The sequence below is a fragment of the Hyperoodon ampullatus genome (genome assembly GCF_949752795.1).
Source record: "Hyperoodon ampullatus genome assembly, chromosome: 7".
In the NCBI taxonomy this organism is placed as follows: Eukaryota; Metazoa; Chordata; class Mammalia; order Artiodactyla; family Ziphiidae; genus Hyperoodon; species Hyperoodon ampullatus.
Window position 1 is genome coordinate 114,742,028 of NC_136920.1, and position 144,179 is coordinate 114,886,206.

The window sequence follows — 144,179 nt, forward strand, 5'->3', positions numbered from 1 at the left end:
ATTGTCATTTAAAAATTGGGGGCTTCCCTGGTGGCACAGTGGTTGAGAGTCTGCCTGCTAATGCAGGGGACACAGATTCGAGCCCTGGTCTGGGAGGATCCCACATGCCGTGGAGCAACTGGGCCCGTGAGCCACAGCTGCTGAGCCTGCGCGTCTGGAGCCTATGCTCTGCAACAAGAGAGGCTGCGATAGTGAGAGGCCCACACACCGCAATGAAGAGTGGTCCCCGCTTGCTAAAACTGGAGAAAGCCCTCGCACGGAAACAAAGACCCAACACAGCAAAAATAAATAAAATAATTAATAAACTCCTACCCCCAACATCTTAAAAAAAAAGAAAAATTGGGACCCTGCTCCCAACATCCATAAACATCATGCTATGCACTTGCCAAAGATAACTAATCCACATGTCTCAATGTTTAGGTCATTTAGTCAGGGACACCTTCTCAAATCCATATTATATGTTTCCATAGCACCTAAAATTCTATATAGCGTTTATAGTAATTATGAACAGTTATTTGTGTAATTATTAATTTAGAGTCTCTTTCCTCTCTACTAAATGATATGTTTCATGAAAACAGAAGAAATGTAGGCTATCAATTAATTAAAAATGGAAGAGGAGAAGAAAAAACAGAGAAAAGAAGAAAGTGAGAGATAGAGAAAGAGGATGAGAGAAAGAAAGGAATTTATGAGGGTGTTGTGCTCATAATCCTTTACAATAAGATTTCCAAAAAGTTTATGTAATTTTCAATGTTTTGAAAACATTTCCATGCAGCTATTAAACTTCATGGAGGAATTTTATGTCCCTTGTAACAAAAGGTCTGACCCTATTTTTTGTTTTATGTTTAACAGGTGACAGATTTTAAACCTCATTTCTCTCTCTTCCCCTTGTATCTTGCATCTGAGAAAGCTGGTAAGAAATCCTGGGTGCTTCCTCCTTTGGCACTAGAGGGAAATTCAACCCACATAACCTCCTGCCTATGTCGCCTTTGTTCCAACCCCATCCACTATGAAAATCACAAACCCATCTCCTTTCTTAAGCCTTTCAGACCTGTTTTCAGGGGCTGCCTGGCTCTCTCCAGGAAATCCTCAATTATGCAAGCAGTAAGTCTTTTCATATCCTCTTGGTGTGACATCATCAGTTTTGACATCTGAACCAAATTTTGGATGGGATTTTTCTCCTATTTATGTAGAGTACAAAATATACAGTCTCCCTGTATAGTCTATGCATATTTAGATATAAAGTTGTTAATTTATACATCAAAATATGTAACAGAAATGATGCAAGTTAGATAACCTGATGTATTTTGTAGTGAAATAAATTTAAATCCAAAGACATTTCAATTTATGTCTCAAAGCCTGGTTTTTTGCACATTTTATGAATGACTTTTTTTCTTACCAAAAGTTTATTTTTTTCTTATTTGTAAGCAAATTTTACATCAAAAGTCTTACAGGGGTATAAAATTTAATTCACATTTGATTATACATATAATGTATAACTTTAATCTTAAAAGTATACAATTACATGAAGAGAAACTTAAAAATTCAGCCAAGACATATATTAGTTAATACCATATTTGCATTGTCATTTTCATCATCTGCAATTGACATGATGGCACATTTTTCCCCGTGTACTAGTTTAAAGAAGTTGGCTTATTTAGTACTCATTTATTCTTTCCATTTTTTTTCCAGCATTTCTTGGCAAGTCTCTGAGCATCTCATGAGGATTATCAGGAAAGATTTTACAATAACCAATGGCTGGCAATGGTTATTCCAACTTCCAAAAGTTGTTAATACAAAACACAAAACAACAACAAAGAGTAAGCAAGTAAATAATAACAACAACTCTTCTCCATCCAGAGTTTGGACAGAGACTGACTTTATACATTTTCTTTCTGTTTGGAAGAATAATGTTTCTTTGTTGAAAACCTTTAAATGCATTCAACCATCTTTGTTCTATAGATATTTCTTTTGTTGTATTTCACTAGCAAGTTCTCATTAAGATGTGACTTAAGGACACAGTGTTCATTAAAAAGATAATATGACTGAGTTCATTGCCTATTTTCCAAAATTTACCACAAAGTTAAAGATTTACCATTCTGGGCCTCCCCAACTGAACCCAGCAAACTTACAGTTTCTATGATGATTTCCTTTCTAAAGGACTAGTTAATATTAATCTCCAAATACGCAGCTGCCTACTTCCCAAGGTCCAAATCACACAAACAGCATTTTAGTAGTTTTCATGTTAAGGTCTTTTACTTTAGCAGTAAAATTAATTTTTTGCTTACAATTCTTTTATGATCACCAATATTTATATGAGATTTATGATGCTGAAAAAAATAATAGCTAACATATATAGAGGTTTCCTGTGTGCCAGGCGGTGTGTTGAGTGCAAGCATGAATTCTCTCACTTAATCTTTACAACCGTCCTGAGTCTGCTACTTATTCAACATGTGACTTTGGATATGTTATTTAACTTTTCTGTGTTTATATTTTCTTATCTATAAAAGGAAGATAAAATTACCAACCACATGGGATGGTTGAACCATTTTTTTTTCATATATATCCTGGCCAAAAAAACCCCTCTGATTTTGTTACTAATGAAATGATTACACTAGCTCTTGATTACCATAAGCCTCATCTAGCTATTCAATATCTTTCACCAAAGGTAAAATATAAATCATGTTTTTATCAAGGTAAAAATAGAATCTACTACAGTTTGGTTCTATAATGAAATAAACTTCAACCACATATAAAATTATTCATTTTTTATACAAATGGTTTTAATCTCAGATCTTCTGAACTCATTATAGAAATCTATATAGAACTACTCCACCATGATTATTAAACGTTTAGTTTCATTTTGTGATTAAGAAGAATACATTTTCTTGGTCATCAATTGAATCGATAAAATAATGATATCATAAATGGGTGTTGAATTGTCAAAAGAGTTTTCTGCATCTGTTGAGATGATCATATGGTTTTTATTCTTTGATTTGTTAATATGGTGTATCACATTGATTGATTTGCATATGTCTAAGAATCCTTGCATCCCTGTGATAAGTCCCACTTGATCATGATGTATGATCCTTTTAATGTGTTGTTGGATTCAGTTTTGAGTCTAGGTTTATCAGTGATATTGGTCTGTAATTTTCTTTTTTGTGATATCTTTGTCTGGTTTTGGTATCAGGTTGTTGGCGGCCTCCTAGAATGAGCTTGGGAGTATTCCTCACTCTGCAATTTTTGGGAAGAGTTTCAGAAGGATATATTTCTTCCTAGTTCAGTCTCGATGGTTGTACCTTTCTAAGAATTTGTCAGTTTCTTCCAGGTTGTTTATTTCATAGGCAGATAGTTGCTTGTAGTTGTCTCTTATGATCCTTTGTATTTCTGTGGTTTCCTTTGTAACTTATTTTTCATTTCTAATTTTATTGATTTGAGTCTTCTCCCTTTTTTTCTTGATGAGTCTGGCTAAAGTTTTATCAATTTTGTTTATCTTCTCAAAGAAACAGCTTTTAGTTTCATTAATCTTTTCTACTGTTTTTTCATCTTTATTTCATTTATTTCTGCTCTGATCTTTATGATTTCTTTCCTTCTACTGATTGTGGGCTTTGTTTGTCCTTCTTTCTATAGTTGTTTTAAGTGTGACATTAGGTTATTTGAGATTTTTCTTGTTTCTTGTGGTGACATTGTATTGCTATAAACTTCCCTCTTAGAACTGCTTTTGCTGCATCACATAGGTTTTGTGTCATCGTGTTTTCATTGTCATTTGTTTCTAGGAATTTTTGGTTTTCCTCTTTGATTTCTTCAGTGATCCATTGGTTATTTAGTAACATATTGTTTAACCTCCATGTGTTTGTTTTTTTAAAGTTTTTTTTCCCTGTAATTGTTTTTTAATCTCATAGCATTGTGGTTGAAAATGATGCTTGATATGATTTCAATTTTCTTAAATTTACTGAGGCTTGATTTGTGACCTAAGATGTGCTGTATCTTGGAGAACATTCCATGTGCACTTGATAAAAAAGTGTATTCTGCTGCTTTCTGATGGAATGTCCTATAAATATCAATTAAATCTATCTGGTCTAATGTGTTATTTAAAGCTTGTGTTTCCTTATTAATTTTCTGTCTGGATGATCTGTCCATTGGAGTAAGTGGGGTGTTAAAATTCCCCACTATTATTGGGTTACTGTTGATTTCCCCTTTTATAGCTGTTAGCATTTGCCTTTTGTACTGAGGTGCTCCTATGATGGGTGCATAAATATTTACAACTGTTATATCTTCTTCTTGGATTGACCCCTTGATCAGTATGTATTGTCCTTCCTTGTCTCTTGTAACATCTTTATTTTAAAGTCTGTTTTGTCTTATATGAGTATTGCTACTCCAGCTTTCTTTTGATTTCCATTTACATGGAATATCTTTTTCTGTCCTTTCACTTTCAGTCTGTCTGTGTCCCTGGATCTGAAGTGGGTCTCCTGTAGATAGCATATATATGGGTCTTGTTTTTGTATCCATTCAGCCAGTTTATGTCTTTTGGTTGGAGCATTTAATCCATTTACATTTAAGGTAATTATCAATATGTATGTTCCTATTGCCATTTTCTTAATTGTTTTAGGTTTGTTTTTGTAGGTCTTTTTTCTCCCCTTCCTCTTTTGTTCTTTTCTCTTGTGTTTCTTGCCTAGAGAATTTCCTTTAGCATTTGCTGCAAAGCTAATGTGCTGGTGCTGAACTCTCTTAGTTTTTGCTTATCTGTAAAGCTGTTGATTTCTCCTTTGAATCTGAATAAGAGCCTTGTTAGGTAGAGTGTTCTTGTTTGTAAGTTTTTCCCTTTCATAATTTTATATATATCCTGCCACTCCCTTCTGGCCTGCTGAAAATTTTTTCTGCTGAAAAATCAGCTGATAACCTTATGGGGATTCCCTTGTGTGTTATGTGTTGCTTTTCCCTTGTTGACATAAAAAAGTAACAAGATAGACTGTATTCCCTGAGTCTGTATTTTGAAAAGTATTTTACATTTTCTTCAGTCTATTTTAAAACATTTATTGTATCTACATAAGAGAGAACCATCGTGTCTGCTCACTAAAGGAATATGTTTTTATTAATCTTTTAGAGGCAAGCTAAATACCACAGATACATTTCTTCTCACCTATGTTATTTACTCCTCTAGTTTGTAGCTTTAGCTTTTCTTTCCCATTCTACATTTGAGAAAATAATTTTAAAATAAAAAAATAGCTACTTTGTAAATCATTTTTGTGTTTTACCCATAATTTTTGTATCATTTTTTAGTACACATTTCTCCAGATCCAGAATATTGCCCCTGTTTTATAGAAGAAAATTCCCTTTAAACCATGAATTTGTTTGAACTTATTAATTTGGCTTCATTTTTCAATGTAAGTACTTACAAGGTATCTATTTTTAATTTTGACTCCTAGATCCCAAAACTGGCAATTTTGAGGTTTTACTACATTTTTGGACCCATAATACTTTTTATCCTGAAGTAACCTTATCAATGCCTTGTTAATTTTTTTTAATTAAAAGTTATTTCATCTTGAAGTGTGGCTTGGGAATCATCCATGTACAATATATGCTGATAGATAATAGCAAAAAGAGAATTATCTTTCAAAGTCCAAGTTGAGCATTTTTATTACATAATAGAAAAAAAATTTGGCAATAAAAGTAAATTTAATTATAAAGAACCAGTTACAGTATCTGCTTTCCATCTTTAGGAAACCAAAAGTGTTCTCCCACACAAAATATACAATGAGTATTTCCTCCTCTATACCTCCAGGCTCCTCCCTCTGGAGATCCCTTGCTTAGAACCCACTGAATAGCTGATCTGTGAGAGAACCATCATCTCCTGTTACACTTAACATTAGCAAATATTTTAGGTGCAAGCAACAATGTTCCTGGAAAAAGTAACTTAAAGAATCATTCTTTAAATCATGAAAATTTTTGTTAGCTCTTTCTCTGTTTCTTTTTTTTTTTAAACAAATACTCATACTCATTAAGTACATAAGATGTATCTGGAATTTTGTAAGTGCCTGTCAGACCACAGAATAAGGACCCTCAGAGTCTTCCTGGGAAAAAGTAAGCAAGGAAAACGGGGCTTGACTTGATTTAAAACATAAAGATCATCAGGAGTTTTCCTCCCTACAACAATATTACACCCCTATCACTGGAGGAGTTGATTTCTGCATAGAGAAGTACTCCAGACACATCATAGATCAAGTAGTTGATAGTATTAAATGCTGTAGAGACATGAAGTAGAAGAAACACTAATACAACCTAGGGTTTCACTGGCATGGCTTAGGAAATTTCAAAAGGGTTTGTTTAGTCAAGATATAAAGATAATATATTCAAAAGAAACAAGAACAGCTTATATTAAAGCATATGCTATGTTTCATAGATACTTTTTGCAAATGCATTTCAGAAAAGGGTGATATAAACATGTAAAGCAGTGAGAAGAGAACATTCAAAGAATGACATCTGACCTAAGACTCACTTGCTTGCATCTTTTCTTTCTTATTCCCTCTCATTTTCATTTGCTAGCTGTTGAGTGTTAGGAATGGAATCTCAAATAACAGTGAAAGAGTGTTTATAAGAAACTAATTTCAGTTATTGGAAATATATGTATAATGCTACAGAAATATAATAATAATTCTAGCCAACACAGAATTTATTTATTATGTGACAGACCCTATTCTAATTGATTTTGTATAAGTATTAGTTTAATTTTTATTAAATATTACAAGATATGGGGTATTGGTAAGAACTAGTGTTATCTCCATATTAGAAATGATAAAAATAAGACAAAGAAAAGTTAAGTAAATTGCCAAATGTATCCAGACTATATTCTGTAGGGACAGGATTTGGACTCATCTAACTTATCTACAGAATCAAAACTCTTGATCTCTAAACTTTACTTTCTTGACATATAAAAAGCTATGGTAACATGAAGAAGGAAATCGTTTTTGATGATACACCTAGAATATTGTTTCACAAAAGTGGTGGCATTCAAAATCAAGCACAGAATATATAAACTTTAAATTTATTTTTTCATTCAGATGTTTACTTACCATGTTGTCTCATTTGCATGTCACACACTGTGTAGGAAAGATATTAGTGAGCTGGATTGTCACCTTGTGCTTACATTGAAGTAAGAGAAAGTAGTTAACATTAACAAATACATAAAATAAAATATTTATCTAAGTGTTTTTCTGATATAAAGAGAGTAGGTGTTAACCACTTATCCTTGCCATAGCTACTATTCTTAATCCTTAAGACAAGTTTGCCCAAATGGCTTTTCAGGGAAATAAATACTATAAAGAGTAAATAATTATTAAGTTTCTAGTCCTAAACTCTTATGTTATCTTTCCTATTAATCCACTGGGCTGGTCAGACCCTTAAACACAAGATTAATCTAGTTGAACTCAAAAATCATAGTGAGCTTAAGCAGCCTGTTATGTGCCTCTTTTCTCCTAGATCTTTACCCATATTCTTTCTCTTAGTCCAAGTGAAACAAAAGTGATTTCTCCTAATTTGGCTTCAGCATTTAGTATTAGGGTACTGACTTGTCCACACGTTCATAGCACATATTTCAACATTAATATTCTGGCTTCAACCTGCTAGATATACTTGCCTATCTTTCAATTCATTTTCAGTTCAAGCAAGAAAAATGAGTGCTGCTTTTTTAGCCCCTCAATTCCCAATATATCACATGAGAGATGAAATAAATTATAAAAATTCATGTTTCTGAGTCTATACCTATACTTATGTTTTTATATACATATACATATACAAAGAGACAGATAAATAGACACATTTTACGTGTACTATCAAGCAGGTGGATGCATAGAGATAAGATGACCTTTATCTTAATAAATACAGTGTTCACCAAGGTGAATTTCTGTCAAGATGCTCACAGAGTTTAACAAAAGTCCTCATTTTAGAACTGAAACCAAATTGCTTGTTCCCATTAAGAAAGACCTTTATGGCCTTTCTACATTTCCTTCCACAAAACTAAAAGCAGACTAAGCATGGGTGACAGCACTTGGGAAAAGTGATTGTAGTGACATTTTAGATCTGTCAAGTCTTTCTGTAACTACTGCACTGTAGGTAGCCTAATGAGACACAGTGCATAGTAACACAGTGTGTGAAAAACCCTTTAGAACTCTTGTTACAGTCATTTGAAGGGGGTTACAACTCTGAAGGCCATCATTTCCTGCTGAGAAGTGGAATCTTTTGGTAGCTGCTGAATTGCAGCAAAATGTCTTGAAAGCAATTCCCTTTCACTCATAACAATGCAAAGATTTAGATATACTGGGCTTCTGTTGATGATGGACACAAGCTTGGCCTCCTTATAAATGGAATTCACATCCAGGGTAGTGCTTTCTGAAAATTCAAAGATCTACTTAAATAACTCCTCACTCCTCTGCATATAAAGTGTAAGTTTGTGATGAATAGACTTAGACTATTTATTAAATTATTTAACATTTTAATACTATATAGAGCTTGTATTTTTCTGTCACAATAAAATTACAACTGTTGAGAATGGTGTTGATGTTCAGACATTTCCTCTGAAAGATAATCACACAAGGATTTCTAACCAGAATAAGTGAATATAAAACGTTTCAGATTTTGAGAAATTCTAGGTAAATAAAAGGTATGTATGTCGTTCAATAGATATTTATTGAAAATCAACTTTATATAATGCAGGAACCATGGTAAGAACAGTGATTAAGGCATGATAGCTGTGCCAAAATAGCTCAAACTACAGAGAAGAAGTAAGGCATAATATTGTTATAAAATAATGTAGGATAAAATAAGTGTGAAAATTTACATTGTATATTTGTATGTTCATGCATTATTTGTTATTCGGCCTTCCATCTATTTATAACCCCTTACTTTTCAAAAACTATTTGAGGAAACTTACTATATATGAGTGTGTATTATGTGTATGATTGAATGTTAACATTTGTTTGTAGGAGTCCTATAAGCCTAAAATAAATAGGAAATGTGAAAATATAAATAATTCATTTTATCTTATAGAAATAGTTTCTTTCTATCTATATCTAAAAGAAAATATCCATGTAATCATGTAAGAAGCTATAACAGATATTGGTTATCGGGGTGAACAATATTTTTGAAGCTAAGCTAGAAGAAATTTTATTATGGTTTTTTGTTTATTGTCTTCAGAAGAATCAATTCACGTCATTAAACTGTAACAAGTCTGTATGAACTAATTTCATGTAGACTATAAATGTATTTTTCTAATGAAACTTGTTCATGCTGGGAAATTTAAGCAGTGATAAAAGAATGATATATACACATCTTCCATAGCAGGAAGTAAATAGATCATGTCTGCAACTGAAAAATTAAGACACTGAGGTAGATTTGATTTCAATATTAGGAAATATTTTAAAACAGAATAAATTTTTCCTCCCTGGGAATGGCAATTAGTAAAAAGTAGTTAAAAAATGGACTGTATTTTTTATTATAAGCTTTATGCTACTACAGGGGTCCCCAACCCCTTGGCCGCAGACCAGTACTTGTTTGCAGACTGGTACTGGTCCGCGGCCTGTTAGGAACCAGGCCACACAGCAGGAGGTGAGTGGTGAGCGAATAAGCGAAGCTTCATCTGCCGCTCCCCATAGCTTGCATTACCACCTGAACCGTTGCTCCCATTACCACCTGAACACTCTCTTCCCCCTCCCACCTCACCCCTATCATCAATGGAAAAATTGTCTTCCATGAAACCGGTCCCTTGTGCCGAAAAGGTTGGGAACCACTGTGCTCTTATTTAGCTTTTTAAAACCTGGTACTTCTATCTAATATATTTATTTATAACTGCCCCAGATATCTGATTCTTCAAATCAAATCCTATCTGGATTTCTTTCAATTCTGAGATTGTGTTCCATAAACTCCTTTTTTTATTTAAGAACAAACTCATCAGAGATAGGGAAGAAGATTGTTATTTTTATTTCCAACATACAAAAAACAAAATTTGTTGTATTTTTTTTTTTTTTTTTTAGAATTTCAAAAGACTGACTAATCCTAATTTCCTTTCAAGTAGATTCACTTAAACAGAAATATAGCCCTTATACTATTCCAGGCTTAAGTACTATATAAACATCGATTAATTTAATGAGCAGAAGTTTATGATGAATACACTAAATATAAGGAAACTGAGGCACAGAGATGTTAAGAAATTTGCCCAACATTACACAGATAGTAAAAAAAAGGTGGCTCAAACATAGGATGTGTACCTCCAGCAGCCTTGCTGTACATTGTGCTTCCTGTCCATTGATAATTTATTTCTGTTGCTGACTACAGTCATTAGTTATAGTCAAATTTCTCAAAAGGATGATTACTGTTTATATAGAATTATCCTGGATATGCGTTCTCTTCAATGTAAAATTTATAATAAACTTTATGTTTATGGTACAATACCAATTAGATTTATTAAGACTAAAACTAAAGCAATATTCCATTTCAAAGTAGAAAGTGCAAACACAGAGAATAGCACCCACTTTCTCCTTAAGTTTATTACAGCTGTTATTATCCTATATTATAATTGATACCTACCCTTGAGAATAGGGATCTTGCCTCTAATCCTGGTTAATGCCAAAATACAATGGTTGCTCAAATAAAGAAGGAATTGAATGAACTATATATAGCCTCATAATAAAACTTGCCTAATCATGCTTTTGCCATTTATTAACTGCATACAATTTATCTATTATTGTGCTAAGTAGATTATATACATTATCTATTGCTCTCTCAACAACAATGCAAATCATACATCATTACTAACATGTTGCACAGAAAAAAACAAAAACTCTGAGATGTTATATAACTTTGCCACAATCACACAGTGATTAAGTGGCAGAGATGTATCCAAATCTAGTTTCATCCATCACTGCACTTTACAGTTTCTTTGCAGGGAATACTTAACTCTGAGTGCCCTTTACAAAGAAGCCCATGGGTTGAATGTGAACTTCATCTGGGTTATCTCAGGACAAGTTTAATTTCATTATTATTTCAATTTCAATTCAGTTGATAGAGGAGAAATTAACATACCATATTATCTCTTTTTGTATATTAATTATCAACCAACAGAACAGAAACTGGTTCAAAGTGAAAATGCTACATCTTCTTCTTCAGTTAAGCATAATCATAATGATGGTTTCATTTCAAAATAAGTTAAGATAATCAAAGCCTTCATTCACAGTGAGTTTCCCAAAGTAACCTCTTGAATTTGGTTATATCTTAACTGAATCTTAGTATTTCCACGTACATGCTATGAACAGTTGAGAGACACAACCCTGGAATACCCGGATATTTTATTCAGATTTTCTTTTAGATCATCTAGAGATAAACTACTAGTCATGTTTGAGATATAAGCTTTATTCTACTCCCATCAGGAGAGATGGCTTCATCCACTAAATTGTGAAAGGATTAAGAGATACCTTTTGTTGTTCCTTTTGACATGTTTCAGTAAGTAGATGGAAAGCAACTTGTAAGAGGAAACTCTCACCCACTGTGACATATTAAGGAGCCAGACACTACTTAAATTTTATCTATTTTTCTTTAACCAACACTGTTTCCTACGAAGGATTGTCTTTCTTTCCTCTTTCCTTGTGAAGGAAACCACTGTGGAGTTGAATCTTCATTTGAGAACTCTCAGAACTAGTTTATTTCTATTGTTCAGTAAAATGTTGTGGGAAGAATCAAAACTCCATATTTGAAATATAAAGTGAGCTAGAAGCTGGTGTTCTTCTACTTGAACATTCCCCAATCTCACTGTATTTGCAGCCATTTTTATCTGGAATGGATTGCTTTTGTTTTGGAATTTAAAACTTTCAAAAGTGTCCTTTAATTCTACATGTTGAATTGCAAATGCATTTTTCTTTGAGAATAGAAAGATGCTTACCCAAAGAAGTTAGATTAAATTGTGCCATCATATTACATCCATTTTATGTTTGAGTTCATTAAATTTCCATATTTTACCAGAAAATCAGAATATCTTTCTCTGCTATATTGATATTTAATTTAATTGTCTTCCAATAATGATCATTGTAGTATTTAAATTTTTTTCACTTTCTAAAGATGTTTTCTTGGCATTTGCTAAGATATGCTTCAGTAATTTTAAAGTTTTACAATATGATAATCTTTATGGTTCTATCTGCTTTAGAAATGAATGTGTTTTGAAATTCCTTCATGAGACACACTCTTTTATATACTGTTTTATAATAAAATTTCAGAATTATTTTTACCCTTTAATCTTTGCATTTATGATAAGGCAATACCATTTTTATTATTTATTTAATTTATTTCACCTCTGGGACAAATGTGTTCTTTTGCATTTTGACATACTTTAACTGAACAAATGTTTGTTTAAGTCATATTCACATTTAGTACTCCAAAGTGATTCAGAGTTAAACATGCCTTGGTATTAATTATCATGCAAGTTGTAATAAAATTAGCAATGACTTTGGAGTCAGAATCCTTGTGTTCAGCTACGGGCAAAGCCAAGACTGTCTGTATCTGATGGAGAATCCCAAAGCTAGGCAGACTTAGATTCAAATCCCAAACCCATAACCTACTCACAGTATGAGCTTGGATGAAAATGTAATTGTAGTTCCTTTATCTGTTAATGGAGATGATAGTACATAATATTCAGGGTAAAAGTTAAAATGATAATTTAAGTTTCTTGTGTTCTCTACAGTTCTTCCCTCCTCCCTCCCTCCCTCCCACCCTCCCATACATCCTTCCTTTCTTCCTTCCTTCCTTCCTTCTGAGGCAGGAGATAGATGGGCCCCAGGCTGAACAGCTGGAGTTGTCCCCTGTGGACAGATACTCCAAAATAGGAGGAGCGAGAAAGAGCTGAGACCTGCCCAGTTAAAAGATAGAGAACACATATTTCTCATTCTCAAGGTCAAGGAGACCTTCCTGACTGTACATGCACAGAAAGACTCCTTGGAGGTCAAAGAGTGGGGAGGTGTCACCTCCTAGTAAATGATGTGAACCTACCCATAGCCTCTTTGCTAGAATCCATCTTGGTTAAGAGGACCCTGAGATATGCCAAATAGGGACTCAGAGCCAGGCAAAGCAAGATGATCGGCTGAAGGAAACCCAGAAGAAATGCCCCATAAAAGTTATTCAAACTACCCTAGTGATGCACCTCTCTCTCTGAGCCCACCCATGTGTCTATACGTATGTACTCTTTTTCCTGCTAATAAACACTTTACTTGTTTCATTACTTTCCGTCTCTGTGGGAATTCATTTCTGCAAAGCTGACGGGCCAGGGTTTTGTCACTGGTCACTGGTCTAGTGACTAGGATTCAGTGCCCTTACAGCCATGGTCTGACTTCAATCTCTGCCTGGGAACCAAAATCCTGCTTCAAGCCACTGCAGGTTGAAGCCACCTGAGATCACTTCTTTCTCTTCTTCTTTCACCTATAGAGTTATTATTTTTTTTTCCTGCAACCCAATAGCATTTTACATCCACTGTAAGCCAGTCATTTTGCTCATTCTGGGAACACAAAGACCAGTAGGACAGAGACTCTGGACTCAAAATGATCAATCTAGTAATACATGACCTGAGCAGGAGTGCTGGGGTGAAGTTAGGGGCTGGTGGAGAGAAAGAAAGCTCACATTTATAAAAGACTTTCAGGAAGCCTGGATTTTTACATATGTTTTCAGATTTAGCACATCCAAGAACAATTTCATGTTTCATATATTAGGAAATAGGATTTAAAATTGGTAGTTTGTTGTGATACCTTAGTAGGTGACAAAGCTTGGGTGTAAAAACAAGTTTAGCCTGTTCCAAAACATATCACTTTACTACAAGTCAATATTAAATCCTAAAATGTCAATCATCAGTACTTGTCTCTGTATTTATGTAAAGTTGCATGTTAAAATCAGAACCCACAGAAAGTGCTTTTCTGGATTTTGTAATATTGTTCTTAAAGGCCTATAGCTACATATTATATATATTTATATTAATTATAATATGCCTGATTTATGTTATATACATTTAGATACTCTCTGCATGTATAATATTTCATTTCATCAAATACATGGACAACTACACTTCATATTTCTTCTTCTTCTAAGTTATCAAATATCTGTATTTAGCCCTCATATTAAGCCTTGTTATCACTGATATTTTTAACCTTTTGATATAGTACTTTAAACCCCTTTGAAACTTTTAACAATTGGCTTCAACTGTTCAGGAAAACAAAATGTTCAAAGACAAGTTGATTTTATTTAGTTTTGTTACATAGCTGTTAACTCTAAAACTTAGGTAAATGTCTGAAACCTAATCTGAATATTTTAAATGTTTGAGTTAGCCAATGTGCTACTTATTCAAAGAAGCAGGTTTGTATTGTGCCGTGGTGCTAATGGCTAGAAGTAATAACTTTTGTAGAAATTAATAATAAATTAACTTGAATGAAAAACATCATATTGCTCAAGCTAGCCCTAAAAACAAATCCCCTATATAGTGTTAATATGTATGAAGAATTATTTCAGATCTATTTAGAATCTGAACATTAAACATAAGACAAGATGGGGGAAATTAATAAAAAAATAAAAGGAAATTAAAGAAGCTAAAACTACTGAAATGTATTCCCTACATTTTCTGAACTTGATCAATTGTATTGAGGAATATATATATAAAACAATCTTGAAAGAGAAATATTAGTAATAAGGATAGAGGAAATATTATGAAAATACATTGAAGAAAGTACAACTTTAATTGCTCTGCAGGACAGGTTTGGTGAAAGAATTATTCCAAATTTTTTAAGATAATGTTTTAAACTAGTTACTGGACTGATATTTATGCAAGAAGATAATTTAGGTCTTCACTATAATTGCTATAAACTTTTTTCAATGTCTTTATTGGAGTATAATTGCTTTATAGTGTTGTGCTAGTTTCTGCGGTACAACAAAATGAATCTGCTATATGCATACATATATCCCCATATCCCCTCCTCTTGCATCTCCCTCCCACCCTCCTTATCCCACCCCTTTAGGTGGTTGCAAAGCACTGAGCTGTTCTCCCTATGCTATACAGCTGCTTCCCACTAGCTATCTACTTTATATTTGGTAGTGTATATATGTCAATGCTACTCTCTCACTTTGTCCCAGTTTACCCTGCCCCCTCCTCATGTCCTCAAGTCCATTCTCTACATCTTTGTCTTTATTCCTGTCCTGCCACTAGGATCATCAGAACAATTTTTTTCTTTTATTTTTTAGATTCCATAGATATGTGTTACCATACGGTATTTGTTTTTCTCTTTCTGACTTACTTCACTCTCTATGACAGACTCTAGGTCCATCCACCTCACTAAAAATAATTCAATTTCCTTTCGTTTTATGGCTGAGTAATATTCCACTGTATATATGTGCCACATCTTCTTTATCCATTCATCTGTCAATGGACACTTAGGTTGTTTCCATGTCCTAGCTATTGTAAATAGTGCTGCAATGAATATTGTGGTACATGGCTCTTTTGGATTATGGTTTTCTCAGGGTACATGCCCAGTACTGGGATTGCTGGGTCGTATGGTAGTTCTATTTTTAGTTTTTTAAGGAACCTCCATACTGTTCTCCATAGTGGCTGTATCAATTTTCATTCCCACCAAGAGTGCAAGAGGGTTCTCTTTTCTCCACACTCTCTCCAGCAAAGGAGAAAATATTTGCAAATGAAGCAACTGACAAAGGATTAATCTCCAAAATATACAAGTAGCTCATGAAGCTCAATATCCAAAAAAAAAAAAAAAAAAAAAAAAAAAGTGGGCAGAAGATCTTTCTCCAAAGAAGATATACAGATTGCCAACAAACACATGAAAAGATGCTCAACATCACTAAGCATTAGAGAAATGCAAATCAAAACTACAATGAGATATTACATCACACCAGTCAGAATGGCCATCATTAAAAAATCTACAAACAATTGCTATAAACTTATAAAAGAAGGGAATAATATAAACCTGAATATTAAACTGGCTTTACAATATTAAACAAGCAGACAAGACTGAGCTTAGACTAAATGAGCCCATCAAAATAAGAAAAATATTGAGAGATAACTGATAACAGTTGAGAGACCAATTCAAATCTAACATCAATATTCAAGAGGGAACCAAATCTAAGCAAGAAGGATAGTAGTGAAACATCTGAAATGCTGTGTGAAAATTATAAAAGATCAGATGTGGAACCACATTATATTACACAGCAAATATAAAAGATGCCCCAGTTATAGTAAATGGTACTAGAATAAGTTATTTTGAAAATACAGGAACTTGACAAGCTACCTACGATATCAGATAGACTTCTATAGATGTCAGTGATCAGTAACAAAAGGAAACATCCAAGTATTGAAAAACTGGATAAGAGGGAGCTATTGAAATTTTAGGACACCTATGGTACAAGTAGCTTGGGAAGTTGATATTCTCATGTTACATGATATACTATTCTTTTTTAATATTCTAGCCATCAGGACAAAATTAGAATGTTATTTGCCATAGTTACAACTTCCACTTCCTTCTCCTACACCCCCAATGCCTCTCTCCCACGAGTTATTAAAGAACAATATTTCTAATATTCAGCTAGGCAGAGATCTAATTAATTCTGTGACACATCAGGGTTATTACATGTAACTAGTATGATGTCAAGACTAGCAATATCATGGTCATCAAAGTCTTCGCACTGACACAGGCAGAAGTGAAGCTCTTGAAGGATACCATGACTACTCCTGGCCTCCTTCTCCTGTGAATAGTACACGTTCGACTGTCCGAAGATTTATTATTTTGCTATTTACAGAATAACAAAGTAATAGAGGTTTTGTTTGTTAACACCTATTCCTTTTCGGGGCTATATAACTCATCTATTGGAAGTTCATCCATGTATTTTGACCTCTTCTTGGTTATTGAAATTGCTCTCATCTATCATGAACCAACTGAACCACACTTACCCACATACTGTTTTCCTGCCTATGGAGTCTGCACAACTGGAAGAGTGATATTTACAGAGAATACATACTGTGATTTAAGGTTTTATGTCATATAGATAAAAGAAAAACAAAGGAATATGAACAAGTACTTTGTTATAGCTTGCAAGTCTCTATACAATTCTCCTTGGATTGTAAGCTTCTCACTTCTTGATTTGAATACTATGTTCAGGCCTCAAGTCTTAGCTCTTGGTGTTCTTCATTTCTGCTTACAAAATCAACTTATCTCTATCTTCTCTCCCCATCTATGTCCTACTCATAAGGGACAGCACAGGATCACGATCACTGTCTCAATGAAATATTCCTGAAAACACACACACACACACACACATTTTTGCAAAAATAGGTATTTGTTGAAAGAGTGAATCTTTTCTTGCTATATTTGAAAGTTCCCTGTCAACTTTTAGAACAAGAGGATCAGGAATTTTTATTATCCACATCTTCACATATTACTTAGTCTATAATGAACTTTGACTAATATTTGGTGATTTAGAAAAAACAAATACCCATTTTTAGAGTTATGAAAATGTTTATCTCTAGCAAAAGAACTTAAACTTCTTTAGATTGGAGGTAATCTTTTTATCCATTTTTATACCTTTAACATCTATAATAGCTCAAGCTCTCAGTGAAAGTTGATTTGATTAAATGGGATTTGCTGCCAGTCATTCCCTTAAATATCATTTACGGTACACCCGCAGGATACTTAGCCTTTCATGAGAAGCTTATCTTATTTAAATCCTTTTCACCATATAAACACATTTTGTAGAAAGTGCTGATGATGTGACCTCTTTTGAGAAAAATAAAGGCTGCAGAGTAGAGTCTTCATTGGGTGCATGACTTTAAAAAGACATCTGGAAAACCCACTAAACTAAAAAAATAGTTTTTAAAATTTTCTCAGCACAAGGAAAAAGATAAATAGATGATAAAAATTTATTAACACTGAGAATTTTTTTGAACATTCACGTATAAAATGAAACTATTTAGTGCTTAACAAAATAAATTGTTTGCCATGACAGAGTTTTAACAAACCAAACAATGACAAAATACTTAGTTGACTCCGAGTGTTTAAAAACATGATTCATGAGAAAACATAGGTCAGTAAAATATTACACAACTTCTCTGCAACTGATGTTCTATTGCATTTCTTCCTGTTTCTGTGTTTGCATGTATAAGTAGAGTTAAGTGTCAAAAACAATACAAATAATTCAAGTGGCATTTTTTCAAGTCCTATCATGTCTTCAAATATCTGATATCCTAACTCAATTTTCTTGGATATGAGACAACTTATCAACTTTATATTCATTACTTTTTAAGGAACACTGTCTTAGAAAGAATATGGACTGGAATTTTTACTTGAATTTGTATTTATTTACTAATTTTTATTTTTATTTTATAAAAGAATTTAGTTGATTTACATTGTTGTGTTTTTTTCAGATGTACAGCAAAGTGACTTAATTATACATATACATATATCTATTCTTTCTAGATTATTTTCCCATATATGTTATTACAGAGTAATGAGTAGAATTCCCTGTGCTATAAAGGAGGTCCTTCATGATTACTGAATTTGTATTTAATCAAAGACACAATCAACATAAATATTCTGTTTATAGGTAATATTTATTTCATTGAAAAATTAAATAAAATTTTAATTTTAAGGCATTTAAAATTCACATGAGGGCTTCCCTGGTGGTGCAGTGGTTGAGAGTCCACCTGCCGATGCAGGGGACATGGGTTTGTGCCCCGGTCTGGGAAGATCCCACATGCCACGGGGTGGCTGGGCCCGTGAGCCATGGCTGCTGAGCCTGTGCATCCGGAGCCTGTGCTCTGCGAGAGAGGCCACAACAGGGAGAGGCCCGCGTACCACAAAAAAAAAAAAAAAAATTCACATGAAAAAGTTCATGCTTTATGTTCAAATCCTGGATTTTGAGTTTCTTCAGCATGAATACAGTCATAATGTCCATCATTAAAAATCTACAAACAATAAATTCTGGAGAGAGTGTGGAGAAAAGGTAATCCTCTTGCACTCTTGGAAGGAATGTAAATTGATACAGCCACTATGGAGAACAGTATGGAGTTTCCTTAAAAAACTAAAAATAGAACTACCATATGACCCAGCAATCCCACTACTGGGCATATATCCTGAGTAAACCATAATTTAAAAAGAGTCATGTACCTCAATGTTGATTGCAGCTCTACTTACAAAAACCAGGACATGGAAGCAACCTAAGTGTCCCTCGACAGATGAATGGATAAAGAAGATGTAGCACATATATATATACAATGGAATATTACTTAGCCATGAAAAGAAACGAAATTGAGTTATTTGTAGTGAGGTGGATGGACCAGACTCTGTCATACAGACTGAAGTAAGTCAGAAATAGAAAAACAAATACCGTATGCTAACACATATATATGGAATCTAAAAAAAAAAAAAAAATGGTTCTGAAGAACCTTTATTCCTAGGACAAGAATAAAGATGCAGACATAGAGAATGTACTTGAGGATGCAGGGAGGGTGAAGGGTAAGCTGGGGAGAAGTGAAAGAAGAGCATGGACATATATACGCTACCAAATGTAAAATAGACAGCTAGTGGGAAGCAACCACATAGCACAGGGAGATCAGCTTGGTGCTTTGTGACCACCTAGAGAGGTGGAAAGGGAGGATGGGATGGAAACAGAAAGAGAGGAGATATGGTATAGCTGATTCACTTTGTTATAAAGCAGAAACTAACACACCATTGTAAAGCAAATATACTCCAATAAAGATGTTAAAAAGATACATCTAATGCATTGTGATAAATAATTTTAGAGCAGTCTGTTAACAATATCCCAAATCAAAATTAGAGGACTAAATAATATTATATTGAATCATGATTCAATCAGAAGCAGAATAATAATTACAAAAGATCTGTTATATAGGATACATTAAATGTGGTTTATACTTTATATACATATTATACATTGTAGACAGAGAGGTTATCCAAGTTAAATGACAGAAAAAAAAAAGGAATGAAGAAAAATGAACAAATCCTCAGAGACCAGTGGGACACCATCAAGCATACGTGTAATGGGGAGGCTTAAAGGGAGAAGGAAAAGGAAAAGGGAATAAAGAATATTTGAAAAATATTTGAAAAAACAATGTCTAAAGGAAATAATGTCAAAAATGTTCCCAAATTTGATTAAAAAATGATTTATTCATTCAAGAAACTCAATAAACTCCATGTACAATAAACCTCATTTTACAACTTGACACATAATAATCTACCTGTTCTAAGCTAAAGAGAATATTTTGAAATATAAAATACAGTACCAGTGTATTTTTGTTTGTAATTATTTTCTATGTGATTTAAAAGACAATTGTATAAAAATGAGCATAAATATATGTTAATGGGCACTCAGTGTATATAGAAGGAATTTAACAATAGCAGCACAAAGGCAGGAGTTAGACATATACAGGGGCAAAGTTTTTTGTATGCTATTGAAATTGAGCCAGTATTAAGTAAATATAAATACATTAAATTCTCCAATCAAAAAGCAGGCAGTGTTAGAAAAGATAAAAATATAATGATACAACTATGTCTTCAAGAGACTCATTTTAACAAGTTAAAAATAAAATGATTGAAAAACGCATTAGATGCAAACACTACTTAAACAAGAGCTGGGATGGCTATATTGATTTCAGACAAAATATATTTTAAGACACAAATTATTACTACAGACAAAAACAGAAATTATAAATTATAAAATTATAAAAGTTCAATCTGTCAAGAAAATACAAGTTCAATCCATTAAGGAGATATAACAATTGAAAGCATATATGCAACAAAAAGCAGAGTCCCAAAATACATGAAACAAAAGTTAACAGAAGTGAAGTGAGAAATAGACAATTAAATTATAATAGTTGATGACTTCAATATCCCACTTTCAATTATAAAGCAGAAAACCAGCAAGAATATAGAATACTTGAACAACACTATGTAACAACTAGACATAATATACAACCAACAGGAGCAGAATGCATATTCTTCTCAAGTGCACTCAGAATACTCTTAAGACTAGATAATAGGCCATAAAACAAGTCTCAATAAAGTTTACATGTTAAGGAACTAGGGGAAAAAATATTAAAACCAAAACTAGAAGAAAGAGATAATAATGATTAGAGAAGAGATAAATTAAATAGAGAATTTAAAAAATAATAGAATGAGTAAAACCAAAATTTGACTCTTTGATATATCAACAGATCTGGCAATGTTTTACCATGACTAACCATGATAAAAGATAAAATCTAACAAGTGTTTGTGACAATGTGGAGTTAAAAAGAAACTTTGGCAGCATTGTTAGTAATATAAATGGGCACTGCCACTATGGAAAACAGTATGAAGCTTTGCCAAGAAATTAAAAATAGAGCTACCATATGATCCAGCAATTCTACTTCTGGGAATATATCTGAAGGTAATGAATTACTCTTTTGAACAGGTATCTACACATCCTTATTCATAGCAGCATTACTTACAATAGCCAAGATTTGGAAATAATCTAAATGTCCTATGGAAGAATGGCTAAAGGAAATGTTGTATGTATATACAATGGGATATTATCAAGACAAAAAAAAAAAAAAAAGGAAAGAAAAGAAAAAGAAAACCCTGTCATTTAAGATACCATGGATGAATCTGGAGAGTATTGCTCTATGCAAAATAAGTCAAACAGGGAAAGACAAATACTGTACAGTAACATTTATATGTGGAATCTGATTTTTTTTAATAAAGAGCCAATTTAATAGAAACAGAGAAAAGAATCTTGGTTGCCAGAGCCTGGGGAAAAAAAGGAAATAAAGAGATGTAGGTCAAAAGGTACAGACTTTCAGCTATAAGAAAAATAAATTCTGAAGATCTAATGTACAGCATAGTAATTATATTTAATAATACAGTATTATATAGTTGAAAGTTGCTGAGAGTTTATCTTACATCTTATTAACACACACACATACAGAGTTAGCTATGTGAGGAGATAGATATGTTAATCATCTTGATCTTGGTAATCATTCCACAATGTATATGTATATTAAATCATGTTGTATCCTTTAAATATATATAATTATACTGGTCAATTATTCCTCAATAAAGTTGGGAAGGAAAAAAAGGAAAAACATCCTGTGGTCATGGATTGGAAGATTAATTATTGTTAAATGATATCTCCCCCAAATATATCTAAGATTCATTCAAGCTCTATCAAAATTCCTTTAGCTTTTCTTTTTAAAGAAATTAAAAAGCGGATCTTAAAATTGATATGGAATTGAGGGTACAGAGCATAGTCAAAAAAAATCTTGAAAAAGAACATAGTTGGAGCACTCTCATTTCCTGACTTGAAAATATACTGTAAAAGTACCATAATCAAAACACTATTGCTGACATAAGGATCAAGATGTATTCCACAGGAATATAATTGAGATCCCAGAAATAAACACATATATTTATGATCATTTGATTTTTGACAAGGATGTCAAAACTATCCAATGTGGAAAGAGTAGTATTTTCAACAAATGGTGCTGAGGCAACTGTATATCCATATGCAAAATAGTAAATTAGGATACCTACCTCACACAGCATACAAATATTAACTGAAAATAGAATTTAAAAATTCCTATGTAAGAGCTAACAATATCAAACTTTTAGGTGACAACAAAGAGGGATCTGAAAGACTTTAATTAGGCAACTAATATATGACACCGAAAGTACAATAAGCAGTCAAAAAGTAGATAAATTTGACTTAAGGTTAAAAATTTTGTGCATCAAATAATATTATCAATAAAGTGAAAAGAAAACCCACATAATGGGTGAAAATAATTGCAAATCATATATCTGATAAAGGTCTAGAATTCATAATTTATAACTCTTGCCACTCAGCAATAAGACAAATAATACAATGCTAAAATGGGAAAATGATTTGAGCAGGTATTTCTCCAAAGAAGATATACTAACGACAAGTAAGCACATGAAAAGATGTTAATATCACTAGTCATTAGGTGAATTCAAGTCAAAACCAAAATGAGATACCACTTTGCAACTTCTAAGATGGCTATAATGAAAAAAAATGAAAGTAACAAGTGCTGCCAAGGGTGTGGAAAAATTGGAATCCTCACACATTGGTAGTGATAATGTAAGAAAAATCTAGCAGTTCCTCACAAAGTTAGGTGCAGAATTGTCATATGACCCAACAATCCCAATCCTAGGTATATACCCCAAATTGAAAACATATGTTCACACTTGGACAAAAATGTTCATAGCAGCATTATTTATAATAACCCAAAAGTGGAAACATTAGCTGATGAATAAAAGAATATGGTAAATCCACATAATGGAATATTATTCACGCACAAAAAGGAATATAGTACTGTTAGATGTTATAACATTAATGAACATTGAAAAAATTAGCTGAAATAAATCAGGCACAAAAGGCTACATATTGTGTGATTTTATTATATGAAATATTCAGAATAGGAAAGTTAATGAAGAAAGATAGTTGATTAATGGTTTTCAGGGGATAAGGAAAAGGAGTATTGAAACTAACTGCTAATAGGTGCAAATATATATATATTTTTTTGGTGGGATAATGATTTGTTACAGAGATGTCCTGAAATTACGTAGGTATGATACTGGCAAAGCATAGTAAAAATGTTAAAAAACACTGAAGTGTGCAATTTAAAATGGTATATAAAAAGCCTATATGAAGCAGGTGTGTATAGTTTTACATTCATTCAAGGAATAATTAGTTCTAGATATACAAATATTTGCTAGTATAAATTGTTAGACAGAGTTGTGCTGTCCACTAATTTTATGACTAGTATGGCTTTGAAATTTGATACAGAGAAGTACTGCACAAACTAATCTTTATAGGTTAATATCATTTATGAAAATAGACAAAATAATATTAAGAATTATTACAAATGTAATCCATATACCCTCTTCTCTCTCTTCCATGCATTTAATTATGTAGATATATGTTTGTAAAATACTAGGATTGAGTTGGATTCACCCCAGGAATGCAAGAGTTGTTTAATTTAAGAAAACCCATAAATGTAACACAATGAATATATTAAGATTAAAAATATGTAAAGAAATACATAAAATATCACATGATTTTTATAAAATAAAAACATTGAAAGCATAACTACATATTGCTAAATAAAAATATACATACATTACATAATATTAAAAATTATGTATAAATCAGTCCCATTCTCTATCTATCTATCTACCTATCTATCTAGAGAGAATGGTGATTTCCTTTAGGGAGATGTCAGATTTTGCATGCAACCTGGAAGGTATGTTGGTGTGGGAGGCTTGTGTACTTTATTCTTTCTATCTTTTGCATATTTTCAGTATTTCACAATAATTTTAAATAACCAAATGCACAAATCTGACATTTTTATGAGCTCTGTTGTCCTAATTTTCCAAAGTAATACCCTTATATGTGAATATAAGATTCCGATCATAATACATAATTTTCCAAGCTACCTAACATTTCTACATACACAAAGAATATTCAAATCATATAATTTACCCTAAAATAATTGTGATTAAAAAGCATAAATATAAGCAACAGTTTCATATTCATGAAAAGGAGACTTACCCACATGCCACTATAAATTTTCCTGTTGTTGTACATGAAATGATTACTTGTGTATTGGATTGAAGGAAGTATTATTTTAGTAGCTAGAAGCAGAGTTTCTCTTAAGAAACATTTGCATTTAATTAAGAACAATTATCTTCATATGCTCCTTGAGCAAGACAAAGAGTCCAAAAAGTATGATGATATGAGTGGAAATAAAAGAGTGACAAAATTGGAGCACAAAAGAAAGTAAGTTGACCAAGGGGGTAGGGGAGATACTGAGAGAGAGAGAGAGAGAGAGAGAGAGAGAGAGAGAGAGAGAAAATAGTCTAGAAAAAAACTCTGGGTAAGGCATTAAGAGGCAGTGAGGGAAGTTAGAAAAGAGGACAGGTAAGGGAAGACAAAGAGATAAATAAGAAGGGGGGGGAGAGAAAAAGGGAAAGCAGCCCCACAACATGGCAGGAAGGCAACTACCACAGGGGATGATGGCCAGTGAGATCTTTGAAGTGTTAGATGAGCAGGGACTTCTAAATTAGAGGAATTTAACATTCACTTGCAAGTTATTTGCATTGCTTTGAAGTTACTCTGACAGTAATGTTTGATAACTTTGGGAAGTCTTGTGTGGACAAGGTGAAAAATAATTAAAATATACAATACAGAGGAGTAGTCTGTCTGATATTTACTCCTTTGCTGATAGCTGAGCAAAGAGCTCAGCATCCTATTTAGGACACACTTGTCCAGGAGTTCTAATCAATGACTTGCACATTATGAGAAAGTACAATTGACAGGTGGATTCCTCAGTCATGGGCACACACACACACACACACACACACACACACACACACACACACCTTTGCTAAATATATGAGAAAAAGTTGATTCAAGTAAGTTAGATAAATTAGGTTGTCCTTGTATATGAAAACTGAAACAGAATGGTTTTAATTTCATTCTTACGTACTGTCTTTTTCTGTAAAAATTTTACTTATTTAAAACTTAACATATGTTTTGGTACACACCTCCATTTTAGGGATTCTCTCAGAGTCTGCAAAAGTGAATGAAGACATAGAAGTTTTAATACCAGTTTTTCAACTACCTTCATCTATGGCATGTGTCTAGATTATGCAGAAATGTAGAAATTAAGTATTCTAAGTTTGGAAGTTTCTTCTGAGTGGAGGTTTCTTTGATTTTTTTTTTTTTTTTTTTTTTTTGCAGTACATGGGCCTCTCAATGTTGTGGCCTCTCCCGCTGCAGAGCACAGGCTCCAGAGGCGCAGGCTCAGTGGTCATGGCTCATGGGCCCAGCTGCTCCGTGGCATGTGGGATCTTCCTGGACTGGGGCACGAACCCGTGTCCCTTGCATCGGCAGGTGGACTCTCAACCACTGTGCCACCAGGGAAGCCCTGATATTATTTTTAATTTGTGGTTTCTCCATTTCCAAAGTGAAATCTTAACATAGCATCAGTGAACTCTGTTTTCAGGTGCTCCAAGGGGTCCAAAGTCAAACCGTACGTTTTAAAACGTAAACACTAAATTTCTCATTTCTGGAGATGAAGCTGTTTTTTTTTTGATATTTAGGCATTATTAGCAATTTAGTTTCTATTATTTACAGAAGCAAGAATATAGCATATCACTATTCATATTCAAAAAGGAAGATTTCCCCAGAAATCCATTGCAATGCTTCCATATTTATTATCAGTCTAGTACAATGATATTTATAGTTCATTTGATTCTTTCCATTACTCTACTTTGTCATATGTATACTTTATAGAACTTTTCCATGTATGAAGGAAAGGAAACATTTAACATAATATATTCAACTTCTAGAGTAAGAATGTTACCAACGAGTAAGAAAAAAGAATAAAAATAAATGATTGGGTGGTGGTAATGTGGGTGATTTTAACAAAAATTTCCACTGATTAATACTCTTGTTTAGGTACCAAGTGATGCTTATTAGCATTTTCCTATGTTTTGAGAAGTTGTACCTTTCTCTAGAGAAAAGCAGATAACTGTTTCTAATGAAATATAATTACAAGAGATATAGGCACTTTCGTATGAGTTAGGAATCACCTTTCCTTTAGAAAATGATCAAAATTAACCTTGTGTTTGAGTGAAAATTCATGAATGGGAACTTGGAAACATTGCATGCTAATTATATCTCAATAAAATGAAGGGGAATTTTACCAAACAAAATGAAACATATACAGTTGGAGCAAAATTGTTTCTCTGTAAACATAATGTATGCTACACAAGATTATCCAGAATAATGAACACCCCAAACTATACAGGTAGCCATTTTTATCGTGTATTATTTTAAAGCTGAGAATATCATTATTGAGATTCAGTGACTGTGGTAAATTTTTTACAGTGGATAAAAACAAGTAAGGAAGGGAAGTATGTGGAGACACTGTTGTTGCCGAACAGCACACAGGTCCTAATAGTGGAAGAAGGCAGTGCAAGCAGGTTAAACCTAATTGTAATCAAGAAAGATAGTGAGCAACAATAGGATTTTCAAGGTGATGTGTATGAGTGACCTATAGGTAGCTGGAATACAAGTACTAGTATCAGGAAGAAGAGTTGTGTAGCAGAGGCTAATGTACTGTGTCATGGAAATTACTACTGACAGTCTTTAGACATTTTGAAGAGAAGGATCCTGGCACCAGAATTATATGGGGCATTAAACTAGTTATCAAAGGAAATATTTAAGGATGACAGTCTTTAATTGAGTCAGTCTAGGGCACCTCAAGAGCCTAGAGCTTGGAAATGTTGAAGTAGTGCAATTAACTTTTAATCATAGCATAGCGTCATGACGAGGAAAGTAGCAAGGGCAGAAGGAAGTATATATTGTTTAATAATCTCTTATCAGGATAGTTCATATTTTTAATATGATGCTCCATTTAATTCTCAAAGAAAACCTATAGTTGAGTGGATGTCTCAAATCTAACTGACTGGAAAATCATCTATAGCTGTACCTAAGCCATAAACTCTGAGAGAATATTGTATCTTTTACTGTTTCTTATTTCTTCTGTGATATATACATAGCACTTGAATTTTAGTGGATACTCAAGCAATATTTGTAGATGAAATTGTTTATGAAATAACAAAGCTGAGATTAAACTCTGAACTGAAGAATATTGAATAGAATTTTTCTTTATTCAGAATATTTTTTCCTGTGGGAAATGGCTTATAGTTTGGAAATAATAAGGTGATAGAAGGTGGGAATAAGCTTGGCATCATGGCCTAAGTATTCTATTTTTATCTACTTGGTCATGCTGACTGGATGAGAATAATTAGCTCTTTTTGGTTGCACCGTGCAGCTTGAGAGAACTTAGCTCCCCTTCCAGGACTGAACTTGGCTGGACACTCAAGCAGTGAAAGCACTGACTCCTAACCACTGGACTGCCATGAAATTCCCCGGATGGGAGCAATTACTGGTTAGTAATGCTTTTTACAAAACCAGAACTGTCCATGGCCACATTTTGGGGGGAGGTGGAGTGAAGGAGGCACAAAAATAACCAATTCTTTCATTAAACATAACACAGACACACACACAGAAATACACTAGAACATTGATGAAGAGATACAGCTATTAGAGGTTTTCTACTCACCAACTGGAGTGGATGACAGAGAACTGAGATACACAGAAGAAAATTGCTCTTCATAATAAACATAATTTTTTCTTCTGCTCAAAAAGCCTTACTCGATGAAGCACAAGTTAAATTAACAAAGTATAGCATTGTGTGAAGATAAAGTAATTAGAAATTCAGCTTAAGATGTGAACATGCCCTACGGTTTAAAACCTTCATTTGAATCCTGACTGTGTAAATGTGAATTTGAATTATTTTTAGAATTTAACAAACAAGGTAAGATTAGCAGGAGTTCAAGAAATGTTGAAGATTCTGAGTTTAAGAATATAATGCACGACAGGAGGCTATGCTTGCCAGTTAGAACACAGCACTGTAGTACAATTTGGGAATATTTATTATGACAGTCTGAAAAGTTTCAAAGGTATAGCAAGTGTTTTACATTTTTAACTATAGATAGACCAGTTGAGATTTTTCTACAAAATGCTTGTACCAGACCAATACCGTAGCAGAAATTTTTCTAGGTGAGAGAGGATATTAGGACAGAAATCTCTATATGAGTGGATCATGCATGCTTACAAATGTAATGTGATATATTCTCTGAAAATAGTGAGAAATAAGTATATATCATATTTTACTTTGTGTAGATAAAATTAACTCTAATCAAGAATCAGTATGCAACTTGGCAATTATACTTTTTTTAAAATGAATCAAAATGAGAAGGTATGGACTCAAATCTTTTATTTTATTTTATTTTTTATTAGAGTATGGTTGATTTACAATGCTCAAATCTTTTGCAACAGTGTGGTGTTCTATGAGCAAATAATATAGGTTTGAGATCAAGGGATGATTTTCAGGGAAGTGCAGTTTAGGAGAAATTTCTCTCCATCACTGGTATATTTATTAAAGCATTATATTGCACTAGCCTTTGTTATTTTTAGCTTTAAAGCTCCTTTTCAATGTATTTTTATTCCAAGAGAAAGAAAGGGTGGACAAATGGAAGAAGCTGTTGTGATCCTTAGACATCTTGACAGTAAAAAGGATCATAGCCAGCATCCATAGTTATAGTAACAGTCACAACAACCGTGGCAGGAATGGGACTGATTTTTTAATCTGTTTTTTTTTGCTTTTAGATATTGTAACAGCTGGTAGGTTATCAGCACAAGATGCCTTCCTCTGCAGGTGAGTGCCTTTACTTCATTTGATTAGAAGTTGCCTAGGGAGGTGGAATAATGGAGTGTCTCTGGAATCTGACTGATAGAATTTCAAAATCCCACCTCTATCATCTAATTTTTTTTTTTTTAAGTTTGGTCCCTTTCAATCACATTTTCTAATTTTTCCCAGCCATATAATGAAGAGATAAATAATACATTCTGATTTATAGGATTGCCATGAGGACTAAATTTTAAAATATGTTTAAAATACTTACATCATGCCTGACACCTATTAAGTACAGAGAGCTAACTTTTATTACTCTCATTTCTTGTTGAGGAAAGGAAAACTTAAAAAGTTTAACAAACATTTTATATCATAAAACAAACAACTTTCTAAGCAAGGCAGACACCAAGTTCTCTATGATTCTAGAATGTAAGTTGTTGCTTATTTAATCTTCTATTTGTATGCATCAGAATTATACATTATTTTAAAACCAAGGACTTCAGTTATTATTTTTATAATCTGATTTAAGTAAATTTGCTTAATCTTCCTTAAAGAAATAAAGCAATAAAAAAAATACTGAATTCAGTATGGAATGAGAAGACTGAACAGTTAGAGCATACCCAAGTGCACATACACACATACAGTAAATTACAAGAATTATATAGTATGATTCTGGTGTAAGGTTAAATAATGTGGGGCTAGGACAATAACTGATTTCAAATCAATCAAAATAGACTATTTTGTCTATCTGGATCTGATGTTAATTTTCTATATTATCATTTATACTTTCTCCATGTAGACTACCTTTTTTCTTTTAATTAAGTGCCTTAAAGTTTTTTGAGTCTATGAAAATATGTATAGAAAATGAATAATATGCTTGGGATCAGAGAGTGAGAAATTGAAAAATACCGTACTTGAATCTGGCACTTTTGACATATAGCTCAGTACTTTTTAACTAAACTATCTTCCTCAGAAGCCAAATTACTGACTTTGGGAAATCAGAAATGTAAAGAAATTGATATTGCATACAATGCAGTATTTTGGCACATTTAAAGTCCTCAATACATATGTAAATAACTATCTTTCAATTAGAAAACTCTGAAAATGATTCCCAGATAACTTCCCCGTTGTTGCTTTACCATATCTTCTTTCTTATGCACCCCAAGTCATACTTGTACATTTGAGAATTAGCTACAATCGCTATGTGCTCAGGCAAGGGTGTGAGTGCTTGTGTGTTTGTATACTGACAGGTAATATAAGAGTAATCATCTGAATAAACTTAAAATTGTTCTCAATTCAAAAATATTAAATTAACTTCTTGGTCTAATCTAAAATGTTAGAAGACATACAAATTTGTCAATATCTATTATTGTCTCCACTAAGAGGCATTTATAGGCCAACGTCATTAAAGCTTAGATTCTTTTTGCTTTTCCACTTCATTATTGTTTTTTTTTAAACATCTTTATTGGAGTATAATTGACTTACAATGTTGTGTTATTTTCTGCTGTATAACAAAGTGAATCAACTATATGTATACTTATATTATTTATAATATCATTGATTGCCCTTGTAAAACAAGCATCCTCTACACAGATGTTTCAAGAGACAAGCATTTGTGGGAGATTTCGAACTCAATAGTAAAGAGGTAGAGAGATGCAAAGCGAAGAAATGATTTTTAAATTACCTCATAATTATCCATCTGTGAGTCCTGCTACCACTTTTTTCTTTCATTTTTTTCTTAAAATATTAACTCCTATCAGCATTTGTATTATTTTTCTCAAAATTACTATTTTAGAAATAACTTATTACACAGAAATTAAGTATTAGAAACAAAGAAGAGGAGGAAGGTACAGGATTGCAAAAATTACTATGGATAACTTTACTAGTAGGAAGATCATTAACAATCTTTTAAGTTATTTTTAGATAATGATATTTTTAAAAACCTACCACACACTTCACCACCCATTTAAAAAAAAAAGTCTGAGCTTTTAAAATATGCTTCTATTTCTCTTCATTTATTTATTCAATAGACATTTAAAATATTTACTCTTTTGGTATTTTGAATAAAATATAAGTACACACCAAGGAATAAAATAAAACTGCCTTCAAGGAACTCAGAATTTGTGGGGTACAACAATAGTCAGACAGGTACAACAGAGTATGTGGTAAGTACTGAGATTAGCGCTGAGAGCTTGGGGACCACATTACAGGAAACTTAAACTCTGGCATATTTAGTAGAGCCAGTGTCAAGAAAACATTACCTCACTAGTAGGACACTTATTTCCACTCTATTTAAGAGGTAAATTTGATACCAAATATTCATTTTCATGCACATAAGACAGTATTATAAAAATGTTCTTCTCTATTTAAGAGGCCAGTTCCAAACTCAGATGGTCTCATGTGAATAGAAATACTAGCTAATCTATTTCTTAAACTCACTGAATGTTTAGACACTTCATACATTCTTGGACCTGGGATCTTCTGTTTCTACATCATCTCTACTCGGTAATATACACATCTGCAGAACTATGTAACCATTTTCAGTATTAACTTATATTCCAGTCACTGTGCTAAAAACTTTACCTGTATTATCTAACTTTTATCTTCACAACACTCAGTGTTAGATATCTCTTATCCTCATTTCAGATGAAGGAAGTGAGACATTAATGAGTTAAATAACTTGGTGAATTTCATTTTTAGTAACTAGTCAAGCCAGAATTTAAACCCATTTAAGCTGTCTTCAGAGCCTGTGATCTTAAACTACTGCATAAAATGTCCTTAACCATGGGAGTACCCAGTTTCTCTTCATAATAACAAGATACTGACAAACTTTTATCCTTTGTTCAGAAAATGCATTTGGCATGTAGTAATAGATTATAAAAGATTAACACTGATCATTTTAATTTTTTTAGCTTAACTTAATGAAGTTTAGAAGACAAAGTACCTAGTAAGACTTCAATGAAAGAGAAATCAATAAAAGTAATTATATTCTTAATAAGGGAATACCTTTTTTATTTAAATCTAATATTTATGTCTCACTAATAGTTGAAAGCATTGTTTATATTTACTACTTAGATAACTTATAAAACTAATAATATTTATATAGTAATACAATGCTGTCTACCCCAAATAATTTCTTGCATAAGTTTATTCAGTTTAAAAAATACTATTTGCTTTTTAAATTTGTATTGAAATGTTTAAGGTTGACCATAAATATCTTAACAGTGAATTATTTTGTGAATGAAAATAATGTAACTGATGGACCAATGGCCAATGTAAAATTTACTATCATAATTCTGTTTCTATTTATGATTATTTGGTCCAAATGGTGGTTGGGCTTCACTGAATGATTTCTGCTTTATCAAAGATTCATGTCTAATGCTCAATGTCATATTAGTAAGGCATGGTCTTTTTGCTGTATTGTGAGTACAGAAATCAGACTCAAGGAGGCTGTGGTACTCAGAATCTATGGGATAGAGGGATGGAGAGGGGGGAAATAGATAAAGAGATCGAGGGATATAAAAAGAAGACCTTTGAGTTTGTTGCTAAATATTGAGGAATTCATAAGGTGAAATTCCAGGTGGCTGTGAAAGAATGATCAGGAGGAAATTGTATGTTGAACAATTTCTACCGAGAACTTGGAGACATTCAAGTTCTTATCAGTAAATGTGGAAAATCCTCACATACACCAAAGATATTCAGTAGAATCGCTGCAAGGATTGTGCCTTTATCCTGAGATAAAGGTTACTCTGCTCCTCCAAAAAGTTAAAAACAAGTCAGAAAAGGATTAAGATGATATGCAAATAAATTAACTCACTGCTAGAACAAAGTCTAACACTCATTAAAGCAAAACAAAATATACAGCATTCAAAAATGTATAATACATGATGTGAAGCTTCTGATAAAAAAATCACTAGGCCTGTAAAAAATTAAGAAAATGTGACCCACAACCAGGAAAAAAATCAGTAACCAGAGGAAATCCAGAAAAGATAAAATTTCAATAAAAACAAATATGATCACAGACTTAAAGAAAAGCATGACTAGAATAAGGAAATAAATGAGAGACATAAAACAAAACTAAGTGAAACTTCTAGAAATGAGCATATATTGTCTATAATAAAAAATCCATTGTCTGACATTAATCGCAGATTAGATATTGCAAAACAAAATATCAGTGACCTTGAAGACATAATATTAGAAACTATAAACTAAAATATATAGAGAAAAAGATGCCAAAAAAATGAACTGAGTTTCATTGCCTGTGAGACAATATCAATTGGTCTGACTTTCATGAATTTGAGTCTCAAAATGAGAAGTGAAAAAGTAGAGACAGAAAAAGAATTAAAGATGTAATGACTAAAGTTTTCTAAATTTGATAAACTACAAAGAGAAATATCCAAAGATATAATTACGCTGAGACATTTTAACACATCTCCCTCAATAACTGGTAGATCAAGACAAAATTCAAGGCTATGAAGCCTCTGCTTGATTTTCATGGGGCACTTGCTCTGGGGGAAGCCAATCAGCATGTAAGAAGTTCAACTATTCTGAGACTGCTGTCTGGAGATGCCACTTGCAGGCACTTGAAAACCTCAGATGAACTCCCAGCAGTTAGCCATCATCAACTCATAGCTATGTAAGTGAAATATATTAGATGTTAGTCCAGTTATGCCTTTAGCCAATATTTGGATATTATTCCATAAATGAAGCCAGTCAAGAACTATTCAGCTGTTCTTTCCCCAAATTCTTGACCCACAAAATAAAATTATCATTTAGAGTCACTAAATTTTGAGGTATTTTTAATCCAGAAATTGAATGTTGGAACAGTAGTTAAATCATAATTAAAAATTGTCACACATACTACAAACACAAATATATTTCCATAACCTCTACATTAAGATGACTTCCATAGTAAATTCTACTAATATTTTAGAAAGAAAACATGCAAACATTTCCAGTAACCACAATAAAATGATCAATTTCCACATTATTCCATGATGTTGGCTTAACTTTGTTGTAAAAACCTTATAAAGCCATGACATGAAATTTAAAAAAAAATAGATGTCAACTTCACTTTTGATCCAGGTTTCAAAAATCCTAATCAATATATTAACTAATTAGATACTAACAATAGACAGATGTTAGATAGATAGAGAGACAGATAATATGCCATGAGCCAATATTTTTTTTCTCCAGGAATACAGCATTATTTTGATATCTGAAAATGTATTGGAGTAATTTGACATATTATCAGAATAAAGGAGAAAAAATTAATACAATAGATTGAGGGAAAAAATGCAATAAAATTCAGCATCCAGCTGTGATAAACTGTCTTAGCAAACCAATTTTCCTACACATCAGCTGAGAGTGTAATCAAGTATAGCCACTGGGGAAAGTATCTTGACATTGTCTGGCAAATTTGTACATATCCCTACCCATTGTCCCCAAAATTTTACTCTTGGTTTATACTTGGTATACATGTACAAAAGCAATAAAATACATGTACGAAATTTTCTCTGCTGTACCATTTTAAAGGACCCCAAACTGGAAGCAATCCAAATACTCACCAACATTTGAATAAATAAATAAGTAGTGCTTTGTTCGTACAATGAGATGCTACATAGCAGTAAAGTAAACTATGTCAGTAAGACCATGGATTAATATCACATGCAAAATGTTGAATGAATAAAAGCCAGACACAAAAGAATATGCATCATACAGTACTATTTTTAAGCTTCCCAAAGTGATAAAATAATCTATACTTTTAAAATTCAAGGTACTGTTTTCATATGAGAAGGAGGTAGAAACGATTTACAACTGAAATATAGGAAACTTTGCATATGCTGGTAATGAACCATTTCTTGACCCGTGTTTATGTTTTCTCACATGTAGTCACTCTAACAAGCTGTAGTAGGCAGAATAAAGCCCTCCACACAAAGACGTTCCTGTCCAGATTCCTGAATCCTGTCAATATGTTACTTACATGACAAAGAGGAATTAAAGTTTACAGAGGCAATTAAGGTTGCTAATCAGCTGACCATGAGATAGAAAGATTATTCTGGATTATGGTAGGGTGGTTTAGGAGATGTAACCACACAGTGGAAGAGGGAAGCAGAAGAGTGAGAACCAGAGAGATGGTAGAATAAGAACAGTTGACCCCAAATGGCTGGCTTTGAAGGTGGAGGAATGGGGCCATGAACCAAGGAAGATGCGTGGTTTCTAGAAGCATCATCTTCTAGAGAATCCAGGAGGAACAGAACCATACTGACACTGATTTTAGCATAGTAAGATCCATTTCTGACTTCTGACCTCCAGAACTTGAAATTTTAAAATGGTATCTCCTACCCTTCAACTTTAAGTGCAATTTTAGAAAATTCTCTTATGATTCATTTCATATTTTAAATGAGTTTCATTTGGCTCTATGCTTTCACATTTTCTGGTAGAAAACTTATTAAAGAAGGAAAGGTGCTTCAAATATCCACTTTCCACAACACCTCAAATGCTTTAGTGGTTCAACAAATGCTTTTTAGGCAGAAAAAAAATGAATTCACTAACACTTATATGGCATTTAAAAATATTGCTTTGGTATTTTAATCCTCTCTGAAAAACTGCTGGTGGGTAGGATATAATTTATTTTATTTGGCATTTTGTTTGCTTGTTTGTTAATATGTATTTTATACTGAAAGTGCTATTTTAAAATATGCATATTTTGAACTAAAATCGCATTTTCCAAATAAATATTAATCTAAGTTACTTTTTGCATGCAACTTATTTTTAATTTCAGGAAGACAAATACATTTATTCATAAAGGTAGTGGTCGAGATGCTAAAATTAATGAAGATAGTGAGAGAACTAGTGTAAATTACTTCAAAATAGAAAACACACACATTTAAAAATAGAAGAAAATAATATTTAGAGAGTTTAACTTGAGTTGGTTATAATTAGAAGTAATTTTCAAAATATTTAATGCTTGGGAGACATAGGTACAGACCAACTAGAATATAATCAGTCTGTAGCACTGAATCAAGATCTTGGAGGATTTTACTGGTCTTGGCATTACTATTTTAATTTCTTTATTTGAGCAAATCCAGATTGACCCAAATCTGACCCAAGAGAGGGAGGAGAGATAAGACTAGTCATTATTTATCAACTGGTGGAAACGAATTTCTTTCTTTGAATAATGTGTATAGCTGTACCAGTGCATATAGGCTCAATAGCAAAACTAGTTATATATTTTAGTAGTAAAATCCTGACATAATGGAGTGCAAAATATTAACTTGTATATATTTTAGAATCACATCATTGCAGGGTTAATGAAATGTTGGGGGTGAGCGTATACTGTTAGCCAGCTAGTTTTTCTGGGTTTCATCTGCACACTTTCAAATCTGTTCAGTCCAAGCTGCAGTTTGGTACCATCTTATGGCTATTGACAGCTTTAGTATATATATTTATGGGGAAGATTCTGTATTCAATGTCTGACTGGGACTTCTGGGAAAGTGGAAACTCTTCTGAGAATCTTCCTGTTACAGGGCATCCATTACTTCAGCTCAAAGAATAAAGGGAAGAATCAGCTCAAAGTAGACTCTCATCATAAATACTCATCTTATATCTTTCAAATACTTGCTCCTCTATCCTGAACATATCTCCCACATCACTTCTCTCCTCTGAGAATATATAAACTTCAGCCACCACTTTGAATAATGGTTTCTGAGCAAGAAATGCCAGCCAATCAATAATCATCTCTTACCATCTCTGCTGGATGAAATGCAGACATACATTGGAGCTACCTTACATCACAGGAATGAGAGTGACACCCTAGGACAGTTGAGCAAAAAGAAAAAGAAGACTAGACTTATAATGAATTTACAGAATGTTTATATAATTCTCTGGCTTAATATATGAGAGAGAACATAACTTGGAACTTTAATGTCAATTGTGTTTTAAGTAGGTTTTATTTATCAGACACTGTGCTGAATTCATGGGTACATTATATATGGAAGAAGTTACACATTGTGTGTGACAAGTGTTATTATGGAAATAAACTGGCAGATAAGATTCACAGCAATGGTGGTGAAGGTGGTGTTTAGGGTTATGGGTGGCAGCATTCTCAGGAATGATTGTTCTATCTACAGTGCTTAGGCAATGTAAATTTCCATGGAGCAAATCTGAGAAGTAAGGACTCTGATACTTCTTTAAAAAAAAAAAAATCTTAGTTTTTAAATATCCTCTTTTAAAATTATTACTTATTTCTAAAGAAACATTTCACCAATTCCATTTGAAAATTTAGCACACATTATTTGTAGTTGAAATAGAATTCTTAACATATGATTGCTATGTACCACAATTACAGAAAAATAATCTAAAGAGAAGTGACTTTTCTAATGTATTTTAGTATTTAAGAGCTAGGTAAAATTACAGAACCAAATATGAATTGAATCAATAAAACATTGATTTATCACCCTAATCCTTTTTAAAACCTTTTTCTTTCTTCCTTTATATTTACTTTAGGCTTTTGTTTCTTAAGTCAAAAGGATCCAGACAGGATTTCATGCTTTTCCTAAAGTGGAGGCTGCACTCCCTCTCCAGTTTTGCACTTCTCCTGTCTCCCTCTCTGCCCTCATTCATTCTCATGAACATCCCAGGAGAGCCAATAGAAGAATCTCCCTTGTGTCAGTGGCTATCCGAGGTTCTACACTCTCCCTTTGTTAGGGAAACATTGACTGATACCATTCACCCTAGCCAGGCACAATAATAACTGCTTGCTTTAGTTACCTCACAACAGGAGGTCCTACCCAATAAGAACAATGATCTGACAAGCTGCTGCCAACAAGCTACCACAAACCAGAAGAAACTGGGAGGGGTCAAAAAGAGGGAGGAGACCCCAGTCCATATGACCAGCCAACATCCCAGAAACCCTCATTCTGGAATCCATCTCGGCTGAGAGGCACACACACCACCTGGAAGGACCCCGAGTCAGACCAAATATGACAGCAAGCAAGATGGTTGGCCAGAGACAACACAGAAACTAACCCCACTACTATAAAACCTGAGACTGTGAGCAGACCACGTGACAGAGTGGTTCTCCTGGGTTCCTTACCCTGCTGCTCTCCACTTGATCACACCTTTCAATAAAGTATTTTGCTTTGTCAGTATGTGTGTCTCCTCGGACAATTCATTTCCGAATGTTAGACAAGAGCCCACACTTGGGCCCTGGAAGACGTTCCCTTCCCATAGCACATTCAGCCCATTCATTAACAATCTTAATCCTCCTTCCCTGAGTGGCTGGCTGGGCCAGAGAAAGAGAGACCGAGAGAGAGAGACAGAGGTGGCTGCAAGGAGGCATAACAGTAAACTGGGAAGTAGACTACTGAGTTCACACCTGGCTGTGGTTTTGCATCTCATCAAGGAGCTCCTCCTCATACAGGTACTTGTTAAAAGGAAATATGATGATCCAAAGGTAAACTTTCATTACAACATATCCTTAAAAGTATTGCCCAATGTTTTATTACTGACAGGGTGTTCCTGGATTACTTTGAACCTGACACCGTCCCCCCCCACACACACACAAAAGTGGCATACGTGTGGATGAAAGGCTCTTGGTGCAGCAGCCAGGCATCAGGGCTGTGCCTCTGAGGTGGAAGAGACAAATTCAGGACAACGGTCCACAAGAGACCACCCAGCTCTGTGTAATATCAAATGGCAAAAATCCCCCAGAGATCTCAATCTCGATGCCATGACCCAGCTTCAATCAACGACCAGGAAGCTACAGTGATGAAAACCCTATGCAAAACAACTAGCAAGACAGGAAGACAAACTCATCCATTAGCAGAGAGGCTGCCTAAAATCATAATAAGGCCACAGACACCCCAAAACACACCATCAGACGTGGACCTGCCCACCAGAAAGACAAGATCCAGCCTCATCCACCAGAAATAGGAACTAGTCCCCTCCACCAGGAAGCCTACACAACCCACTGAACCAACCTTGGCCACTGGGGACAGACACCAAAAACAAAGGCAATTATGAATGTGCAGCCTGAGAAAAGGAGAACCCAAACACAGGAAGTTAAGAAAAATGAAAAGACAAAAAAAAAAACAAAAAAAAAAACTAACACAGCAGATGAAGGAACAAGGCAAAAACCCACCAGACCTAAAAAATGAAGACGAAATAGGCAGTCTACCTGAAAAATATTTCAGAATAATGATAGTAAAGTTGATCCAAAATCTTGGTAATAGAAAAGAGAAAATATAAGAAATGTTTAACAAGAACCTAGAAGAAATAAAGAGCAAACAAACAGTGATGAACAACACAATAGATGAAATTAAAAAGATGCTAGAATGGATCAATAGCAGAATAAATAAGGCAGAAGAACGGATAAGTGACCTGGAAGATAAAATAGTGGAAATAAATACAGCAGATCAGAAAAAAGAAAAAGAAAAAAAAAAGAATTAAGGACAGTTTGAGAGACCTCTGGGACAACATTAAATGCCCCAACATTTGAATTATAAGGGTCCCAGAAGAAGAAGACAAAAAGAAAGGGAGTGTGAAAATATTTGAAGAGATTATAACTGAAAACTTACCTAATATGGGAAAGGAAATAGTTAATCAATTCCAGGAAGCACAGAGAGTCCCAGACAGGATAAATCCAAGGAGAAACACACCAAGACACATATTAATCAAACTATCAAAAATTAAACACAAAGAAAAAATATTTAAGACGGCAAGGGAAAAACAACATATAACACACAAGGGAATCCCCATAAGGTTAAAAGCTGATCTTTCAGCAGAAACTCTGCAAGCCAGAAGCGAGTGGCAGGACATACTTACAGTGATGAAGGAGAAAAACCTACAACCAAGATTACTCTACCCAGCAAGGATCTCATTCAAATTGGATGGAGAAATTAGAACCTTTAGAGACAAGCAAAAGCTAAGAGAATTCAGCACCACCAAACCAGCTCTACAACAAATGCTAAAGGAACTTTTCTAGCAGCAGACACAAGAGAAGGTAAAGACCTACAATAACAAACCCAAAACAATTAATACAATGGTAATAGGAACATACATATTGATAATTACCTTAAATGCAAATGGATTAAATGCTCCAACCAAGAGACATAGAATGGCTGAATGGATATGAAAACAAGATTCGTATATATGCTGTCTACAAGAGACCCACTTCAGATCTAGGGACACATACAGACTGACATTGAGGAGGTGGAAAAGATATACCATGAAAATGGAAATCAAAAGAAAGTTAGAGTAGCAATTCTTATATCAGACAAAATAGACTTTAAAACAAAGACTATTACAAGACACAAAGAAGGACACAATATAATGATCAAGGAATTGATCCAAGAGGATGATAAAACAATTGTAAACATGTATGCACCCAATATAAGAGCACCTCAATACATAAGGCAAAAAAGGGGAAATCGACAGTAACACATTCATAGTAGGGGACTTTAACACCCCACTTTCACCAATGGACAAATCATCCAAAATGCAAATAAATAAGGAAACACAAGCTTTAAATGATACATTAAACAAGATGGACTTTGTTGATAGTTATAGTACATTCCACCCAAAAATAACAGACTACACATTCTTCTCAAGTGCTCATGGAACATTCTCAAGGATAGATCATACCTTGGGTCACAAACCAAGCCTTGGTAAATTTAAGAAAATTGAAATTGTATTAAGTATCTTTTCCTACAACAAAGCTATGAGACTAGATATCAATTACAGGAAAAAAACTGTAAAAAATACAAACACATGGAGGCTAAACAATACACTACTTAATAACCAAGAGATCACTGAAGAAATCAAAGAGGAAATCAAGAAATACCTAGAAACAAATGACAATGAAAACACAATGACCCAAAACCTATGGGATGCAGTAAAAGCAGTTCTAAGATGGAAGTTTATAGCAATACAAACCTACCTTAAGAAACAAGAAACATCTCAAATAAACAACCTAAACTTACACCTAAAGCAATTAGAGAAAGAAACCCCCCCCCAAAAAAAAATCACAAAGTTAACAGAAAGAAAGAAATCATAAAGATAAGATCAGAAATAAATGAAAAATAAATGAAGGAAATGATAGCAAAGATCAATAAAACTAAAAGCTGGTTCTAGGAGAAGATAAATAAAATTAATAAACCATTAACCAGACTCATCAAGAAAGAAAGGGACAAGACTCAATAGAATTAGAAATGAAAAAGGGGAAGTAACAACTGACACTGCAGAAAGACAAAGGATCATGAGAGATTACAAGAAATTCTATGCCAATAAAATGGACAACCTGGAAGAAATGGACAAATCTTAGAAATGCACAACCTTCCAAGACTGAACCAGGAAGAAATAGAAAATATGAACAGACCAATTCCAAGCACTGAAATTGAAACTATGATTAAAAATCTTCCAACAAACAAAGCCAAGGACCAGATGGCTTCACAGGCAAATTCTATCAAACATTTAGAAAAGAGCTAACACCTATCCTTCTCAAACTCTTCCATAATAGAGCAGAGGGAGGACCACTCTGAAACTCTTTCTACAAGGCCACAATCACCCTGATAACAAAAACCATCAAAGATGTCACAAAGAAAGAAAACTACAGGCCCATATCACTGATTAATATATATGCAAGAATCCTCAACAAAATAGTAGCAAACAGCACATTAAAAACATCATACACCATGATCAATTGGGGTTTATCCCAAGAATACAAGGATCCTTCAATATAAGCAAATCAATCAATGTGATACACCATATTAACAAATTGAAGGAGAACAACCATATGATCATCAAAATAGATGCAGAGAAAGCTTTCAACAAATTCAACACTGATTAAAGATAAAAACCTTCCAGAAAGTAGGCATAGAAAGAACTTTCCTCAACAAAATAAAGGCCATATATGACAAACTCACAGCCAAATTCATTCTCAGTGGTGAAAAACAAAAACCATTTCCACTAAGATCAGGAATAAGACAAGGTCGCACACTCTCACCACTATTATTCAACATAGTTTGGGAAGTTTTAGCCACAGCAATCATAGAAGAAAATGAAATAAAAGGAATCTATATTGGAAAAGAAGAAGTAAAGCTGTCACTCTTTGCAGATGGCATGATACTATACATAGAGAATCCTAAAGATGCTACCAGAAAACTACTAGAGCTAATCAATGAATCTGGAAAAGCAGCAGGATACAAAATTAATGCACAGAAATCTCTTGCATTCCTATACACTAATGATGAAAAATCTGAAAGTGAAATTAAGAAAACACTCCCATTTACCACTGAAACAAAAAGAATAAAATATCTAGGAATAAACTTCCCTAAGGAGACAAAGGACCTGTATGCAGAAAATTATAAGACACTGATGAAAGAAATTAAAGATGATACAAATAGATGGAGAGATATACCATGTTAACTTTTCACCATTGAGAATGATGTTAGCTGTGGGTTTGAGGTATATGGCCTTTACTATGTGGAGGTAAGTTACCCCTATTCCCACTTTCTAGAGAGCTTTTATAAATGGGTATTGAATTTTCTCAAAAGCTTTTTCCACATCAATTGAGATGATCATATGGATTTTATTCTTCAGTTTGTTAATGTGGTGTATCACACTAAGGGAGAGTAGGGGTCAGGGAGGGAAGGATTGCGAGTTTGGGATTAGTAGATGCAAAGTTTTATATATAGGATGGATAAACAACATTGTCTTACTATATAGCACAGGGAACTATAATCAATATCCTGTGATAAACTATAATGGAAAAGAATATGAAAAAGAATATATATGTATAAGTGAGTCACTTTGCTATACAGCAGAAATTAACACAATGTTGTAAATCAACTATACTTCAATAAAATTCAAAAGACAAAACACATTGATTTGCAATATTGAAGAATCCTTGCATCCCTGGGATAAATCCCACTTGAGCATGTTGGATGATCCTTTTAATATATTGTTGGATTCTCTTTGCTAGTATTTTGTTGAGCTTTTTGAATCTATGTTCATTTTTGAATCTATGTTCATCAATGATATTGGCCTGTAATTTTCTTTTTTTGTGATACCTTTGTCTGGTTTTGGTATCAGGGTGATGGTGGCTTCATAGAATGAGCTTGATAGTGCTCCTTATGCTATTTTTTGGAACAGTTTCAGAAGTATAGATGTTAACTCTTCTCTTAATGTTTGATAGAATTCCCCTGTGAAGCCATCTGACTTTTGTTTGCTGGAAGTTTTTTAATCACTGTTTCAATTTCAGCACTTGTGAATTACCTGTTCATATTTTTTACTTCTTCCTGGTTCAGTCTTAGATGGTTGTACCTGTCTAAGAATTTGTCCATTTCTTCTATGTTGTCCATTTTTTTGGCATATAGTTGTTTGTAGTAATCTCTAATGATCTTTTTTATTTCCATGGTGTCAGTTGTAACTCCTCTTTTATATCTAATTTTATTGATTTGAGCTCTCTCCCTTTTTTCTTGGTGAGTCTGGCTAAAGGCTGATGTATTTTGTTTATCTACTTAAAGAACAAGATTTTAGTTTTACTGATCTTTGCTATTGTTTTCTTCATTTCTGTTTCATTTATTTCTGCTCTGATCTTTATGGTTTCTTTCCTTCTACTAAATTTGAGTTTTCTTTATTCCTCTTTCTCTAGTTTCTTTAGGTGTAAGATTAAGTCATTTATTTGAGATTTTTTTCTTGTTTCCTGAGGTAAGATTGTATTGCTATAAACTTCCCTCTTAGAACTGCTTCTGCTGTGTCCCAAAGGTTTTGGGTCATCGTGTTTTCATTGTCATTTGTCTCTAGGTATTTTTTGATTTCCTCTTTCATTCCTTCAGTGATCCATTTATTTTTTGTAACGTATTGTTTAGCCTCCATGTGTTTGTGTTTTTTACATCATTTTTCTGTAATTAATTTCTAATCCCATAGCAGTGTGGTCAGAAAAGATGTCTGATATGATTTCAGTTTTCTTAAGTTTGCCAAGGCTTGATTTGTGGCCCAAGATGTTATCTATCCTGGAGAATGTTACATGTGCAATTGAGAAGAAAGTGTATGCTGCTGCTTTTGGATGGAGTGTTCTATAAATATCAATTTTCAGTCTTGTCTAGTGTGTCATTTAAGACCTGGATTTCCTTATTGCTTTTCTGTCAAGATGATGTGTACATTTATGGGAGTTGGGTATTAAAGTCACCCAATATTATTGTGCTACAGTTGATTTCACCTTTTATGGCATTTGCTTTATATATTGACATGGTCCTATATTGGGTGCATATACATTTACAAATATTATATCCTCTTCTTGGATTAATCCTTTGAGCAGTATGTAGTGTCCTGTTTTGTCTCTTGTAATATTCTTTATTTTAAAGTCTATTTTGTCTGATAGGAGTATTGCTACTCCATCTTTCTTTTAATTTCTATTGGCACAAAATGCCGTTTTCCATGCCCTCACTTTCAGTCTGTAAGAGTCCCTAGATCTGAAGTGGGTCTCTTGTAGACAGCAAATACATGTGTCTTGTTTTTGTATCCATTCAGCCAGTCTATGTCTTTTGTTTGGAGCATTTAATCTATTTACATTTAAGGTAATTATTGATATGAATGTTCTTATTGCCATTTTTCAAATTATTTTGGATTTGTTTTTGAACACCTTTATTTTTTCTTCCTCTTTTGTTCTATTCTCTTGTGATTTGATATCTATCTAGGATATACCATGTTTTCAGATTGGAAGAATCTATATTGTCAAAATAAATATATTACCCAAGGCAACCTACAGATTCAATGCAATCCCTAACAAATTACCAATGGCATTTTTCACAGAAATAAACCAAAATATTGTAAAATTTATATGGAAACACAAAAGACCCCAAGTAGCCAAAGCAATAGAAGGAAGAAAAACAAAGCTGGAGGAATCAAACTCCAATGACTTTAGACTATACTAGAAAGCTACAGTCATCAAAACAATATACTACTCAAAGAAAACAAAATATAGATCAATGAAACAAGATAGAAAGCCCATAAATCAGCCCACACACCTATGGTCAACTAATCCATGAAAAGGAGGCAAGAATATACAATGTAGAAAAGGCAGTCTCTTTAATAAGTTGTGCTGGGAAAACTGGACAGCTACATGTAAAAAAATGCAATTAGAACAATCTCTAACATCACACAGAAAAGTTATACTCAAAATGTATCATAGACCTAAATGTAAGACTGTATAATATAAAACTCTTAGAGGAAAACAAAGGCAGAACACTTTTTGACATAAATTGCAGCATATCACTTTTTGTCCACCTCCTAGAGTAATGAAAATAAAAATGAAAATAAAGAAATTGGAGCTAATTAAACATTAAAGCTTCTGCACAGCAAAGCAAACCATAAACAAAATGAAAAGGCAACACCTAGAATGGGATAAAATATTTGCAAATGAAGCAACTGGCAAGGGATTAATCTCCAAAATATAAAACAGCTCATGCAGCTCTATGTCAAAAAAACAAACAACCCAATACAAAAATGGGCAGAAGATCTAAATAAACGTTTCTCTGAAGAAGACATACAGATGGCCAAAAAGCACATGAAAAGATGTTCAACGTCACTAATTATCACTGAAATGCAAATCAAAACTACAATAAGGTATCACCTCACACCAGTCAGAATGGCCATCATCAAAAAGTCTACAAATAATAAGTGCTGGAGACGATGTGGAGAAAAGGGAACTCTCCTCACTGCTGGTGGAAATGTAAATTGATACAACCATTACGGAGAAGAGTATGGAGGTTTCTTAAAAAAACTAAAAATAGAAATACCATATGATCCAGCAACCCCACTCCTCAACATATATCCAGAGAAAGTTCTAATTCAAAAAGATACAGGCACCCCAATGTTCATAGCGGCACTATTTACAATAGCCAGGACATGGAAACAACCTAAATGTCCATCAACAGATGAATGGATAAAGAAGATGTGGTACTTATATACAATGGAATATTACTAAGCCACAAAAATGAATGAAATAATGCCATTTGAATCAACATTCATGGACCTAGAGATTATCATACTAAGTGAAGTATGTCAGACAGAGAAAGACAAATATCATATGATATTGCTTATATGTGGAATCTAAAAAATTATACAAATGAACTTATTTATAAAACAGAAATAGAGTCAGATTTAATAAACAAGTTTATGGTTACTAGGGTGAAAAGAGGGAGAGGGATAAATTGCAAGGATGGAATTGACATATACACACTACTATATGTAAAATAGATAACTAATAAGGATCTACTGCATAGCACAGCAAACTCTACTAAATACTCTGTAATGACCTATATGGGAAAAGAATCTAAAAAAGAGTGGATATATGTATATGTATAACAGATTCATTTTGCTGTACAGCAGAAACAAACACATCATTGTAAATCAACTATACTCGATTAAAAATTAAAATAAAATAAAATAAAATAAAACTGAGAGGAGTTAGGAAAGTTTACAGAGATGTAAGAAAAAAATAGAGACATTAACAGAAGAGAAGGATTAAAAAAGAAAGAATGGGTTCAGATGTTAAGTACTCTAAAAGATCAAATGCAATGAGGACACGAACTCTTTTTTGATGTAGAGATATGGAAGTTATTGATCAGCATAGCAAGGGTCATTTAAATATAGTGACACCACACTTAGAGCAAATTAATAAGTTTGGGTGTTGATGTAATCAAATTAAAGATTTTCAAACTTTTTTTATTTTAAGTTTGGCTGTTAAGGTGAGTGAGAATTTAGAAAGAACTCTTTATTAATTTATTAAATGTGAATAGGTGAAGTAAAAAGAGAAAAAGTGAGACAAAGAAGTTCCCTTAAACTAGTATGGAAAACACACACAAACAAGGATGGCAAGGCTACAAAAGAGAAGAAATTATTCACACTACAGGGTAAAAACGGGATAAGGATTAAAGGAAAATTGCCAAGAATATAAAAAATTAAATACAATTTTAACAAGTGTTCATAGATTAAAAAGTTGATTTATTAATAACATCCTCATTTTAACTATTGCTTTCTTTGGAAAAAATACTAAAATAGTTACTATAATATAAATACTAAAATAAAATAGTTACTAAAATAGTTATTATATTTTAGGTTTTGATTGCTAATTAGTGGAGGTGAGAAACATTTGCAATCACTCAGATAACACTTTGTAAGATGTCTTCCATTCCAGGAACCAAAGTTGGCTTTTTTCACCCTCCCATTGTTTGTGCTGCATTTTCTCCCTAATACCTCTAGTTTACATTTTCCATAGTTGTCATTGTCATCATAAGACTGAACTTGTTACATCATAAAGTACTCACGTGCAGTAGACTGACTTCAAATGTAGTCATATTTTAAATTGTCTTAGAAAGAAAAGTAGAACTGAAAGTGGTAACTCAAGCCATTGTATTATTTCTATTTTAGTTATATTAACAGAATAAAAAATATCTTGACAATATGCTAACATAGTAAATATTGGTAATAATAATCGTTATTAATTTTGTGACAGTTGTCAAAATGTCTCTAAATTTTTTTAAAGTGACAGAAAGTATAATTCATTTAATTTATTTACTCATCTATTCATGCTAAATGTTTAGCATAATTTCTGAATGTACTCATTTTCAGAATAGATAATTTAAAAGGACAAAACTAAAAGGATAATATTTAATTTGTTTTATCACCATATTTACATTTTAAGTAGGTCATTTATATAGAGCCTTGTGCTATAGAAAGCAGTTTCAAAAACGAAGCCATTAATCTCTGTATCCTTGTACAATGGTTGGATATTTTTACTGTTTTTGAAAAGATGAGCACAATACCCAGTAAATTTAAGGACCTTGCAGACCCTCCTTGTTAATGAATGGTGAAGCCAATACTGAGAATCTAGTCTGTGGCTCCGCAAAGTAGATATATGGCTAACTAAAAGTAAAGTGTCTACCTTCTTTCTTTAAAATTTAAAATTATTATTGCTATTAGATCTTGTAGGCACGCTGTGTTTTAAAAATTATGATCAAAAAACAATAATGATATAATTTGGGGAAGATGTAATTTTAGACATTCTGCATTTTAGTAACTATTCACACTCTCACTCAGGACACTGAACTTTCAAACATGTACAATATGTTAAAGATGAACAACTCAAACACTCACATTAAAATCCTTCATTAACATTCCATTTTACTTAGAATAAACTATAAATTTCTTAAAATGACTTATAAAACTCTTTATATCAGACCTCTATCTACCTGTGTTAATTAGGATTTGTTTTGGCACTTAAAACTGAAAATCCTGAAGTAACAATGACTTTAATAAACAAGGTATTTATTTCTCACTTAAAAACCCCAAGGTAGGAAGCACAGGGTTGACACAAGAGATGCATGAATTTATTAACAGTTCATGGTTCTTCCAGCTCACCTTTCTGCTATCTCTTTTATGTGGCTCTCAGCCTAATGGCCCAAGGTGGCCATTAGAGCATCTTTTTTTTAAGACAGAGTTAAGAGTAGAATAATGTGTCAAGGAAAATCTTGGAATTCTGTCACTAGAGGAGAATGAGAATGTTTGAGGGCAACTAGCAGTCTATGTTCCACAATTTCTACTAACCTCCTGTATATTCTACTTCTTAATTACTGTTTTCCACCCATTTTGCCCCTCTGTCAGTTCCTTCAACACATCCAGATATTTTCTGCCCTGTCTTTTCCAGCACTGCTTAAAAACACATTCCACAGTCATACACATGACTTGCTTTTGTTCATCTTTAGAATAACAGTGAAAGAATCATTTTCAATGTTTTTGATATCATTTTTGATATATTTTAAATGATTTTTAATATTTAATCACTTAACAGAACATTTTACCTCATTCACTTTTTTTTAAGATCTTTATTGGAGTACAATTGCTTTACATTGTTGTGTTAGTTGCTGCTGTATAACAAAGTGAATCAGCTATACGTATACATAGATCCTCATATCCCCTCCCTCTCACGTCTCCCTCCCACCCTCCCTATCCCACCCCTTTAGGTGGTCAAAATGCACCATGCTGATCTCCCTGTGTTATGCAGCTGCTTCTCACTAGCTATCTATTTTACATGTGGTAATGTATATATGTTAATGCCACTCTCTCACTCCGTCTCAGCTTCCCCATCTCTGTGTCCTCAAGTCCATTCTCTACATCTGCGTCTTTATTCCTGTCCTAACCCTAGGTTCTCTGGAACAATTTTTCTTTTTTTAGATTCCATATATATGTGTTAGCATATGGTATTTGTTTTTCTCTTTTTTGCAATTCAAAACCACAATGAGGTATGACCTCACACCGGTCAGAATGGCCATCATCAAAAAATCTAGAAACAATAAATGCTGGAGAGGTTGTGGAGAAAATGGAACCCTCTTGCACTGCTGGTGGGAATGTAAATTGATACAGCCACTATGGAAAACACTATGGAGGTTTCTTAATAAACTAAAAATAGAACCACCTTATGACCCTGCAATCCCACTCCTGGACATATACCCTGAGAAAATCATAAATCAAAACTTGTCATGTGCCATGATGTTCATTGTAACACTATTTACAATAGTCAGGACCTCATTCACTTTTTTGGGCACTGTATTCATATTTTTAGAGTATTTATCAAGCTTTAATTATAGACTTAATAAAGAGATAAATATAGATATATTTCTATATAGCTGTGTACAGAAAAAGAAATAGTTCTAGATATATATATATATAGGTGTGATCATATAAACATAGACTATTAAAGGTGAAGTCAGTTCTGAAGATGTACTAACCCATTATTCTCTCTATCTCTAATCTGTCCTTCTTCTTCTTCTTCTTCTTCTTTTTTTTTTTTTTTTTTTTTTGCCTGAAGGAGCTTGTGTAAAGAGAGATAACTTCTAACTGTGGTAATAAACACACACACACACACACACACACACTATTTTAGCCATAAAGAGAATCATATTTTGCTACCAGTTCACCAAACCCCAATTCTCTCTGGAAAAGGTGATCCTTATGCATGCAGTGAATTGTATAACAAAAAGGAAACTTGAGATTAGTGAATCTATATATTTTATAATAGACAATAAGCATGCCAACACTTTACACTGGAGGGAGACATTTCCTTATTATACCTTGTAGTTATTTTTTAAAATTTTTATTGGAGTACAATTAGTTGATTTACAGTGTGTTCTATTTTCTGCTGTACACCAAATTGAATCATTTATACATATATCCACTATTTTTTAGATTCTTTTTCCATATAGATCCATACAGTTAAAATGCCTTCACTTTTTCTTCCCAGGCAATTTGCTATACCAATATCCTTGAAAAAATAGTTTGCATCAAAGGACTATTAATGCATCCTTCACAAGATGTCAGAAACCTACAGATAATTATCTCACATCAATATGCAAAGATGCTCAGGAATTTTAAATCAGAAGGAGGTCGAGATGTTGGATTAGGAGGACACTGAGCTCACCCCTCTGATGAAAGCATCAAAAATACTTCTACATGTGGAACAACTCTTACTGAAAACAAGCTGGAGACTGGCAGAAAGGCTCTTCTACAACCAAGGCTGTGAAGAAAGATCCACATAGAGTCAGTAAAGGCAGGAGAAACAATCAGGTCAGGACCCATGTCCCTAGAAGACGACTCAGAAGAAGAGTAGCATATCACAGGCTCAGGGATCCTCCCAAGGGTGGGAGGGGTTTGAGTCACATACCAGGAACCTCAGTCTTGGGGGTCTGACACTAGAAAGATGAGTTCCTTTAGCTGGTTTGAGAATCAGTGGGATTTATCAGAGAGCTGTAAGAAACTGAGACTCTAATCATGAAGAGTAAACACACACTTGCTTATTCCCAAGAACAAGATGGAGGAAGCAGATTGAAATTGCTTGGGGCTCTGATGAACTTTCTGGGACTGTCCCAGCATGCACCTTGGCCCATACCAGGCACTGCACCCGCCCCTCTTACTCCAGTGCTGCTCACTACTGGAGTAAAGGTGACATTTCTGGGGGCGAGGGGAAGATTGCACATTTAGAGGGAATAAAATCAGCTTGTACCCAAACCTCAGGGCTTCTTCTCCAGCACCTTGGGCCCCAATCCCACCCCTGATAAAACTGATTGCCATTGAGCATTGGAGAAGCCACAGCTCACTTTTGGCCCTGACTCTAGCTTCCCATTTCCATCCCTACATCCCACCAAAGTGGTAGCTGCTAACACACACTGGAGGAAGACATAGTCAGTGCTCACTTAAGATCAAGGTCTCCTGCCAAAGCCATTAGGCACACGAAAACTGCATAGGATGCTCCCACAGAAGGACATCCCTCCAAGACTAGGATACATAGTTGTTTCACATAATTTCATAGAGGAAGAGAATGTTAAACAAAACAAGAAGACAGAAGAATATGTTTCACATGAAAGGACAAGAAATAAAACCCTAATGAAACAGAGATAAATAATTTATCAGATAAAGAGTTCAAAGTATTACCAATAAGAATGGTAATGAAACTTGGGAAAAGAATAGATGAATACAGTGAGATTTTTAACAAAGGACTAGAAAGTATAAAAAAAGAACCCATCAGAGCTGAAGAATACAATAAATGAAATGAAAAATACACTAGAAGGAATTAACAGCAGACTGGGTGATACAGAGGTGACATAAGTGATCTGTAAGATTGTGTAATGGAAATCACCCAATCTGAACAATAAAATGAAAAACAAATTTTAAAAATGAAGATAGTTGAAGGGACCTCTGGAACAATATTAACCCTACCAACGTTTGCAATATAAGGGACCCAGAAGCAGAAGAAAGAAAAGAATACAAAATGCATTTGATGGAATTATGAGTGAAAAATTCCTGAATCTGAAGAAGGAAACAGATTTCCATGTACAGGAAAGAAAGAGAGTCTCAGACAACATGGAGCCAAAGATACCAACACCAAGACATCTCAGAATTAAAATGGTAAAAGTTAAATATAATGAGATCATTTTAAATAGAGCAAGAGAAAAAGAAAAGCTCATGTACAAGGGAACTCCCATAAGATATCAGCTGAATTTTCTGCCAAAACATTGCAGAAAAGCAAAGAGTGGAATGATATATTTAAAGTGCTGAAATGGGAAAAAAACTTACAACATAGGAGACTCTACCCAGCAAAGTTTTCATTCAGAATTGAAGGAGAAATAAAGAAATTCTCAGACAAACAAGCAAAAACTTAGTCCGTCAATACTAAACCCACTTACAAGAAGTGTTAAAGGGTGTTCTTTAAGTGGAAAAGAAAAGTTACAGCAAGAAGTTAAGAATTCATAGAAAATGAAAAATCACAGTAGTAAAGGCAAACATATAGTAAAGACTGTGGATCAACCACATAAATTAGCTAGTACAAATATTAAAACACTATAAAATCAACTATAACTATAATAAACAGTTAAGGAATAGACATGAAGATGTAAAATGTGACATCTAAATCACAAAACGCTGGGAAGAGGAGTCAAAATTCAGATTAGATTTGTAGAATGTGTTTGAACTTAAATTACTACATATATTAACCCCATGGTAACCACATATCAAAAACCTACAACAGACACAAAAGCTAGAGAGAAAGAACACAAAAATAACACTAAAAAAATCATCAAATCAAAAGGGAAGTGACTAAGGAAGAAAAAAAGAAAAAAGAACTACAAAAACAACCAGAAAATGATTTCCAAAATGACAATAAGTACATACCTATTAATAATCACTTTAAATGTCAATGGACTAAATGCTCCAAACAACAGATATAGGGTGAGTGATAGGATAAAACAAACAAACAAACAAACAAACAAGACTCATCTATATTCTGTCCCAAAGAGACATACTTTTGAGTTAAAGACCCACATAGACTAAAAGTGAGGGGGATGGAAAATAATATTTCTTGCACATGGAAAAGAAAGCAGAGGTAGCAATGCTCACATCAGACAAAGTATACTTTATAACAAAGTCTATAACAAAAGACAAAGAAGAACATGGTATAATGATAAAGGGATCAATACTAATAGAAGATATAACCTTTGTTAAAACAAATATATATATATATATGCACTTAATATAGAAGAACCTACATATATAAAGCAAATATTAACATACATAATGGGGAAAATTGACAGTAATACAATAATAGTAGGAGAATTCAACACCCCTCTTACATCAATAGAGAGATCATTAAGACAGAAAATAAGGAAACAGTAACCTTAAATGACACATTAGAACAGTTAGACTTAATAGATATAGATGTCTACAGGACATTCCACCCCAAAAAAGAAGAAAACACATTCTTCAAGTGCATGTGGCACTTTCTCCAAGATAGATCACATGCTAGTCCACAAAACACATTCAAAAATGTAAGAAGATATGGGCTTCCCTGGTGGAGCAGTGGTTGAGAGTCCACCTGCCAATGCAGGGGACACGGGTTCATGCCTCAGTCTGTGAAGATCCCACATGCCATGGAGCAGCTAGTCCCGTGAGCCATGGCCGTTGAGCCTGCACGTCTGGAGCCTGTGATCTGCAATGGGAGATGCCACAACAGTGAGAAGCCCACGTACTGAAAAAAAAAAAAAAAAAAAAAAAGAGGATAGAAATTATATCATTTCCAACCACAAGACTATGAAACTAGAGATTGATTACAGGAAGAAAATGGGAAAAAACATAAACATATGAAGAATGAACAACATTCTACTAAAATGAATTGGGTCAAGAAGAAATCAAAGAGGAATAAAGAAATATCTCGAGAAATAAAAATAAAAATAGAATTTTCCAAATCTATGGGACATGACAGAAGGAGTTTTAAGAGGGAAGTTTATTATAATACAGATCTACCTCAGTAAACAAGAAACATATGACATAAACAACCTAACCTACCATCTAGAGGGATTAGGAAAAGAAGAAAAAATAAAGATCAAAGTAAGCAGAAGGTAGGAAATAATAAATATCAGGGCAAAAATAAATAAAATAAATATAAAAAAGTAGAAAAGGTCAATGAAACCAAGAACTCACTTGAAAAGATAAACAAAAATGATAAGCACTTAGCCAAGATCATTAAGAAAAAAAAGATGCAGGATCCATATAAACAAAGTAGGAAGATAAAGAGAGAAATTACAGCCTATATTGCAGAGAAACAAAAAAAATCATAAGAGAACACTATGAACAGTTATATGCCAACCGATTGGACCATCTAGAGGAAATGGATACATTTCTAGAAACATATACTTTTACAAAACTGAATCAGGAAGAGATCATCTGAACAGAATGATCACTAGTAGTGAAATTGAATCATTTATTCAAAAAAACTCAACAAATAAATGTTTAGGACAGGACTGCTTCATGGAAGAATTCTACCAAACACACAAATAAGAGTTAATATCTATTCTTTTTAAAGTATTCCAAAAAATTTAAAAGGAGAGTTCACTCCCAAATTTATTCTACAAGACCACAGTTACCCTGATGGCAAAAACAGGCAAAAATGCTACAACAAAATAAAATAACAGGCCAATGAATACAGATGCAAAAATTCTTAAGAAAATATTATCAAACCTAGTTCAACAATTTATAAAAAGGATCATACACCATGATCAAGTGAGACTTATTTGAGTGTTGCAAGGATGGTTCAATATCAGTAAATCAATCAGTGCAATACACCACATTAACAAAATGAAGGATAAAAAAATGCATGATCAGCTCAGCCTTAGAAAGAGCATTTGAAATAATTCAACACCCATTCATGATAAAAAAAAAACTTTTCAAAGATGTTATAGATGGAACAAATCTCAACATAATAAAGGCCATTTAGGACAAACACACCACTAACATCATACTTGATGTGGAAAAGCTGAAAGCTTTTCCTCTAAAAATCAGGAATAAGTCAAGGATGCACACTCTTGCCACTTCTATTAACATGGAAATGGAACTTCTAACCAGAGCAATCAGACAGGGAAAGAAATAAAAGGTATCCAAATTGGAAGGAAAGAAACAAATCTGTCACACTTGCAGAAGCTATGATGTTATATATAGAAAACTCCAAAATTTTTACTCAAAAAATGATTAGAATAAATGAATTCAGTAAAGTTGCAGAATACAAGTTTAATATATGGAAATCTGTTGCTTTTCTATACACTAATAATGAACTTCAAGAAACAGAATGCAGGAAAACAATAATCCCATCAAAAATTGCATCAAAGAGAATAAAATACCTAGGTAGAAACTTAACCAAGGAGATGAAAGACCTATACTCTGAAAACTATAAAACACGGAGGAAGGAAATTGAAGATGACACAAATAAAGGGAAATATATCCTCTGTTCATGGTTTGAAAGAATTAATATTGTTAAAATATCCATATTACCAAAAGCAATCTACATATTATTGCTATCCCTATGAAAATAACAAGGACCTTTTTCACAGACTAGAACAAATAATCTTAAAACTTATATGAAACTACAAGTGACCGCAAATAGACAAAACAATCTTGAGAAAAAGAACAAAACTGGAAGTATCATGGTCTCCAACTTCAGACTATACTACAAATCTACAGTAATCACACTGTGGTACTGGCACAACAACAGACACATAGATCAATGGAACAGAATAGAGGGCCCAGAAATATGGTCACACACATATAATGATTAGTCTATGTCAAATTAAATGAAAATATTCTATGGGGAAAATATAATCTTTTCAATAAGTGATGCTTGGAAACCTGGACAGCTACATGTAAAAGAATGAAATTAGAAAATTTTCTCACACCATATGAAAAAAAAAAAAAAACTCAAAATAGATTATAAATACCTAAATGTAATATGGGAAACCATAAAACTTCTAAATGAAAATGTAGGCAGAATACTCTTTAACATAAGTTGCAGCAATAATTTTTAGGGTCTGTCTTGTCAGAAAAAGAATAAAAATCAAAATAAACAAATGAAACCTAATCAAATTTAAAAGTTTTATTTCAGCAGAGGAAACCATCAGTAAAACAAAAAGACAAACTACTGAATGGGAGAAAATATTTGCAAATGATGTCTGTAAGGCATTAACATCCAACATATATAAACAGCTCATACAACTCAATATCAAAAAATCAAACAACCCAATTTTAAAAGGTATGCAGAAGACCTGAACAGACATTTTCCCAAAGAAGATATACAGATGAAAAGATGCTCCACATTACTAATTATTAGAAAAATGGAAATCAAAACCTCAGTGATATATCACCTCACACCTGTCTGAATGGTTAGCATCAAAAAGTCCACAAATAGCAAATATTGACGAGGTTTTGGGAAAAAAATGAATTCTAGTACACTGTGGGTAGGAATGCAAACTAGTGCAGGCACTATGGAAAACAGTATGGAATTTTCTCAAAACAATAAAATAAATTTACCATAAGATCCAGCATTTCACTCCTGGGTATATATTCAAAGGAAAAGAAAACACTAATTAGAAAAGACATATGCTCCTCAATCTTTCATTGCAGCAGAATTATTTACCATAGCCAAGATTTGGAAGTAACCAAAGTGTCCATCAATAGATGAATGGATAAAGAATTTGTAATATATGTGTACATACTGTGGAATATTATTCAGCCATAAAAAACAATAAAAATTTTCCATTTGTAACAACATGGATGGATCTGGAGTGTATTATACTTAATGAAATAAGTCAGACAGAGAAAGACAAATACTATATATTATCACATATATGTGAAATGTAAAAAATAAAATGAATGAATATAGCAAAATAGAAACAGACTCACATATATAGTGAACAAACTAGTGGTTAGCAGTAGGGAGAGGGATGTGGGAGGGGAAGGATTTGGGAAGGGTATTAAGAGATGCAAACCTCTGTGTATAAAATAAATAACATACAATGATATAATGTGTAGCATAGGTAATATAGCCAGTATTTTATAATAACTTTAAACGGAGTGTAATCTATAAAAAAATATTGAATAACTATGTTATAAACCTTAAACTAATATAATGTTGTAAGTCAACTATACTTAATAAAAATTATGTAAAGGTGCTTACTAGAACTTTGAGATAAATATAAATATTATGATTTAAATAAGTTAAGTCAAATAACAACTTGGAAAACACATAAATTTAGGAGTTTTATATATAAAAATACTTGAAATTGTGAAAGTATAGCCAGTGAGGTGGGATTAGTTGTCAAATATTTGTCTTTATTATTTATTTAGAGACATCAGTGCTTTAATGGATGGGGAAGCTTACACATCTGAAGCAAGGTCCTGGAGTGACATCCCACTGTGTGTGGCACATGGCAGGCAAACATGTTTGCAGTCTTCACTCTTAGGGGGAAGGGGAGATTACTAGTTATAGGGGAATTGAAGTCAGGTGGGCTCATTACTTACCAGGGAAACTGGTACAGGGCCATGCCCCTCACCACCCCTTTGATAAGCTATCCTTAGCTGAGGCCAGGTGTAAGTACACAGGAAGGTCAGTCATGTGAGTAGGATGTAGATGAAGCAGGCACTGGTCAGGCAGGGGATGTACAGAGAGAAAGAGACCAGCCATCTTGAGTGGTCTGACTGTACACCACCCCTACGTACCAGGCACGACCCTTACAATCTTGGTCCGCCCTTCTTCTGTGATATCCCTGGGCCAGATATGTAGGGGGCACTGAAACCAGATACCACAAATACAGTACAGACAGCAGCAGTCAGAGAGTATCAAGAGTAAGATACCTAGTATGCTCAGAACAGTCATTTGCCAGGATGTGGGCAAATTTTGGAGCCAAGAGCTTACCAGGTCAATGGAAAGGGAGTCAGTAGCAGCAGTGCCCTGTCCAGTTTTAAGGAAGGTAAGGCCACCCCTGGTTTCACAAGCCCAGAGCCACCCCCATGGGTTGAGGTGGGGGAAGCTTGGCTGTAAAAGAAACATTCTGGTGACCTAGCCAGGAGTCAGCAGTCACAGTGTAAGCCTGCCACCCCATGTTATGGTGGGTGCCATTAGGGGTGGACCCGTTAGGTCTTTCCAAACAAAAAACAGTTAATCCCATTATTTGGACTTCTGTGTCCAGAAGCCAGCTTATTCCATTCCACACACCATAGCTCAGGGATTCTCATGGGCAGTTTGTTGTACAGTAACGTTTACTGACAGGGGTCCTTCTGATGTATGTGGGCATGTGGGCCAGAAAGATAGTGAGTCTTTTCCCCCAATGTCAGTAGTCCCCACATAGTCACAGTAGCTGGGTCAATTTTTCATGGAAGTCAAGAGGAGGACGGCCATGTCATTTCACTGTCAACCCAGCAATTAGATTCATTTCACAAGTGAGGTCAGTGTTGCTGCTCAGTCCTCACATTGATTTCCTCTGCTCAGGCTAAGGATGAAATGTAAGACATCTAACAGGCACAACACAGGGGAGATCATAACGATTAAGCAAAATACAAGCAGTAACCACATTCAAAGATAATACCATACTCTCTTGTGGTTTTTATCCTGGTCTGCAATATAGTTTAGAATACTCAAGTTTTCAGTAATACAAGAACATGTCTAAAATCACATATGCAATGGCCACCTAGTTTTACCTTGGATGTCTGAACCACAGCTACTCCATTTTGACTTTCAAATGGGTTCCGTTCCTCAATGGCCAAAGCAGATATACAATGCATGTCTGAAAGACCACAAATCAGGCTGCTCTGGTCAGTAAAATTTAAATTAAGCCAGAATGACTTCCCCATACTTCAATATGTGAAGATTTTTCCGTCATTTCCCCTTTTGATTGCAAATCTTTCAATAGAAAGCATTTATGATCAAAATATCCATCCCTCAATGCTGGGTGCTGGCTCTTACCCCAGGTTCAGATCATGTCCCTCAGTGCTAGGCTTCCTTTATATTCGCCTAGTCATTCACGTTTGGGGAAAACTAGTCAGATATCATGAACAAGCTTAGAGGTATTTTAATGGGGGAAAAATTTATAGGCCATACATTTTATCACTTATACCTAATTGTCACACAACCATTGTACATGTGCTTTTAGTAGGAGAATTAAAGCAAGCAGTGTCACACTTCATGGGTAGTTATATTCTGTGACAATTTCTCTAGATAATTTTCTTTCCATACAGAACATCAGGGAAAATGTATGGCTAACATGATAACTTTCATAAATACAGACTTCAATTAACAGAACTAGAATTTAGCATCCTCTGAAATATAATATTGTTCTCTCTAAAATTACCCTCATCTCCACCAAACACAGCCAATCAAAACTAATTTATTCGCACAATAATTCTGGTCAACTGACCACATGGGCTCCTTCAAACTGGCTGAGGGGGCACTCCTCAGGAGTGTCAGACTGAATTCCCAAAAGGACTCTCAAGGCCAGCAAAGCCATGCTAAAGGCCTGCTATCAGACTATCCTTGGTGGATTTCTTGGTCCCCAAATACTGAGATTTCTGCACATGCCAGGAGACAGTGTTTCCCATTCACCTTATAAGGCTGCTCAGAACCCAAGTCCCCAATTTCTAGAGGGACCAGGCAGAGACAAAAGAAAGATGCTTTAATTCTACCCAGAGGTATAGTGTATCAAATCGCTGTAAGTCATAACTAACTTGAGGGGAAGAGTTTCCTTCTATCTGGAAAACACAGATCAAAACACGTAACATTCCAGAGAAAACCCATGAAACTTATAACCATATTCTCCAGTTAATTCAGTAACCAATCTTTTTGTTGACTTTTTATGAAGCCATCAGGTCTGCCATTAGGATTCTTTACTTTCTTACCCAAATCAGCAGTATAATCTGAAATTTATCAGAGACCTGCTATTGTCAAAAGGTCCTTCCCATGAATCTTCTTGAAGATGAAGCATTTTTTCAAAAGCATCAGACTACAACAATAACTATCTATAAAGGACAAAAGGCTTAAAAAGGCAAGGTTAAGCACCTGATTCTCATGGGCAGTTTGACTACAATTTAATCAATAAAGAAACTTGGTTACAGTAACTAAAATAATGACTGACTAAAACCTTAAAAACCTTAATCTCTGGCAAAAACCAAGAAGCAAGTAACTGCATCTCATGATCAAAAACTTATGCTTTAGTCTTCCTCTCCGTAAGAAAGCAAGGGTATGTAAACTTAGGCTCGCCCAACAATTAATTTTCCAATATTTTATCTTATTTGAAATGACCAGATAGTCAATGAATTTCTTCATTTAACTTAGTTTATTTTCAAGTTATGAAAATCCGGATAGACTATTTTAGATAGACATTCCCAAAATATAACTATTTCTATAGAGTTTACCTAAAAGCTCTTTTTTCTCCTTTACTCTTAGAGATCACAAAGATTAAAGTTCCAGAGAGCACAGCTAGATCATTTACATCTCAAAGGCCCAAGAGAAATACCAATTCCCTCTAGAAACCTAGCTTAATCAATTAGGAAAAGCTCACTTTGATAAAATAGCAGAGCCATTAGAGGTCATTGTTCTCCAGATCTCTTGGCAGCCCCGTTAATCACTGACAGCCACCACAGGGCCCCACATACAGGTGGAAAGCCACCCTGGGATTTCCCTGTAACTTTCAGGATCACCCCTGGAACTTTTGGGTCCCACGTGTCAGAGGACAGCCCCTGCAGCATTCCATTCCCTGTCCTGTATTTCCCGACATCTCGGTGTTCATGGGAGTTTCCTCAGTATCCTGGATGCTTCCGCCAATTGTTGGGCTGCACCCCACAGGCCTACAAAGCCTGTACTTGCCCAGCTTCAAGATAGAAGGAAGAGCCTGGAGTCAGCAACAGAGACATCAGTGGTTTAATGGACGGGGAGCTTATGCATCTGAAGCAAGGTCCTGGAGCGACACCCCACCCACCGTGTGCAATGAAAGGCAGGGAGGACATGGTGGCAGTCTTCACTGGATATTTCCCTTTATGGAAACCAATATAGGAGACAGCTTACATGATTATTAGACAATTGTTTCTTTGTCTACCTAACACTTCTGCCACCAATGGGAATTTTAATCTCTTTATTTTTAATCTTTAAATTATAAAAATTTAAACCCTTACTTTTTAATCTTTCATCGCAGCCACATTTCAATCAAGAAAGCTATAATATTCTTATATGACTCCTAACTACTGGGTTTTAGGTTATTCTCATAAGCATAGCAGTCTAAGCTGAGTTAGAATAATCATCCCAAAGACCCTCTCCACTGGTTACAAGAAACTAACCAAAAATATTGATCTATTTACCAAAGAGAAGCATGGCCTGAAGAAATAATGAGGACTGACTGTAAGCATTTGGATTTGTCAATTAAAAATTTATCAGTTCTACAGAGAAAGCTGCTTTCAGTAAGTGATGAAGTGTTTGGCTCCATTTTTGATGTTTTACTGCTGACAGATTTTGGGCCTCATTTCTCCCCCTTTTCCACTTGGCCCATATCTGGGTAGAGTGCATCTGGGCAATCTGATAGAAAAAACCCCATTGCTCTGTCTTTTGATGCATGGAGCAATGCAAACCATATCAATACCAACCCCATGTAGGAACCCTAACTCCAGCAACCACTGGAACATAAGCCACAATAGAATCTGAAGCCTCTTGGCCCCCCTTTCACTCAAGCCAAAGGGTGCCTCTTCTGCTCTCTCCAGAATGTCTCAAGTGGTATCTTTTCTCTTGGGCTGTGTGTGATGTCATCAGTCTGGACAACTAAATGAATTTTGGGTGAGAAGATGATCTGTCGTCCTACTAGAAACTGCAAGACACATTATAGTTAAGATGCAAGCCATACTACAAGGGGTTAAGGGTATAAAATAGGTGGTGAAGAAGTAGAGACAGTAAAGAGAACTCTAGGAATAAATCATGAGGTGAAAAATAAAAGATATAGTACAACACTTGTTAAGAAGTAGCCAAGTTACAGGGATGTGTTTTAAAACAAGAGAAATTGTAAACAATAGCCTTCCTAAACAGCTGTGATTATGAAAGTTATTTCTGATATTTGACATCTAATATATCATTTCCACCTAAAAACCTATGCAAAATAATTTGTCTATTAAAAAATGCTGTTGCTGTTTTAATAGAAGTGACTGGGGTAGGACTTACTCTGTTGTGTCAGAAATCTTTTAAAAAGTTTTACATGCTAAAATTTTACATGCTAAAACCTTACATGTAACTATCTTTTGTCATTGTTGCTTTGAGCTTTTTTTCTTTGGTTGGTTAATTGCTTTTGTTTTATTTTTTAGGAAGTGTTAAAAAATGTTCCATTTCTATGATTTCCCTAGATATCTTCTCCTAATATTTGATTTCTTAAATTGAAAAATTCACAGGCATTTTGCACTTATTCAGCCACTGCATGCCTGCAGAGCATTTCCATAAACTTATCTCTTATTGAAATCAGTAGGAATTAAACATCTACAATGCAGTTGTAGGGGTGTGAAAGTGCATAAAGCTTAATGCTCATAATTTTCACAATCCTCCTCTTGTATTCATATTTCTCAGAGGGGAAATTTTTAAAACTTGACTTTAATTGTAAAATTGTCACCTGAGTTGATGCCTGGATAAAAGACTATATCAAAACAAAATGATGAATGGGCTCATTTGTGATTTTTGGTAATGAACTCTTGTAGGTGGTTATATTTGCAATAGATCTTAGTAAGAAAAGAAAAAGAAAAATGAAATATTTGGTTTATTTTGAAATGAGGACAGTGAGATTGCATTCTGGACTTTTCAGATTAATGAAAAAATCAAAATGATTTTAGATGAGTATCCCTAAAACATAGTAAGGAGCTTATTTAAGAATCCAGTGATTTAATAGCCATAGAATAATTATAAATCATGAATGCTATGCTTTGCCTTGATCAGGTCAGTTTCAGATTATGTTTCTGTCCATCTTATTCAATTGAATATCAGGGAAATGAAAAAAGGCTACTGATAAAATGTAGTAACTGTAGTTTTACTAACCTTACAAACAAGTGACAGAAGAATAATGATTATAATTAAGGAATATTTGAAATCTAATGGATGCAAATTATTTTCCAGAGACCACTAATTTATGTCTAGGTTACAAGATTTTCAAATTAATTTTTGGTGAAAATTCACAAAAGACATTTAATCAGTGTTACCACACACCAAAGTTAGTTTTTAATCACTTTTATCAGTGGGTAAGGGTCTTGGGAATAATAGATGCAAATTCAGGATGAAAATAACACATTCACAATGAAAAATAATACAGACATGCTGAAGGTGAGAGTAATGAGTTCCTGAAAATTTGTTATGGATTATATTTTAAAGGTTATTCAGACATAAATTAGGACTTGGAGAAGATGAATTTTCTCATAAATTATATGACTGTATAATATGGGTGTGTTCAGTTTGTCCCTTTGTGTTGAGAGACAGGGGAGACAGGAAGGAGAAGTGGGGGGCAGGGAGATAGAGAGAGAGGGGACTGGTAAGGAGACATATAAAGAGAGAAAGAGAGCTGGACATTAATCATTTTCTGTGAAAAATAACAGATCATTTGGAATTAGGAGCAAGGAAAGAAAATGTAGTATATATAGTTACCTTGAGTAACGTATGACCTATAGGAAATAAAACAAAATTTAATGTTTTTATTGCAGTTTGGGCTTTATTTTTCTTTCTGTTAAGATTTTCTCATTTCTGACAAGATGAAGAGAAACATACTCCATGTGGAATGGGTACAAGAGATATTGCTTCCCCAAGGAGTTTAGAGTATATTCCCTGAGGGTGCCACGGTCTCAAATGCACTCCCTAGAGAATTGTGTTGTGCTCCTAGCTCCTGGTAATAATGTTTATTAATAGCTAACATTTTTATTGAGCTCCTACTCTGGTATTAGAAGTTTCAATGTCCATTGCAGTGCCTACATAAAATTTTGGGGAAATGGCTAGCTGGCTTTCCCTGAAAAAACTGTTGGTTTCCTTCTATATTGCATTGATAGGAGAGAACTGGGAAAAATAGACTATAAATAAATCAGTAAATGTGCCCTGTTTTAAACTGGGACTAAGATACTAATGAAATGGTAGAACTCTTCAGAGAATCAAGGAATTTATTAATTTATTCTAAATCTAAGTTCTGAGAAATAAACCAACATGAACTTTAATTACAAATGGCCAAGAGCAAATAGATTATTTTTTAAACAAAGGGAGAATGAGCCTCAGCCTTCTCCTGTTAATTCTACCTGCAGAGATACGAGCACTGAGGAACAAAATAGCCAGGTTTGTACAGAGCCGATCACTCAAATCATTTTATTAATATAAATAAAACACCTGAGGAAAGCCACATCAGTGGAATGTCACAGTTGCAGACAGCTGTCTAAGTTATCCAAATGTTACAGGTAAAATGTATTTTGCTCAATAATTCACCATTAAAATGTGGCAAATAAGCCAACACATCAGTAGGAAATCTGAGCAAAGCTATAACAGAAAATGTCAGCTTTCTCTTTATGTATTTCTAAACAAAAGAAGTTGCAAGGAAAGAAGTCACAGGGCATAGTTTTATTGTTGAATTCTAGCTGGGCAACTAAACATACCATCTTAAAAAACAGGCAGACGGATTGGCTGAAATGTAAGTATTTTTCTTACAAGTCAGATAAAGCAAGAAGAGCAGAAGAGCCCAAGGGAGTCTGATTTGATCTGTTGTTCCTAAACGATACTGTTTCAGTTCCCAAGATTAAGCCAATTTACAAAATTACTGAAAGCCAAGTCCTTCCAACTTCTAATTAAGAGACCTGAAACAGATGACTAGAAGAAGAATACTTCATTTTTTCAAGAAGTTGTGAAGGAATGTGAAAGTATTGCACAGTTTCCTGGAACAGGTAATTAAAGCAAACATATATGTGACTGTTGTATCTCGTTAATATCCATCTAATAAAATTTAATTAAATATTTCAGGTTTATGAACTCAAGAAATATACTTTGCTGCTTGTAGATTGGGTAAAATAAAAGTATGCATGTTTAGTTTTTGCTAAATAAGTAATGATTCTTGCAACAGGTTATTCTAAATCAGCAGTTCAAGGATGGGATGGAGCAATCAACATTTTAATAAACCCTTGAGTAATTCTGAAGGAGGTTGTCCCTAGACTACTTTTAAAGAGCCATTTTATTATAGACAAAATTTTTAGACTAAAGCTGTTTTTATTTTAACTTTATAAATGAGGAAACATTTGCTTTTCTCTTGACATATTTCCAACACACAATCATCACATAATGATCAACATTTCATTTTAGATTTATTTGTTATCCATTTTCCATTTATTCATCCAACAAATCTATTTTGAGAATCTACTATATTCCAGGAACAGTGTAGGCACTGAAAATTTTGTGATGAGCAAGAGAAGGGTAGTTACTATTGCATTTTCTAAGAGCAAAAGATAATTTAAAACTAGCAAGAAAAAAATGATTAAAATATAATAAAATAACTAAATCATTTACATCTCTATTAGCAATCATAAGTAACATTGCTGTAGTAACGAGCAAGTAACTCTTGCCAGTAAGATTTAGAAATTAAAAACAAAATTAATGAAAGTAGCATCAAAATACCTAGTGCCTTTGGATAAATCTGAGAAACTATATGCAAAACATCTATGGAGAAAACCATATAATTCTATTGAAAGATTTTGCTGAAAACCCAAATAAGTGGGAATATATACCATGGCCATGACTAGGAAAACTCAAAATGTCAATTTATATCAAATAGAAATACGGAAACATTGCATACCCTGTGATAACCTCCATGTTTTTGCAAGGGTAAATGAAGAAACTTTCCATGGAGATTTTAAAATTTATGAAGGAATACAAAGTTTTGAGTTTAGCCCAGATAATCTGAAGAAGAATAAGAAAATGGTAAGAATGCTCTACCAAATGCAAATATTTATCACACAGTACAGTTATTAAATAGGGCTTTAAAATATCAAGATAAGATAAGAGTGAGATTTGGCACCATTTGCTGCACATAACAGCCACCACTTTTTAAAAATAAAGTTTTATTGGAACATATGCCCAATCATGAATGTATAGTTTATAACATCTTCCTTTTTGTTTTGTTTGTTTGTTTGTTTGTTTTTTAGAGCCAATTATTGATTTCATTTTTTTTTGAATTTTACTTTTTTTTCATACAGCAGGTTCTTATTAGTTATCTATTTTATACATATTAGTGTATATATGTCAATCCCAATATCACAATTCATCCCACCCCACCCCCCAGTTTTCCCCCTTGGTGTCCATATGTTTGTTCTCTACATCTGTGTCTCTAGTTCTGCCTTGCAAACTGGTTCATCTGCACTATTTTTCTAGATTCCATATATATGTGTTAATATAAGATATTTGTTTTTCTCTTTCTGACTTACTTCATTCTGTATGACAGTCTCTAGGTCCATCCACATCTCTACAAATGACCCAGTTTCATTCCTTTTTATGCCTGAGTAATATTCCATTGTATATATGTACCACATCTTCTTTATCCATTCATCTGTTGACAGGCATTTAGGTTGCTTCCATAACCTGGTTATTGTAAATAGTGCTACAACGAACATGGGGTGCATGTGTCTTTTTGAATTATGGTTTTCTCTGGGTATATGCCCAGTAGTGGGATTGATTGCTGGGTCATAGATTAATTCTATTTTTAGTTTTGTAAGGAACCTCCATACTGTTCTCCATAGTGGGTGTATCAATTTACACTCCCACTAACAGTGCAAGAGGGTTCCCTTTTCTCCACACTCTCTCCAGCATTTGTTGTTTGTACATTTTCTGATGATGCCCATTCTAACAGGTGTGAGATGATATCTCATTGTGGTTTTTATTTGCATTTCTCTAATATTTAGTGATGTTGAGCAGCTTTTCATGTGCCTCTTGGCCATCTGTATATGTTCTTTGGAGAAATGTCTATTTAAGACTTCTGCCCATTTTTGGAATTGGGGTGGTTTTTCTTTTTTTTTTTTTTAATATTGAGCTGCATGAGCAGTTTATATATATTGGAGATTACTCCTTTGACCATTGATTCATTGGCAAATATGTTCTCCCATTCTGAGCATTGTCTTTTCATCTTGTTTATAGTTTCTTTTGTTGTGCAAACCTTCTAACTCTCATTAGGTTCTATTTGTTTATTTTTGTTTTAATTTCCATTGCTCTAGGAGGTGGGTCAGAAAAGATTTTGCTGTGATTAATGTCAAATAGTGTTCTTCATATGTTTTCCTTTAGGAGTTTTATAGTGTCCAGTCTTATATTTAGGTCTCTAATCCATTTTTAGTTTATTTTTGTGTATGGTGTTAGGGTGTTCTAATTTCATTCTTTTCCATGTAGCTGTCCAGTTTTCCCAGCACCATTTATTGAAGATACTGTCTTTTCTCCATTGTATATCCTTGCCTCCTTTGTCATAGATTAGTTGACCATAGGTGCATGGGTTTCTCTCTGGGCTTTCTATTCTGTTCCATTGATCTATATTTCTGTTTTTGTGCCAGTACCATATTGTCTTAAATACTGTATCTGTGTAGTATAATCTGAAGTCAGGGAGCCTGATTCCTCCAGCTCCATTTTTCTTTCTCAAGATTGCTTTGGCCATTTGGGGTCTTTTGTGTCTCCATACACATTTTAAGATTTTTTTGTTCTGGTTCTGTAAAAAATGTCTTTGGTAATTTTACAGGGATTACCTTGAATCTGTAGATTGCTTTGGATAGTATAGTCATTTTCACAATATTGATTATTCCAATCCAAGAACATGGTATATCTTTCCATCTGTTTGTATCATCTTTAATTTGTTTCATCAGAGTCATATAGTTTTCTGCATACAGGTCTTTTGTCTCCCTAGGGAGGTTATTCCTAGGTATTTTATTCTTTTTTGTTGCAGTGGTAAATAAGAATGTTTCCTTAATTTCTCTTTCAGATTTTTCATTATTAGTGTATAGGAATGCAAGAGATTTCTGTGCATTTATTTTGTATCCTGCTGATCTACCAAATTCATTGTTAGCTTTAGTATTTTTCTGGTGACAACTTTAGGATTCTCTATGTATAGTATCATGTCATCTGCAAACAGTGACAGTTTTACTTCTTCTTTTCTAATTTGTATTTCTTTTATTTCTTTTTCTTCTCTGATTGCTGTGGCTAGGACTTCCAAAACTATGTTGAATAATAGTGGTGAGAGTGGACATCCTTGTATTGTTCCTGATCTTAGATGAAATGCTTTCAGTTTTTCACCATTGAGAATGATGTTTGCTGTGGCTTTGTCATATATGGCCTTTATTATGTTGAAGTAGGTTTCCTCTATGTCCACTTTCTTGAGAGGTTTCATCATAAATAGGTGTTGAATCTTGTCAAAAGCTTTTTCTGCATCTATTGAGATGATCATATGGTTTTTATTCTTTAATTTGTTCATGTGTTGTATCACATTGATTGATTTTCATATATTGAAGAATTGTTGCATGCCTGGGATAAATCCCACTTGATCATGATGTATGATCTTTTAATATGTTGTTGAATTCTCTTTGCTAGTATTTTGTTGAAGATTTTTGCATCTGTATTCATCAGTGATACTGGTCTGTAATTTTCTTTTTTTTGTAGTATCTTTGTCTGGTTTTGGTATCAGGGTGATGTTGGCCTCATAGACCGAGTCTGTAGGTTTTCCTTCCTCTGCAACTTTTTGGAAGAGCTTAAGAAGGATAGGAGTTAACTCTTCCCTAAATGTTTGATAGAATTCACCTGTGAAACCATCTGGTGCTGGACTTTTGTTTGTTGGAAGATTCTTAATCACAGTTTCAATTTCATTTCTTTTGATTTGTCTGTTTATATTTTCTATTTCTTCCTGTTTCAGTCGTGGAGGGTAATATCTTTTGAAGAATTTGTCCATTTCTTCCAGGTTGTCCATTTAATTGGCATAGAGTTGCTTGTAGTAGTCTCTTATGATGCTTTGCATTTCTGCGGTGTCTGTTGTTACTTCTCCTTTCTCATTTCTAAGTTTTTTTTTTTTTTAATTTGAGTTCTCTCCCTCTTTTTCTTGATGAGTCTGTCTAAAGACTCATCAATTTTGTTTATCTTCTCAAAGAACCAGCTTTTAGTTTTATTGATCTTTGCTACTGTTTTCTTTGTTTCTGTTTCCATCATTTCTGCTGTGTTATTTATGATTTTCCTTCTACTAAATTTCGGTTCTATTTGTTCTTCTTCCTCTAGTTCCTTTAGGTGTAAGCTTAGATTTTTTGAGATTTTTTCTTGTTTCTTGATGTAGGATTGTATTGCTATAAATTTCCCTCTTAGAACTACTTTTGCTTCATCCCATATGTTTTGGATGGTCATGTCTTCATTGTCGTTTGTCTCTAGGTATTTTTTTTATTTCATCTTTGAGTTTTTTAAGTGATCTGTGGTTATTTAGTAATGTATTGTTTAGCCTCCATGTGTTTGTGATTTTTACATTTGTTTCCTCTAATTTATTTCTAATCTTATAGTGTTGTGGTTCGAAAAGATGCTTGCTCTTATTTCAATTTTCTTAAATTTCCCAAGGCTTGATTTGTGACCCAAGATATGATCTATCCTGTAGAATGTTCTGTGTGCATTTGAAAGGATAGTGTAATCTGCTGTTTTCGGATGGAATGTCCTATAAATACCAATGAAATCTGTCTGGTCTATTGTGTCATTTAAAGCTTGTGTTTCCTTATTAATTATCTGTCTGGATGATCTGTCTGTTAGTGTAAGTGACATGTTAAAATCCTCCACTATTATTGTGTTACTGTTGACTTCCTCTTTTATATCTGTTAGCATTTGCCTTATATATTGAGGTGCTCCTATGTTGGGTGCATATATATTTGTAATTGTTATATCTTCTTCTTGGATAGATCTTTTGATCATTATGTAGTGTTCCTCCTAGTCTCTTGTAACATTCTTTATGTTAAAGTCTCTTATCTGATATGAGTATTGTGACTCCAGCTTTCTTTTGATTTCCATTTACATGGAATATCTTTTTTCCATCTCCTCACTTTCACTCTGTATGTGTTCTTAGGTCTAAAGTGGGTCTCTTGTAGACAGCATATATATGGGTCTTGTTTTTGTATTCCTTCAGCAAGCCTGTGTCTTTTGGTTAGATCATTTAATCCATTCACATTTAAGGTAATTATCAATATGTATTTTCCTATTACCATTTTCTTAATTCTTTTGCATTTGTTTTTGTAAGTCCTTTACTTCTCTTGTGTGTCCCACTTAGAGAAGTTCCTTTAGCATTTGTTGTAGAGCTGGTTTGGTGGTGTTGAATTCACTTAGCTTTTGCTTGTCTGTAAAGCTTTTGATTTCTCCATTGAATTTGAATGAGATCTTTGCTGCGTGTAGTGATCTGGGTTGTAGTTTCTTCCCTTTCAACACTTTAAATATATCATGCCACTCCTTTCTGGATTGCAGAGTTTCTGCTGAGAAATCAGTTGTTAACCTTAGAGGACTTCCCTTGTATGTTACTTGTCATTTTTCCCTTGTTGCTTTTAATAATTTTTCTTTGTCTTTAATTTTTGTCAGTTGATTACTATGTGTCTTGGTGTGTTTCTCCTTGGGTTTATCCTGTCTGGGACTTTCTGTGCTTCCTGGATTTGGGTGGCTATTTCCTTTCCCATGTTAGGGAAGTTTTCAACTATAATCTCTTCAAATATTTTCTGGGGTCCTTTATCTTTCTTTTTCTGGGACTCCTATGGTGTGAAAGTTGGTGTATTTAATGTTGGTCCCAGTGGTCTCTTAGGCTGTCTTCACTTCTTTTCTTTCATTTTTCTTCATTCTGTTCTGTGGCAGTGATTTCCACCATATGTCTTCCAGGTCACTTATTTGTTCTTCTGCCTCAGTTATTCTGCTATTGATTCTTTCTAGTGTATGTTTCATTTCAGTTATTGTATATTTCATCTCTGTTTGTTTATTTTTTAATCATTCTAGGTATTTGTTAAACACTTCTTGCATCTTCTCGATCTTTGCCTCCATTATTTTTCCAAGGTCTTGGATCATCTTCACTCTCATTATTATGAATTCTTTTTCTGGAATCTTGCCTATCTCCATTTCATTTAGTTGTTTTTCTTGGTTTTATCTTGTTCCTTCATCTGTTACATAGTACTCTGCCTTTTCATTAAAGAATCCAGAATTATTCATATATGAATATTTGATATATGATGAAGATATAAGTACAGAGCAGTTAGAAAAAGATGGACCATTATGTCAGGACATAAACACAACCCCCCCCACCCCCACACACACAGAGGTGCATACACACACACACACACACATACACACACAGAGCAATTCTGAAGGGCTTATAGAACTAATATTAAAGGGAAGAGTGAAGTCCTTAGAAGATACTTTGAAAGAATATCTTCATGATATCTGGGTAGCTAGCAATAGATTTCTTAAATGGCACTTTAGAAAATCTGTGTATAAATGAAAAGACAAGTAAACTTGACTACATAAAGGATATTAACTTCAGAAACATCATTAAGAAAGTGAAAAGCAAGCCATGTGATGGGAGAAGATATTTGCTATGTATATAATTGGTGAAAGGGTTATATTCATAATATTTTTAGATTGAAATATATTAGTAAGAAAAAAAATCAGATAAATCAATAGAAAAATTCACAGCAAAGAAGGAAGAAAGGCAGGCAAAAATGAAAGAAGAGAAGATGGAAGGGAGGAAGGGAGAGTCCTTAAAAGGAATCCTTAAAAAGTCTTCAGAAAAGAAGATATATAGATGGCCAAATATTTCAAACTGGTGACAAATCTAATTAGTAACTGATGAAATCCAAAGTAAAACCACAAATATATACACATTGCAAATCCAAAAGACTAAAATTTAAAAATACATATTCTGAAAATACCAAGTTGAGAAGAATTTGGAGCAATCAGAAATTACACTGGGAGTAGAAATATAAATAGTCCAAAAGAGTTGCATGTTGATTTTGAAAGCAAAAAATAACAATAACAAAAACAAACAACCAAACAGATATTATTTTGTATAGTTGAGAATCTATATATTCTTCAATTCAACAAATCTACTTAAACATTTTTTTTTCTACAGAAACATGCTTATTTGAATTAAGATATATGTACCGGTAACTTCATGGTATCATGATAAATAAAACTGAAACAACTCAAGGTAAGATCAAGAATAAAATGAACAAATAATGATGCATTTATACAAGGGATTACCATGAGCAACAAAAGTTATGTATTATTTTTATAATGATAACTTAGATGAATTTGTAAATATGATGCTGAATGGAAGAAGACAGAAATAAAATTAATACATACTGGACAATTTCATTTCTATAAAATTTAAAAAGAAATGAAACTAAAGTGCAGAGTAATTGTATTGTTGCTTGCTTTTACAAATTTGCTATACTGTATACTTGTATTTTATACACATTCTGTGTAATATATTTTACAGTGTAGAAAGTTTAGAAATTAAAATTAATAGCAGAAAAAATAGCAAAAGATATCACAGGTAATTTATGGAAGAGGAAATCTGAATGGCTGATAAAAATAGGAAAGAATACTCAACATCACTAATAATAAGAGAAACTCAAATTAGAACTAGATATAGCTTTTCACACCTGTCAGCCTGCAAGATTTAAAGTCTGATAAAATTTATTTTTTTACCAGTGTTAAATGTAGCATGTGGAAAATATAGCTTTAAATTGCTATTGGGAGTGTAAATTGTTAAAAACCACTTTGGGGAGAAATTTGACTCTACCTAATTAAAGTTTTTAGAATGTTCATTCTTTGGAATCCAGTCATTCTGCTTTTAGAAATCTACACTATGAAAAACTTTTTCACAAGTAGACAAGGTTACAGATTCATGAATGTTCACTGAAGCACTCTTAGCAGTATGAGACAATGTACAAATAATGCAACCTTTTTTCAGCAGAAGTATGAAAAATAAATACATATTTATTTATTCAGCAGAAAAGTGTATCAGCTAAAATCAATAAACCAACTCCATGTATATCGATATAAATAAATGTCAAAACCCTTATGTGGAATAAAAATGACTTGGTATGAGAGGCAAACTGATCTCTTCCAACAATATGGGAGGGAGATTAAATGCATAGTTACAGATAAGTAGTTTCATTTATTTTCCCAATTAATTAAGTGGAGTATTGAGTTCATCAACTCAAAATGAGAAAATGAAGACACTAGAGACATTTATTAGAAGAATAGGTATGAAATTATGAAATTGTCTTCTTGGAAATTGGAAGAGTGAATTCCTCAAGGAAATTATCACTTTTTGCCAGGTGGTGCTAAGTTCCCATTTGAGGTTTATGGTACAATTTAAATGGAGCCCAGTCAGAAGGGACCTGTGATTTTCACCAGTCACATCCAACTGCTGATGTGAAGATGAAGAGAAGGTAAAATTTGTGCATAATTGGGGTTTAAGATTTTCCAAGCAAGGTGATAGTGTAGGTAGTGAGGTACAAGAGAGTAAAGAGTTTATGTACTGAATAAAATCTAATCTGGAAAGGAGAAAAAATGAAAACATGAGGGGCTGACAAATGGAACAATTAGAATTGTTGATGGAACAGAAAGTTTTTGCTTTGATTGTGCTGATGTAAAGGAGCAGAAAACATAGCATATTTGGTAAAAGAGTTACATGTATGAAGTTGGAATTTCAGAAATGATGTGGTAATTGAGAATGAAAATGTCTAGGCCATGAGAGGTAACTAAAGTGGAATTAAGAAATAGATTACTGGAAGTGCAGATGCCAAAGTACTAGGAGGCCAGGGAATTGGAGGCCAGGGAATTTACATTAATGTAAATTTAGACCCTGTCAAGAATAATGCCAAAAATAGTGATATGAGAGAAGATAGTAATCTAGATGAAAGAATGAGGAGAATTCAAGAATGAAGAGGAGTGAGAAATGTTAGTATATGCCAGCATGAAAAAGAACTAGGCGATAGTAAAGCCTAATGGCCTCACTTGAAAGAATCTTTGGTTTTTGAGACATAACAAATGCTCTGGAGGCTAAAATGAAATACAAGGAGGTATACCATCTTCAGGCCTTATAATACATGGAGTATTCAAAGAAAAACAATGGCAGCTTCCTCTTTGAGGGCTGCATTGGCTGTCACGTCTTCAACAAAATACGATGATATGAGGAGAGTTGAGAGAAGGGTTTGAAGTGCATAGATGGTAGGAGCTGCTAATAAAAGAGGTGGCACAAAGGGAACAAAGGTCTGGAGGTAGTGGGAGGATGAAAATTGGGTCACTGTAGGGAATGCATACAGATGTATGGGAATGACTTTCAGTGGTAAGTGATTTCTTGGAGGTTTAGACTTTGGCTGCTTACAGGAGATACACAGATATGGTTTATGATAGGATTGTCTTGAATATTCGATAGAAAAGATGAATCATCAGTTCAAATTAAGGCTTCCCTCATGTATTCTTTTTTTTGATTAATATTAGTATTGTATAAAAGCTTAAGATACAAAAACATTTAGTATACTTACAAAATAAAGTTGATGGAATTGGAATACTTTTTATGTCACTTAACATAATTTAATATGTGTAAACAAATAGAATCAAATTATTAAATGTTAATCTTCAATCTACTCTGTTTTATGTTGGAACACTCAAGTTTATATAATTAATCTGTTTATTAAACTATTGATTTCACTTACTTTCATTTTTGCTACGAAAATTGAAATTAAAAAAATGTTATTTTATTGTGGTAGAACGTTTAACATTAGATCTACTCTCTTAAACTTTTAAGTACAGAATACAATATTATTAACTGTGGACAGAATGCTGCACAGCAGATCTCTAAAACTTATTCACCTTGTATAAATAAATCTTTATACTCTTTTAACAACTCCCCATCTATCACTGCCCTCAGCCCCTGGCAGCCACCAACCTACACCCTGTTTCTATGAATCTGACTATTTTAGATATACAAATAGAATCATGCAATACTTGTTCTTTGGTAACTGTCTTATTTCATTTAGCATAATGTTTTCCAGGTTCATCCAGGTGGTTGCATATGGCAGGATGTCCTTCTAAAAATTTAAAGTTTAAGATTGCTTGGTAATGTCTGAAGAGGTTTTCAATTTCCCAAAGACAACATATTGATTTGCAAAGGATAGTCAGATAGACCGAGAATGTACTGCACGTTCTTCCATCTAACAGTGATATGCTCTTTTCAAAATTACTAAATCTAGTTTTTTGTTACTGAAATGAGAACAATATAATTGTTAGGATTAAATGAGTCATATAGAATCCCTGATCCTATTTGGCGAACAGGATGTTAGTCCCTCTAAATTTCCTGAAAGTTAAACAGGTGGTATCTAATTAGGGTAGTATAAAGAGACTAGACCTTAAGCTTATTTAAAGTGAGGAGCAGGATTGTATTATTGAATGCAATCTCCACTTGATTTTGACCAGAAAGTTAGATAGACAGATAGAGAGATAGATGATAGATAGATTGATAGACGTATTCACTTCAAAAATACATTATAAGGCTTCCCTGGTGGCGCAGTAGTTAAGAGTCTGCCTGCCGATGCAGGGGACACGGGTTCGTGCCCCAGTCTGGGAAGATCCCACATGGAACAGAGCGGCTGGGCCTGTGAGTCATGGCCTCTGAGCCTGCGTGTCCGGGGCCTACGCTCCTCAACGGGAGAGGCCACAACAGTGAGAGGCCCGCGTACAACAACAACAACAACAAAAAAAACATTATATGTTCAGTTTCTACTTAGTAAACTATGAAATATCTCAGCTAAGGAAAAGCTTAAAGGAAAACAAAACAATGACTAGGATAAAATGTTATTCTCCTAGCAGTATGTAAGAATTACTTTTAGTGAAAGAAGATCTTATCCACTTTGATGGGAAAATTCTCAAATAAGCATGCTTGAGTTAGAAACTGACCTGTATGTGGATTTACCTGATTTAGATATAGGGGGCTGAGAGAGAGAGGAGTGTTACTAATTCACACAGAGTCAGAAGGTAAAAGGAGATTGAGACTGCATTTGTTATATGTCAAAGGCTTGGGCTTTGTAAAGTGTGACCTTTCTCTTGGTGCTTAAAGCTCTCTAAGAAAGTTACAAACTCATAAAACATTGGTGTAAGAAAGCATTTTTTTGCTAGTTTTTTTGAGTAAAGTAGGGAAAGATGAGTGTGTGGCTGAAGAGTCAGTACCTCTTTTTTTCCTGGAGTACAGAGAGAGTCTGGAAGAGAGAAATTGATGAAGGTCTGAAGTATTAGGAGGGAGGGTCTAAATTAAAATAAATTAAAATAAATTTGTCCAGACCTTAAAAGGCCGGGGGTTCCATCTAATAATGGGAAGACAGGAGTATAGTAAGTCCCTATTTCTGTCTCTAAGCAGAGAGTTCTTTGAGAGATTGCACTATATTTTCTTCTACTCAACTGTCTTTTGGAGGACTCTCATAGTTGTTCTTTTTACTTCAGTTAGTGATTATAAACACTAAATTTCCCCTAGGCATACTCTCTCCACTACAGCATTAATTGACCTGTGCAACCAGTCTTTGGGGACTCAGTGAGGCTTTAAATTCCGTTAAATGTGTTTCTTATAACAAGACAATGTCTTACAACGCCTCCTAATTCACTTGTACAGATCACTTGCCCCTGGGAGTAGCTATTTATTCAATAATTTTTTTAATTCACAAAAGGTTCTTATAAGTGTTTTTCTTATGAAGTGCATAAAACACAAACAAAGCTACATTCTGATTAAGTTCATAGGACACTAGGGAGGTGACATGACTAAAAATAACACATGTAGATCATGCTATACCACCAAAAAATTGTGTTCATATGCTTTATCTTATTTTGCAATAATATTGTTAATTAGTCACACAAGTATTTTTCATCTTTATTTTACAAGTGAGAAGATAGAGTTTCAAAAGGTAATGGGCCTGCCCAATATCACTACTGAGGACTGAGTGGAAACATGACTCCAATAAACTATTTTCAAAGCCAAGGTTCTGGATACAATACAATGATTTCTCTCTCTGTACATAAAATTGTCGTGTATAAACTGCAGTGGTCATTTACCTTAACTGGGCAGATTTAATCTACCTCTTTCCCTACTTTTCTTTTTTTTGAGAAATACTTAAGTAGAGAAATAATAACTAAGCATGAAGTTGTCTTTTTTTTTAAGCCATTTTAGGTTAAAAACCATATAATGATCTGGTCCTAGGGTGCCCATTTGAGGAAGAAAAGAGGAGGTAAACAAAAGACAGGTTCTAAAATAAATTTTAAATGTGGGTACTTGACTTTTGGTTATTTTGAACAGCAATAAATTTTCAAAGGAAAGTTTGGCTATGAACCAAATAGTGTTTGATTTATAGACAAAAATTCTAGAGTAAAACAGAATATAAATATATGTACCAGGAACTCAAAAGGAATAACATTGTCCAGCCTCCATTTGGCCAAACATGTATTTTTTTTAAATTTATATTTCTATTAAGCTATAGAAAATCAATATTGTAAATTTTGTTAAAAACATATTGTTAATCTTTTAACTTCTATTAGGAGCAAGTTCTTTGAAGTCACTCTAGTAAGATTTAAACCATCTCTGAATACCTAGCTGTAAAACTGGATATGAAATATTAATATCCACAATTATTCTTATTTCAAACTGCAGACAATAATATTATTTACTTTATAATATTATGGTGAGTCATGAGTTAATGGACATGAAGTGGTGAGCAGTGAATGTGACTTGGCTTATGTTTGATAAGTACTCCTCCTCCTCCTCCACCTCTCTTTCCTTTTCCTTCTCTTTCACCAAAAATAATTTATATTGCTTGAGCTTTTTTTCCCCTTGTGTTCAGGACCATAATTAAAAAGAACTTCTTAGCTCTGAGTTCTTCTTTAGCCAAATAGTTTTTTGAAAATAATCTTCAGAGAAAAAAAGTATAACTTATTATCTCAGTGTCTGTTTATCACTGAATTTCCATATTTTTAAATCAACGTTTTTTGCAATTGAGTTGCATGAGTTCTTTATATATTTTGGATATTATTTCATTATCAGATATATTATTTGCTAATATTTCTTTCCATTCAGTAGGTTACTTTTTCACTTTGTTGACTATTTCCTTTGCTGTGCAGAAACTTTTTAGTTTGATTTAGTTCCATTTGTTTATTTTATTTTATTATTATTATTATTATTGCCTCTGCTTTGGAAGTCAGGTCCAAAAGATCATCTCCAAGACTTACTTCAATAACTTGTCACTTCTTTTCTTCTAGGATTTTCATGGTTTCAGGATTTATGTTCAAATCTTTAACTTATTTTGAGTTAAGTTTTGTGTGTGGTGTAAGGCAGTGATCCAGTTTCCTTCTTTTGCATGTGATTGTCCAGTTTCTCCAACATCATTTATTGAAGAGACTTTTCTTTCTTTATTGTGTATTCTTGGCTCCTTTGTCATAAATTAAATGATTACAAATATGTGGGTTTATTTATAGACTCTTTATTATGTTCCATTGATCTATGTACCTTTTTCTATATCAATACCATGCTCTTTTGATTGAGTTCAGATGCAGCAGTAAAATGACAGTTAAGCAAAAGTTTTAATCTGTGTGAATGGGCTATAATAAGATACGATGAAGTTAAGGGTTGTATAAGTTTCAAAACTGCAGAGAAAGAGGCCCTGGGTAAAAAGGTGCTCCCAGGAAAAGGGGCATGTCAAAAGAATGTTATGAGAATCAAGATAAATTTGCCAAAGTGAGTCCTGTTGAAATGTCTTCTCCCACATGCATAGGACACATATGATATTTTAAAGCTCCTCTAAGTGTCAGATTGCAAATGATTAAAGGTTACCATTCCATATGTATTTTATTATTCATTAGCTCAGTAAAATATGATACCAATTTTCAGAGTTTACATAATCTCTTCCCCTTCCTTCCATGGACACCTTGCAACCTTGAATATACTGGCCAAGTATTTTACAGTCCAAACTTTATAATTTCTGATCATATATTCCCTAATAATTCAGGCTTATATGTCACGTAATAAGTAAGAAGAAAAACTTAGAAAATGTCTTTTCTTTGAATATTCACATGGTGGTGAGCAAACAGCTGTCATCTACCCAATTTCTCATCTTTAAAGAGAAGAAAGATGATTCTACTGTATTTTTTTATTTATTTAGCAAATTGTTTTTAATCTTGAAATAATGCACATATATAAAAGTGCACAAAGTTGATTTATCAAAAATTCAATATTCAATGTCCGTGATCTTGTTCAAAATAGAGTATTCCCAACAATCCAAGAAGACCCCTTGATTCTCCCTCCTAATCACAAAGCCTCCTTATTCCCCATAGTTCACCACCTTGCTACTTTTATGACAATATCCCTTTGAATTTTTTATAGTTTTAACAACTAGGCATGTCTGCCTAAAAACTATCCAGATAGATATAGATATAGATACATACACACACATATATAAATGTAGACAGAGGAAGTATATTTTTTATATCTGGATTATTTTATTATCTTAATAGTTGTAAGACTGACCAATGTAATTGTATGTAGCTTTAGTTCATTTGTTTTTATTGCTAGATAATATTTCTTGTATAAACATCCCACAAGTTTTTCATTTATTGTACTATTGATAGGTAATGTTGTCATTCTTTTTAATTTGTTTGTTATTATTGTTGTTGTAAATGTGTACACATTTTGTAAGAATACACCTAGGAATTAATATTATTTTTTTAATGTTGGCCGTTGTGCTCAGTGTTTAGTGGTATATTATTGCAGTTTAAATTTGTATTTTTCTAATTATTATTAAAATTGAGAACTTCTTCATAGGACAGTTGGAAACAATTTTTCTGTAAAATGTCTATTCAAGTGATTTGGACCCTTTTTGCGGTTTGTCTCTTATTTTTAATAATAAATTATATAATTTAATTCAAGTCCTTTGCCTAACATTTGTTTTACAAACAAATATTCCCAAGTTCAGAAATGCTTTGCTAATTTTTAGCAAATATTTTAAAATGTTAAATAAAAAAAAATTACCCCCGTTGGGCTAAGATTTTAGATTAAATCCAACTCTAATCAGTTTGGAAAGAATTGCATCTTTATAATATTGAATCATCCAATAAATAAATAAACCACAATAAGTTTGTGTATTAATCTTTTCAACTATTAGTTTATGTCATGCTACTCTTTGTTGAATCTTAGATATTGATAAAATCATGGAAATGGCCTGACTAAATTACCAACATTAATTGATTAACAAAAGCATAGTTTGATTTGCTAACCATATAGAAATCCAATAATTCAGTCTCTACTATGTCATTATTTTTAAATTAATACAACTTTTGTTCAAATAATCTCTATAAGCCCAAAATTTGATACATATTGTATTTAAGTATGCCATCCATATGGCCTAAAAAATAATATGTGTCCCTTACAAATAATTTTGGCTCTTCAGTGAATAAGTTAGCCAATGATATATCTTCATTATTTACCAAAGGAAAAAGAAATTTTCTCATTAAAATTAAATTTTCTTTTGTAAAACTTTACATTTAAGAAGTGTTGTTACATAATACTTTATATATTCTTTGGTACAAAAAAGTTTAAAAATTGGCAATAGAATTAGAAACGTTATCTGAAATTAAATAGTGTGCAACAGGATTGGCAAGATTTTTTAAAAATTTATTTTATTTAACAAGAAAGATATTCTTATTGGAGTTGTTTTGCAAATATGGTTTATACCTTTGAAAATGAAATTCTCAGAATTTTAATATGCTTTAGAAAAAGGAAATCTGTATTATTTCAAGTGAATAGTTATTTATTATAAACTGAACAAAACACTTCCAGGAGCACTGTGAAGAAACTAGAGAGGTAAAACACAAAGGTCTGTTGTAATAGGCTTTTGCTGAAATGACAGAAATTAGGTAATTTCAGAAAATCTAATAAGGAGTTTCCCTCGTATGATATAAATTACTTGTAATTTATCAATCTGCTTTTTTTCTTTCATCAGTTACTATTCTGACCAAATGTTAACTAGTAAAGCTTATGGCCAAATAGTTGGGTCATACTTTTCTCTAGAACTGTGCTCTAAATCAGAAAATTATAAAGTTAAACATCTCTCACTATTAAATGTTTCAGTTCTAAAAATGATGTTAAATTAATAATTAATTAATCCTTAATTAAAAATAATTTTATTGCTTTCATATAATTTAGAAGGCCATTTGGAAATATTATATAGATTGAGTTAGATCTCTAAAAAAACTGATGACTGTCTAATTATGTCTTAGAACTGATTCTTATGATATAATAAAAGATGTGATCAAATATTTATGCTAAGTAATAATTATGACAATGCAATATATTATAGTAAATATTAGTAATACTCTATATGTCAATCATATGTCAACATACTCTTGATTAGTCTATTATCTAGAAAATCTAACCAAGTACTAGAACTGTGTGTAGATTTTAAGTTTATGTTTTCAAATATAATTTATATATGAAATGCTTATGATATAATCTTAAAAATAAAATAATGAAAAAATGCATATACATGCATACATTACTATGTTACAGTGTGTGTGTTAGTGAGATGTGTGCATGCGTGTATGTATGTACATTTGTGTGTGATATAAGAGACAGAGAGAGAGAGAGCTGTCAAAAATTAAGTATAGTATACTTACTCCTTCAGAGTTTATTAAGGGGTGTCACTTGGATTCAGTAGCCACAATATCAGCTCACCCTTTTTGTGTAAATGAAAACCTAAAAAGGTATGATTAAAAAATCCATGATAAACATAGGTGATGACAGCAGTGACAGATGATTGGCTTTACTTTCTTTGGTTGAACATCCTGTGATGTACAGGAGAACGAATAAGGACATTAGATCAGTTTAAATAAGTCTTTTCTCTAGTTTGTTGGCTTGACATAGATGTATGGGTTTCTTGTGAGTTAACTGAATACCTAAGAAAGTGTTTGTTTGAACAATGCTAGAAGTTTTGCCTTAGCTCAGAAACCCCAGCAGCAAAGGTTATGGAGTGTGGCCCTAGGCAAAGGTATTGAGAATAGTTAGAAGAGGTCAAGTAGATCACCCATGTCAGAGAAATGTGCCATTCAGAAGCCCCTTACATGGCTCTCTGAAGGATTAGATGTTCTTTTAACATGTCTGTATTCATTTCTGAGCCCTTCTTTAAGTTCTGACACAAGAATAGGTTCCCAGCTCACCTTTGTAACTCTCTGGCAGCAGTCGTGGAATCCATACTTTTTCTCAAGAAGTACTACTTATTTTGAAATGAACAGTATTTATAAACCAAGATTAAGATGCAAGGATGCTAGGTATCTTAGTCTTTTAAGGCTGCTGTAACAAGAATATCAAAAATATCATAGACTGGGTGACTTAAAAAAAACAGAAATTTATTTATCACAGTTCTGAAACCTGGGAAGTACAAGATCAAGGTACCAAAAGAATCTGTGTCTGGTAAGGGTCTGCTTCATTTTTCATAGATGGCAATCTCCTCACTGTAACCTCACATGGTGGAAGGGTCAAAGTGGCTCTCAGGGGCCTGTTTTAAAGGGCATTAATCCTATTCATGAGGACTCTACCCTTATGACCTAATCAACTCTTAAAGGCCCCACTTCTACAAACCATTGTACTGGGATTAGATTTCAATGTACAAAATTTGGGGTACACAAACAGTCTACAGTACTAGGCATGCTCATTTGTTATCATTATATCTTGGTCTTTTCAGCAGACAAATCTAGGACTTATATCTATATAGAGATATACATATATAATATATATTAACTATATATTATGTATATGATAAAATTTGATATTTTATATAATGTATATAATTTGGAATTTGAAGTTTCAGTACAAATTCATAATTTAATTATAAATTTATACTGAAATCTCAAATTCCATCCCAATACCAAAAGGTTCTTCCCTTGTAATTCTCCCATTACACTTTTGTGTCTCTTTTTCCCACATTGAGAATTCTGGCTGCCAAGATACCAATGTATTTACTCATTTACTCAATACCACAATATATACAAAACAGTTAGAAAATTGATATATGTATACATACTTTTAAATTATTAAAACTACTAAATAATATTCAACGATTTCTTTGTAGTTCTTTCAAATTTTTATATGTAGTATATATATTCATTTGGTTTAGTGAAAATTATTTGCATTAGCTCTACTTTCCCCTATCAGTGGATGTGTTGTTAATTTGGGACAGACATACCTCAGAGATATTGCAGATACAGTTCCAGACTACTGAAGCAAATGAAATTTTCATTAAAGCAAGTCACCCAAATTTTTTGGTTTCCTAGTGCATAAGAATTTATGTTTACACAACACTGTAGTCTATTGTGTGCAATAACATTATGCCTAAAAAATCAATGCACATACCTTAATTAAAATAACTTATTGCTAAAAAATGCTAACCATCATCTGAGTCTTCAGGGAGTCATAATATTTTTGCTGAAGGAGGGTCTTGTTTTGATGCTGATGACTGCTGACTGATCAGGGTGGTGTTTGCTGAAGTTGGGGTAGTTGTGGCAATTCCTTAAAATTAGACTGAAGGTTGCCACATTGATTGATCCTTCCTTTCATGAAGGACTTTTCTGTAGCATGCAAAGCTGTTTGAGACCATTTTACCCACAGTAGAACTTTTTTTCAGAATTGGACTCATCTCTTCAAACCCTGTCACTCCTTTATCAACTAGATGTATGTAATATTCTCAATCTTGTTGTCATTTCAACAATCTTCATGGAATCTTCACCAGGAGTAATTTCCATCTCAAGAAATCACCTTATTTGCTCATGCATATGAAGCAAATTCTCATTCCTTCAATTTTTTCATGAGATTGCAGCTCTTCACTCACACATCTTCAGGCTTTATTTTTATCCTAGTTCTCTTGCTATTTCCACTACATCAGCAGTTACTTTCTCCACTTGAGTCTTGAACCCCTCCAAGTCATCCATGAGGGTTGGTATCAACTTCTGCAAAACTCATTTTGATGTTTATATTTTGACCTCTTCCCATGAATCACAAATGTTCTTAATGGGATCTAGGATGGTGAATCCTTACCATTCAATTTACTTTGCCCAGATCTATTAGATAAGTCACTATCTATGGCAGCTATGGCCTTACAAAATGTAATCCTTAAAAGCAAAACTTTGAAACTTGACATTACTCTTGATCCATGGGCTACAGAATGGATTTTGTGTAAGCAGGCATGAAAGCAACATGAATCTTATACATCTCCATCAGAACTCTTGGATGACCAGGTGCATTGGCAATGAGCAGTACTATTTTGAAAGGAATCTTTTTTTTGTTTGTTTTTCTGAAGAGTAGGTCTCCACAGTGGGCTTAAACTATTCAGTAAACCATGTTGTGAACAGATGTGCTGTCATCCAGGCTTTGGTGTTCTATTTATACTCTGCCTGTGCTCTCTAAATTTAGCATAATTCTTAAGGGACCTAGGATTTTCTGGATGGTAAAAGAGCATTGGCTTCAACTTTAAGTCACCAGCTGCATTAGCCCCTAAAAAGAGAGTTACCCTGTTCTGTGAACGTTTGAAGCCAGGCATTGACTTCTCTTCTCTAGCTATGAAAGTCTTAGATGACATCTTCTTCCAATATAAGTCTGCTTTGTCTGCATTGGAAATCTGTTGTTTAGTGGAGCCACCTTCATTAATTATTTTAGCTAGATCTTCTGAACAACATGCTGCATCTTCTACGTCAGCACTTGCTGATTCACATTGCACCTTTATATTATGAAGATGTCTTCTTTCCTTAAACTTCATGAACCAACATCCGCTAGCTTCAATCATTTCTTGTGCACCTTCCTCATCTCTCGTAGCCTTCACAGAATTAAAGATAGTTAGAGCCTTACTCTGGATTCACCTTTGGCTTAAAGAAATGTTGATGGGTTTGATCTTACATCCAGACCACTAAAACTTCTCCATATCAGTAATAAGGCTGTTTCCCTTTCTTATCATGCCTGTATGTACATTGGAGTAGCACTTTTAATTTTATTCAAGAATTTTTCTTTTGCACTCACAACTTGACTAACTCTTGGGCACAAGAGGCCTAGCTTTTGTCTTATCTCAACTTTCTGCATGCCTTCTTCACTAAGTTTAATCAATTCTAACTTTGTAGTACTTTTTGACCTTTTTCATCCAGTTCCCCCTCCCCACACCTTCTGTTTCTGGTAACCACAAATCGGATCTCTTTTTCTATGAGTTTGTATTCTTTGTTATTTGTTTTGAAGTATAATTGATCTACAATACTATCTTACTTCCTGTTACACAACATAGTGATTTTTTTTGTATACATTTTCTAAATGATCACCAAGATAAATCTAGTTATGATATGTCGCCACAAAGATTTTACTTAGTTCTTGACTATATGTTCCACACTGCATATTTTATACCTGTGACTCATTTATTTTGCAATTGGAAGTTTATACCTCTTAATCTCCCTAACTACTTCTTTCCTCTCTCCCACCATCTGGTAACCACGTGTTTGTTCTCTGTATCTATAATTCTGTTTCTGTTTTGTTATGTTTCTTCATTTCCTTTGTTGTTTAGATTTCACAGACATACGTTTTCTACTGCTTTAGGTAAACACCTAAAAGGGTGATTGCTGGATTCTATGGTAAGAGTATGTTTAGTTTTGTAAGAAAATGTTAAAACATTGTCCATAGTAGATGTACCATTTTGTATTCCTACCAGCAATGGATGAGCATTCTTATTCTTCTTCACATTGTTTTCTTACTTAGCAATATATTCTGAGAATAACTCCATAACAGCTTTTAGAGAGTTTTTTTTTTATTAATTTTAACAGGTTCATAATATGTTATTATATGCATGTAGCATAGTTTATGTTTATCTAATCTAGTGCTTGCATACATTTGTGTGTTTGTGTGTGTCCTGAATGGCTACTTCACAAAGTAGGTAAAACTAAAGCCAGGAAGTAGACAAGTGAAGGTATTTATCTTGATGTAGGATGAACCTGTTCACACACTCAAATGCTACCTGAATCATGAAGTGATCCTAAGGAAGAGTTTGCATATTTCCACTGTGCTCTCACTCTCCGCTGCATCTTCTCCTATTAGAATATCTATGAGATTTGATTGTTATTGCTTATTCCATTTCAGTCTCCACCAGCACTTTTTACTCAAAGTCACTTATAATTTTCTATGCGTGGTTGAACATTGATGTTTCTGTAGCTAATTAAGTTTCACTGAAATTATGTTATTTTTCATTTTTAGTTGTTGGTGGCAGAGCCTTTGATCCTTATATTGACTTATAGTGCTTAACTGATGGCAAACAATCTATTGGACTGCCCTAGTTTGCACATACTGCATTATCTCTGTGTTTTGGGACACTTAGCCCTTAGGTTGATTGTTTTCTTCCTTTAATTTTCTGTTTCCCTCTTTCTCCTAAGTGAATGGAAGATCATTTATAATTTTAACCAGAAAACCTTTTCAATTATATTTGTGTTGCCTGTTTTCTTACATATATATTTATCTTTATAAACTGTTAAAGGTGATTGGAGAGGTAGCTTAAATCCTTACCTTTTCTATTTCTTTCAAACAAGTTTAGTTTGGTTTGGTTTATCTTAATTGCTGTTGTTTCATGTGTTGGGCTAAAGGAACCTATGTGCACAGTAGACATAGCTTTGAAGTTAAATAATATGGAAAACAATAAATAATGCTATTTGTATTTACAGTATATTGGGCAGAGTTGGAGACCAAAATATATGAAGTCTTCTTTCATTCCTGCCTATTTTCTTTTTTTTTTCTTTCATATATTTATTCTTTAAGTGCTTATTACTCAAACATATTCTATGTATGTTATATACTTAGATGTCTCAACTAAGTAATTCTTATATATATTTTGAACACCCACGTTAGATCATATTTTCAACATTGAACGAAAGAATGTTGCAGTGTTCTGTTTCTTAGCTGGATTTTAGCTGACAGTATAGCAAATAATATTTTAATAATTATCTCAATGCATTTACAGACTTTGAAAGTACAATGGAATTTTTATTTGACATTATAATCCAGAAAAGTACATGAATTATTAGCCTAATTTTTTTTTTATATACCTCTCACAAAATATGGAAATTTTACTTCAGAGGAAAGTTACTATAAAATGAAAATATATTTCCTCTGATCAAGTTTAGTGAATCAAGCCCAAGGCTGCTTGCTTCAATTTTCATTTATTTTCCTTATACTGTCATTCATAGCAAGCAAGAAAAAAAACTATAAGCAAAGGACCATTAAATAAAAAACATTTCACTGGAAATATGTGCTTGAAAAGGATTATGTGATCTACAACTTGGGATTCTGCATGTTATCACATGACTAAGTTCCAAAGTCTCTAAGTGACTTTTTCACTAAATGCATATAGATATATAAAGTCTTTAAAGAAAATAAAGAATACTGCACTGAGTCAAAAAAATAGTTCAGCGAGGCTTGAATATTCTCCTTCTTACCAGGACAGTAAGACATTTTTTGCTGAAATGTAATCAGTTTTCCTCCAGGGAAAATCACTTTAAATTGTCAAAGGTTTACCACCAAAACTAATTAGTTACTTCATGAATTTATTTACCAAAGGCATGCATTTAACACCCAGGATGTGCAGAACTCAGAGCTAATTAATGTAGTTGGTGTATAGTAGGTCTCCCTTGGCAAAAACAAGTGTGGGAAAGTTTCTGTCAATTGCCTATACCTGCAGTATATCATCCTAGTACAGTGGTGATAATGATAGTAGTAGAGGATATTCGTTCGCAACAGTGAGAGAAAAATCATAAAAATCCTTCAAAATTTCATAAGATGAAAGGATAGTGTAATGTAACATATTGAACTTTGTATAAGTGGACAAAAGGGTAGTGTAATGTAGCATAATGAACTTTGGATAAGTAACCAGATTGAATTGAGTTTAACACCTTGCTTCCTAAATTACTTTGTACCCTTGGGCCATCTATATAACTTCTCCCAGCTTAACTTCCTTTGTATGTAATAAAGAAATAAGCACCTTTATATTCCAAAATGAATTAGACAATGAAGATTAGAGATTCTGACATTTCTTTTGATTCAACTCTGGTAACACTGGTGTCACTGTTCATGGTTATCATCACTAATCTCAGTCACCTCACTTTTGTCTATTCTCATTGACATACATGAACCTTTCCTACTTTTATTCAAGTCCCTTTTATTTTATAATATTCATTCATAACCCATCATATATATATATATATATGTTAAATCATCAACAATTAGGACAAACCAAACCATATACATACATATGAAAACATCTCACATTTTAATTTATTTTTCATTCTTACATTATTTGTGTCTATAACCTCTCTTTGTTTAAAATTTAAAACCAGTAAAATGACCATGGGTCAAGATAATTAGATCAAACCTAATTACCCTTGTTGTGTACTTGCACCTAACTATCCAACTGAAGGCATCAAAAATATAATTTAATCTTCAAAATGATTCCCACCATCACCATCACTATCAGGACCCACTGACACAACTTGAGCACCAATCTAAAACTCTAATTCTTTTTCTTTTCACACAATATTCTCAAAAGCACTCAATTTTGAGCACTCTTGATTTTAATTATTCTTTTATTTAGAACATACCTTCCTATTTAGTCAATTTGTGAATATTCTTATATAATTTTAATTTCCAATGATCAAAATGCTCTACAGGTACTCTAACACTGTAGATATATATCTGACAATATTCCTTGCTTACCTTCAATGTGCTATGTATGGTGCACATTTGGCTATACAAAAGAGGAAAGGATTTTGCTGTTTCTTAAATAGACTTTTAAACATCTCTTTGTTTATCCTACTCACTTGCAGCCACACACACTCCCAGAGGTTCCCATACCACCAAATTTTATGGTTTAGGAGGACTAGGTGGTATATATTTGGTTGGTGCTCTACAGCATAATTGCCTGCTTTGGAGTCATTCTCCTTAGTTCTGTTTTGTTCTTTACCTTTTGTTCATCCTCTTTCCAGTCTTCAATGCTGATTTGTGGTATCTCCTCTCCAATTCTCCATTTCATTGTAGATTTATGTTTTAAAAAGTAATTGCCTTACTGTTGTGCTGGAGGGGTTTTAAAGAAACTAGAAGTTGGTGCAGGTGTTTAATCTACCAGCTCTATCTGTATGCACTATTTGTTACGCTATTTATTTATTTATTTATTTATTTATTTATTTGTGGTACGCAGGCCTCTCACTGTAGCACAGGCTCTGGACGTGCAGGCTCAGTGGCCATGGCTCATGGGTCCAGCCACTCTGCAGCATGTGGGATCCTCCCGGACTGGGACACGAACCCGTGTCCCCTGCATTGGTAGGCGGACTTTCAACCACTGCGCCACCAGGGAAGTCCTGTTACATTACTTTTAATAACAAATTTCATTAACCATAAAATCAGAGGCCAAAAAATAAAATTTTATTTCTAATTTTGATCTTTTTTAAAATTGAGGTATAGTTAATTTACAATGTTTTGTTAGTTTCAAGTGTACAGCAAAGTGTACATATATATAAATATATATTATTTTTTAGATTATTTTCCATTACAGGTTTTATAAGATATTGAGTATAGTTCCTTGTGCTATACAGTATGTCCTTGTTGCTTACCTATATTACATATAGCAGTATGTATATGTTAATCCCAAACTCTTAATTTATTTCCCTCCCACCTTTGGTAACCATAAGTTTGTTTTTAATGTCTGTGAGTCTATTTCTGTTTTTCAAAAAATCCATTTGTATTATTATTTTAGATTCTACAAATAAGTGATATCATAAGATATTTGCCTTTTTCTGTCTTACTAACTTCATTTACTATGATAATATCTAGGTCCATCCATGTTGATGCAAATCACATTATTTCATTATTTTTTATGGCTGAGTAATATTCCATTGTATAAATATACCACAACTTCTTTATCCATTAATCTATCAATGGATATTTAGGTTGCTTCCATGCATTGGCTGTTGTAAATAGTGCTGCTATGAATATTGTGGTGCATGTATCTTTTTGAATTAGTGTTTTCTCTGGATATATGCTCAGGAGTGGGACTGCAGAATCATAAGGTAACTCAGGACTTCCCTGGTAGTCTAGTGGTTAAGATTCTACTTCCACTGCAGGGGGTGCAGGTTCGATCCCTCGTTAGGAAACTAAGATCTTATATGCCATGTGGCACAGCAAAAAAAGAAATAAGTGAAAAATTAGAAATAAAGATAAGTTCAAGATCAGAAAAAAAAAAAGAATCATATGGTAACTCTATTTTCAGTTTTTTAAGGAACCTCCATACTGTTCTCCATAGTGGCTGCAACAATTTACATTTCTACCAATAGTGTAGGGCAGTTCCTTTTTCTCCACACCCTCTCCAGCATTTATTATTCATAGAGTTTTTGATGATGGCCATTCTTGACTGCTGTGTGGTGATATCTCATTGTAGTTTTGATTTGCATTTCTCTAATAATTAACAACATTGAGCATATTTTCATGTGCCTGTTAGCCATGTGTATGCCTTTTTTGGATAAATGTCTATTTAGGTCTTCTGTTCAATTTTTGATTGTGTTGTTTGTTTTGTTGATATTGAGTTGTATGAGCTGTTTTTATATTTTAGAAATTAATCCATTGTTGGTAGCACTGTTTGCAAATATTTTCTCCCAATCTATAGTTTATATTTTTGTTTTGTTTATGGTTTCCTTTGCTGTGCAAAAGCTTTTAAGTTTAATTAGTCTCATTTGTTTTTTATTTTTTTTTTGGTTTGTTTTTACTTTTTATTTTATATTGGAGTATAGTTGATTAACATTGTTGTGTTAGTTTCATGTGTACAGCAACATGATTCAGTTATATATATACATGTATCTATTTTTTTCCAAATTATTTTCCCATTTATGTTGTTGCATAATATTGAACAGAGTTCCCTGTGCTATAAAATAGGTCTTTGATGTTTATCCATTTTAAATATAGAGGAGTGTACATGTCAATCCCAAACTCCCTAACTATCCCTTTCCCCCAACCTTTGCCCCTGGTAACCATAAGTTCATTCTCTAAATCTGTGAGTCTGTTTCTGTTTTGTAAATAGGTTCATTTGTATAATTTTCTTTTTTAGATTCCTCATATAAGTGATATTTTTGTTTTTATTTCCATTACTCTAGGAGACAAATCCAAAAATAATACTGCTGAAATTTATGTCAAAGAGTATTCTGCCTGTATTTTCGTCTAGGGGTTTTATAGTATCTGGTCTTACACTTAGGTCTTTAATCCATTTGAGTTTATTTTTGTATATGGTATTAGACTATTCTCATTTTTTTACAAGTAGCTGTCCAGTTTTCCCAGCACCAGTTATTGAAGAGACTGTCTTTTCACCACTGCATATTCTTGCTTCCTTTGTTGTAGATTAATTGAACTTAAGCATGTGAGTTTATTTCTGGGCTTTCTATCCTGTTCCACTGATCTATGTTTCTGTTTTTGTGTCACTACCATGCTGTTTTGATTACTGTTGCTTTGTAGTATCATCTGAAGTCTTGGAATACCCATTCTTCTGAAGGTCAAAAACTAATCCTCATTATTCATAGAAAAGTCTTATTAATTTAGAGTTTCCAAAGTCAATTGGTAAGGTAATTACAGTTCCTTTTTTCTTTCTGGTCTTTGGTACATGAAGATATCTGCTAATAATCACAATTTCAAGAATTCTCTAAACATGGAAACTACTAACACAAGATTTTTGGCACTATTAACTGCACAGAAAAGTGGTATACTACCCTATATGAGACTATATGCCTAAAAGTCTATATAGGACTTACAGTCTACTGCTTTCATGTCATGCTTAGATGGAATGGGGATATCAGTAGAAATCCTGCACCTTTTACCAATTTCCTACTTGTTATTCTGCAAACTAATCACATAATCTATTTGATCTCAGATTCCATTGTCTACTGGGGTTTCTAATTATTTTACTTATTATTTAATTTTTCTTATTCCCCTAGCCCAGATATTTTTATTTACCTAAGAAGAGAAAGGAGAAGGAATGAATAATACTGAGCCTTCCCTTAACATACAATTTTTGTAATCTATTATTTAGATTAAAAGCCATGATTAAACACAATTTATTCCAACTGTTCTGCCTCCCTTTTACGAGTCTCCAAGATGAAGGTTAATTTAAATATAGAGCCTATAAAAATATATATAATCTAAATATATAATGTATATTATCTAAACATTATACATAATATATTGTATATATTACAAATATACAATTTTTATATATAATATAAATATATATGTAATATATATTTAATCAAAAAACTTATAGCTAACTACATTTAAGCTTCACTTGCCATACCTAAAAAAATTACATCCTATATTAACATACAATTGATATAAATTTATGTGAAATAATTTTTTAATTTAAAATAACATCACTGGCAATGTTATATCATTATTTTTATTTTCTATTACTATAATTTAATAAATAATCTTAGTATACAAATTGTATACATGATTCTTGTCAAACTCTCCAAGTGTTTTTTTAGCATAAATTTCTAGATGTAAAATTACTGTACTAAAAGTGAAGAATATATAATTTTCTTCTTGATGTGACAAAATGATTTCAAGGCAGGTCTAACTAATTTACAGTATAAGCAGTTTAATAGGGTTACTTTTTTTTACAACTTCCTCACAGAAACTTGTGAGAGTAAGGAAGATAACCTCATAAATTTGAGTACTTTCCTTACTTCAAAATATGCTGTTCACTGTGATAGAAACAAATTAGACATAGTAGTTGGAAGTAGAAAAATACAAAGCCCACAGAAATAATTGTCCACATGAGTGAGGCATAATGCAAACCAAGATCAGAACAGGCCACTCTGATCACAATATAATAAACAAGCAAACAAATAAATGTAGGTATATTATTCTTTGGATATTTGCTCATGAGATTTAGTAATAAGGACAGATTTTGGCATGGGCTGCCTATAGACTGAGTTTGGTAAATGAGGTTGAGTGTGTCTGATCTAACTGATATTCAAGAAGCTTAATCTTTCCACCTTAACAATATAATAATGACAGATGAAATTGATTTTTAATTATCAGCAATCCATCTAAAAAAGGTAAGGGCAGAAACTCTATGAAGTATCTGAGGCAATTTTTAAATGTCATGAGGAGTGTTTGGAGCAAAATGTCACAAAAAGAGTTTTAATAGCTCTGAGTCTATCTTATTACTCTTAGTTTTCTATTTTTCATCAGTCCAATAATTAAAGATGATAGATCCCAGGACAACAATGCCAAAAATTAAATACAGGGGAATTGATTCCTAAGTATGAGTGTAAAGTGGCATGGTCTTATTATGGTATAACCACAAAATCTGGACTCAAGAGAGTAATAAAAATACCTTAGAAAAATCTATAATATTATGTGCCAAGCATTGTTTTAAGTGCTTTACATGTGATTAATACTTTTAATTTTCAAGATAGCCCTATGAGGTATGTGTAATTATTATATTTATTTTATAGATGATGAAAATAAGCAGAGTTAAGTAACTTGCCTAAATTCAAAGGTTTGTTGAAAATCCAAAAAGCCTAGATTATCTGCTCAAAGTAGTCCTTGATAGTGACTCATTGTAATGATGTTGATAAAATATATCATTGAACACCAAACAGTTTTATCTATAATTTCCCAGTCAGATTAGCACGTGTATTTCTCACTAGAATAATGACTACATTTTCTAGTAATATTTATTGACATAGTCATATTGGCATACAGGTCTGCAAAAATATCTATCAGGACAGCCTGTACCTTCGCAAGCATATGTGGCTTTAACAAGCGACATTCATCTTTCTAGGGAACTGAGTTAGGACTAGAGGAAATTTCTATCATATGAGTTGTAGAGTTCATCTGATGTCAGCACTATGCAATTTTAATTTTAAATCCTCAACTATTCATAGAAAGGAAACAATGGCTGTGAAGAAACATTTAGGAAAATTTACTAGATTTTAAAAAGTATATATAAACACTAGTACTGCTATTCAGCTTAACTCTGTTTATAAAAATAAGCTATAATTTATTCATTCTGTATGTTGTAAGTCGCCCTTAGCCAATCCAAATTAAAACATATTTAACTAGTCCCTAAAAATAGGAGAATCTGTAGGGACTGTAGGTAAGAATGGAAGAAGATTGCCTCCATGTAAATCTGTATAAACTTGAGATGGTGCATTTGGTCAACACTTGTCCATAGAGTTACCAGCTCCTAAAATAAAAAAAAAAATTAGGCCAGACATAATTTGTGAGAGTGGCTGAGAAATATAAAATATCAGACTAAACAAAAATAGGACTAATTCTTTTATGAAAACATGGTGAAATGCTTCCCCATTGGTCAACTTTTACTAATAAGTAGAGGATCCTCCAATGAAGCTAATGATAGAGAACCATTTAAAAATAGTATTACACTTTTTAATTATATTTTATATTATAAATAAAAATATAAATATAAATAAATAATATTTTTATATTTATATAAAATATATATTATATTTATAATATTCAGATATTACAGTATCTCTGAATACTGAGTAAGTCATTCTTCAGGGTATCCAGAAGATCTTTTTATATTTTTCTTTTAGGCTATAGGAAAGGCTGAAGATGGATAAAGAAGTTGCAAATCATCTGGTTCTGGGTACCCTTGGGCTTTACCAATGATTAAGAAATAGGTGAAGAAGAAAGGTAAAGTACTTAGGTCTGTTCTCCTGAGAGACCTTAGACATCTAATTAGACCCTAGACTTATCAAAGAAATCCAACAAAAATAAGACAGTTGTCTTTAAAATGTAGAGCTGACTTCATACAATATCTGAAACTGTTGAGAATAACCACTATTTGGAATAACTACTATTCTAAATTCTCCTTGGCATGAGTAATGTAGAAAGTGATCAAACGAGTAACTAACAAGATTGTTTGTTTGTTTTTCCTGGCGATGCCAAGGTTAAAGTTGGTCTGACTTGAAAAGACAATGATCAAGGGAGGCCAGGTATATGTAGCTTCAGAAGTATAGCTGTGGGACACCCCTGTGCCTTGTGAAGAACTCTCTCTGCTTAGTCTAGGCTACCACACAATTGTCCTTCCTATGTATACTCTTCCATATGTCTTTCTTCTCAGATTTAATTTCAAATAAAATGTTTACAAATTTGATTAATTTAATTTCAAATAAAATGTTTAATTTGCAGATTTAATTTCAAATAAAATGTTTACAAATATATAATTGACTGTGAAAGACAAAATTTCTCAAGTTTTGGTATTGTGAAATGTCACAAGAGAATACAACCATGCACTTTGCAGAGAGAATCATTTTTTGGCTTTTAGAAGACTAATTCTATAACTTGATGAGAAATTTTGTCAACCATATCACACCACTGTCATAATTCAAAATTATACTTTATTAAAACTGCTTAAAAAAAAGAATGGGCCCTAACACTAGTAATGTTACTTGCTATAATTCACATTCATAAATTATCTACTAATGTAAGAAAAAAATCCTAAGCATTTATCCCTATACAAGTTTGAACATTTAAGGTTTTTTTTTTTTTTAATTTGCATTCCCTGTTAAGCAAAAACTAACATAAGTGTCCTGTATTACCAGACCCTATGCAATGAAATTTAGAAACCTTTCCTACCTAGATCCATACAACAATCTCACGTGGTAGATATTATTACCCTCATGTTACAGTTGAAGGAAATGAAACACAGAGAGCAATCTTCCAAGGTTCAAATGGTAATAGTGGGCAAAATCATCATGCCATGTTACATTAATCTAAGTTGAAAGGATTTGTTTAAAATCACTATGGTTTAATTATTCTGTTTAGTAGTATATGTAGTAAACTACATAGTATAAAGTCCTTACACATAAAAGATTACTCCATAATAATTTATTTTTACTTTATTTGATGCAACAATTATCTTGACAAATGTTATGCTATATATCTTATATTTATTTCAAATAAAATGTCAGATGTTGGGGAGAAAATGACTTTTAGATTAGTGAAGAAGTATACATTTTAAATAAAGTCATGTTAAGGCATTTTTTGCTTGATAAAACCTTGCAATGTGGTATAATTAACATAATTTCTTATTATGGTTTCATTTCAATGTTTTTATGACATGTAAATAGTTTAGCTATCACTCTATGTGGATGGTCATGAATTATTGATCTAATCTCTGTTTAACCGAAATCACTGTGCTCCACTTTTTCCTTAAATGGCACTTATTATGTAAAAATACAAAGAACTCCATTATTCATGAATTAGAGTGATGCTTTCAAAATTTACCAACATTTTTAAAATAAATTTGAGCAATGTTCAGTTGCATGAGTATTATTTAAATTCTAAAATTATATATTAGTCTTATTTAACATATTTTATAGGTTAAAACAACACAATGACTACAGAACAAGAGAAGATTTGAATACTGAATTAAATAAATAATACTCAGGTTATAAGGTATAAATTTCCCAGACCTCACTTCCAGTTCATCTGTATATAAACATCTAAGGTAGAATGCAATGAATTAGTGTCATGGAGATTACTATTCTTTAAAGCAAAATATGCAAATGTTAAAATTGGACTCCTGTAAAATGTTAACTTTGACCCTGTGCCATAAATCTATTTTGGGAACGCAAAAATTGCTTTTCTTGTAAACTTTTGTTCCACTTGAAGTCCTCAAGAATATTCAAGGACAAAAATGTTTTTCTTTAATTTAAAAGGCTACCTATTTTTATATGCATGTGAAATGCTTCACTGCAGCTTTTCTAATTCAATCCCTCAGTATGCTGCAAAGTCAGTTTGAAAATCTGTCTTTCTTCACATGACACTGAAGGTTGTTTTCAAACAAAATCTCCTGAAAAGAAAACTAAATATCCACAAGAGAAAAGCACTGATTAGTTGGTTGAATAAGAAACAAATGTGATATACTGTTCTGTCTTCTTATTTAGATGCAAAAAAGATGAATATGTGATGTTTCTTTTCCTTTTAGATCGATGCCATGTACTATCAACAAATGCCATCATGTGTATTGCTGCTCAAAAACACATTTTGGTGAGGGATCAGAAGTTTCCTGCTATTTATTGATGTGACAAAAATAACCTCTAGATAATAACTCAGTTGAGAGAGTCAGGAAGGATTCTGTTTGAGCCTTTGATCTGAAAAACATAAAATGATGAAAACAGATAAGAGGAGGATGAGGATCCACATAGTTGTAGACAAAAGGAGGAAGGTATGTAAGGAGAGAGGAACAGAATACACTCTATAGCTGGCTCTCTCTTTTTAAGGAAGAAGAATGCTCTTGCCTTTATGAACACACTCTTTAAGGAACATTTTTTTATTAAGTGCCTATTATCCAACATGTGACTTATACAAATTATCATATTTAACCCTTGTATCAAAAATGTGTTTATCACATAGAAGCATTGCCAATCAAAAATTAAGTAATTTGCTCCAGTTTATGGACTCTGAATGAAAACATGCTTCCTAAACTCAGTATTTTTCCATTTTATCAGTCACTCTACATTTAGGTTCTGTGTTTTCTGAGATATAAGCTGCATTCACTTATTTTTCAGTCTTGTGTTCGCATATTAAAATTTGTGTCTCCCACATAGCCTATCAAGGCTCAGCTCAAATGCCATAATGTCAATGAAATATTCCCTGATCCTTCTGGACTGAAAGAATTATTTTACTTCTGAACTCAGTTCTCAGTTAACGTCTTTATTGCACTGTACCTTGTACTACAGTTGATTTTGCAAATAACTCTACTAAATTATAACTTATTTGAGGGCTGTAATCTTGTCTCCCATTTCTAAATTCTCTACATCTCTACAAGTGTCAGATACACAATAATTAATAACTGACTCATTCTAGAATGAAAGGACAAAAGAGTTAACAGTGGGATGAATAAACCAGTTAACTAATTGTCCTTCAAATAGTTGATCTGATCACAAAGTTTTTAACTTTAAAATTCAAGATTCTATTTTGTACCAAATTCCAGATTTTCAAGATTTACTAATAGCTTTAGTTTTGCATAGAATGTGCATATTTGAATAAAATATTTCCCTAATACTGTCAAATATTTTTCACCATACTTCATCATCAAATAATAAAATTGCTTATAGTTGTTAGTATTAAATGAGAAGAATAATCTCAATGGAAAATTTTTGAATGGTAAGCAAAAGGGACAGTTTGCCTTTAGGTTGACATTTTCATACAGACTCATTATTTATATTGGTTTAAATTGTTATATATAGAGACAGTAATAATAATAATAAATAATAAAATTACTGGAGTTGTCAAGTAACATTAATACAAACATGTAAATGTTTCAACTCAATTTAATTTGGAAACTTTTTATTCTTATCAATAACATGGAAATAATTTCTGCCTCAGTTCCACAGATTTTAGGTGCTTATGTACAAAATGTATTAATGATGACATATGTTAAAAATTATATAACTATAATGTATACATTTTTAGTTTATAAGGAAATTATATTTCACTATATGAAAACAAAGAGAAAGTTTATTATTTATAAAATCAACTTTTCCTCTCTGTTTGCCTCACAGAGTATAAGAATCTTGTCTCTGGGCATGTCAGAGACACTAATGGGGGAGGAAACTTTTTTGAAGTGAAGGTAGCAGTTTTGCATGAGGTAAGGAAATAATAGGTTATTGATAATAACAATCCATGATGAAAAAAATAAACACCTCATCATCTACTAATTTCTGACACTGCTGTAGGTAATAGAGAAATACAATTCTATGTAACACTGTGTTAACCCTGGAGAGCATACTGAATGTAAGGCTGAGTTACTAGTAACAATTATTTATAATAAGTTATATAAAATAAAGATATACATAATGCTATGGGAGCACAAGAAAGGAATAATTAATTCCACTTGTGGGTGCAAAAAAAAACATTGAGAAAACTTAGGGAAAGTTTCATGAATATGGATGGCATGCCTGTGAAGAATCAATGTGAAGAATCAGCTTAAAGAATCACCCTGAAGAATTGGTAAGAATTTTTCAGTCAGCCAATTAGGGAAAGGACATTTCAAATTCAGGAGAAAATAAGAGAAAAATCAAGAAGGCATGAAAGTACATTGTGTGTTGGAAATGACACCAACTATTTTACACCTAGAAGATGTTCTTCTGCAAAATTCCATTATATTTGGCTTTACAAATACTGATTTATCAACTAGGAAATATGTGGTCCTGAGATAGGAGAATGGCAAGTGATTTTGCATTTTAAGTATCTTTCAAATATTTTAAGAAGAGAAATTCTGAAATATTATACTAATGAAGAAATAGTAAACTAATTGAACAAAGTCAAAATATGTCAAATGTCATTATTATTATATTAAGTGAGCTGTCAGTTACTTTACATGAATTAAAATACTAGGAATTAATTAGGATTGTCATAAAATGACTCTCAATTACTGTCTACTTAACGCTCTTACCTAATAGTAGCCAGAGAAAAAGAACAGTTTACAAAAGAAGAACAAATATTAGAACTGTAACAGCTTACTTGTTAAAAGACAATGTAAGTCAGAAGGTAATGTATTGACATCTTTAAAATAGTGAGAGAAAGGAAAACATTCAACTTAAAATTCTGTACACAGCTAAATTATCTTATGAAATTTAGCTTACAAGAATTGAACACATTTTAAGCACAACAACAACGGAGAAAATCCATTGCCTGCAGACAGATATAAACTAAAACAAAATGAAACAAAAGCACTTCAAATTTAAGGAAGGTTATCAAGCAGATGAAAAATAAAATACATAAAAGATGGATATTCAGGTCTACACAAAGTAATGAAGAGTGATGAACAGGGCAAGAATGTGAGTAAATTATAGAATATTTTCTCATTTTTAATGCAAATGTAGTAATGTCTGTTGAGTTTTTAAATGTATATATATGTGTGTGTATGTACGAACATGGTATAATAATGTTACAAAGGATGGAAATGAGAAATTTTATCTATACACTTGCAGGATTTTCACATTATAAATGAAGTGGTATAATATTTAAATGTTGACTTTTAAAGTAAACAAGTATGGTATAAATTGTAAAGAAATGCCTAGTAAAAATCTAAAGCTAATAAGGCAATAGTACTTATAAAATATAATCATAATACTCAATTAAATAAAATAATACTGAAAAAGGAGGAAAACAGAAACAAATTGACTGCCAGTCATGCTCTGAAATGTTGAGAGAAGGTGCAGATATTGAGATCTTTCTCCTAGGAAGGAGGAAAAGGAGTAGAATATGCATCTAATGTCTCAGTTCATCTAATGTCCCCCTCTACCAAAAAGGGGAGGGTGGTTTATGGTGGCCAGCAGGGCTCTGTGTTATTGAGGATGGCTCAAAACCTGAAACTTCTCCTCCAGGAGGGAGGGAGAGCAATGGAGTGTGCACATCTACAGAGAACATTTGAAGGCTCCCAGAATCTTTAGTCATAATTACTGGTGAATGTCTTTCCCTGTCAAAATCCATCCTTAAAGATTGGAATTGGTGTCTTTTATGTAAGTATTTACATGATTATATAAGCAAAGAAAAGTATAGATTAATTATCTAAATTTTTACCTTATGAAATAAAAGAGAACATTAAACCCATGTTAAAAAGAAGCAAGAAAATATTAAAGATAAATGAAATCAATAAATAGAAAGCTAATGAGCAATACAAAAAATGAAATCAAAAGCTGCTGGGTTGTTTTTTTTGAAAAACACTAAGAAAATTCATAAACCTTAAGCCAGACTCATTAAGGAAAAAAGAGAGACAAATTACTGATCAGAAATAAAATGAAGAGGAGACATCATTACATACCTTGCAGAAATTAAAAACACAATAAGGGCATATTTTAAACAACTTAATTTTTATCACCATGGATTAGGTTAGCCTGTTTTCAAACATTGTATATTGAATTAAGTAACATGCACATTTTGTATTCAGCTTATTTTGCTCTGATATTATGTCTAAGATGTTCATAAATGTTGTTAGGTATATAAGCAGCTTCCTTCCTTTTATGGTCCAATATCATTCCATTGTATCTATTTACCGCAATTTGTTTATTCATTCTCTTGTTGGTGAACATATGAATTGTTTTCAGCTATTACTCACAGACAGAAAGAGCGAAAGGGCTGCTATAAGCATGCTGATTTCTCATTATCTTCTGGTGTAAAGTTCTAGCCTGAGTTTTAGTTAGGCATGTGGCCCCTCAAGTTAGAGACTACATTTCCAGTGTGCTTTTTAGTTAAATACTGCAATTGTGATTAAGAGCCGAACAACAGACACAAACAGAAGAAATGTAGACTTCTTTTGCATAATAGTTTTATGAAGAATCTGCTTACTTTTTACTTATTATTTCTTCCTTCAGTTTGAAACACTGACAAAATTCTGGTGATCTAGCCCTAACAATCTAGGTTCTAGAAGAACAAGATAGAAAGAGCCTAAGTCTTTGATTGCCCACAAGGAGGGCATCCTCCCATGCCCAGGCCTTGGAAACATTGTATCTGGATATTTACATAAGAAAAAAAAAAAATTTCTGTCTTTCTTGAGGCTCTGTATTTTGTAGCCTCTTTGTTATATCAGCTTGGTATATATTCTAACCAACATAATAGATTTTTCCTTATTTATACCTCTGATGAAAATATACATAGTAGAATGTTTCCCTGACTTTACTGGAAGAATAATCTGGAATTATTATTTAAAAGAAGATTCTTACGGTCCTCCCAGGATATTCTAAGTTAGGACTAGAGTGGGACTGAAATATTTCAGATGAATTTTAAGCACAAAGTTTAGAGATCGAGTTTTTAGACAAATTGTTCTAGTATTTTATTTTAATACCTGAACCAATTATTGATTTTTTTCATATAAAACATATAATGTCTAAAAATGTTTATGTGTTTTGACATCTAAAAATGCCAATGTGTTTTGGCATCACTTTTTCATAAAAGGAGACAAACTTATTATAAGACATTAAGCATGTGGTATAAATATGTGATCACCCTATGTTAGGAGGTTTTTTAAAAGGTATATCCTATAAAAGGATGACTTATATGTTAAGGTACATATAGAGAAGAGAATGCTATATATTTCCAGAGATAAGCAGATACGTACCATCTTTCATCAGAAAAATTGCCATTGAGAGTAAATAATCTTGTACAGTTGCAAAGTCAACAGCACAAATTCAATTTTTTACATAAAAGTTTCACTTAAGTCTTGTCATTCTGATATTTTAATTACCACACTAACCACAGCATCCATTACAAACAATATTAATATTTTCCTAAGCATTCAAGTCAAAAAATTTCATTGGGGGCTTCCCTGGTGGCGCAGTGGTTGAGAGTCCGCCTGCCGATGCAGGGGACACGGGTTCGTGCCCCAGTCCGGGAAGATCCCACATGCCGCGGAGTGGCTAGGCCTGTGAGCCATGGCCACTGAGCCTATGCGTCTGGAGCCTGTGCTCTGCAACGGGAGAGGCCACAACAGTGAGAGGTCTGCGTACTGCAAAAAAAAAATTCATTGATTTTGTTTTGCATAATTGTGGTATGCTAAGATTTTCAAAAATATTTCTTATAAATTAAGTAGAACACAAAAGCTTTACAGAACATCCACATATCATGGAAATAATCTCTTTTCTAAGATACTGTTTTTTGAGTTCTTATGAGCTGAATTGTATCCCCTGAAAATCATTCCTTGAAACCTTTACTTCTGATGACCCAGAATGTGACTCTATTTAAAGATAAGGCATTTAAAGAGAAATTAAATTAAAATAAAGTTATTAGAGTGGTGCAAATGGAATATGACTGGTGTCTTATAAGAGGAGATTAGGAAACAGACAACATACAGAGTCATATGTGAAGATATCATAAGAAGATAACCATCTACAAAACCAGGAGAAAGGTCTTAGAAGAAATCAACCATGCCAACACACTGATCTCAGAGTTCTAGCCTCAAAAATTATGAAAAAATAAATTTCTTTTAAGCTGCTTGGTCTGTTGTGCTTTGTTATAGCAACATTAAGTAATACGTGAGCCTAAGGAAAATATTTTCAACATCAAATATCTGATTACATTGCTTGGCATCTTCTTGGTTTCCTTCTGCTTTTTGTTTTCAGCCTATATACACATATGAGGGATATCTTATTTCCACAAATGAAAGGTGAATAATTTTCCATATTTTAATTTCCTTAAAGTTGCAGAAAAGATCATGTTTCAACTACTCAGAGATTTTGTTCTAAAGCTTCAAAAGAGCATAAATAGTTGAGAGCTAGCATTATAGTGCCACCCTATTTGATTCAAATCTATCTTAGGCACTCATACTTCTTGAATTTAGACTTTGGCTTTTTTAATCTTTAACATAGCAGTAATAATAGCACCTACCTTAAAGTGTTACAATAAGGATTAAATGAGATAGTAAATATATGGCTTGTAGAGCTATGTATGAAAATAGTCCAAGTAACCATATAATTTATTGTCAAACCAGGATCCTTTTGAGAATGATAAAGGGTGCTTCTCATAACCATGACAGTACATAGTCATAAAGTGTTATTATCTGGACAAAGGTAAACATAGGAAACACAGACGAATATTGATTGTTTTTATTATTAATAACTAATAAGCAAGAATGTTCAAATGGATATAGTTAATGTAGCTGTAGTTCCTGGCATAAATACAGATCTCATTCACTTCTAGTTAATTTCATGACTCCTCTCACCCCTTTTGTAGCATGACCATGTTCATTTCCAGCTTTCAATACAGTAGGTATTATGGGGTGTCTTTCCTGAGTATATCCTCCCTAAAAGCTCAAATCATGTTTGTACTGAATGATATACTCACATGAAGCACAAATGAGACATAGCCATATGTTTAAGGATAGAAGTCCGATCCCCACTACATGATCAGAGATTTACAAGCTTTCTCTCTCTCTTAAGGAAGTGAAATGAGATATAAAATTATCCTGCAGTGGTTATTGGGCCTATAAGGATGTGTTGACTCAGGGTTGGTTTGCAAGATCAGCCTTGTGTACACAGAGGGGTTGATACATTAGTGCTTGTGTCTTAGGTTGTTTTCTCATGCCTGACAATTAGTCCCATTTTATTTGAGTGGTTTATCGTGTGTGATTTGCTTGTCTTTCAACCAAGGAATTCCTAAACCATTCAGATTAAAACTATTTTAACAATAAGCAACTGTAACTATCATATACTATGAATAAGCATGCTATAAAAGGAATTTCAATATCTCAACACAGGTAGGCTTTTAACTACTACAGTGTATAAGGCCAGTTGTACATAAAACATTGACAATAAACTCTCAGTAGACCAAGGGGTTTTTTGCTTGTTTATTTTTGATATGTTACTTTAAAATTTTACTTATTCCCACACAAAGCTTCCCAACTAAAAAACAACAACAAAAATGACTTTGGCAGGTTTTCCAACTAAATGTAAGAAATAATGCATCTTAAAATACTTTTTAGATGTTCACAAAGGCATGATAAATGCACAAAGAATTAACAATTCACTTTACTCTCTATTCATTACATTAATAGCTTGAGGATAAGAAAAGATTCAAGATCATAAATGCTGTGCCTCAATGTTTAGACAATCTATACTTGCCAGAACTGACATAAATGTAGATAAATATGATTTTTTGACAGATGTGGATTTGCTTCAGAAATTATCTTTTAGGAGGTTGGAATAGGTGAGGTTAAAAAATATTTACTCTTAAAACAACCATCCATACCAAAATTAGACTGCATCAGTCTCAATTTCAGTGTCTGAAAAACTGAACCTATAAGACCTTTTCTATATCTGCAAGTAATAACCACACAATTTAATCCTCCTTAAGTAGCCTTACTCTTATTTTCTTTCATAGGCATAGAATGTGTCTTCTTAGAAATTGGAATCTTAGGCCTCAGAAAAACAGTATTTCATGCTGTGAGGTTTTTATTTTATGTGACTGCATTTGACATGTTCCCTACAATTCAGATATAGGAAAATAGTTTCAGAAAAAGAAACAGTTCATTTGGGAAACAGCTTAGCTCTTACAGGATATCCTTAAAAGAATTATCTTTAACTTCAAATATCTGTATGTTAATAATCAATTATTACCCTTATATTGTATTGTCTTTTTTTATTAATTTTTAAAACCCAAAGGGCATGTAATCATGTAGTTTATATTCTTTGCACCTGTATGTTATGGAAAACTGGGCACAGGTGACTTCTAATAAAAAGTGTGGATGATAATGTGAATGATAATATAGGATAACTGATCCAAAGATTTATGCTGCCCCAAAACTTAACTTGTTTCTTCTGAGTTCATCTTGATACTTCTCTAAAACGCCACCTATTTTGGTGAAGAGACATGACGATTGATGGATGATGCTACTGGGCATCTTGCTCATCTTTCATTCCTCTTTTTCAAACTGCTAGTAACTAATTTAGTAATGCTGTATTTAGGCAGTTTCGGTACAGGGAAGGGGTGTTTACACTAGCTTCCTGCCTTTCCACTCTTCCCATTTCCCATAATTGGTGTTAGATTGAATGACTCCATTTAAAGTTAGATGAAAATATAAACTTCAGATATATTTTAAATTTTTAAAAGGCTTCAATAAGAACAGCAACTTCTCAGGAGTCCTAAAGTTCTCTGAAATCTATTATTTCTTTTACTATTTAAAAAGTCAATGTGAGTACATAAAACCCAGCTCAGGTGGCAAAACCTGTATATTTTCCCAAAAACCCAGTCTCACTTTTACAACACTTTAACGCATGCTTTACCTTCTGACATCTGTGTTTAAAGAATTTAAGAGCTATAATTTTCCCACTGGAAATGTTTAATCCCAACTATCTTCTATGGCTTTAAACCATTCAAAAATTAAAAAAAACCTTTAAAAGGGATAAAAATATCAGCATTTTAAAGAAATCATCAATGTTAGGCTGCAGAGCAAACTTGAATCTACAGCCATAGTCATGCTACATATTATGAATTTAGGTGACCATATTTGCAGCTTTAACTGGCAGGAAAAGAGCCTACTCTGGTAATCTTACCATACTCAGGAGAGAGGAGCTTGATTGACAACAGCACAAAGAAATGAAAGATAAAGAGATGATAACAGCAACATTTAGTAGCTTTGTTCCACTCAATAGAGAAAAGTGGACCTGTAGATGACAGATTCTCAACATCTGATAAATCACTCCTCTCATGGAGAGATAAAGTGTAATAGATGAAATGGAGAACAGAAATGTTACTCCAAAGTTGGTTCCTTCTGGGCATAGAAATGCCTTCTTGAAAACATAAGGAATGGGGAATAAGTTTACTTTGAAACTCTGCCTTGTACCCTTCTGAGAGATATTCCATTCGTTTCCTTTAACTGGTTCACTCACCTTGGATTCTGTTTACCTCTTACATTTGCATGCTGGCTTTATTTCACTGTTCACCATCATGTTGTTAGTGCCACCTCATTCCTTAGCCTTGATTCCTTCAAATCCACCTAGGTCTGGGCAGTTAAGTGCCCCCAGCAAATAGAGGGGGCATACACATATGTGCTTTATAATTTTTAGTGTGGACTTCAAAGTCAGCTACATTATTTGCAGGGCCCGATGCAAAATGAAAACGCAGAGCCCTTTGTTCAAAAAACAGTAAAATAGTGCCATTAAAGTTACTAAAATATAAAGCTTTTTGTTCCTTTCATGGTTTTGCTCTTTCTACCTGGCATACTGTTTTTAATTTGTTTTTAATACTGTTCTATGTAAAGAGAAATAAAATTGTTAAATTATTAATATAATTTTACCATTTATCTCTATATTGAACAATTCCAGTTTTAACTGCAAATAGAAGAGTGTTCAACTAATGCATGGAATCACCTAATGACAATTCATATTTAGTAGCTTATACATGCATATGTGTTTTGTTCTTACTGGAATAATGGAAAGGTTGCAGAAAACTAATTCAAGTGTTTTACTTGATACATGTATATTCTACCAACACTCTCAACCTTTGGCTTATTAATGAGTAAAGAAGAAATAAAAGGAAAATGCACCATGTTTTGGCTTATCCTGTCCCTTTCCTTCTGTGAAATCATTTTCAGTGTAAGTGGTTGACTAATACAGGGAAGTAGCATGAGTAAAAAAAAATAGGAGAGGGTTCCTAGGTCATTTACATTTCTTAGAATGTAATTGTTTTTTGGTTTTTTTTCTGCATTCAAAGTTAAGTTCTGGTTCAAATAGAACTGTGATCTCTTGGGGTTGTCAGCACTCCTGCTTAATCAGTCTTTGTTGTAACACACTTACTTCGTACTGATGGGGTTCAGGGCAGACTGCCCGAAAATATGCCACTTTGGCATAATGATTATTCTGAATTAAAGTTACTTGAGGAACAACTGGGACAAGAAGGACATTCTGATCCTCCTCTCTGTCCCCTTGAAAGCAGGAAATAAATCTCCCATGTGAACAGTATGCTCAGCACCAGTAGGCAGAGAGACATCCTTCTATCAGAGGTAGGGCATTCAGGGCTGAGAAGTCTATGTATACAAACTCTGCTTCATTTCCTCACTAATTGGTACCCAAGCCTAAGTTTCTTTGTCTTGTCAGTTCTTCACAAATTTGTTTCTTTGTCTAAAAGCTATAAAAGCTGTCTGCTTTTGTCATTTCTTTGGGCCTCATATTCTTAGAGACCCCCCATCCTTACACAATTAATTTGTTCTCCTGTTAGTTTGGCTCATGTCAATTTAATTTTTAGACCAGCCAGAAGAACCTAGAATGATAGGAAAAGAGCTGTCCTTTCCCAACTGTACTCAGTTTGAGATTCACTGAACTCCCCAGCATTATGGGACCACTAGAATTCTGTGCTCAAGTGACACAGTGAACATTCCATGCAAATAGGACAGCAAGAAATGGCAAAGGTACAGAGGCACATAGTTACCCTGCTCACATATATGTTCTATTGTCCCACTGGAAAATCACAAGTTCAAAGATAAAGTTATTAAGAATTTCAAGAGAGTGAAAGCACATCAATAAACCAAGGATGTAGTCCTGATCAAGGGAACCTGAGGGAATGCGTAAGTGGCACATTCATGAAATTAGCACTGGTAGTCTCTCTGGGCTTTCTTTCCATCCATTAAGTAATTCTCCTTATACTATAGTTATATTACTGGCCCCTCAAAACTGATATTGCAACCTCCTACCATGGATGCCTATTACTCTTTCCTCTATGAATCCCCTTTTCGCCATCAATAAGACTCCAAACTGCTGAATCATCTTCTATTTATTCCTCTATTTCTCTGTGCTTTCATGTCTAATGAATCAAGAACTGTATTTGTTGGTGCACCTTTATTTCTAATATTAGGAAATTACCTAAGAGTGGCTTAAGGAAAATAGGATTATTGGCTCACCTAGCTGAGAAGAATTTTGGGGAACTCATGGAATCAAAAGAAAGAGCTGCGGGAAACAGGACCATATAATCTAAAATTGTGGTATTAACACCAGCAGACATCTGCTTCTCCAAATGTGTCTCATTTCTTTTCATTTCCACTAACAGCTTAGGCCCAAATTAATTCATGTTTATAAATCACATCTCATGTCTCATACATGGTATGTATTCAATTAAAATATTATCATCATCTATTGTTTTTATTTGTATCATTATTATTACATCCATACAAGAATAAGGGGAGGCTTCCCACATCAACACCAGTTTGGCCTTTTTGGAGGAAAAGATTATCACTGAGGTAAGATCAAGTTTGAATACCAACAGGAAAGGGGTAGTGTTGGTATAAAGGAAGAATTTGGATTGTTTGCTTCCCAGAATCACATGGATCGAGATGGGAACTCACAGCAAAGGAAATAAGTTGCTCTTTACTTAAAATGGACAAATAAAAAAAAATGGCTCTTTCAGTTTATTATATCCTCACTGTATGTTGCCACAAATACTTTTGTTTTTCTATTTTCTGTCACTTCCCTAGTTTAGGAATTTAATCCTTGTATAAATAATGTTCTGCAATTATATATTAATTTGTTATCCTACCTCCATTGTATGCCAGTTACAAACTACCAAATAGAAGTTACTGTATGAATATTCTTGTATGTACAGCTCTGATTCATCACTATAATACTCAAGCAAGACTAATAACTCTTACTACTTTATTTAGTAAATTTAGACTAATTTACATATTATAGTAAATTTACAAATCATAGTAAATTTAGACTAATTTACATATTAGTCTAAATCCTAATATGTAAACTCTGTACATTTCCTAGTTCTGACTCTATTCTTTTTTACTTCAGCCAAAATACTTAGCCCTGTTGTTACACCGAGTCAGGGAATTCACTTAGGCCCGAACATGCCATGTAAATTCTTGATCTCTTACTTTTGTTCAGACTGATCTATTGACTTCAAATACACTACTTGCCAATATCTCTCTAAATCCAAATTAGATAATTTGTGTAAAGGTAATTTTTAAGTCTAAAATGCAATATGATTATTACCATTATTATCATCCACTCTTTAAGGTTTAGGTTACATGTCAAAGTTCCCTGATAAAGACTTCACCAATTTATCAACTCAAAAATAATCTCTTAAATTTCTGTTTTCACAGTGATATTTATTTTTCTATAATATTGCTTTTTATTTTTATTTTTGGATTAATATAATTTTTGTACATAGTATCACCTAAAAGAATATGATCTTCCCTTTCACATAATCTTCAAAAACAAAAATTGAATTGATTCTGTCTAAAAGTAAAAACACATAGGAGAAAAATCATATGACTTCCACTCTAATAATTTTAATTTATTTTTCCTATCTTTTTCTTACCTGTGTAAAGAAACACTTATTTGAAATTTATAATTCTTTTGTTTTCTTTTCCTTTTTAAAGTTCAAGAAAAAAAACGTTACCTACTAATTTAGAAATAGTATGTATGCATATCTTATCCTTATAATTTTTTTCTGAATATGTGTATCTATCGGTCCATTTATCCACATGAACATAAACATAGAGATATATCTCAATTCAGATTCAGCAAATATCATGAATTTATCCCTGGGTCTTGGGATTTTTGGTGATTTGTAGCTGTTTCTCTTTATATGTCATGTGCATGAATCTATTTTGTAAAAAAACTATTATTTAAAAATGGCAAATCAAATATATGAAAATAAATATAATGAGATTAAATTTTACATAATTTTTTTGAGGAAAGTCACCTTCTCTAGTCCATTTCTGTATCTCATAGAGCAGACCTTGTGAGTCAAATTCAATTAGCCACCTGTTAGTATTATTAGAAAACCATTTGTTTATATATTTTTGCTTCACTGTATAGCTACACTACAATGGCAGAGGTGAATAGTTGAGATATAGGCTTTAATTGATCACAAAGCCTAATATATTTACTACCTAGCCTTTTACTGGAAACAAAGTTTGCCAACTCCTCTCCAGAGTCTAGTACAATATTTAGCAGGTTTTCAATAAACATGAAACTGATTTGAATAAATCCATATGTAGTTATTGCAAATCTATTTTAAACTAGGCTATGAACATACTATGTTCTAAAAGTTTTATGGAAGGACATTTTAATTTTCTATAAACTTTGAAATAGCCTTTCTTTGGAATACCACAGGCTCTGGTTTATTAGTACTCTAACAAAAAGTTGAATACGTTTCTCAAACGGAATGCTACATACTATATTTTGTAATTTTTTTCTATTGGATTTATTTTCAAGCAAGATTATAAAACAGGTTAGAAATCAAGACAATAATATAATTAGCCACTTAATATTGCATGAGAAATGTATAGTACACAGTTCTCTCACTGACATTGGGATCAAAAATGGTGAATGTGATTTATTTTGTAACTAAAATGCCAACATAAATTAATGTTTACTTTATTCATGAGCAATCATGATACTCCATAGTTAGAGATACATAAATCAAAATCACTTCATCTTTCTAAATTATATTGTAGTTGATTATGTCTTTTTTAAAATCCAAAAACATCCAAAATTCTTTAAAGAAGAAGCAGCCAGTATTCCCCCAAAATTTATAAAGTTGGTTAGGTAGTCTTAGAAAAGTGACCTTCCAAAATCCTGATCTCTCCTATATATAGATTATAATTCAACTATTATTTCTCACTACAATAAAAACATCCATAATTGATTTTCATCATATTTAAATAGGCAAAATATAGATTATTGCCTAATATTTTTTTTTGGAATTTTCTTTCTTAGGCCTATTACCTGAATCACTTAGTTTTTCTCAGAATACATCAGATTCCATAGACTGGAGAATAGGAACTACTTATAGAATATTCCTAAATTCCCAGAAAATATAGGCAAACGCTATGCATATTTTGGAAAGTTCCATCAGCTTCTTAGAAGAATCTGTGATGTACAAAATGTTTAGAAACTCTCTGAGGTGATCTTATGCACTGTGATCATCCATGTGTTAAAACATCCCAAATTAGTCATTAGCCTAAATAGCTCTTTTGAGCTTCAGACTTACATACATCCATTTGGCTATACATTTCTCTGCTGGATTGTTCCATAAGCACTGAAACTCAACAATCAGTAACATAACTCATCTTTACTTCCTTAACTTGTTCTTTCTTTCTTATCTTTTAGCTGCTGGAATAACGTTAGGCCTCATCCAGTTGTTATCTGTCTGAACTCAAGAGACTCAAGACGCTCTTCCCAAATCAAATCAATCTCAATGCTCTCTCAGTTGTAACATACTAAGTATGTATCAGGTTTAATTTCAAATTTCTTTGCAGGGCTTACAAAGCTCTGCAAATTCAGGCCTTTATTTACCACTTGCAGCCTGAGCTGCCAGCATCCTCCACCCTCTACTTCTTACTTTTCAAGTTTTCTTAAGTTATATGTTAGTACCCCTGGAAAGCTTTAATGTTTCTCTAAGATTTGGCTGAGTCTCTCACCTATCTTTTCAGTTCAAAACAGTATTTTTACCATTGTAATGCCCACACTCATTTTCAACTAAATCTGCTCAGTAATTTGCTGGTAAACGTTTAAAAGCTGGCTCTCTCAAAAGCAAAAGGCTAAGAAATGTAAGATTTCTGAGATTTCACTGATGAATCTGATTTCATCAATGCTACTGGTGTGACTTTAACCGTCTTGCAAAATTCTTAAAAAATTAACAATTGGCTATGATAAAGGCCAGATTCAACACACTACTGATTCTACACTCTATTTACCTATTGTATCTCTAGCACCTTGCATAATGATGGAGCATAGCGAAGACACATAGTGAATATGCATTAAATGTGTATTTTTATTCCAGATAAAAATAGGAAAGTGAAGCGTAATCACAAATGCTCCTTCCATGAAATTACAAAAAGAAAAGGAAGAAAATAAAGCAAAAACAAACAAACAAACAAAAAACAACACTTAGTTAGGAAGAATGCAAGACAGCAAGTTAGAATGCCAAAAAGGGAAGAAGGGCATATATAAAGAGAGGGAGGTAGGAAGGAGGGAGGATAGAAGGAAGGAAGGCAGGTATTGATAAAATTGAGTTTAAATCATGATCTTATTATTTTATATTTTCTTATCTTTTTTTGGTCATTTTACTGCCTTTTATAAAACTTAGTATTTTTCCTTTAAAGTTTTTTTTTCCAGTTTTCGATTTTATCATTATTATTGATATATTACATAGGCTTCTTTTAAAAATCTTTGTCTCCAAGGATTTACATATACACTTTTAACTTTATACAGTTTGCTTTGAAATATAATCTTACTATGTCTTATATAGTGAGTGACAATACACATCAATTTCTACTTTATCCATTGTGCTATTTTGTCATATATTTTATTGCTACATATTTTATAAACCAAATCCTTTTTAAAAATTTTTTGCTTTAGTTATTAGTGTCTTTTAATTAAGTTTAAAATGTAACAAAGTAGATTTCTATATTTACCCTCTTCTTTACCAGTTTCAGTGTTCATTCTTACAGATTCCAATGTCTATTTATAATTATTTCCCCTCAACCTAATGCACTTTCTTTAGCATTTCTAGTAGTGCAAGTCTGCCAGTGACCAATTTTATCAGCTTTGGTGTATCTCTAAATGTCAAATTATTTTTCAGTTTTTAGGAATTTTTCTTTTGTTTGATAAAAAAATATTCTGGCTTCCATTCTTTCTGGTAAAAATTAGCCATTTTTAAAATCTTTATTCTTCTCAGTGTATAGTGTCCCCACCTGCACTATTTTTAAGAATTTCTTTTTATATTTGGTTTTTAACAGTTTCGTTAAGATTTACATAGCTGTTGTTTACTTTGTCTTTGTCATGCCTGGTGTTGACTGAATTTATAGGCCTTTAATTGATATTTATCATATTATGAAAAATATTGGCTCATATTTGTAAATTAATAAGCATTATATTTTTAGAGTGGTTTTAGGTTCACAGCAAAATTAGGCAGAAATCACAGAGTTCCAGAATAAGTACTCTCCTCAAACATCTTCCCCACTATCAAATCCTGAACTGCCATTGTACATTTGTTAAAATCTGTGAATGTATATTGATATATTGTTATCACCCAAAATCTATAATTTACATTTAAGGTTCAGTCTTGGTGTTGTACATTTTATGGGTGTTGGCAAATACATAATGACATGTATCCATGATTATCGTATCATATAGAATAAGTTCACTCCTCTAAAAATTTTCTGTACTCTTCTTCTCCATCCCTCCCTCCCTCCAACCACAGGAACCATTGATCTTTTTATTTTCTCCATAGTTTGCCTTTTCTAGAAAGTCATATATTTGGAATAATACAATATGTCTTCTTTTACTTAGTAAAATTCACTTAAGTTTCTTCCATGTCTGTTTATGGATAGATAGCTGATTTCTTTCTAGCTCTGAATAATATTCCATTGTCTAGATGTACCACATCTACTGAAAATCATCTTAGCTGCATCCAGGCTTTGGAAATTATGAATAAAGCAGCTATAAACATTCATATGCAAGTTTTTCTGTGGACATTAGTTTTCAGTTCATTAGGGTAAATACCAAGGAATAAAATGCTGGATCATATGATAAGAGTATGTTTAGTTTTAAAAGAAATTGTTAAACTGTTTTCCCACCAGCAATGAATGAGAGTTCTTACTACTCCATATCACTACCAGCATACGGTATTCTCAAGTGTTTTAAATTTCAACCATTCTAATAGGCGTATAGGGGTCTCATTGTGGTTATAATTTGCAATTCTCTAATGACATATGATGTTAAATAATTTTTTCATATGCTCACGTGTCATCTGGACATCTTCTTTGTTGAAGTTTCTGTTCAGGTCTCTTGCTCATTTTTTTTTTTTTTGGTTGCTTCTTTCTTATTGTGTGTTTTATGTTCTTTATATGTTTTGGATAGCAGTTCTCTATCAGCTATCTATTTTGAAAATATTTACTCCCAGTCTGTGGCTCTCTTCTCATTCTCTTGACATCTTTCAGAGTGTAAGTTTTTAATTTTAATGAAGTCCAGGTTATCAGTTCTTTCTTTCACAGATTGTGCCTTTAGTACTGTATCTGAAAAGACATCAGCATACTCAAAGTAACCTAGGTTTTCTCCTATGTTATCTTCTAGGAATTTTATAGTTTTATTTTTTACATTTAGGTTTATGAACTATTTTGAGTTAATTTTGTGAATACTGTAAGGTCTGTGTCTAGATTCTTTTTTTCTGTATGTAAATCCACACTTGTTCCAGCACTATTTATTAAAAAGATTACCTTTGCTCCCTTGTATTGCCTTTGCTAACATTACAAAAATTATTTGACTATATTTAAGTGGGTCTATTTCTGCACTCTCTATCCTGTTCCATTGATCTATTTGTCTATTATTTTACCAACATGGCACTGTCTTTATTAACTGTAGCTTTATAGTAAGTGTTGAAAAAAGTTGGGTATATCTTCTTCTAACTTTGTTATTCTTCGATATTGTATTGGCTATTATGTGTCTTTTATTTTTCCATAAATATTTTAGAGTTAGTTTGTTGATACCCACAAAATAACTTGCTGGGATTTTAATTGGAATTGTATTGAATTTATAGACCAATTTGAGAAGAACTGACACCTTAGTAATGTTAGTTCTTCCTGTCTAGAGCATGGAATATCTCTCCATTTATTTGGTTCTTCTTTGATATCCTTCATCAAGTTTTATATATTTCTTCACGTAGATCTTACATGTTTTGTTAGATTATACCTAATATCTCATTTCTGGAGGTTCTAAACTAAATGGGAACGTGTTTTAAATTTCAAGTTCCTCTTGTTCATTGTTGATATATAGGAAAGGATTGACTTTTGTATATTAACCTTGTATACTACAAACTTGAAATAATCACCTATTAGTTCCAGGAATTTTTTTGTCAATTTTTTTTTTTTTTGATTTTCTACATAGGCAATCATGGCATCTGAAAACAAAGACAGTTTTCTTTCATTTTTTTTCTTCCTATTTTCTGTATTGTTTCCTCTTTCTTTTTTTTAAAAAAAATATTGGAGTATAGTTGATTTACAATGTTGTATTAGTTTCTGCTGTACAGCAAAGTGAATCAGTTATACATATAGGTATAGCCACTCTTTTTTAGATTCCTTCCCCATATGGGTCATTACAGAGTATTGAGAAGAGTTCCCTATGCTCTACAGTAGGTTCTTAATAGTAATCTATTTTATTTATAGTAGTGTGTATATGTCAATGCCAATCTCCCAATTTATCCTTCCCACCCCCCCCGTAACCTACTTCTTTCTTTTCAATCTGTATAGTTTTTATTTCCTTTTCTTTTCTTACTGCATTAGCTAGGAGATGAGTGCAATGTTGCAAAACAGTGGTAAGAGGGAATTTTTTTCCTGTGTTCCTGATCTTAGAAGGACAACTTTGAATGTCTAACCATTAAGGATGTTTGCTGTAGGTTTTATGTAGATGTCCTTTCCCAAGTGTGGAAGGTCTCCCGTATTCTTAGTTTGTTTAGTTTTTATCATAAATAGATGTTGAATTTTGTCAAATGCTTTTACTTCATCTCTTGATATAATCACATACTTTTTTTCTTTAGTGTGTCAAAGTGAGGGATTACATTAATTAATTTTTGAATGTTGAATGAACCTTGCATATCTGGGATAAATTCCAATTGGTTGTGGTTTATAATTTTTATCACCATTGGATTTGATTTGCTAATATTTTGTTGAGGATTTTTGCATCTATGTTCATGTGGGCTATTGGTCTGTAGTTTTCCTTTCTTGTAATGTTTTGATCTGGTATTTGTATTAGGGTAATGTTGGCCTCATAGAATGGGTCAGGAAGTATTCTCTCTGATTTTATTTTCTGAAATATTTCGTAGATAATTTGTATAATTACTTTCTTAAATGCTTGGTAGAATTCACTGATGAACCCATCTAGGCCTGACACTTTCTGTTTTGGAAGATCAATTATTGATTCAATTATTGATTGGATTATTGAATTCAATAACTCAATTATTGAATAATTCAATTGAATTATTGAATTCAATTATTGAATTCAATTGAATTATTGATTCAATTATTGATTCAAATTTTTGAGATATAGGCCCATGTCTCTTTCTTCTTGAGTGAGTTTTAGCAGATTGTATCTTTCAGAGAATTGGTCCATTTTATCTAGTTTATTAAATTTATAGGAATAAAGTTGTTCATATTAGTTCTTTATTATCCTTTTAAGTATGTAGGATCTGTAGTGATGTCCCCCTTTTTAATTTCTAGTATTAGTAATTTGTGTCTTTTCTCTTTCATCATTTGTTAGTTACAGTTTAGGTTTCCCTACTCTGGCACTAGTTCCCATAGAAGTTTCCTCTGCTCTTTGCTCCTCAACTATCATAAGTTATGATTATCTGTATCCTCCTGTATTTCTCTGCCAATTTGGGGGACAGTAGTTTTCCTTGGAAACTCATGTGTTTGCCAGATCTAAAAAGTATTGCTGATTTTCAGTTGATTTACCTTTTTTACTTTTAAGGATGGAGCAGTGACTTCTAAGCTCAAAAAAGCTATTATTTTTCTATTGTAATAGTCTATCTGCCACTTTCTCTCACTTCTCCTTCTCAGACTTCAATTACATGTAGGTTAGAGCTGATAATATAACACAGGCCATTTGTAGGTATGAGGGTTTTTATTATTATTATTAATGATCATCCTTTCTTGTTGTCATTATCATTTATATTTGTCATATCTAATCTTTTATTAAATTATATATTTTAATCTCCTTTAGGAATGTTTCTGGTTAACAGCAAAATAATGGATTTCAGTTTCTAATCCACTAAACTTTTTTTTTACCTTTTTCATATATTAACTAAATTTATTTTCTTGATGATAATAATTTTTGCATTTGTTCTGATTTTGTTATTATGGGGAAACAGATTTTTATTGTAATCCACAGACCATTCTGATAAATGTGTTAAGTCAGTTCAGGGATGAATTGTGGGATAAGGACCTTAAGTTGGATACCTGTGGACAGTAAGGCTTGGAGATTGCTGGACATTAACTCTGCATCCTCCTTCTAAATGAAGATGTGGTCTTCTTGAGTTTTGAGTTTGGCTCAAGAATGGTGGATGGACTCTGATGTCTGTACATGTTCTTTCCTGAACATACATTGTAGTATAACTTGTTTCTGAATCTGTACATGAGAATCATATATATAAGAGTTATACTAAAATAAGAAAATGCACTTACTAAGTTTGGATGGACTCTCACCTCGAGACATAGCTACTTCATTTTATGGAAAATCAGACATAAGGAGCTTTTGCTACTCTAGCCAGCTTCTCTCATTTCCCAATATTAACATTGTTCATCTGAAATAGAAAACAACCAATTTAATATGACCTTTTTTCTTTGGAGGTCAACCAGATTTTAGGCACTTTGAAGGTAACCAATTCCCCATCCTCTACTCCTTGTCCCTTTAGTGATTCTTGTTAAGAAAATATGTCTTTACTTACTACAGTGGGAATTTGTCATTTATTTGTCCAAAATATTCATGTGATCTTTTGGAAAATGATATATACTTCCAGTTATAAGATAAGTAAGTATGAGGCATGGTAATTTAAAACATGATAAATATAATTAATGCTATTGTATGTTATGTATGAAAGTTGTTAAGAGAGTAAATCCTAAGAGTTCTCATCACAAGGAAATATTTTTATATCAGTCTATTTTATCTAAATGAGATGATAAATGTTCAGTAAATTTACTGTGATAATCATTTCATGATGTCTTAAGTCAAATAATTATGCGGTACATCTTAATCTTACACAGTATTGTATGTCAATTTTATATCAATAAAACTGGAAGAAGAAAAATTAAAAACGATGTCATATAAGTTTATTAACTAATTACATTATACATTCAAGTTAGTTTTTAGAGTTGTAATAGTGCAGGAAGAAAGATCTTGTATTCTAGGGTAAAACCTCTTAAAAGAAAATCAAAATACAGACTGTGAACACATATGCTTGCAAACAAGCATACGTCAAAATCTCTAGTAACAAGACACTGAATTTTTCTGTCAATACACCTCTCAGCTGCAAAAATAGACTGTAATGAAGAAGTGCTCACAGGCTGGCAGGGGATATCTCAGTCTAATCAGCCAGATGCTGCTAGATCTCAATGTTTAAGGTACATGTTGACCTGTGGTACTCAACTATGCTGTGATTCAGTCAGCAATTTGAGAACTCTGAAGAAGGAAAAAATAGAAAGAAAAAAAAAAACAATCAAAGTGTACCTGTTTCTCTGTGAATACTGAAATGTAAAAGAAAGAAAGGAAAAACTGAAAGCTTGTTCTATCATAGGTATGAGCTGCTATGATATATGAAGAACATTCCATGAAGTATGTTTTAAAACCTAGTTATTATTGGAGAGGGTTTAAAAGTTGATTTAATGTTTTAGGACAATCGTGGTGTAGATGTACTTTATGTGACTTCTATCTGACCCCAGTTTTAATGGGTAGTGTTTTGCATTTAATGTGAAACTACAGTCTGCAATAATAAAGTAAGTAGGCAGTGTGGTTGCCCAGGAGAGCTGAGACCTGGCTAGTCTATTTTGAGCTTTGGAAATGCAATTTATGCAACAGATTTCTAGATATGATTTTACTTATAGAAAAAGATTATATGTGTTTTACAAATGGTTTTACTAGCCTATATTAAAAAGACCTTTTGACAGGTGTGCATTCTTTTGCTGTGGTCACATAGATTTTATATGTATATCAGTTATATGAATCCACTGGTAGTGTGTGTGTAAATGCCAGACTTGGTGAGGTTTTACCTTATAAATGTGATCAGATAAAATAACCCCGATAGAAACTAAGGAAACTAACAGAATGTTTGACTTGGTGACTGATGTTACGTGATTTATGTTAAATATATACTCTTTTAATCAATGAATAACTCATCTAAAGGTAAAAAAAGAAAATAAAATAGAAGTTAACTAAATTAATGTTTTGACAAACAATGCTGTTTTACTGAAAATATATCATGAAAATCTGATGTATTAAAAATAACAATTTGTATGTTTTTATAGTTTCTTATTTTTATGTGGTTATTTTTATCTTGACATGATGGATCATATTTGGACCTTGCTACCTTGCATAATCTTTTGAATTCAATTTAAATATATTACAATGTACCATGTTATGGTTCAATTCTACCACCTTTTTCCTATATTCAAATTATTGTGAATCATCTACTGAAATATTGTGTTGGACAGCATTTTATCTGGTGATGTTACAATTGTAGACACAAAGGCAAATGTTGGCACTAAAATCTGATATCTATACTTTGTAATACCACTGGTCATGGAGAGAGAATACAGTCATTATTTTTTTTAATTTTCACTAAAAGATACAAAATTATACACACACACATACACATATTCACACTAGCAATTCATTAGTCCTGAAGAATTTATCTATGGATCTCTCTCTGAGATATAAAGAACAAAGAATATCAGAAACCGATGTTGTACAACCAAATAATCATGGTGTAAACTGAATACTCAATCCATTAGGCAAAAATACAGGTTTAGGCTAATATTAGGTCATAAGCATCAGTGCCAAAACTGAGGGCCACATTTATAATAAAAAAGCAGATGTCATAACAGAAAAGAGAACATAGAAAAAAATACTGGTTGAAATCACCTAACTTAATACTTGTAGATATAAGAGCTTGACTTTAAATATCTTTTAATGAAAGAAAAATGCACCTCTAACTCTTTAGTGTCTTAAGGTGACATTGACAGAAGACACATAAATATTTATATTCATTTCTTCCCCCAAATCAAACAAAAATAAATATTTGGGAAAATTAAATAGTAAAGGTTAATAAAATTGATGAATTTGTCAAAAAAATGCTATAGATGAATTAATTATTTTTTTCTGACAGGAGAATGGACATAATGTTGGGACTCAAGAGGGAAGGGCCAGTATTATATTCATTTCAGACATAGGCAGCAGATGGCATGGTGGCTACTCCAGTTCCATTAAAATGATCCCATTATCATATTATTTTTTTCTGGAACTAGGAAAATATATAAGGTAATTTTAATTTTGATAAACACTGGAAAACATTTTCATAAATTACACACTTGATCATAGTATAAAACATACAGTTGGCTACAGGAAATACCTATTGCTCTTGACCATGTTTCTATATTTTTCAAATGAAGAAAAAAATGTTCTCTGTAAAGAATTTTTTTTTTTCGGTACGTGGGCCTCTCACTGTTGTGGCCTCTCCCGTTGAAGAGCACAGGCTCTGAACGCACAGGGTCAGAGGTCATGGCTCACAGGCCCAGCCGCTCCGTGGCATGTGGGATCTTCCTGAACCTGGGCACGAACCCGTGTCTCCTGCATCAGCAGGCGGACTCTCAACCACTGTGCCACCAGGAAAGCCCTGTAAAGAAAAAAAAAATCGACTTTTGAATAAATAATCTTCACTGCAAACCATTGTTTAACTCAACATCAGGAAATGATTAACATTTAAGGGAATAGAAAGCAATTTTATGGTATCAATGAGGAAAAAATATTAATTAAATTAAAATTTATCATAAAATTAAATATGATATGTGTGGTTATGTCTATACTGAACTTTTCTACTCCATTGCAATTCAAGTGTATAGACATAGAAAATACATGTTATTTCATTTATAATAAATTTTATTATCAAAATCAATATGTTAACTCAGAAAAGTTATATTTGTGCAAATTATGAAAGATAGTTGTGAGTTGAATATATAGGAAACACTAGATTCTTTGAAATGATTTTCATGGATAAAAATCAATTACTTAAAATATTTTCTCTCTAATAAAATAACATTATGCCCAAGATAATTTCTATTCCACCTCGAGAGAGAGACACAGTTAAGCCTTCTATAGACCTTATTTCTCATAAATGAAGACTATTGAGAATGTCTCATTTAAGTGTTTAATAATTATCTTAATAAAGAAAATATTGACTTGGCTTAAGAATAGAAAATACAATACTCTGATGGTTGAATGAATGGGACAAAAATTCCCACAGACTGGCTCTTTCAGTAAGAAGATATTCAGAATTTTGACCCCAATTTGAGAAAATATATGCTACTTTTTAATTCTATTTTAATTTTCCCTGCTTTCTCTGAGTAAAGATTTATAAATAACTAGGTATTTGGTAGAGGGAGTGATATTAGATGAAGATTGGGGCTTAGGAAAAGAATGAAGAAATTAGGATTATACTTAAGACATTTTGATCAAATGATTAATGATGAGTCAACAAAAATAAATCCAACAAAAGGATACATAGATTTGAGGAGTAATAAAAGATATACATACTTTGAACATATTTGGTTGAGGTTCCTATGGAATAGTCATGTAAAAGTGTCTGTTAACCTTTGGAACTCTCAGTCTGAAATTTTAGATACAATAGAAAACATGGTGACTGACAGCAAATAAGCTGAGTCAATACAATTAAGGTAAATAAGAATACTGGTGGAATGTTAACAATGAAAGCAATGCATCAGAATCATCTGCTCTATTTTTTTGAAGATTCGGGCTCCTGAAATATTCCTCAGATCTACTTTGATGATGGGGTTCAAGAATCTACTTAAAAAAACTTTTCTAAAATAAGCATTCCAAGTGATATAATGGCTAATAGAACTTGAGATCCTTTGATTTAATTGGGCAATAGAAGAAAAGAAGAAATAAGCAGGTATGATATAAAGGTAAAAAAAAAAGCCAAAAAAATAAGGTCACAAAGAGTAGAGAAGGAGATCAAGGAGAAAATGGTTAGTAGGCTTAATGGTGCACAGAGGTCAAATAACACAAGATCTGAAATGTTTCTACTAGATTTACTATCCAGCAGTCATTGGTAATCTTATCACAAACAGTATCAGCAAAATGGTAAGGGAAAAATAGAAAGCTGAACACTGAAGACTGAGGAGCGAGTTTATGGAGAAGTTGAAACAACAAATCTGGATACTTTTTCCACAAATTTTATCATGAAGGAAAATTTTAAATAACATAATATGCAGAGCGGAAAGCAAAATGAAGTGATAGCTTTTTATTTCATTTTTAAAGGGTGAAGAAGCTTATTCAAATAAACCAAAAAATATACATTTTTATAGTCAATGTAACATCAAAGAAACAATCATTTAACCAATTAATGACTTATATAACTCATAATTCCACCTTGTGGCTCCTGTTTCATAACAGTATGCCCAAATGAACCCGTAATTTCCTCTCATTACAGGGGTGTAGGATGTAAGATATGCTAGAATTCACATATTATTGAAAAACAAAATATTAGAAAGGGCTCAATTGTTTAAAATGCTGACAAATGTTTAAGCAATCAACGTCAGCGGATTACTACAAATCTAGTAGACCCCATGTTGCATTTCTTGATGTGTGACTAAATCCTTATAAGTAATTCAACACACATATCCTGAGAGCAAGGGAAGTCTCAGACAGGTAGCTACAATATAAAAGTATGTCTGGTTGTCACTTATTAATGAGGCCAACAATCCCCTATACATGTGAGTCTTTTATGAAAGATTCCACTGAATGTTTTATGCTATTGAGTTTTTTGCTCAATACAGACGATTTGGGAATAAGCAAATAAAAGTCAATGTTGTCTTCAAGTAATCATTTTTCTGGTGCTTAATTCCCCCTGGCACTACATTTTTATTGTGTTTGGCCATTGAGGGTAGAAATAATTAAAAGGATTTTCATTTTGTATCCTCATTGTGTTTAGAAAGCATCAAATTAATGTTTAAAAAATGTCTTCCTGAGTTGATGCTTGCTGAAGAAGGAAGGAAGGGAGGCTTTTGTAGGAAGTCTCTTTGTATCTGTTATCAAAGTAATGACAAAGACTCCATTGTTTTGAACATTTGCCACCCATACTTAAATTAGCAGACATATGCAATGTCATTCAAACTTGAGAAAAAATGCTTTATATGGGATCTTAATAGAAGTTAATTGAAAGCTTGGCTGGATTAATTACTATACAACATTTCATATAGATGAGGCCAGGGAAACTAAACTGCTTAAACATGAGATTTTTTTCCCCTTGCAGTCCATTGTGTATCTCAACACTCAATGAAGATTTTAGAAAAGTATGTGCTTGCCATGTGGGATTCTAGTGGCAAAGCAAGTGCATTTGGTCATCATATATGCTTTAGTTGTTAACAAGAACATGCTTATCATTGTAATTTTATTATTATTAGTTTTAGTAGTGATACTGATAACTCACCCTTATTGGACAATGCTAATCCTGGCCACTGTGCTAAGTATTTTATTGTAATATATAATTTAACTCTTGTACAAAATTTAATACCTTTGTTTTACTGATGAAGGAATTGAAGAAAAATTATGTTAAATAGCTTGCCCAAGATACACAACTAATACCAGGCAGAAAAAATATTAGGACTAAATTTTTCACAAGATTGAACTTGAACTTTTACCCCTTGTTGCTTACTGTTTCTGATTGAATGTGGTATAAATCCCAGTCCAGCATGACCTTGTAAGATGCCTTCACAGGTAGAAATAAAATACCATGTTTTTTGCACATAAAAAGGATCACCATTAGATTAGTCTGTTTATAATGCCTAAAATATTTTTGAATAGATTTGTGTAAAATATGTGTGTGCATACATACAAAGCAGAAGAATTTTAGTAATTTTTAAGCCATAATTAACATATATAGGCTAGTCCATAGCATGGGTTAAATAGCTAAGTCCAATGACCAAAAAAAGAGGATTTTTGATTAAAAAAAAGGTAATAATCACATATGGCTCCAGTTCCCTTAAGAAAGTTATATATGGGGAGGAGTTTCAAGATGGCAGAAGAGTAGGATGTGGAGATCACCTTACTCTCCACATATACATCAGAAATACATCTACAGGTGGAACAGCTTCTGTAGACAACTACTGAATGCTGGCAGAAGACCTCAGACTTCCCAAAAAGAAACAAACTCCCCACGTACCTGGGTAGGGCAAAAGAAAAAAGAAAAAAACAGAGACAAAAGAATAGGGAAGAGACCCGCACCAGTGGGAGGGAGCTGTGAAGGAGGAAAGGTTTCCACACACTAGGAGCCCCTTCACGGTTGGAAACTGTTGGTGGCGGAGGGGGAAAGCTTCAGAGCTGCAGAGGAGAGCGCAGCAACAGGGGTGAGGAGGGCAAAGCGGAGAGATCCCTGCACAGAGGATCGGTGCTGACCAGGACACACTGACCCAAGAGGCTTGTCTGCTCACCCACCAGGGTGGACGGAGGCTGAAAGTTGAGGCTCCGGCTTTGGTCAGATAGCAGGGAGAGGGCGCGCAGTGTGAACACAGCCTGAAGGGGTTAGTGCACCATGGCTAGCTGGGAGGGAGTCCGGGAAAAAGTCCGGACCTGCCAAAGAGGCAAAAGACTTTTTATTCCCTCTTTGTTTCCCGGTGCGCAAGGAGAGGGGATTAAAAGCGCTGCTTAAAGGAGCTCCAGAGCTGGGCATGAGCTGCAGCTCACAACATGCACCCCAGAGACGGGAATGAGATGCTAAGGCTGCTGCTGCCACCACCAAGAAGCTTGTGTGCAAGCACAGGTCACTATCCACAACTCCCTTCTGGGGAGCCTGTGCAGCCCGACACTGCCAGGGTCCTGGGATCCAGGGACAGCTTCCCAGGGAGAACGCACAGCATGCCTCAGGCTGTTGCAGCATCACTCCAGCCTCTGCTGCCACAGGCTCACCCCACATCCGTACCCCTCACTTGCCATGGTCTGAGTGAGCCAGAGCCCCCAAATCAACTGTTCCTTTAACCACGTCCTGTCTGAGCAAAGAACACATGTCCTTAGGTGAGCTACATGCAGAGGCGGGTCCAAATCCAAAGCTGAACAATGGGAGATGTGTGAACAAAGAAGAGAAAGGGAAATTTCTCCCAGCAGCTTCAGCAGCAGCTGATTAAATCTCCACAATCAACTTGAAGTACCCTGGATGTGTGGGATACCTGAATAGACAAGAAATCATCCCAAATTGAGGAGGTGGACTTTAGGAGAAAAGATGTATTTTTATTCCCCTTTTTCCCTTTTTGTGAGTGTGTATGTGTATCCTTCTGTGTGTGATTTTGTCTGTATAGCTTTGTTTTTACCATTTGTCCTAGGGTTCAGTCTGTCTCTCTTTTTTTTTTTTTTTACTTTCTAAAATTTTTTCTTAATGACTATTTTTAATTTTTTTTAATTTTAATAACTTTATTTTATTTCATCTTATTTTATTTTATGTTCTTTCTTTCTTTGTTTCTATTTTTTCTCACTTTTATTATGAGCTGTGTGGATGAAAGGCTCTTGGTGATCCAGCCAGGCAACAGGGCTGTGCCTCTGAGGTGGGAGAGCCAACTTCAGGACACTGGTTCACAACAGATCTCCCAGTTCCACATAATATCAAATGGGGAAAATCTGTCAGAGATTTCCATCTCAATGCCAAGAACCAGCTTCACCCAAGGACCACCAAGCTACAGTGCTGGACACCCTATGCCAAACAACTAGCAAGAAAGGAACACAACCCCATCCATTAGCACAGAGGCTGCCTAAAATCATAATAAGGCCACAGACACCCCAAAACACACATCAGACGTGGATCTGCACACCAGAAAGACAAGATCCAGCCTCATCCACCAGAAAACAGGCACTAGGCCCCTCCACCAGGAAGACTACACAATCCACTGAACCAACCTTAGCCACTGGGGACAGACACCAAAAACGACAGGAACTATGAACCTGCAGCCTGTGAAGGGGAAACCCCAAGCACAGTAAGTTAAGCAAAATGAGAAGACAGAAAAACACACAACAGATGAAAGAGCAAGATAAAAACCCACCAGACCTAACAAATGAAGAGGAAATAGGCAGTCTACCTGAAAAAAATTCAGAATAATGATAGTAAAGATGATCCAAAATCTTGGAAATAGAATAGAGAAAATACAAGAAACTTTTCACAAGGACCTAGAAGAACTAAAGAGCAAACAAACAATGATGAACAACACAGAAAATGAAATTAAAAATTATCCAGAATTAATCAATAGAAGAATAACAGAGACAGAAGAACGGATAAGTGACCTGGAAGAAAAAATACTGGAAATAACTACTGAGGACCAGAATAAAGAAAAAAAGAATGAACAGAAATGAGGACAGTCTCAGAGACCTCTGGGACAACATTAAATGAACCAACATTTGAATTATAGGGGTCCCAGAAGAGGAAGAGAAAAAGAAAGGGGCTGCAAAAATATATGAAGAGATTATAGTTGAAAATTTCCCTAATATTGGAAAAGAAATAGTTAATCAACTCCAGGAAACACAGAGAGTCCTCTACAGGATAAATCCAAGGAGAAACAGGCCAAGACACATATTAATCAAACTATCAAAAATGAAATACAAAGATAAGATATTAAAAGCAGCAAGTGAAAAACAACCAATAACACACAAGGGAATCCACATAAGGTTAGCAGATGATCTTTCAGCAGAAAGTCTGCAAGCCAGAAGGGAGTAGCACGACATATTTAAAGTGATGAAGGAGAAAAACCTACAACAAAGATTAATCTACCTGACAACCATCTCATTCAGATTTGATGTAGAAATTAAAACCTTTACAGACAAGCAAAAGCTAAGAGAATTCAGCACAACCAAGCCAGCTTTACAACAAATGCTAAAGAACTTCTCTAGGAAGAACGTACAAGAAAAGGGAAAGACCTACAATAATAAAAAAAAAAAAAAACAATTAAGGAAATGGTAATAGGAACATACATATCGATAATTACATTAAATGTAAATGAATTAAATGCTCCAACTAAAACACATAGCTGGGGAATGGATACAAAAACAGGACCCGTATATATGCTGTTTACAAGAGACCCACTTCAGACCTAGGGACACACACTATCAGAAAGTGAGGGTTTGGAAAAAGACATTCCATACAAATGGAAATGAAAACAAAGCTGGAGTAGCAATTCTCATATCAGACAAAATAGACTTTAAAATAAAGACTGTTACAAGAGACAAAGAAGGACACTACATAATGATCAAGGGATCGGTCCAAGAAGAAGATATAACAATTCTAAATATTTATGCACCCAACATAGGAGCACCTCAATACATAAGTTAAACACTAACAGCCAAAAAAGGGGAAATCAACAGTAAAATAATCATAGTAGGGTACTTTAACACTTCACTTTCACCAATGGATAGATCATCCAAAATGAAAATAAATAAGGAAACACAAGCTTTAAATGATATATTAAACAACATGGACTTCATTGATATTTATAGGACATTCCATCCAAAAACAACAGACTACACAGTCCTCTCAAGTGCTCATGGGACATTCTCCAGGATAGACCATATCTTGTGGCACAAATCAAGTCTTGATAAATTTAAGAAAATTGAAATCATATCAAGTATCTTTTCTGACCACAACGCTATGAGAGTAGATATCAATTACAGGAAAAAATCTGTAAAAAAATACAAACACATGGAGGCTAAAAAATACACTACTTAATAACCAAGAGATAACTGAAGAAATCAAAGTGGGAATCAAAAAATACCTAGAAACAGGGCTTCCCTGGTGGCACAGTGGTTGAGAGTCTGCCTGCTGATGCAGGGTACATGGGTTCATGCCCTGGTCCGGGAAGATCCCCCATGCCGTGGAGCGGCTAGGCCTGTGAGCCATGGCTGCTGAGCCTGTGCATCTGGAACCTGTGCTCCACAACGGGAGAGGCCACAACAGTTAGAGGACCGGGTACCACAAAAAAAGAAAAAAAAAAAAACTTAGAAACAAATGACAATGAAAATATGATGACCCATAACCCATGGGATGCAGCAAAAGCAGTTATAAGGGGGAAGTTTATAGCAATAAAATCATACCTCAAGAAAGAAGAAAGATGTCAAATAAACAACCTAACCTTACACCTACAGCAATTACAGAAAGAAGAACAAGAAAACCCCAAAGTTAGAGGAAGAAAAGAAACCACAAAGATCAGGTCAGAAATAAATGAAAATGAAATGAAGGAAATGATAGCAAAGATAAATAAATTTAAATGCTGGTTCTCTGAGAAGATAAATAAAATTGATTAACCATTAGCCAGACTCATCACCAAGAAAAAAAATGGAGAAGACTCAAACCAATAGAATTAGAAATGAAAAAGGGGAAGTAACAACTGACACTGCAGAAATACAAAGGATAATGAGAGATTACTACAAGGAACACTATGCCAATGAAATGGACAACCTGGAAGAAATGGACAAATTCTTAGAAATACACAACCTTCCAAGACTGAACCAGGAAGAAAGAGAAAAGATGAACAGACCAATCACAAGCACTGAAATTGAAACTGTGATTAAAAATCTTCCAACAAGCAAAGCCCAGGACCAGATGGCTTCACAGGCAAATTCTATCAAACAATAAGAGAAGACCTAACACCTATCCTTCTCAAACTTTTCCAAAACATAGAAGAGGGAGGAACACTCCTGAGCTCATTCTACCAAGCCACCAACACCCTGATAACAAAACCAAACAAAGATGTCACAAAAAAAGAAAACTACAGGCCAATACCACTGATAAACATAGATGCTAAACTCCTCTACAAAATACTAGCAAACAGAATCCAACAGCACTTTAAAAGGATCAAACACAATGATCAAGTGGGGTTTATTCCAGGAATGTAATGATTCCTCAATATACACAGATCAATCAATGTGATACACCATATTAACAAATTGAAGGAGAAAAAATGTATGATCATCTCAAGGCAGAGAAAACTTTTGACAAAATTCGACACCAATTTATGTTAAACACCCTACAGAAAAACATAGAGGGAACTTTCCTCAACCTAATAAAGGTCATATATGACCAACCCACACCCAACATCATCCTCAATGGTGAAAAACTGAAACCATTTCCACTAAGATCAGGAACAAGACAAGGTTGCCAACTCTCACCACTATTATTCAACATAGTTTTGAAAGATTTAACCACAACAATCAGAGAAGAAAAACAAACAAAATGAATCCAAATCAGAAAAGAAGAAATAAAGCCGTCACTGTTTGCAGATGACATGATAGTATACATAAAGAATCCTAAAGATACTACCAGGAAACTACTAGAGCTAATCAATGAATTTGGTAAAGTAGCAGGATACTAAATTAATGCACAGAAATCTCTAGCATTCCTATACACTAATGATGAAAAATCTGAAAGTGAAATTAAGAAAACCCTCTCATTTACCATTGCAACAAAATGAATAAAATATCTAGGAATAAACCTACCTAAGGAGACAAAAGGCCTGTATGCAGAAAATTATAAGACACTGATGAAAGAAATTAAAGATGATACAAATATATGGAGAGATATACCATGTTCCTGGATTGGAAGAATCAACATTGTGAAAATGACTCTACTACCCAAAGCAATCTACAGATTCAATGAAATCCCTATCAAACTACCACTGGCATTGTTCACAGAACTAGAAAAAAAAAAATCACAATTTGTATGGAAACCCAAACTACCCCGAATACCCAAAACAATCTTGAGAAAGAAAAATGGAGCTGGAGGACTCAGACTCCCTGACTCCAGAGTATACTACAAAGCTACAGTATTCAAGACAGTATGGTACTAGCACAATAACAGAAATATAGATCAATGGAACAAGATAGAAAGCCCAGAGATAAACCCACACACTTATTGTCACCTTATCTTTGATAAAGGAGGCAAGAACATATGGAGAAAAGACAGCCTCTTCAGCCTCTTCAAGTGGTTCTGGGAAAACTGGACAAGTAAATTTAAAACTATGAAATAAGAGCACTCTCTAACACCATACACAAAAATAAATTCAAAATGGAATAAAGACCTAAATGTAAGGCCAGACACTATCAAATTCTTAGAGGAAAACATAGGCAGAACACTCTATGACATAAATCACAGCAAGATACTTTTTGACCCACCTCCTAGAGAAATGGAAATAAAAACAAAAATAAACAAATGGGACCTCATGAAACTTTAAATCTTTTGCACAACAAATGAAACCCGAAACAAGACCGAAAGAAAACCCTCAGAATGGGAGAAAATATCTGTAAATGAAGCAACTGACAAAGGATTAATCTCCAAAACATACAAGCAACACTTGCAGCTCAATATGAAAAAACAAAAAACCCAATCCAAAATTGGACAGAAGACCTAAATAGACATTTCTCCAAAGAGGATATATAGATTACCAAAAAACACATTAAAGAATGCTCAACATCATTAATAATTAGAGAAATGCAAATCAAAACTACAATGAGATATCATCTCCCACCGGTCAGAATGGCCATCATCAAAAAATATAGAAACAATAAATGCTGGAGAGGGTGTGCAGAAAAGCGAACCCTCTTGCACTGTAGGTGGGAATGTAAATTGATACAGCCACTATGGAGAACAGTATGGAGGTTCCTTAAAAAACTAAAAGTAGAACTACCATACGACACAGCAATCCCACTACTGGGCATATACTGTGAGAAAACCATAATTCAAAAAGAGTCATGTACCAAAATGTTCATTGCAGCTCTATTTACAATAGCCAGGATATGGAAGCATCCTAAGTGTCCATCTACAGATGAATGGATAAAGAAGGTGTGGCACATATATACAATGGAATATTACTCAGCCATAAAAAGAAACAAAATTGAGTTATTTGTAGTGAGGTTCATGGACCTAGAGTCTCTCATACAGAGTGAAGTAAGTCAGATAGAGAAAAAAAATACCATATGCTAACATATATATATGGAATATAAGAAAAAAAAAAAAAGGTCATGGAGATCCTAGGGGCAAGACGGGAATAAAGACACAGACCTACTAGAGAATGGACTTGAGTATATGGGGAGGGGGAAGGGTACACTGTGACAAAGTGAGACAGTGGCATGGACATATATACACTACCATACGTAAAATAGATAACCAGTGCAAAGCAGCCGCATAGCACAGGGAGATCAGCTCGGTGCTTTGTGATCACCTAGAGGGGTGGGATATGGAGGGAGACACAAGAAGGAAGAGATATGGGAACATATGTATATGTATAACTGATTCACTTTGTTATAAAACAGAAACTAACACATCATTGTAAAGCAATTATACTCCAATAAAGATGTTAAAAAAAATAAAAGAAACTGGACTTCCCTGGTGGTGCAGTGGTTGAGAGTCCACCTGCCAATGCAGGGGACGCAGGTTCATGCCCTGGTCCAGGAAGATCCCACATGCCGTGGAGCGGCTAGGCCCGTGAGCCATGGCCACTGGCCCTGCACGTCCAGAGCCTGTGCTCTGCATCGGGAGAGGTCACAACAGTGAGAGGCCCGTGTACCACAAAATAAATAAATAAACTAAGAAAAAAAGAAAGTTGCATATAACACTAAGACTCTATCTCAAGTTTTGGAACCTAGAACACAAAAACTATAGATATAGAGATTTCATAGTGAGATGAAAGAATGATCAGGCTCCTAGGTAAATTCTCTGACATCTTGGACTGAAAGTCTAGCTTCTTAGCTATCAGTCCATAAGGTATTAAAACAAACAGCAACAACAGCAACAACTCAGTGAGGAATTAAAATACTACAAGTCATACAAAGTAAATCACCTTATTAGAATTTTTTTTTTGACTCATAACTTGCATGTATTTCACAGCTGTGGTGATTTTGTTGGGCTAAGAAAGAAAATATTGCTTTTGGTCTTCACCTATCTTCTTTCTGTCCTGTTTTTGGGGAAGGGGATAGAGTAATTATCCTTAAATGTGCCCTTATTTTGTGTTGGCACAAAATCTATAAGAAAATAAGTTATTAGATGAAAAAATAGTGGTTTTGTTTGGGTATCTTCAGTAGTAAAGATTCAAAGGAAGGGCTTTATTTAGGAGATGAAGGAAAACTCTGATAAGGGAGTGGAAAATGAGACAAGGAAAGGCAGCCAATAAAAAGGTGTGTTACAAAGTCACCTACCACTGTGGGCACCAGGAGCTTAATCCTGCACTGAAACCTCCAAGAGCAAAGCATGGAATACTTGGCTGAGATTTATCTCACCTGAAGCATGAGAGAACTGAGAAGTTTATAAACCAACTTTCATCCATCACTGGCTGGATATTGTCTGCTTTCTTTCCATAGAGACGATTTGTTCTGCAGAAGGCAGAGGTTCTTGCAGACAATAGACTTTATGAATTTCGCTTACCAATGCTTAAAACCATTGGAGAGATTATGATTGGTATCCTGAACATGCGGCAAAGCAGAGTTCAGCATCAAGAGAAAGTCCTCAGCAGACAGATGGCCAACAGGCAGATGAAAATATGCTCAACATTGCTAATTACTAGAGAAATGCAAATCAAAACCACAGTGAGGTATTAGTTCACACCAGTCAGAATGGCCATCATCAAAAAGTCTACAAATAATAAATGTTGGAGAGGGTGTGGAGAAAAGGGAGCCCTCCTACACTGTTGGTGGGAATGTAAATTGATGTAGCCACTGTGGAGAACAGTATGGAGGTTCCTTAAAAAAACTAAAAATAGAATTACCATATGATCCATCAATCCCACTCCTGGTCATATATCAAAGAGATGAAAAATCTAATTCAAAAAGATACAAGCACCCTCAATGTTCATAACAGCATTATTTACAATAGCCAAGACATGGAAGCAAATTAAGTGTCCATCAACAGATAATGGATAATGGAGATATATATATATATAATATATATATATATATATATTATATATATATATATATATATATATATATATATATATATATATATATATATATATATATATATATTACTCAGCCACTCAGCCATAAAAAGGAGTGAAATATTGTGATTTGCAGCAACATGGATGAACTTAGAGATTATCATACTGAGTAAAGTAAGCCAGACAGAGAAAGAGAAATATTGTATGATATCACATATATGTTGAATCTGAAAAATAATACAAATGAACTCATTTACAAAACAGAAACAGACTCATAGATATAGAAAACAAACTTATGGTTACCAAAGGGGAAAGGAGGGGAGGGATAAGTTAGGAGGTTGGGATTAACAGATACATACTACTATATATAAAATAAATAATCAACATGGATCTACTGTATAGCACATGGAACTATAATCAATATCTTGTAATAACTTATAATGGAAAAGAATCTGAAAAATAATATATATGTGTGTATATATATGTATGTGTGTGTGTGTGTGTGTGTAACTGAATCATTTTGCTGTACACTTGAAACTAACACAGTATTGTAAATGAACTATACTTCAATTAAAAAAATAAAATGAAAAAGCCTTCAGACACAGAAATGCTAGAGCTAGAAGTTCAAGGTTAAGTTGCACTGAAGTGGTAAGGACTAGAGGATATGGGATAGGACACCAACAGTGTCTGCTACAATTTATACTAAAATTTCATATGCAAAACCTTAGTTTATAGGGTAGTATTTTTTATTAAGAGATGTAATGTATATTTATAATTTGGAAGGTTATCAGTTAAGTTTCCTTCATCACTCTTTTTCCCACCTTTTCTAACTCTGCCCTCTTGAAATTGAATGGAAGTAGCCTAATTTTTGTTATTTGATCCAGTGTTTCTTAAATCTTTAGTTCCTTCTCAGTTCTTAACATAATTAAGCCAATTTCTGAGATCGTGAGGAACTGATAATCCAGTTAAAGCTCCATTGTAATTAGAAAGTTATGTCTTTTTTTTTGTGAAGCTCACATTCTCCTGTATTTCTGATTAGAATTAAGATATCAAGATGATGCATAGGAGATTCAATTACAACAACTGTGACTGAATTAAGAAAATCCAAATATTCTGTTTTTGATATTAAGAAAATTTGCTGTTCAAAATATCATTGTTTTCACAACTTTCCTTTAAAATGTTATTATGAAATGTGTTGCATACCAGAAAATGCTTGGTGCAGTGTCTGGGGCGGGGTTGAGGGAGGGGGGCTTTGGTCAGTAAACACAGGACACTGTGGGATACATTGTACAGGTACATTTATAACATACTGTAAAAAAGTGAAAGACTGTCATTGGAAATGCAGTTGCTCAAGCACTGACATTGGACCTCTTTGTCTTTGATTCCAGATAGATAAATCATTTATGAGGAGCAGGGTATTTATGTGACAGAATATGTCAAAGTTTTATCTTTAATGATGATTATAAAACAGTGCAGCTACTGCTGTTTTTGCTTAGATAGTGAGCATGCAACATATTCTGTATGTAAAAGGCAATTTAGTGGGACAAGTGGCCATTGACCCTTCTAACTGGGTTATTTGCTAGTCAAAATTATTTTCATGATTAAAACAAAAGTAATATGAAAATACTTTCATAAAAATATATTTTTTATTTCTTTAATCATTTTTCTTCTGGTGAAAAATAAATCCCCAATCTAATGTGTATACCTGTTTCTGTGTGTGTGTGTGTGTGTGTGTGTGTATAAATCTTCTCTCATAGAGTTACATTCAGAGTAAGAAACCAGAAATTTTTAGCAATATTTATAAAAGATGCTTTGTTCTTCTATGCTAGGTGCTTTACTGCAAAAATGTGAATGTGTAAAAAATACAATATGTCCTTTTTCATAAACATCACTGAAGAGGAAGCCTAAGGACAAATTCCAACATGATATAAAAAAGGAAGAAAAGTTGACCAGTGACTGAGGGTTTACCACTGTTCTTATGTTACACTCCATCTTGCTCTATACTACTGTAAACTTAAACTATGTAGGCAAAATTGAAGTGCCAGAATTTTAGTTTATTTTTAAGGGGGAATATCTAGCTAAACAATGGAATAAATTTTAGCCAAATAGTACAGTTTGCAAGGGGGATAAATCAGTCTTTCATTTATATTACTTATATATTTACTAATTTTGTATTTAGAAAAAAAATTCAGATTGCAATAAAATCACCTCAGAGTGCAAGTAAGGATTAATGGCATTTAATTAAATGTTTTACTTTATTTTATTATTTACTTATTTAATTTATTTTTAACACCTTTATTGGCATATAATTGCTTTACAGTTGTGTGTTAGTGTCTGTATAGTTTTTGTATAACCAAGGGAATCACCTATACACATACATATATCCTCACAGCTCCTCCCTCTTGCACCTCCTTTCCACCCTCCCTATCCCATCCCTCTAGTTGGACACAAAGCACCGAGCTGGTCACCCTATGCTATTCAGCTGCTTCCCACTAGCTATCTATTTTACATTTGGTAGTGTATATATGTCCATGCCACTCTTTCACTTCGTCACAGCTTACCCTTCCCCCTACCCATGTCCTCAAGGCCATTCTCTGTGTCTGTGTCTTTATCCCTGTCCTGCCCCTAGGTTCTTCAGAACCCTTTTTTAAAAATTACATATATATATGTGTGTGTGTGTGTGTGTGTGTGTGTGTGTGTGTTAGCATATGGTATTTGTTTTTTCTTTCTGACTTACTTCACTCTTTATGACAGTGCCCAGGTCCAGACACCTCACTACAAATAACTCCATTTCTTTTTATGGCTGAGAAATATTCCATTTTATATATGTGCCACATCTTCTTTATCCATTCATCTGTCAATAGGAACTAAGGTTGCTTCCATTTCCTGGCTATTGTGAATAGAGCTGCAATGAACATTGTGGTACATGACTATTTTTGAATTATGTTTTCTCAGGGTATATGCCCAGTAGTGGGATTGCTGGGTCATATGGTAGTTCTATTTTTAGTACTTTAAGGAACCTCCATACTGATCTCCATAGTGGCTGTATCAATTTACATTCCCACCAGCAGTGCAAGGGCATCCTCTTTTCTCCACACCCTCTCCAGCATTTATTGTTTGTAGATTTTTTGATGATGGCCATTCTGACCAGTGTGAGGTGATACCTCATTGGAGTTTTGATTTACATGTCTCTAATGATTAGTGATGTTGAGCAGCCTTTCATGTATTTGTTGGCAATCTGTATATCTTTGGAGAAATGTCTATTTTCGTCTTCTGCCCATTTTTGCATTGGGTTGTTTGCTTTTGATATTGAGCTGCATGAGCTGCTTGTATACTTTGGAGATTAATCCTTTGTCAGTTGCTTCATTTGCAAATATTTTCTCCCATTCTGAGGGTTGGCTTTTCATCTTGATTATGGTTTCCTTTGTTGTGCAAAAGCTTTTAAGTTTCATGAGGTCCCATTTGTTTATTTTTGTTTTTATTTCCATTTCTCTAGGAGGTGGGTCAAAAAGGATCTTGCTGTGATTCTATTAAGATCAGGAACAAGACAAGGATGTCCACTCTCACTACTATTATTTAACTAGTTTTAGAAGTTTTAGCCACAGCAATATAGAAGAAAAATAAATAAAAGGAATCCAAATAGGAAAAGAAGAAATAAAGCTGTCACTGTTTGCAGATGACATGATACTATACATAGAGAATCCTAAAGATGCCATCAGAAAACTACTAGAGCTAATCAGTGAATTTGGTAAAGTAGCAGGATACAAAATAATGAACAGAAATCTCTTTCATTCCTATACACTAATGATGAAAAATATGAAAGTTAAATTAAGGAAACACTCCTATTTACCATTGCAACAAAAAGAATAAAATACCTAGGAATAAACTTACCTAAGGAGACGAAAGTCTTGTATGCAGAAGACTATAAGACACTGATGAAAGAAATTAAAGATGATACAAATAGATGGAGACATATACCATGTTCTTGGATTGGAAGAATCAACATTGTGAAAATGACTATACTACCCAAAGCAATCTACAGATTCAATGCAATCCCTATCAAATTTCCATTGGCATTTTTCACAGAACTAGAACAAAACATTTCACAATTTGTATGGAAACACAAAAGTCTCAGAATAGCCAAATAAATCTTGAGAAAGAAAAATAGAGCTGGAGGAATCAGGCTCCCAGTCTTCAGACTATACTACAAAGCTACAGTAATCAAGACAGTATGGTACTAGCACAAAAACAGAAATATAGATCCATGGAACAGGATAGAAAACCCAGAGGTAAACACACACACATATGGTAACCTTATCTTTGATAAAGGAGGCAAGAATATACAATGGAGAAAAAGTAGCCTCTTCAATAAGTGGTTCTGGGAAAACTGGACAGTTACCTGTAAAAGAATGAAATTATAACACTGCCTAACAGTATACAGAAAAATAAACTCAAAATGGATTAAAGACCTCAATGTAAAGCCAGGCACTATAAAACTCTTAGAGGAAAACATAAGTAGAACACAGTATGAAATGTTTTATTTTAATTTAATAAGTGACCTGTGTTTAATAAAGTCCACTTCAAATGCTTGAGAGTAAGTTAGCCAAGCAGAGCTCCACAAACTGAATGCAGAAAATTACATCACTAGGGATTCTGGCAAGAAGTAGAGCAGCCAGTAACTGGGCTTTTTAATAGTAATTTAAGTCAGAAATGACTATGCTTCTAGCACAGTGCACTCCCTGTACAGTATAGGCACTTAAAGATCAAATGAATAAATGATGAACCTTTTTTTATATTTAATTTCCTGAAAATGGTTTTTCTTTAATTTATGTCTGATCATTTATTAGAAAATACCATTTAATTTTATTGTTTTTACAGTATATATTTCAATAAAATTACCCATTTGAACCATTCAAACTGCACTGTTCCTAGTTCTGGGTTTTTCTCACATGTTAATAAAGGAGCTATTGTGAATATAATTTGGAGTTATAGAGACTCAATAGAAGTGAAGGCAAAGTATTTGTAGAAAACAGAAATCTATTAGACAGAATAGTTTCAATGGCAGATTTTGAAGTTGACCTGGCTTATGGTCCTGGAGTTATATCTGTATATCTATGTCTGTGTCTATATCTATATCTATTTCTGTTAGAATACACTGAGATGTGAAAGAGTTGTTTTACTTCATTTTGTTTTCCTCCAAATATTTTTCAGTTTCTTTCTTCCATATTTAGAGAAGTGTCATTTTTGTACCTTAGGGGAAATTTTTGTCTTGGCAGAAAGCAGAGGTGCCTGTAAGCACTTGTCTTTCTGGCTTTTGTTTACAAATGTTTAAAGTCATTGAGGAGGTTATGATTCGATTTGTGTCCAAAAGCCTAGGATAATAGATTATGAGTAACAGAGAATGAAATGACTATAAAAGAAAAAGTTTAAAAGAGTAGCTTATACCAGATTAAAAAATATTCCCATAGAGTGGAGACAAGATATTTTAGGAGTAGGTGGTAGGGCTAGAATTCTAGGACTTTAAGTTTCCCAGCAATACCAAAAATTTGATGCCTCAAAACCACGTGAAAGCAACAGAGGAGGTGGAACTGAAGGGACCAGGTGGACTGAAACATAAGATTTTTAGCAGTTTAATCTGATTATCAATGATCACAGGAATGGGAAGGAGGAAAGAGACTGTTCAAATGTTGTCTGAAGTTAAATGTCCTTTATGCCTGCAGATATAATATATAGAAGCTTAAAGAGTCCAGTTTAATTTGGCAAGATTTTTATTTCTGTTCCTAATCATTTGTTCCTTCCTCTCTAGTGTATCATAGTCAGCCACATACAAACATTTATTGACTATTTAAAAATCCCTTTCTTCCAAACTTTCCAAGTACTTCCCTAATCCCTCCCATATTATTTCCTATGAAAATCACTACTTGCTTTCTCCACATCCATAGCTTCCTTTCGCTTTCAATCTACTTTAGTCTGACTCCTGTTCATACCACTCACTCACTTGCCACATATCAAATCACCACGACTTTCAATTCTTTTTTTTTATCTGAACAAATCTCTGATAACTGTTCCACACATTAGACTCTTTTTCCTTCTTGAAATACATTTCTTCATTGGCTTTTGTAATGCTATATACTCCTGGTTTTCTTCCATTCTACTATATTCTGTCTTAAACTACTTAGTTATTTCCTCTTTTTTGGTCAAATCTCTGAATTATTTTAATTATTCTATGTTTTCTTCTATTTTTCCTTTTTTAACATATAATACTATGTAGATGTTATAGTTAATAAGTATTAGTTCCTAGTAAAAAAAATGGTCCCACAGACTGTGAGCTAATGCTACCACCTGACTTCTTTGGGTTTATCTTACCATTTAACCATTATGCAAAGAAGAGTGTTACTTTATTCACTGGAGGGATTTAACCTGATTATGAAAGGAGAATAGAATTGATGGTTAACCTATGGAACAAGGAGGATTCAGCCTAGGCCTAGAGAATTGTCAGAGCACCTGTCTTAAAACTCTGTTATTCCAGGGTGAGCTATAAAGATATACTATAGCAATTTAATAAGGCAGGGTTAGTAGTGAATCAGACCGTCAGACCTTTTCAGAATGAAAAGATCATTCCACTAGGAAAAGTATCCCAACCAGAAAAAAAAACTGGGTGACTGCAAAGGGAATATTGGTTTGAGTAGACACAGAAAAGTACTAACTACTGCCCTATATCTACATGCAAATGTGACTGCTTTAATAGCTGTGTAATTTCTGTCCTTGATTTCTTGTCTATATTTAAATATGTCAACTAATTCCTCCCTCATCTTCTTTCCTTACTAGCTAGTAGAAGAAGTTCTATTGTTGATTACCCCCCATAATTTGGTTTTTAAGTTAAAGGATCTCAAGTGTAATTGTGACTAATCTATTCAAGGAATGAATACCACTGAGATATATGCATGAACTTATGGACCATTGGAGTTCCCCTTTATGGGAGGAAATGCAGTTATATCCATTTTTTCAATGGATAGTAGCATTATGTTAGGCAAGGATATAATGTTGCTTTTTCTAGAAAAGAACTTTGAGGACTAATGTATATAAAGCCACCTATATCCATTTAAAGTGTACAATTTGATTCATTTTGGCAGTTGTATCACCCGTGAAACTATAATCATATACCCACTAACCAATATTTTTTAAAAGTTTAATCATAACAAAAGTATTTTTCATACCCATTTGCAGTTCATCTCTCCCTCTGCTCACATCTGGAGACAACCACTGGTTTGCTGTTGGTTGGTATTCTTTAGTTTGCATTTTCTAGAATCTTATATATGTAACCATTTAATAAGTAATTTGTGTGTCTAGTTTATTTCACTCAGCATAATTTTTAGATTTATCCATGTTACTGCATCAGTAGTTTATAATTTTTATTTCTGAGTAGCATTCCATTGTCTGGATACAACTCAATATGTTTATCTTTTGACCTGTTGATGGACATTTGGGTTGGTTCCCATTATTCAGCTATTGTGAATAAATCTATCAATATATTCATATGATTCTTTATACAGACATGTATTTTCATTTATCTTGTTCACCACCCAGGAGTAAAATGTCTCTTTTATATGGTAGATTTTTGTTAAACTTCTGAATAAACTGTCAGCCAGTTTTACAAAGTGATTGCCTTATTTTACAAGTGTGAACACTCATTTGCACAATCACTAAATGAGAGTTCCAGTTATTCCACATCATCATCAACACCTGGTGTAGTCAGGTTTTTCTCCGTTCTTTTTGTATTTTTCTCTCTTTTTATTTTCCTCGTTAATTTTCCTTTTCTTTTCTTGTGATTTTAATGCATGTGAAATTCTATCTCATCATTATTTTATGGTTTTAATCCTTATTTTGCTAATGATGAAAGATGCTCATTTTTTTCATATGCTATAAACTGTTTCTATACCTTGTGTGATTAAGTATTTATTCAAATCCTATGCCCATTCTGGTATCAGGGTACTTTTGTTTTTATTATGAACTTGTTAGTATTCTTTATATGTTCAAGAGAGTAGTTCTCTGTCACATATGTATATTGTGAATATTTTCTTATTTTCTGTGGCTTCCATGTTTCCTTAATGGTGTCTTTTGAACAACAAAAGTTTTTAACTTTTTGAAGTCTAATTTTATCAAAATTTTTAAATGCTTAATGCCTATTTCAAGACTGCTAAAATGTTTTCTTTTAGATGTTTAATAGTTTTACCTTTTATCTTTAGGTCTCTTATCTATTTTGAATTATATTTTCTTTATGGTGTGAGGTATAGTTGGATCTTCATGTTTATTCTATATGCTTTCTAGCTTTTCTAGCAAATTTACAGAAAAAAATTTGAAATCTTTTTAAAAAACTAATATGTTAGAATCTACTTCTGAGTTCTTTATTGTGTTTCAGTTATGTATATTTTTGACATTACCACACTCTCTTGATTGTTCTAATTTAAAAATATTTAATCAAATCAGGTAGGTTAAGTCCTCCAACTATGGTCTTCTTTTAAAAGCCACTTTGCATATTCTTGATCATTTACATTTCAATATAAATTTTAGAACCAATTTGTCTGATAGTACTTAAGAAAAAAACATTGAAATTTTGGTTGAGATTGCATTAAGTCTCCATATCAATTTGAAAATAAGTGACATTTTATATAATATTGAGTCCTTCAATTCCATAAACAAAGTGTATATCTCTATTTATGTATGTATTTTTAAGTTTCTCTCAGCAATATCCTGCAGTTTTTAGTGACAAGATTTGGCATGTGCTTTGTTAAATTTATTTATAAATAGTTTATGGAATTTAAAATGTTATTTTTTTCACACTGTTTCTTTTTTTTAATTCTGTCTTCTATTGCTCCTGCCACTCTGTAAAATGCAATTAATATTTTTATATTAACAGGTATCCCGTGACCTTGCTATATTCACATATTAATTGTAGAAATAGCTTTGTGTATTCCTGAAGATTTTCTTCTGAGATGATCATGCTGTCTGAAATAGAAAGAATTACTTTATTCTCTGCACTCTGCATAACCTTTATTTGTATCTTGCCCCATGGAAATGCCAAAGACCTCCCGAACAATGTAGAATACATGTGGTAAAACCAAGATGGGATAAATATGGTAGAAGCAGGCATCCTTTTACTGTTATTTTTACTGGTTTGTTTTTTGGATATTATATATGAATGAAATAAAATACATGAATTTGAAGTATCCAAATCAGTAGATTGTATGAGGTATCATTAGTTGAACCTTGGTAGCATCTCAGAACTTCTAAGCTTTTCTCCATACCTCAGATAAAAGGATTTTCCAGGCTTCCCATCAGCAGGTAATCTGGTTAGATTTCACTAGTGATGGACATTATACAAAATTGGAAAGACAGTGTTATGGACTGCACATTTGTATCCTCCAAAACTTCATATAATTAGGTCCTAACACCAAATGTGGAGATGGGAACCCTGGGAGTTAATTAGGGTTGATAAAATCATGAGGGTGTGGCCCTCATTATGGGATTGGTAGATATATTAGAAGATGAAGAGAGATTGATTTCTTTCTCTCTTTCTCGGGATATGAGGACACAAAGAGAAGGCAAGCCAGAAGAGGGCTCTCAGGAGGAACTGAAATGACTAGCAGCTTGATCTTGAACTTCACAGCCCCAAGAACTATGAGAAATAAATGTCTGTTGTTTACGGCAACCAATCTTTAACATTTTCTTATAACAGTCCAAACTAAGACAGACAGCGACTAGAGAACTGCAGAAAACAGTATTTGCTGGAAGCTACTCTAAACAGGTAGCTGAAATCATTGTTGACTTTCAGCAGCTCCAAAAAAATGAAAATCAGCTCTTTTGGACTTCAGGCACGTGGAATCCTTGTGGTGGCTTCCTTGACTCTGCATTATCAAGCTTCCTGAAAACTTCTTTGTCCTCCTCTGTTCTCTCAGCCTTCCCATTGGTTAAGTTTCTTTTTACCCATATTAAATCTCTTCTCACTCAAAATATCTATGGGATTTAAATTTTCCTTACTCACTGATACACTTCCACACATAAAAGGTATCTGGGAAGTTCTTTCTCTTGGATCAAGCAGACAACTTCCTAAATAATGATCATGGTGTAATGATAAGGAGACATGTGTCACTTCAACAGACTAACACTTGGACATAAATGGAATGATGCACCTCATCATCCCTTGTTGAATAGGATTTCTCTTTTCATTTTTAGGGGTGAACATGGGAAGGAAGAGGCATTTCTAGTCTTCTGTCATTCATTAATACAATGTTTACATGTAAGAAAAGCTCATTTACAAATTAGTTTACATATAACTATCTTATGAATTACTTTTTAGAAAATGTTATTTGGTAATATTGAAATAGTCTTTTTAATTACTATATAACACTTTGTAATAGAATATATTATAGACAGTTGAGTGAGCACTAATACAAGCCAGTCTTTCAGGAACTCTTAATTCTACATTTGCTGTCAGATTATTCTCCTTAAATTAGTTCTAATTATGGTATTGCTCAGCCTCCCAAACCTTAGTTGGATTCCATTCTATATACACACACACACACACACACACACACACACACACCTCTTACACACAAAACATCCAACTACTTACCCTGATTAATAAGGGTGC